Raw genomic sequence first — 133,302 nt, forward strand, 5'->3', positions numbered from 1 at the left:
ACAAAATAATAGGTCTCTAGGGACTTTAGTTCCTGGCACCTTATGCTTTGGTGCACCAGCACCTTTCAACTGCATCTGCAAGTGCAGGGTGTAAATGTCTTCTGCAAAGTAAAAATGATTTAGTTTGGAGTCTGCTCAGCTATATAATCAAGCTCTCCTGAATAAACCACTTTAAAAAAGAATTTGTAAAAAAGAAAGTGCACAAATAAATAATTTAATAAATGGCAATATTTTATAAAAATATTGCAGTCGAAAACACTGCAATATTGGTGAATATAAGAGCTTTAAAGGGATAGTTCACCTAAAACTGACTCAATGTTGTTCCAAAACATGTATGCATTTCCTTCACACACAAACTCAGCATAGATTAAAATCACACTGTTCTGACACAAAATAACCGTCACACAGCCAGTATTTACTGTATATACACTAAACATTTATAGAGGTAACATACAAACACAGAAAAATACCAAAAAACTGTTATACAGTCCACTTAAGTAAAAAACAAACATCTGATAAATACTTTAATAAGACCAGTACAAATTTCCCAGTTGAAGATGAGTCAGTATTGGTCCCTATTGCAGATGCAGACAGTATAATATTGCTTAAAAGTCTGTTTAAAATCAACAGAACATTAGTTAAACGCACTGGTCCCTTTCAACAGGTTGAAATGCAAAAGGAGAACGCAATTATTCTTGTATATATTTACCAACCGACTCTTTCACAAACTACCCACAATCCCCTCCCCCCTTCCTATATAAAACAAGACTAGTTCTCCACTGCAAAGACAGAAACACATTTATATGGTCACCAAGAAAAACTCTGGGACAATTAAAACAGGACTACTTGCAAAAACCAAATCATTTGCCTGCCTCTTCGGTAACAACACAGCATAAATTAAATGTTCCCCAGACACAGGAAACATAATCGTGTTCTGAATGGGTGGTTTTGAATATTGATGCGAGAGTTGGTGTTAAGGCACGGAGATGTGTGGGAGGGCTGACAAAAGATTAAATAAGAAATCAAAATGAATGGGAAGAGCAAAAGGGAACAACTGGAAGGAAAGGGTGGCAAGAAAAATAATGATAATGCAGGTGATTGGAAAAAATGAAGAGGGGAGGCAGGGGAAAGCAATGGGTGCTTTTTTTGTAGGTCAGATAATAGATAGTAATGTGATGTGTCTAGACCTTGTCAATTTATTTCCAGGGAATCACTGTTTAAAAGTGTGAACAAGTAACAATTGGCTTTTCCTTGCTTTGAACTGTGTGCTCTTATTACTTTACCATGTGCATTCTAGGAGTCACTAGGCATCAAAGAGCTTTTTAGTGCTCATATGACCCTCAAAAGTCATAGGGTTTCAACAATTGAGTCTAACACCTGTACAAAGAACGTGTACAATGTTCTGTGTATCTTTAGATCAATCATCTATGTGCCATCTTGGACTATAACCAGGAATATACTGGTTGAGACAGAGAAGCAGATTTTTAGATGAGATTTCCGTCACACTTTAAGCTGTTGAAAAGGGGCTACTGAAACTGTTTGTGTTTATCTGTCTGCTGAGGATTGCGAAGTCTTTGTCCTCTTCTGGACTCAGCTGGGAGATGAAATGAAGGGGAAAGTGAAATGCTTGGGTGTGAGCTGCGAGTCTTTCGTACATTCCCAGGTTTGGAGGGAACAGTTTAGGGGATCTGGAGCTGCAGTTCCTCTTCCTCGTCTTCATCTGGGTCGCTAGGGGGGGCGTCTGCATCTTCAGGCACAAAACGAGAGGAAGCTGATGTCCTCATCTTGCCAAAGAGGCCAGGATTCTGCTGACGCCTCAGCCTTTCCCAAAAAATAAAAATAAATCAATGAATAAATCTAAAATAATGAAAGAAAGAAAGAAGTTCTTGGTACATTCTTGGTTACATCCATTAGAATAGGTACAACGAATCAGAAAAAAACACCAATAAAAACAGGAGTTCTGGGAATCAAAGTAACAGTACATGCTCCATTATTGCTGGCATGACAACCACTGGCAAACAACATTAATATGTGCTAATAGATCAATTCAGTTGGCTGAGGTCAACAGTGCATCAGAAAATAAACGCTGGCAACATTTCTAAATGTAATGTTGAAATAGAGTTGCTTTCTCTATCTGTCCAAATGCAAAATAGCTCAGAATAAGCAACCAGTGTGAAGTACAATAGATTAAATCTTTGTTTTTACAATGATTTATAAGATATCTGAATATTAGAGAGTATTATAACAGTAAACACAAACAGCTGGTCACCAGTACCCATAAGACCCTTCCATTCCATCACTTTTTTCATGCCCATCCTTTTTCTTTCAGTCTCTCTCACTCTGTCTTGCATCTTTATTCTTTTCAAGTACTGTACTTGTACATTTGTGATGTAACTGTAAGGAAATAATGGCCTTTTGGCATATCAGTAAAATATTTCCTGGTTATTAAAGTGCTGGCAGTGTAAACAGGTAATGTAAAACAATCATAACAACAAAAACAAAAAGAACAAGAGGTTGATGTTAGAAAAGAGGGGAGAGGAAAAAGCCCTCCTCTTGTCTTTGAACAGCTGATGACTCACTATATTGTTAGTGTTTGTATAACTGAACAGATGAAAAGCTTCTTGCCTCTCAGGGGCAAATAAGGGCCCAGGATCCTCCACGGAAGAGGGACCTACTGTCAGGAAACACTAAACACTGCTAAATTACACATTGCACTGTTTTGACCACAGTGCCTCGCTCACAGAGGCTAAAAGCTTTTTGAGTCCAAAGCTTAACAAGGCTGCAATTTACACTAGAGATCATAAATACAGAGACACACACAAACAATGAAACAAAAAAGATTCTTGTTGAGCCCACACAGTGACTCATGCCATCAGGCTTTATCGGAAAGACTATGAATATTTTAGCATGCGGATGACACAAATAACATGGAGATTATTTAAAATGTAGAATTTAAATACATATTTTTCTGTCATTTTTGATTATTGTGTTTTTTAAGTCCTTTACTAGAAATGAAAAATCCATGTGACCAATCACTCCGGATTATTAGAATTATTAGCATACATACATACACACACACACACACACACACACACACACACACACACACACACACACACACACACACACACACACACACACACACACACACACACTTATTATTTTCAAATAAGTCTCTTATGCTCACCCATACTGCATTTACCACAGAAAATGCCTTTAATATTGTGAAATATTTTTACTATTTAAATTAACTGATATATTTTAAATGTAATTTATATATATATTTTTATTCATGTGGTAGCCATGCTGAATTTTCATGCTGAAATATTGTAAAATAGTTTAAGCTGATAGACTGCTGTCACTGCTTGACAATTCATGTCAACTACCCATTTATAGTTCCTGAGCACGTGATCAGCAACTCTGCCAGCCTTTTATTCTACAATTTTATTATGGGGCAAAGAATCAATTGAGACCCTTAGGAATGTTATTATATTTTTTCTATTTTCATGTAAAAATGCTGCATTAATAGAGTATGGAATTGACTTCTGTGCTACCAAACCAATGGCAACCCAATGTGACCAATTGTTCTATTGTTCTATATATGATAGTCCCATTCTACTGCAAAGACATTTCCATTATCCTTTGTTTGAAATATTAATATATCCCCCTTTTCTACTTCCCCACATGCTAGTACAAAATAATAATGAAAAAAAAAACCTGTGCCGTTCCCCAGTACTGTTTCTAGGCATAGGCAAACTAGGCGGTCGCCTAGGGCACCACCAGCAGGAGGGGGAGCCAATATGTGCACGTACTGACACTACATTTTACTGGACTGAAATAATAACGAAAAAACTGACACTTTAAATCAACATTTCAAACAACAACAAAAAAAATTAAACACACAAAAAATTCTGGATTTTGCCTAGTGGGTCAAAATGGCTAGAAATGGCCCTTCCGTTCACTCTGCCACACAAAGCTGATGAGTTGCCTGTCTGTCAGTGAAGGTTAATGTCTGGAAACTCAGATAAGAACACAACTGGGGAGGCACATTCACATCTCATGCAAAGCCCCGTCATCATGCCTATGTCTTTGGGAAGCTCATTCCTTCACAGAGAACCATATCTGGCACATTCCTCAGAGCATTCAAGCTATCAGGTCTACAAAGTGCTTTGCAGAGAATTAACACTGTCACACACACACACACACGTCAGTAAAGCTGGTTCCGTGATTGGATTTAAATCGCCATCATCTGGTTCCAGATGGAGCAGTATTTACTACACAGAGCCATATTCATTGACAAGCTAGGCAATATCACGTTCATAATCGAATGTGATTTATCTGCAGTTATGAATGTGATATTGCCTAACTGTCACTGAACTACTGCTCTGTGTAGTAAATGCCACTCCATCTGAAAGCAGATGATGGTGATTTACTACCAATCATGGAACCGGCTTTACTGACGAGATGCACATGACAATCGCATGGACAGCCCTACTGTACATATTATAAATAATGATAGTTATTTATATATTTTAAATAATTTTAAATTCAAGAGAATTTGAGGAATTAAATTTGACCCCATTTATTTTCTTGAAACGTTATCGATCTAACTGCAAACTGCAATTAATTCTGCCACTGAAATAACTTTCCTTTTTAGCAGATTTCATCAATCCCATTTGTATTTCAACAGATTTGATCTAACTGCCTAATAGAGACAATTGTAATACGTTTAAGCCCCACTTTTTTTCATTTCATGTCCCATTTCACCAAAAAAAAACTTTACTTTATGGAGGTAAAATGGATTGTAACAGCCATTTCATGTTGAATTTAATATGCTCCTGTGACCTTAACAAAGCCAAGTGTGCATATATTATTGGAGCTTTTTACTGTATCAAAGTGGACATGCTGAAAATGTGATTTTGATCCAGAAAAATGGCATTCTCTATTTTAGTAAATTTTACACCAGCAAAAACACATTTTAGAAAAATACAACAAACCAAAACATACATCACTGCATGTATGTTTTTGTACATAAATGAATAGATATGATGTAATATAGTTAGATTTACTATAGATCATAAAGCCATAGGAGATCAACTTCACACCTGTATTACTTTTTAATCTGTGGAACATAAAAGAAGATATTTTGAAAAATATCTCAGCATTTTTTCCCCCCAATACAATGGTCAAGACATTGGTCATCAAAACAGTTTGCCTACTGACATATTTCTTAATTTCTTTTTTTACGTTCTGCAGAAGAAAAAATAGGTTTAGAATGACACAAGGGTGAGTAAATAGTGAAATAATTTGAAGTAATGTATGTTGTTTGAGCAACTTGAAGGGCTTTGTGGTGTTTTTACATTCCAAATAGACCATGAGTGTCTCAGTCAACATATATGGACAACAAAGAGTCGTACTAATGTAGCATATGTGACACGCAGACCTGGCACGCTGCTCTACTTCCTGCAGGGCTTAGGAACATTGTCTGCCCTCATATATCGATTTACACACCAAGTTTGATTATGTGATTATAGACTGAAGCACATACAGTCAATTACCATCTACTCTCTGTAGAGACTGAGTGAGAGAGGAAGAGAGAGGAAGAGACAGAGAGGCACAAATAAAAAAGAGAATTAGAACAGGGATGACAACAACAAGAGAACAACAATAAGCCACTAAGGGTGAACCAGAGATGAGAGCCTGTGAGTTCACAGCTTTCCAATGAAGAAAGAAGCAAATAGGCACAGTGGGGGTGCCAAATGGTGCTGCCGTCTCATGCTGCGAGACTAACAGGCAAACACAGCCGCTGCGAGTGGGACACCGGGCCAGTTCACCCTGTTAGAGGAGCCAACCTCAATCATGAGATCTGATCCTCTGTGTCCACCGCAGATTTTGTTGTTCATGGTATTCTGGCTCCAGGGCTTGAATTGGGCAGAGTCAGAGCCAGCTGGGAAAAGATGCGACTCTGAACTTCCTGTGGCATCAGATATGGGTATGGACTCTAAGTCACCTCAATGACTAAAGTGCTATGAGATCCTTAATACTGTCATTTCCAGCCTTCTCCTGTCACCTTGACAACACTTACTCCAAATCAGCCCCTAGACCATCCTCTGTCTCCATGACAACTTGGACAAGCGCTCAGCTCCATCTGTCGCCCTCTCCACCCATGGCCTGCTCCTCTCTTCCTCAATCACTGCTATAGTGCTGAACCCTGGCCCACCTCTCAGAAGGGCGGTCTGATTGTTCTCACATCCTTTCTTCAACTCTTCCCTTTCACTGTGATGTATGGCACTTGCTGACAGTCTAGTAAGCAACCTTTTCTCCCAACAGAGTGGTTAAAGTTTTTGAGCAAACATAATCTGAATAGAATTGTTATTGCTTATACTTGGGGCTAGGGGTTTGTTCAAATCTCTAAGCTTAATTATTAAACTTAATATTGTAACACCCCACAGCGTTAGAGCCCTGGACATGAATATAGAAATTTTTGAGAAAAGAATTTGAAGAATATCCTAAACAATGGCAATAATGCAGAGAGTGCTTCTTATTTATAATGCCCATATCTCTTGGTGTTCTTTGGATAAATTATTAAAAAAAAAAAAAAAAAAGAATGTTTGGCTGCTATTTTTACTTGTTGTTAATATTTTAGCCATGATATAATAAAGGCTTTTAAAAAATGTTTGGACTTAAACTAAAATATGCATTCTTCTGCCACTGCTGACAGTGTACCATACTAAAATATTACTATCATATATATATATATATATATATATATATATATATATATATATATATATATATATATATATTTTTTTTTTTTTTGTTACATATTTTGTATTCCATTATTTAGCAATGAAAGTGCAACAGTTTTTTATACTTATTCCTTAAAAGTACAAAATTGTTAATTGAACCATTTAGGAACAGGATTCCCTGGCAGATGATAAAATAAACAATACATTAAAGAATAAGAATTAGGAAAAGAACTTCACAGAGACATGGGGGTGAACTCTTTTAACACGGACCAGTAAGCAACCACATATAACTACCTAGCAAACGCTTAGCAATACTCTAATAACCACTTCTAACACATTATATCATGCACAGGCAAGCACCTCTCCTCTCCTTTACATTATGATTATATTTTATGTCACAAAGTCAGCCATTTTGTTTATCAACAGTCTGGACTGAATCCAACTGACATCTCTTTCTAAAAGGAAATATAACTTTGCACAAATCCAGTGTTAAGAACAAAAAAATCTGTAAGGTTGCATATTTTAGATAAATGACTTATGTCTTCATGACAATCTCATAATTTAATCATATGTATCTGCACAGGTGTGAAGTGGAGGAATTGTGCCATGTGAATGTCTTAATCATTAGAAGCTTTCCATCAAAGTCCCTCTAAACACCGTCATGCCGCCATGCCTGTCACTGTTCTCTCTACACTGCTGCAAGTCTCCCTGTTACTACGGTAACCCACATCCTGGCAGCCTGGGATTGGCTGCGTGTAGGTGCAAGCTTGAATGCAAGCAGAATAATGAGAGAGTGAGACTGAAAGAGAGAATGAGCCGAGGATATCATTGACAGTTTACACTATAAACCTGCCATCTTATTCATGATGTTGGGTAACAGAGAAGCTTATCCTGTATTCAATACTGCTCAGAAGACATCTGAACTGAACACAATATTCTCAAACGTCTCGCACAGTTTATAGAGACACTGCTGAGTTAGTGTGTGTGTATATTAGGGCTACCCCCTAATAGTTGACTAACAGTTAGTCTAAGAGAAGACGCTTGGTCGACCAAAATTTTATTGCTTAGTCGCAGAAAAATAAATTCCACACAAAATGGCAAAATCACATAGCCGTGATGGACAAATCGTTAACGGCTGGTCTATGTCGTAATATAGTGCATCGGAAAGGATATCCATACGCTCACCTAACTTTCATTGACCTCAAATATGGCTTATCATCTAAATTATGTATGTAGTAGCAACTTTATATTGCAGCTCAATTTAATGTTAGCCTAGTAAAAGTGCGCTGTTCGCGTGTTTGTGTGGAGTGTGGAAGCTTGGGTTACTGCAGGACAGATGGAGGTGCCGGTTTGATCATTTGCTCTTAAAATACTTTGTCATTTTTGGTCATCATACAGATAAGAGTAATGCATGTTTCTTATTTGTAAAGACCCTGTTTATTGATGTGCACTCAGAATAACAATGCAATGTTGTGCTTTTGTAAAATAAAGCAAACAGCATGCACTTTCTTTCGTCTCGGTCTCTCTGAATTTTAGCTAGTCACTTCAAAACTCAAAACTGTGTATTCTTGCTTTATTACAGACATGAAAAATATACCTATAGAGAGCGAAAATTTGGAATAAACCTATTCAAATAGAATATACATATTCTCAGATTATGTAATCCGTATGAAACAAAGGCGTATCCACTACGGTGGAGAGGAAGAGTGTTGTCGACTTCATCTCTTAAACCGAAAACAGAGAGCACTAGTGTATCAATAAATTATTAGAATGTTAATGCAGTGTACTTGCTGTTTTTCACTAACACATTCATAATTATTATATTTGCCGATGCGCTTCGGCAAGCCTTTTTGTGTGTGCGCTTGAGCACTTATTAGGCTATGTAGGCAATTAAGGCTCATTATTTTGATTTCTATGGTTTATAATAAAAGTGTTACTAATAATCGAGTAATGCTTAAAATAAACGACTACTCGTCAACCAGAAAATTCTTTAGTCGAGGGCAGCCCTAGTGCATATATTTATCTGGTTACCTGGATTGTAGGTGCTCCAGCTGAACTTGTAGGTTCTCTGTCTGCTCCACCTGCTCATCCAAGGACCTCTGTAGCTTTCTGGTCTGGTTATGAGCCTCATCCAACTAAAACAAATGCATAATACATACTATAGTTTACATGAATTAATCGTGTGTACTGTATATGCCTAGAAAACTTAAAGATTTGGTTTTCTGTGATTTACTGAGAATTGTTGCTGAGAATTCTACTCATTTAAATAAGTCACTAATGCAATGTCACCTAGCTGATGATCAAAAAAAAAAACTTCTGACAGTAAAAACGGACAGGAAGAATGAGTGGAAAATTATCTAATAATATATATATATTTTTTTACATATATAATTCATTATTTATTTTGTATAATATAATATAATATAATATAATATAATATAATATAATATAATATAATATAATATAATATAATATAATATAATATAATATAATATAATATAATATAATATAATATAATATAATAATGGTGATGGGGCCAATGCAAAATTACTAAAGTGAATAAAAAAAACTATGGCCAAAACAAAGAAAACCACAAAACACATTTGAAGCAATAATGAATATAATTTAGAGTGAATGCTTTGGTTCACCTCATCTTCAGCCTGGCCCAGCTCTTTCTTTAGTTCCTCCACCCTCAGTCGGAGCTTCTTAACTTCTGTCTCATGCTGCTCCACACGCCGGTTAGCATGTGCCAGCTCGGCCATCTTTTCCTGGTACTGTTTTTTAACCTTGGAGTGGACATGCCGCAAATCTGCCAGCTCCTGCAAGAGAGCAGACGTACTGACACCAAGCTCCAAATACAAAAGCCCAATACTGCTAAGTGTCATTAACTTTTCATATAGTTTGACACAGATTCAATATAAAAAGTGTGTACTTTGGGAGGGTCTTACAGTATTTACCTTATTGGCCTAACTCATGAATATTAATTACGGCTCTAACTATTAGATTGTACTGTACATTCACTAGGTTGTAGAAGCTTCTGGTCTGTATTTTTTCTTTGCGCTGCAGCCAAGCAAAAAGCTCTTGAATATAAAGGCAATTTCTTAAGGTCCTATAATGGTTACTTCTGTATACTCCTGCTTAAAACAAAAGGTGCTGGCTACATTATGAAGTATAAAGAAAACACATTCTGAGCTATCTTCAATAGGCCTAGATCAAAGTAAAGATTTACACATGCTATGTTTTTTAGAGATGAAACACATATCATATAGAGCTGGTAACTTATCAGAAATAAAAATACAGCCTAGTACCTACCTAGACATTAATACAATGGGACACAGTGCTTCAGTTCTCATCACAAAAAAGGACTGTGATGGGGAGCCCAAGTCATATCTAATCACCAAATAAAATGCCCCATGTCCGAAAAAGAACATTATGTTGCTAACAGAAGGTGAATTACCCTCCCATAGTGTTTGTTTTCTCCTAGTATTGTTATTTTGCTGTCATTAGAGTCTATTGCAGTCCACAGAACAGAAGTGAAAAAAGTTTTAACACCATCATGTTTGTAGAGTATAAAGTTCTGAAAAATGTACCACTATGGCACAAGAGAACAGTGTGTTATATCTATTTTCCATTACACCTGAATATTTTTGCTCTGCCTAACTTTTTTTTATACAGTTTTTGGGAATAGTGTAAATAAAAAAGCAAGGCAGAAACATTAAACTATGATTTTTTTAAATATATTATGAAAGCCATGGAAGTATTTCTTTACATTTACCATCTTGAAAACCTCTCAGAACAGCCACTAGAAGCTGTGCCCTGATTAGGAACCGGAAACCGCAGCCTCAAGTATTTAAATCAGACAAGACAAACTAACACATAATGTACATAATGTCTGCTGTATTCAGTTGATCTTGCGGTCAGACAAGGTATGATGAGGCATCTGAACAGAGACATGCACTGTACCACAGCCCATATACTGTTCCAATCAACGAAGGAAAACAAAGACAAAACAAAATTAAGTGAAATAAAGGGGGCCCGTGGAACACACTCGGGATGATATCGTACTAGAAAACCCCGGCTCATTTATTGACTTTTTTTTATCTGATTAAAACAAACAACGAAAAGATCTCTTTACATTTTTACATTAAAGCGGTCATATGATGCTTTTTAAATATCATTATGTTGTATATTTGATTTAACAAAATATGCTGACATGCTTTAATGTTAAAAAAAAACATTATTTTTCAAATACTGTACATTATTGTAGGTCCTCTATGCCCGCCTCTCTCAAGCGCTTAGTTTTCTACAAAGTCCCTCCTTCCGACAATCACAGTCTGCTCTGATTGGTCAACTGACCCAGTGCATTGTGATTGGACAAACAGCACAAGCACTCGTAGTAAATGTAACACCCCTTTCCATAATCGTGAGCTTCATCTTTCAAAATAAACGTAAAGACGGTTAATAATGTCCTTCGTTTTACCATCAGTTCAAGCCCGAAAGGATTCTTTGAGTGTGAGTAGAAGACGAATTTTCATTCTCGGATGAACTAAACCTTTAAAATGATTAAAGGTGACATGTTTCTATTTCAAATAAATGCTGTTCTTCTGAATGTTCTATTTATCAAAGAACCCTGAAAAAAATGAATAATTAAAAGCAAAAACAATAATTAATAAAAATATATAATTGACCAAGAAATTCTAGATCTGTGTATAATGCAATGGTTTTTCCATTACATTGGCAACATATAGTATATGACACAACCACTTCAACAGTTCAGTCACTCACAATTTCTTGTGCATATCTCTAGGAGAGAACTAACTGGGTATGATCTATTTAGTGTTCTCATTACCTTCTCCTGTTTCTGTACACACACAGAGAGACCATACAGTGAGGGTACAAAGAGAGAAAGAGAAAGAGTGGGGATGGGGTGGAAGCCAAAGGGAAGCACCAGAAACCATTCATAATTGAAGAGGATAATCAAGTGGCTAGACAAGTCTCATTCATATTGTACCTGCATCACATGAGCAACCAAAAAGTATATTTGTTTTAGAGTGGGAGCATGTATGCACACATACATACTTTTTTAGTATCAATGGTTCAACCTTTTCATACTGATATGAAAGATTAGACCTTAAAAGATAGCAACAGCATAAGAGGACACAGAAGAATGAAAAGCACACACACACACTTATACTCTCGAAGCCACCTGGCAGAATGAGAATCCCAAGCCGCTATGTTCTATTGATTTCTGGATCACTGGAAAGGAGGACAAGCTCTACTGGTGTTTTTACTGAGAGAGCAGTTACACAGCATAGTTAACCCCAGAGCAAATCACACTGCTCTGTTTGTGGAGCACATTGCTTAATATGGCCTTCTTAAGTCCTGTACGTGCAAGCGTATGTGTGTGTGGGGTGATCAAAGATTATAAGTGGTTTTGCCAGATCAAAATGTATTTAAAAGCAGGTAAATGGGATCATGTCATCTGAAATTTCTTTGATATTTTGCTACAAGAGGTCCAGTTTCCTAATCTAAATGTAAAATGTTTGATTAATTACTTTATTTTATGTTCATTGTTATTATATTACTTTTGAAATGATTTTAGTTAATTTGTCCTGGGTTGGTTGTAAAGAGATTGAAAATTAAATATGTAAAAAGTATCTGTAAAAATAACTTCTATAAACTGATGAACCAAACACTCTGTGTGGGGTATCATATGCAGCACTGCTTATAGGGAAGAGTGACTGACCCCTGATTATTTTGTGAATGTATTACAGGCTTTGCAAGAAGCTGTTTTGAAAGATGGTGCTGCATAAACTAGATTTGACCTAAAAGAAAACTTGCCACCCCTGAGTAGACATAGTTCTGTGAGCAAAAAACAGCCCGTTTAATTTGAAAGGGTTAAAACAATATTTATTTTAAAAAAGTAAATCAAATACGAAATAAGTTTACTATCAACAAAATTACTAAAAATTTAAACCAAAATAAAACTATTAATATAACTATTTAGAAAGGTTAAAAAACAAACAAGATTACTAAAAATTAAAATTATATATATATGTATATGTATATGTATATATATATATATAGTACAGACCAAAAGTACAGTACAATTTTCATAGTCATTAAAAAATTAAGAAAACTCTTTGAATGAGAAGGTGTGTCCAAACTTTTGGTCTGTACTGTATATATATATATATATATATATATATATATATATATATATATATATATATATATAATGATTAATCATGCCCCAGCTGCTACACTATTGGCAATGAGCCTTGCCAAATCAGGTTCAATGATATGGAGGAAAAATAAATAAATAAATAAATAAATAAATAAATATAGTCTTGTAAATTTAGTTTGTGAAACGATAGACAGTCAGGTAAAAAAAAGTTCACTGGTCATGCAAGGCAGTGGTGAAACATTGTCTGTGAAAGTAGTAAACTTCAAAGAAAGTATAGAGATTAGCGGGAGGTAAAAATACAAATGACATCATATCGAGAAAAAGAAAAAGATAACAAGGAGCCTGTGATTTAACAGCCTTCTCCACTTAAAAGTTAAATTTTTCATTTGGGGTAATTTGGGCCTAGCCATCTTTGGTGAGTGTTTTGATAGTGAAAGAAAGCGGAAAGAAAGAGGGGCCGGGATGAATAAAACCTGCCACGTCTTGATGAATGATCTATGATGCTACTGAAATTAACTGCAGCAGAAGGAAATAGAAACCTGGGATACGGGAACAGACACCTGATCATCACATACAGATTCACACATACTGTTCTACACACATGGGAATACAACGAGAGAATGTGAAGACAAAAAAAATAATATAAAGAGGAATGCAAACAGACAGATTCGCCCGGAGTCAATGAATAAAGATAAGCGAAGACAAGTTGAAGCTGTAGAGCCACGTGGGGGAAGGCTGTTAAATGTTTCCCCCTCAAGGCTTTCAGATCCTGAATTCTGCTCAAACATCTGGCCCACTGTGCTCAGAACACACAGCTAGTGACGCCAGACACAATCACATCTCTCTGTCTCCCACTCTCGCTATAAAAGATCAGAATTACATGCACGGTCCTAGAATATTCTATATCCTTTTCAATTTGCTTTTCATGCAGCAGCAACGAGAGCAGGGAGCAGAGAGCCAAGATCTTTTTGACATGCGTGCATCGAGACAGCTGAAAGCAGACAAGGCTTTAGGAGGTTGAAATATATCATATTATTTAGTGAATTATACGGGAGAAAAATGGCTTCAGCTAAATAAATATGTTAAAATATTTCTGCCCGCTTTGTAGTTCTCTGAATAGAGTAGGTTTTATTTATTTCTGGAGCTCAAATCTAACCCGTGCTTTCTCACTTTAATCTAACTTAAAGAAAAAAGCAAACTCCATTCCTGGTGTTGGTATATATATATTTCCTCACACCCACATAACTAGTTATACAAGCCAGCCATGATAGCAGCCAGAGACTGCAGAAGCAGAGGATGCAGTGTGTAACACTCAGGAGAAATCATGATGCTGAATACTGTATGTACTGTAGGCTTTAGTCTTGCTCTGCAGTTAAAAGGGTCAATGGACTGTTAATTTACTCTAGAACATTCATTAGCTTGACCATCCTGAAGAGAGACACAGAGAGAAAACCCCCCAGAAATGTTGTAAATCCTCATTTAAGTGTTTTTCAACATAAACATACAACAATACGACAATATAAAGTCCATTTAAAATGCACTTCGATATAACTTTATCATGACTACAAGAAATTTACTAAATTATATTTAATACTTTTGAGCAGGTATGCATTAAAATGATTAAAAGTGACAGTGAAGACATTATTAAAGTTACAAAAGGTCTTTATTTCAAATAATAATTAATAATTACATTTATCAAAGCCTCCTGAAAAAGTATCATGGTTTCCACAAAAATAAATAAAATAAAACTTTTTAAAAGCACAAAAATTAATTTTAATATAAACAATAACATAAATAATTAATATTATTATTATGCAACATTTAAATGCAATTCAAGTCTTTCTCTATTCAAGTAGATAGGAGCTGTTTTTGCATGGCTGGAAACAGCTGCTCAGGGGCGTTACTAATATGGCTGCCAAGGGACTTTGTGGTAGCTTAGTGACTAAAGATCTGCACTAGTAAAATAAGGTTGTAACTCCAAATCCACTAAGTGGAGATCCATGATCTAGAGAGTCTCTCTTACTAAGGAGTCCTTGAGCGCTGCTCTGGGAGAAATGCCTACTTTAGGTTGCTTTACATAAGAAAACATCTTTTAAATGAACACAAACTTCAACATGTGCAACTAAAATCCAGCACAACCCCCGATCCTGCCTAACAGTTATCATTACAGCTGAGGATTAGATCAAGTCCAATAAGACCGTGAAAAGAGAGCGTGGTCTGGGGGCGGGATGCCTCAGTCGATGGGAAAATGGGGGGGATGTAGGAGTCGCTGAAGCCATAATTGTTTCTCTGCCAGTTAGTGCCTTCCTAACACTATTTCTCTTGACAGACTGAGAGGATGATTCACTCTCTCCAGCTTCACAGTGGGCAAGAACAGTGGACAAGGAGCTATGATAAAATAGTGTCTGTGGCTTTCAGTGGCCCTGACCTGGGAAGAGGGAACATGCAGTTCAACCGGCCAGGAAAATGGATGTGCCGTCTACAAAAATAGAATTTGCTGTGCCTTTCAAATGAATGGTGCTTTGTGAGCAATCTACACTGCCTGAATCTAAATTGGAGTTCACCTTAAGAGTCTTCAGGCAGATTGGTGGCTTTAACAAGCAACCTTACAGAAAGGGTCCAAAATCAACACATGCTAAATCAAGTAACAACCAAATGCAAGGTACCCACCACCACTTGGCTAATCACTTCATTAGGAGCTGACACATAATGCTGCGAGTAACACACTGACCTGTTCTGTTTTTCACAATTATGGAAAGTTATTATTTTAAAAATGAATAAAATGTGACCTTAGATCACAAAACCAGTCATAGGTAGCATGGGCATATTTGTAGCAATAGAAAAAAAAATACATTGTATGGGTCAAAATTATCCAGTTTTCTTTTATGCCAAAAATCATTAGAATACTAAGTAAAGATAATGTTCCATGAATATATTTTGTAAATTTCCTTGTGTTAATATATGAAAACTTAATTTTTGATTAGTAATATGCATTGCTAAGAAGAAAAAAAGAGAATTCCGGGCTGAGAACGCTTGCAACCGTGCTGCGCCATACCTGGCTCACGTGAAAATACAACTGTAAACATAACTGACTGTCCTTAAAACTGGTCGCCCCGACAATACAAAAAACAGCTATATTCAAGCGCGAATGAAGATCATTTCACGGGGGATGCTAGGTGTAAAAAAACAACAACAACAAAAAAGGATTATTAGAATCTCAAAATTGAAAATCGAATGTCAATCCACTGAACAAATATTTGAATAACAGTCCAGCCCTAAAGTTTATCCGAGAGAGAGAGAGAGAGAGAGAGAGTACCATTACAGAATTTAGAATACTATTTATGCACAGTATTTGAAATAGGGGTGTCGTGATATACCGGTATTGAAGATAACCGTGATATTTAAACAACAGTTATTGATATAGTGTTAATTTAGTGTGACGATACACCAGTATTAGCGATAACCACGATATTTAAAATGAACAGTTCTCTTATGATAACACCACATGTAAAAACTCCAGGGCCAGCACCTGGTTGAGCTCCCAGGTGGCGGTATTGTGCCTTAATTAACGCTGACACTGTCACACAAGAAGAAGACGCAGAACTCAAAGATACTCTGAGGAGAGCCGTGTTCATCAAAGTTGTCATTATTTTTCTAGCCATAGAAGGGGAAATGTTATATTAACCTGTTAAGAGCGGTTTTCTGTGTCCATATATTTAAGTAAAGGTGATTATTTTAATAAGTACCGCGTTTTCTTTACTCGTCTTATTTTTGTATTTGCAATAAACACGGCCTGTGCATAACACTTTATTTCTTTGTTCACATCTATTAACAGTTACACGATTAAAACTTATCTTGAAAAGCTGAGTGACCACATTTCTACATTAAAGGTGCCATATGCAAAAATTGAGGTAAAATATCCATAACATGACCTACACGCATCAAAAGAATGAGAAGAAATAAGGGCGATGATGTCATAAAAAAAATGTCAAGTTATAGTGCTGCAGAGATATCAACCTTAATTAGCATTAGCATTACTAGCCCCGGCCCGACAGGTGTCGTAATACCAGTTTCGGCCATGGGAGGCGGTATGCGGGCAACATAACCACCAGCCAACCTGCAATACACGAATAACTCGCACGGCTTGTGGGCGTGTACTTGAACTTGATGTCAATCGTGTGGAAAGTACAGCCCACTACGTTACTTCATTTCAGTTCAGGGAAGAGAGAGAAATGATGTCTCAAGCCCTTGGCAAGAGACCCCTACCACCAACACCTGCTACAGGGAAACAACCGCGCTCGGAATCACAAATCAAATCCGATAAGGAGCCGAACCAGAGTAAACATTGGCACTGCTTTTAATCGCTGGAGACAACTGATGGACCATAAAGAAATGAGGCTCGACTCCGAACTTGCAACATTTCTAACAGTAAGTTAGATGCTGTTAGTATTTCGCTAGAAGTTTTTTTTATATGTTTGTGTATTTGTTTTCGGGAAGTTATAACATAGCAATGTATCGAAGGCTGTTCGATAAATGTGCTAATGTTAGCGATGGCTAACCGTAGCTGCATTTGATAATTAGCTAGCTATAACTTAACGTTACCCATTTTATTATATCATAACTAACCTGCTCTGTCTAGTATGTTGGTCTCCGTGTCCTCTTTGCTTTGTGGTTTTTCTGTGCGTGAAAAAATTGATGTGTGGTGTGAAAGCATGTGAAAAGAGTCAATTGCGTGTGTCTCACAGTGAATGCTTGAGAGTTGGCACATTAGTTCTCAAGCAAAATAAAGGACAGGTTGATTATTGCTGTTTAGTGTTTGTATTAATCTATGATGTGTCCCTGTTTGCATACAGGGACATAAAAAATAAATTAAAAGTGATACGTGGACCAAGGTGTCTGAGATTGTTCATTTTAAGTAAAGGATCATAATATTTCATCCACAACAATATTTAATAAGGTAATACCTCCTTGTGGTTAGTCTGCACGAGATCAACAAGCTTGTTTGCTTTGTGGCCGCTTTAAATACAAAATAAGCATTCGATCTATGTTAGAGCGTCTGAGCCCTCACAAATCTTTCTGCAGCGTTGTGAGCAGAGCAGCAAGAGCGATTTTTGACGCTCTAGACGCCGACGGTGTGAACGCACAGTTAGGCTTCGGCTATGGCTGTAGTGTTGTTGTGAAAGTAGGGGCGGAGCATAGAGACTATGCCGTTTCTCGTTTGTTACTCTAGAGTAGACCAATTCACTTTATTGAGGCATACTGCCCCCATCTGTTATGGAATGTGGAGTATGACTTGATTTTTTTTGCCAAACATTACAGATGGCACCTTTAAACTTGTAAAATGGTCACAGTGCTATGCACTTAATGCCTCATCTGCGGTCATTCTTCAATAATGTTCATTAGTTAAAATCAGTTAATTACATTAGTTAACATATAGAAATAACATAAATAATGATGATAGATATTTCCACAGCATTTATTAATCTTTGTTCATGTTAATTTCAGCATTTACTTATGCCTTATTAAAATCACAAGTTGTGTTTGTAAAGATTAATGCATTGTGGACTAAAACATGAACGACACTATTTTAATTATCATTAACAAAGATTAATAAAATGTGTAATAAATGTATTGTTCGTTGTTCATTCATGTTAGTTAATACATTAATGTTAACAAATTACATCTTCTTGTAAAGTGTTACCATTAATATTTATTCATCATACTGTTGAACTTGACAGTATTTTCTCGCTTATTTCATAGGCGCTTCAAAGAAGACGGAGAAAGCCAGAATCTTGTGTCCTGCGTTCATCAGTATCCTTATGTTTGTTGGGTGTAAAAGAAAAACTCAATAAACAAATTAAAAAACAATTTGTCTGATATCTTTTCGCCCCAAGGTTTAAATATAAATATTAAATAGATATCATGATATATCGATATCATGAATTCTTATGGCCACAATAACGTGATATGAAAAACCAAATATTGTGACAGCCCTAATTTGAAATAAGTTAAACAAAGCTTCATTAAAATGCCAGAAGACAGATGCACAGACAAAAACAACCATGACCCTCTGCTGGCCTTGTGCTGGAGAGCTGAGCTGGTAATGTTGGTGTACCGCTGTAAGGATTCTTGAAGCAATAAATTGCAGCATGCAAGAAGGCCTCATTCTGACTACATAGGACCCCTCGAAACATCACATGACCTTTAACCCCAACATCAGATTTAAAGTGAGACTATTTCATCTGATCTAGCCCCTCTTACTTTCCTCATTCAATTCTGAGGTTCCAATTACTTTTTCCTTTGCTCCCCTTCTCTGTTTCTCACTCTCCTGTCACCTCTTCCATTCAGCTTCTATGTCTCACCTTCATTACCTCCATGCAATTTCACAGTGCGGATCCATTGTCCACTGTGATTGCACTGTCCATCCGTCCATACCCCCCCCACCCCACCACAATCTTTCTATTGTAAGTGAGATGAACACTGCACTCTCTTTCGGCACATTATCCTCATATCGTCATCCTCATCAATCCTCTCCCTCTTTTTTGCAGACTGCCTTCAGTTTAACCTTCATTTCACCTCCCCTACTTTTCTTTCCTATCGGTCCTGAGAGAAGGCTTTTTTGCTGACCGAGAGCAATCCCTGGACCCAGACATTTGTATCAGAGCTGCTCAACCCTTACATATCAATGTCTAGGCTTATGCATCAGAATTTAAAATGTTCTGAATCTACAAATATGCAAATCTGGAAGAGGTTTTCCCGATCCCCAACTGATTTGTCAATGAGAAATACAGGGGGGAAAAACTTGGATCATTTAGTTAATGCATTCCATACCTTTTCTACATTACATTCCACACATACATACGTCCACCTTGTCGTTTGTCCCTTTGGGTTCGACAGTGTGCTGTAGATCACCATTAATGGCATGTTGTCAGTGCTGGCTAACTGGGACATCAGCCTCAGTGGCTCATAAATAAGCCATAGCAGTAGCTGCTAATGGGTTAATTTAAACTCAGACCTGCAGTAACAGGCCTCTACAGACTGGTGTGGGATCGTGGGACAGCTGACTAATGTGTGGACATGGTCCCCACACATAGGAACTTTATTAAAGAGAATAAAGCATAACATTAAAGAGAAAAGGAGTTCAAAAAAGTGAAAATGGTCATTATTTTCAGATCCTCATGTTTGTCATCCACTGAGGTGGTGATGGGCAGTTCTAAATATATGTCAAATTTTAAGTTTATGCTGAAGTACTAAAATTACTAAAACAAATAAATAAAAACTATAAAATATAAATAATAAATTCTAGTACAAATATTTTAAATAAAAACAAATAAAAATGACAAAACCACCTAATTAATCAAATTAAAATGTAAAAATAAAAGTTAATAAAAGCTTAAAATATAAATAATAATAATGGTATAACAATATATAAATAATAGATAAGACACCATGGTGTGTGTAGATATTCATTGTCAATATCTAATCTGCTGCTGATGGATGCAGTTTAAAGGTTTAAAGTATTTTTCTCTGCTGTGCTATCAAAACTTTTTTTTTTGTTCAGTTAAGCAGTCTGACATATCATTTTCTGCCTCAACCAACGGCAAGAGTTTGGGGGAGGAAACTTTTCTGGAAAAAGTAATTTTTCCAAATCCATTTTGTTGTTGCTAGTGGTGCAGAAATTATAAACCTCACCTTTCAGCTCTTGCACTGCATAAAAAGCAAATAATCGTCGACAATTTAGGAGACAAAGTTAAAGGAATGAGAGCAGGAAAATACTGATGGATGAAAAAAAAAGAGGAGAGAAAATGTGAGACACCTCAATCAGTAAAGAGCCGACCCCTGTGAGAAAAACACAGCAGGCCCAAATGGAAAACCTCTAGAGAAGCAGCCCAGAACCTGAGAGGCAAGACAATTCATTTCACACTGGCTTATTCCAGATGTAACACACGAGAGGAGCTGATTTACACACACACACACACACACACACACACACACACTGTATCATATGCTGCTTTCAAAACCAGAGAGGCAAAACAGAGCACATGGGCTCCCACATTGGCTGTCAATACTGTTTACTGCATTTCCATCAGAAACTGGGAGCAACAGCAGCAGATGAGCAGCCAATATAGACTCATTAATCACTGTGACTGGTGAATGAACCCTGTCTCTACACCGTCAGAGCAGGAGGGATAAACACCTGTGCAGAGATGCAAGTGGTTGGCCAGATGTTGAAGGATTTTAAGGACAGACATTGAACAGAACGTGAAGAGCACAGCTGTATATGGAGAAAGAATGAGATACAGATGACAGTACGCACAGACGACAAGACTTGTTTTTCCCTGAACTTCAAAACCTTTTGATCTAAATAATTTGGCAAAATGCTTAAAATAAATTTAGCAGACAATTGTAAATTTGTCATTTTTTTATAAATATATATTACTGCACAAAACTTTAATTAACTTACTATTTAATCAGCCATTATTTATTGTTTCACCACTACACAATTTCTCTGCTTCCATTTTTGTTATTTAAAATAATAATACAAATGATGATAAATAAAAATAAAAGATCATTATAAATATTAACATTTTAATAGCACTTTTCACGCATGCAATACAACTCAAATGGCTTCAGAGATCAGAATAAAACATTTGAAGAAAATAAATAAGAGTATAATAAAAACAAATATACAAATGTAAATAGACACATTATTTTTTATAATAAAAGTAATGTCACCTTTTTATGATAAGCTTTTTTTTATTACTTAACTACACAATTCCAATACTTCCATTTGTGTTATTCCTTAGTTATAATAATAATAACAACATTAATATTAAACAATAAAATGATTTGGATAGCTCTTTTCTTGCACAATGCAGGTAAAAGAGCTTAACAGATTAGAATATAGAAACACTAACAAATTATAGTTTGAGTCTATGACTTCTGTTGACTTTATTACTATATTCTTCATTTGATAATATATCATAAATATGGTTAGTCAAACTGTTGACTAGTACTGTGAATGATCTGTTGGGAGAGTAATGGGAAAATTACGAAAGGAGTGAGACCGAGAGAGATTTTTTAAAAAGTGTGGTATTAAACTGACCTTCAGAAAGACAAACTTCTCTTTGATCTGGGAGCAGGAGACAGACTTTAACTCCAGTTCAAAGCTTGCTGACTCTATAGACTCAACAAACCCTTGAGGAATAAAAAAAAAAAAAAATGACAGCCTGGTTTGCTCATGTTCTTCCATCTGGATGGAGGCCTACTCATTTTATTGAAACACAAGCGTCATCATGAATTAGCCCCACACAAACACGCTTTGAAGTTTGTAAGAGGTCATGCACCCAAACAAAACCACGAGTCCCGGATCAACACACATAGAGAGAAAACAACAGAACCAATAGCAGAACTTCCACCTGCACGATTCACCTGGAGCCTTTTTGATGTGTGTGTGTGTGTGTGTGTGTGTGTGTGATGTGCCGATCTGCAGCTGTGTTTGTGCACAAAGCATTGTCACAGTCAGACTGAGAGGTCTGATTGAGCCTCAGCCAACCTGATGAATCTCTTTCTAATCAACATGTAGCCTTCCAGATGAGCACCTGTCACTATGTTAAAACAGACTGTGATTCAGGCCTTAAAGTATGGATATGCAATTCAACTTCCAAGTTCCTTCTCAAGTCCAAAAAACTTATTGCCATAAGTGAGCATAAGAAACTTCTTTCAAAAAGATAAAAAAGTTAATGATTAAAATCTTTTGACTATGGGGTGAAAATGTATATATATAAAAAATAATGTGATGGCAAAATCATTGCTCCAGTCTACAGTTTAACATGATCCTTCATAAATCATTTCAATATGCTGATTTAGGTCCGTAAGAAACATTCCTTATTATTACAAATGTTGAAAACAGTTGTGCTACTTAATATATTTCTACAAACCATGATACATTTTTTCTCTGGATTCTTTGAAGAGAACGTTCAAAAGAACAGCATTTATATGTCTTTAGTCACTTTTGATTAACATAATTAATCATGTGTGTATATACATACAGTATATACAGGATTTATTAATTTCCCCAGACCTAAAAATCTCATCTAATTTTAAAATTGCCTGACATTTCAAAGTTTTCTACGACTTTACGTTTCTTGAGCACAAAGACACTACTAATGAGTGACGAGGTTTATCCAGTAGCCATTGAGGCCCATTCCCAATCTTCTGGACATGCTGGCTTTAACAGCAAATGTGACAGTACACATCAATCTACGAGTGGGAGCCGAAGGAAACGTGGTAGAAAGTGAGAAAGCGGCTGGAGCGAGATATGTTTTCAGTATCAATCACACTTTGTTCTTTTTGTCAGTGATGGTGCATCGTCCTCAGTGCACCGTGGCCTGTTTCTCCGCTCCTGTCCTCATCGATCCATTTGCTTCAACAGCTCCTGAGCAAGCTCATCAATCTCTCCTTGTTTCTCTCCCAGACTGCAGGCCGCCGGCCACTATCAGGACATCACTTGTGTGGGAATGTGCAACAGCATGCGGACACACACTAACACACAAAAATGCAACACCCTTCTCAGATGGCCATATGTCATGCATTTACCAAATAAGCCAACACATTGAGCCTCACATGCAGGGATTACATGTCCGTTTCCTGGCACGATATCCTTTTTCCCTTGTTACTGGTTTAATTGACATGCTAAGCTCACTCTTACCCTTTTTCTCTCCATTCCTTTCCCTTCAGCATACCTCTCACCTCTAAAACAACCCTCTCTGCTCATATTCATCTCTCCCTCTTCACTACTCTCTTTAAATCTTTCTTACTTTCAAGGCAGAAGTGAGAGAGCAGGTGAGCGAGTGATTTACAGCGTCTATACGAAGGGAGCTTTGGATCACTTCATAAATCTCTGGCTGCACTAATGGCTGTTCATAAGGGCTATGGCCATAAGTGTCTGGATTTCCCGACGCACTACTTTAATATAGTCTAAATAGCATCTTACAAACACAGACACAAAAAGAACAACTTTTACAGCACAGCCAATATCTTATATGTTATAAACACACATAGAGAGAAAACTGCAGAACCAATAGTAGAATTTCCTCCTGCACGATTCATCTAAAGGCTTTTTGATGTGTGTGTGTGTGATGTGCCGATCTGCAGCTGTGTTTGTGCACAAAGCATGGTCGCAGTCAGACTGAGAGGTCTGATTGAGCCTCAGCCAACCTGATGAATCTCTTTCTAATCAACATGTAGCCTTCCAGATGAGCACCTGTCTCTATGTTAAAACAGACTGTGATACAGGCCTAAAAGTATGGATATGCAATTCAACTTCCAAGTTCCTTCTCAAGTCCAAGCACAGCGAATATACAACATAAGATAAAACAATTGAAACTGTGTGGCAGCTATTGCGCAATTCAATGGTCATGCAACAAAGATCTGATGGCCGCTTTACCATCAAACTGCTTGGATTTATTGTAGAAAGAGGCTCAGATACTTTGCAAACTGCCGCCACACTTCATCCGTCTCTCCAATGCTATTCAGTAGAATCTGAGCTGATGCTGACATAATGTGTGGACAGTTCTCTCTTCCTCTCACCTTGTTCCTCTCAAACAGCTCACACTGGATGGTCTTGAGGTCGGTGTCGAGGGCGCTGGCTGCCTGCCTGCGTTTGCGTGCCAGCTGCTCCTCCAGGTCTTCCGTCTGGGCACGCAGCTTTTTGTTTTCCCTCTCCAGTGCCAGCTTTTCCGTCTCCAGACGCTCCCGACGACCCCACTCTGCTGCGTTCTCCACCTGCAGACGTTCCATCTGCACACATACACACAAATATTAAGTAAGATAGTGAGAAAAATGGGAGAGACATGACAACAAATTACAAAACAAACATTTAATGAGGACAATATATTCATTTAGACTATAAAGGCTTACTACCAACATCTCCAAATTTTAACACAAAAATGTTTAGTTTAATTGTTAGTATAAAACAGGTGATCTGATCAGGTCTTTGTGAAGGGTCAATTAACTAAAAAACTAAATATGCATCACTCAAAAAAGCATTTAAACTGAATCTAAATGGTCACAATGGTCTAATTGTTTGTTTTTTTATCATAGAGCGAAGGTGAATTGTATTTAATTTATTCCATGTCTGTACAGCATAATCAGTGGTCGGTAACAGTATTAACCTTAAAAAATATATTTCATATAGTCTTACTGTTCACTTTGGAATTTCCCAACACTTTTTTCGTACAAAATGCTATTACTTTAGTTTTATTTTTTTTTATTTGTCAAATTCAGTAAATAAATAATTTGAAAAGAAAACTGTTTTGCAGAAATGTCAATTACATTTTTGTCATGTTGATTATTTTGTACCGACTTTGAAAAACATCCACACATGCCAGCACGCACACGCATACACACACACACACACAAACACACAAATAGGTTTCTTATGTAAGTTTAGGTTCCCAAAACAGCTTGTTAAGCTGCTTTGGAACAATTTGTTTTGTAAAAAGCATTATGCAAATAATTTTGACTGAATTAACCACAATACATTTTTTTTGTTGCACTTGGTTTAACTAAAACATACTAAAAATGCTAATGCAAATACTGTGTGCAAACCTCATAAAATAAATAAATATATAAAATAATGAAGAGACAGCATATCCCTTGCGTATACCCACGATCAAGAAAAACTAATGTTGCATTATCACACAGCTCCCTCTATTAGCTCTGAATGATGCTGAGCTAAGTAAATGGCTATCCATGATTTCCCAGTTCTCACCTGCTGCTAAAAGCAGTTTAATGGGAAATCATCATCTCTAGATTCACCTTAAGTGCTGGCTGACTTTTCTGGCATACCCCAAACTCTCTCCACACAAACTGGTCATTAATATTTCTATAATATCATCTGACTGCTGATATGAGGCAGTGCCTTTGAAACGCCTTGATTCCTGAGGGCAGAGATGAAGGGAGGTCACTGTGGGCTTTTGGAGATGAGGGGATGCAGCGGATCTGAGCAGACACATGAGAGTATCCGTGCTCTTTAAGGAGCGCATTAAAGTGTATAATGTCACTCTCTCCTGCCAGGTTCATCTCAGCAACACCCTGCTGCTAACACTGCATGCTGGGAATGTGTTAAAGCAGCGTTCTGTCATTATGCCAGCTTGACTAACAGAGGGACGCGGTGGCTGGTGTCGTGCTAGTCGAAACACAGGAAGACAAAGGATGGATGTTTAAAGCCCTAAGGATGTTTAGCTTTGATGTAGATCACACTGTGTCCTGGGGTGACACCAAACCGGCTGTGCCATACAAAACAGTGCAGTATGGGTAGTATGATACAGAAAATGTACATGCATTTCACCTCTGTACGGAGCTCCGCCAGTTTTTTGTCCATGCTAGTACGAGCCCCCAACTCGTCCTCTAGATCTTCAGACATGCGGCCCAGCTCATCCTGATGCACCTCTTTCAAGAAGTTCAGCTGCGTGAGAGATCCAAAAAGACACAGAGAGTCATCCTTTTATCTCTGAACTTGGATCTCGAGTAAAACTATCTTCCCTTTGCTTTGTTGGAGGTTATCTAGGGTATTCAAATAAAATCCTCGGCCTGACTATGCAATACTCAGAAGATGCCACTGATATTCAAACGGATTTAACATTTGGATTATGAATGAGTCTGCTTTTTAAACTAATTACACAGTTGATGAAACTCGGTGAAACTGCGCTCATTTAATACCACTTGTACAGACATTCTGCGGCAATACGGTCTGGCACATTTGCCATTAAGGGAGAGGGACACTACGGTCAAAGTCTGATCTCTCTACAGCGTCTCACACTCGGCGTACTGTGACTCAGACACAGTGATTAACATTCGCTGCAGGTCGTGAGATCACACAGCTGGGCTGGCGACAGGCAGCTCATCTGTTAAACTACTCAATATGGCACACACTCTCTTCTTACTCATCATCTCATGGTATTCATGCACATCCTTAGGGGTTGGAGTTATTAAAAAGAGAAGCACATCTCTTCCTACTCATCATCCCTCTACTATATTCCTATGACAATGTGTAGGTGTATGATGGGGAATGAGTCCCTTATTCTCTCTATGGAAGGCTTGTATTGCGAGTGAAAGTTTCTCTGGGCCCAATCAGTGCGGCTCTATTCCATAAAATTGCCTGACTGAAAGAAATGCTGAGCAGCAAACTCTAATAATTCACAAACAATGCCAGACTGTCTCGTTCATAGGTAACAACTGCCCCCTAGTGGTGCTCTACTAGAGATGCATCCTTTGCAGCACCCTATACAATTTTTACATTCATTTTTCTTTAGTTCGGATAAATTTGATTGAATTAACACTACTCATAATCTTAAATATTTGTGGTTAAATGCTTGAATTTTACTTAAAAAAAAAAAAAAAACAACAACTCAAAAACATATAGAATATGGTGTTATGTATTTTATCAGTCGGGAGGTTTGACACCAATGACAGAATTTATGCTTATACACAATTATACAAAATATACATATTCCTAGTCAAAAAACAAACAAAACAAAAACAACTACCATTCAACAGTCTATGTTAAGAAAGATTTCTTACAAAATTAATACTTTTATTCAGCAGGGATGCATTTTATTGATCAACAGTCAAAGTAAAATTGATAAAATTCTATTTCAAATAAATACTTGTTCTCACCTTGAGAGTGGTAACCCAAAAGTATCCACAAAACATTAAGCAACACAACCATTTTCAACACTGATAGAAGTAAGAAATGTTTTTTTTTTTTTTTGAGTAGCAAATCAACATATTAGAAAGATTTCTGAAGGGTGACGTGACACTGAAGACTAATGACTGTTCAAAATATAGCTTTGCCATCGCATTTTCAAAAATATTTAAACAGAAAACAGTTATTTTAAATGACTGAAATTATTGTTTTTATTTTATTTTTGGTAAAATAAATGCAGCCTTGGTGAACAGACCCCACAATTTTGAACGTTACTGTATATGGTTTAGGAAAACAGCCAATTATGAATACTGATTCAATAGCAAATGAATACATTATGAAGTTGGAAGAAAGTGTGCAGAACTAGACTACTGGAAAAGGGACAACTAAAATATAAAACAATTTTAGTCTTAAGACTATTTGGTCAAAACATAACTCCGTTTATTTTACAGTTTGGATTATTATTATCTATATTATTATGTGTTCAATATTCTGCCTTTTAATATGTCTTTGAGGCAGGTATGACTGTATTTGGAGGATCTTTTAAGTCAAGAATATGACATCTGGAAGTGAAGTGAAGTGAAGTAGTGGGTTTTGATGAACAGACCACCAGAGCATTCAACCCAGTGCACTCACCATGCATTCTTCCTTCTGATTAAAGCTCCGACTACAAATTGCTCAGGGGAAATCGGACAAAAGGCCACGGATTCCTTTCTCTTTTAACATGAAAGTGCTGGAGACCAGTTCCTCGTGAGAATATCATGTGTTAGTGTTCCTGGCTTCAGCAATTTATCGGTTATTTGTAATTCAAACACGATCCACAAACAACAAATTCAGCGTTGAAGCCAGAATACTAATGTTGTCAATTAAGGCTCAGCAAATGGTGACTTGACTTGATGCCCAAAAGCAAAAACAAATTGCTTATAATACCATAATTCAATAAATGAAGCCAGTAAGCTAAACGTTCCACAGCTGCTACAAAGCTATTTGGCCTTGAGTAAGATCTATTGCAGGTTCCTGAAGAATTACAGTCAAAATACACTATATGCATCAATACATTTTTTTATTGTTTTTCCAATCTTTTGACCATATATAATATATCTCAGTATTTATAACTTTATATCTTTATGACTGTGCTGAAATGAACCAAAGGGATGAACTGTAATTTCAATCTCACAGTCGTAGTTGCTCAGTAGATTCACAAAATTTAATGCATAATTATAAACCTAGTTAAAAGTAATTGAGGCATGTTTTCTGAACACAAGGTTGCTTGATTTAATCACCAGCAAAATCACTACAAATATATGAGGAGTATTCTATATATCATTCATCCCTAAAGGCACAACAATAGGGTGAGTAATTAATGACATTTCAGGGTGAACTTTCCCTTTAAGATAGAGTCTCCCAGGAAAATAAAAATGGGGTGTTGCTCTGATTTGAGTTGTTTGTTCATTGCATTGTTGCTTCATGATTTTGTTGTTGTAAAAGTCTACAGAATAAGCTTCCTCACCTGTTTTAAGGCCTCTTGCTTGCTCTTGTTCAGTTCCTCATATTTGAGTTTCCATTGACTCAGCTCTGCTTCCAGCTTCTCGATGTTCTTAATGAGCGCATGCTTATCCCTGACACACACAAGACATGTTGGACATGCACAACATAGATCATAATCATCAAGTCCAAACAGATAGTTCTAAAAAGATCTGCTCTACCGAGATGCCTCCAGTCAAGTCAACAAAGATGTCTCCTTCCCTGTATATCATAGGTGGAGAAGAATGCATCTATGCTGACTCTATCATTTTTACGAGAAGCTCCAAAAAGCCTTTGATGTCATTTGTTGAGTTCTGGTCTATTTCCTGCATGTATTGTTTGCACCTGGACAATGATCTCTTACTCTCGTTCTTTCAGCAGCACTTTCTGAGACTCGTCCAGACGTAGCTGGAGAGCGTTGAGCTTGCCAGAGTCCTCCTCCAGGGCAGCCAGATCCTCCCACAGCAGTCTGCTCCGGTCCTGCCGACTGAGAACGGAGCGCAAGCTACTGGCACTGCGAATGTCCCAAGAGTCTGGAGCCTCTGACTTTGCCCTGAGAAGAGCCTCCAATAACTCGAACTCCTGACAAAAGACAAAAGAAAGCATCACAATTAAAATCCTTCTAAACACTAGTGGTTCTAAACTGGAGAACCGTAGCACAAGAATGAGTCTATTCGGACAAGGTTTACAAAAAAAAAATGTTTTATGCACGTTAAAAGTAAAAAATACAATGGAAAATTAATTATAGATTGAAATTAGAAATCTGAAATAATAGTTGTTGTTTTTGACACTTTTATAGTTTTCTAAATAAACTAATGGTAAATACAATGATTTTCTATTCTTAAACTGTAGTTGAAGCTTAACAAATCAAATCAATCTTGACATAACTTGAAATTAAATCTAAGTAAATTTGCTACTTGGCAGCAGCTGGTCAAAATATGGCAATATGGAAAGGTTGCGTGACATGCCTTTATCCTTAAAAACCATGAACAAAATTACAAAAGAAACTGAACCCAGAAAACAAATAGGAGTTCCCTTACAAAAAAGGAGTAAACAAGGACAGCCTAATATTTTAACTTAAAATGATATTAAGATTTTTGTACGATAAACAATTCTCCTACTGTGTTGACTTGCCAGTCGACTTCCAAAGTAAAACCGAGCTTGTGAAGCGAAACCATCTGAGAACTGCTGCCATAGTCAATGTTCCACGTCCACGACAAAGAAAATAAACGAATAAATAAGACTTTAATGTTTTTTTTTCCTCATTAAACCAAAGCACAGAAGAGGCATTTTCTCTGTCATTCACATATTTCCTGTGTGTATAAATACAATTCATAAAAAATGTCTCTACAGTTCAATGCACCATCCTTCCTCTTTCCTTCCTACACACATTATGAAAGACATGGGCCTCAGGAGACAGACATGAGACACTAAACATGCAGCAAACCTGCTACAATCCCAGAATGGCCACAGCGGAGTAAGATAAAAGTGCAATGACACCTCCCTACCGCCAGGGGGAACCAAACGCATTCTATTACAGCTAGTGATCCACTTGTGTGTGGAAACAGATAAAGGAATGGATTAGTATCAAACAATCCAGTGAGAGTCAGACTACTTTAACTATTATTTGCTTATTTAGCTAAGATTAAATGAGGACTCCTGATACTACTGATGCAAAAGATGGAGATTTCTGAATAATAATAATAAAATAAATAATATAATAAATAATAATTAAAAAAAGCCAAACCAAAAGGGGTTTCTGGGTAGTGGGAACTGCTGCAGTACCCCTGGCTGTGGCCCCATAGGTAAAACACATGAGGGGAAATGTGCTGGAAGAGGGGTGATTCTAATAATAGGACAGAAAATGAAACCAGCACAAGCAAATAATGCAAAGTCAGATAATCACAGGGAGATGCACTAAACCAGGGGCCTGTACCATGATGGAAGCTGAACAAATTCAGAGTTACAGGATTAGTTTTGAGTTGAAAAAACCAAACCTATCCAATCCGGCTTTGTTGGTACCATGATGCTGTTCATCAACTTTCTCTGTCAATTCAGGCTTTGATCCTGAGTTTGTGGAGCGAGTGCACATGAATGTGTGACATCACTGGTGAACAGCCAATCACGAGCCTTGCAACACAAAGCAAGTTTGATTTACTTCTCGCGAGAGACCCAGCGAGAATCAAAACTAAAGGTTAAAGGTTTTGCTAAAGGTTAAGAGATTGAAGAATATGACGAATTTAAATGTCATATTAAAAATGAAGGAGGACTAATAAAATAAATGATCTTGCTCCATCAGTGTAGTCACAAGTGGAACTTGTTAACTTCGTTTATACATTTGAAAATATATAGTGATAGAGACTTGAACATGTAAGTTCAGACTTGTAATTTTTAAAATAGTTCAGTCTTTTGATACTACAGCTTATTTATATTACATGATCTGTATACATTAATATTTATGTATAACGAACACCGATTAAAGCCGAGCTACTTTCATAGTACCTAAAACCCATGGTTGGCGGAAACTAAGCTGAAACATAGCTGGCTAGCCACCTAATCCAGCTTCATGGTACAGGCCCCAGGTCTGTGGCTGACCTATTTACAACTGTCTACCTGTGTCCAGAGTGAACAGCATTGGTGATTTTGTAGGTTTGTTGTGTGGTTTGATCCTCTAGCTTTTAATTTTTTTTTAAATGCATAATTAAAAAATGGTTTACAAACAATTTGCCTAACCGTGTTTGACAAATTTTCACATCATATCATAATATACAGTGTTTTCTCCCTTGACTAGCACTTTTAATATGCACACACGTTCAATAAACATCCGGCTTCGGTTCGTTTAGATTATGCGAATGCCATTTTCATGTGTGCACCCACAAAACATAAAAAAGTGGCCTGCGCTACCCGAGAACTTCAGTACACTTTAGTACTGCTGCAATGTTCGCAATCATACTCACTTCAATGAAACGCTAAGTATGATTTAATGAAATGGTTTTATTTATGTGTGTGCTCACTTAGGCTACATTCACACTGTTTGGGATTGACAACAGGTGTGAGTCTCTAACTTTCAAATTCACATTAGTAGTGCAAGTTAATCTGCCAAATCTTGGAAGCGGACCATTTCAGCATCATATGACACACAGCTCATATCTGCACCTCTGTAAGTTTACAAAACCACACAGAAAAACCCATAACACACGAAATGCGCGTTAGAAGTCAAACTCTGTTTTGGACCAGTCATTCAAACCAAGTGTGAAAACTTTTATGTCAACAATGAGAACATAACAGTACTTGAGGCAACATATTTGATGCTGAAAATACAATCATAGACTGCAGACCAATGAGATATGGTTAGGACTAGCCAACATGATGCCTCAATAACAAAAACCAAGGGTCTGACAAAACGCCCTGATATGATGTTGAGAGATGTGGCTCCTTAGGTCAGCTCAGATTTCTTGTTTCGGTTATGGTCAGTGCACAAGCAAATTACTAAAATTACTTTTTCCATCGAGTCCCTTGCTTTTTTAACAAAATGCTCCTGCTGACCAGTGCATTCTGTTTCGCTACATGTAGCTGTTTTTAAGTGTCCAACTGGGGTCAGGTGAATTACCAGGCAACCCATTAAATAGTCCTCTCTGAAAATATGTAGTTTTACACTAACCTTCTGCTTGTCTGGTTTGTCAGTGTCTACATCTCTGACAGGTTCCTGCTCAGGAGAGCCTGGCCCATCTCTCACATTCTCCTCATCCTGGCTGTCCTGCTTGATGTCTGGTTCCCGTGGCTGGTTGGAGTGTGTGGAGGCAGAGGAGTTGGATGCTGGTGCAGTGGAAGCATTCTCTGGGGAGTTCTGTTCAGCTCGGACTCTTTGGGCCTCTAGGCGCAGTTGTTCGTTTTCTGCCGCCATCTCTTGACGCTCTCGTCGTGCCCCCGTCAGCTCTTTTGTAAGGGCATCCAGACGTTGTCTTAGCTGCCTGACCTCATCCCGTGCCCTGTTGCGTTCGGCGCGCACTTTACTCCATTTTTCCCTCCAGTTGGCCGTGCAGTCCGACCACCAGCGCATCGTCTTCTCCATCTGAGCCGCCCGTGCCCGAGCCTCCTCCAGTTCACGTAGACGCAACTCCTCACGGCTCTCCCAGTCCCCGCCGCCATCGCAGCCTAGCCCCGGAGACAGCAGCAGAGGGGGGCTGGAACTGGGCGTTCCCCCTGACGGGCTGGGCGTGTGCGTCAGGCTGTCCGGGGAGCGCACCCGATCCGGGCCCAGGCCCAGGCCACACAACAAGCCCGACCCTGACTTGGCGGTCTCTGTCATGTTGGGACTGGGTGTGTGGTTCATCACTGAGCCAATGATGAGTCCAGGGAAAGAGAAGATAATGGTCAGGAAGATCTGATCAGGAAGCCATGATCCACATCAACATGACGGTTTTCTGTGAAGAAAGAAAAAGAGAAAACAACTGAGAAACCAGCTCAAAAGATCTTGAACGGTCACAAAACATTATAAGGATCATTGATAAAAAACCATTTAAAAATTATTCATGTGGTATTTAAAAAATTTGAAATCAACCATTTTCAAGAAATATATATATATATATATATATATATTATTATTATTATTATAGACACACACACTTTTTTGTCTCCAAAGAACAAAGTATTTTTTTAAACAAATCCCTGTAGGTTTTTGGAGAATCAAATTACTTCGCGTTTTATTTATTTTTATTTGATTTTTTTTTTTCTCTTTCATTATGACATCAGTATAACCCTGGCATTTTTTATTTTTTGAGGAACTAAAACAATAGCCAGAATTGGCTCTGAAAACCAGAATACATATAAACTCAGTAGATGACAAAGACATACAGGAGCAATGAGAGCAAACAAGAGAAAAATAACTTTGTTAACATGGCTAATAACACTGACATTGTTGAGCAATCCAAACCACCATGCGATCCCAGAGCAGTTTTGATTTACAAGTGCTCTCCCTTTCTTACACTCCCACACACAGGCTGTATTTACTTAAAAGAGTGCAGGGCGACAGAGGAGGAGGTTTCAGGTCAAAAGGCTTCAGTCACAGCAGCCAGCATTTCTCATCGGCTATGGGGAGAGAGTTACAGGCCTGCAGCTTATGGAAGTGAGACCTTGTGTTTGTATATGTTTAAAGTGTGAGGTTGTTTTTCACAGTGCGCTGACTTTGGTGAACAAGGATTAGATTTATTATATTTTTCAAAAACAGCCCTACATGTGACCCATAAGACAACTGAGCATGTCGTCTGTCTGAGCCAAAAAAAAAAAAAAAACATCTGACAGACAAATGTGCTTTACATTTTACAAAATGCAGTAGCATTTGTAACCCTGGATTTAGAATACAATTTCTCACATCATGCTCATATCTCCTCTTCACCTTTGGAGGCAAAGCAGCTGTCAAAAACAATTACAAAATAAATGCAAGTAAGAAAACTGGAGAATGAGGCAGAATATTTTAATTACAGTAGCTCCAGAGGCTTTCACAGATCTTGATTAACCTTAATGATGCAATCTGAGCAGCATCTCCAGCAGAAACATGAGCAGAGACAAGCGGATGAAGAGAAAGAGGTGTGGAAAGAGTGAGTGACTGGATCCACTGAAATACTGCTGACAGATAAAAGAAAGAGCAGTTGATTTCAAAAGAAGAGCAAAAACTTTTTTCGATGAAGGTTCAGGCTTGCCTTTTGTCTAAAGCAAAAAAAGCAAACCTATTTCATACTTGGGAGGATTTTATTAATGCATCTTTGACAGTAGGGGGAAAAACATGCTTTCAATATCTTAAAAGTTTTTGACTCTACTAAAGCATAAAAATACTAGAATATGTTTGCAGATATTTAAAAAACATGCTAAGTTATCAAGCTTGTTTATTCTCCTTTGAAAATGTGTGTTTTGGGCCGGAATGTCGATCTCTGTTTTGGTTTGTGAAACCAGCCCACTGCCAGTTTACCCAATTTTATTCCGGCACCCAGGTTGCCAGTTGGTGGAAAACACAGTGTATTTCATTGCATTCGTCATCAAGAGTGCTAGTTCCTGTAGGTGTCGTCAATCTGGCAACCTGCGTGTGCATCTGAGGAGGAGGGGCCAGGTGAAAAAAAAAAATCCTCACCAATATTTTTAATTTGGACTGCAATACCTCGTTTAATCACTCGGTGTCAATCCTACATACAGCACCTTTAAAGATTCACAGAAGATTCTATCTCTCCACAGTACAGCTACAAGCCCAGCATGGTCTAGCAAAATGTAGCTAATAAAGCTGGTTGACAGTGGTTTATCTTGCTAGTCAAGCTAGTTAAGCCTGGTGGGGACATCAGCATTACATGCTGCACATTTCAAACCACACATATGCAGGTGAGCTTAAACAAAGAAGTAAATGTTTAGGGTCATTGTGCTTTATTAAACATGCTGTTCAGAATTCAAATACACTCAAGCACTTGGCTAGATTGAGAAACACTTGCTAACATATGAACAGATCCTACTTAATGCAAAACTACAAAGCCAGCGGTTTATTATGTACTGCTTTAGAGGATCGAATGTTTTCCATCCTGCCACAACTATTTTCCCCAAACATTGCTCCTATAGTGTATACCCTCCACAGGAAATCTTGAAGCCACAAATTTGCTGCCATTAGTTTGATTTACCATTGAACCAAGCTGACTCCATTTCAGTTCATATTTCACTGCCAAGGAAACATCTGGATGTTCACAGCACCCTTTACCTAAACAGAACGAGGCTGACAGGTATAATGGAGTGTATACAAAGGCTAGTTCAGCTTAAGCACGAAGAAATCGATTAGAATCTTTGCCAAAACGAAATACTTTAAAACGAGGCAAAAAAGACAAAAACTGCAAGACAAAAGATGACCTTTGAAAAAAAAAAAAAAACAGCAAAATGCATGTTACCTGAAAGCACGAAAAATGATGGATAAGCGTAAGAAAACAACCCTATTATGCTTGGCATTTCAAGGCAACTTGTTTAAACAATGGGTAGTTGTTCTTCAGCAAAAATAGCTATTTAATTTTTTTCCAAATGTGAGATCTGCAAGACCAGGGGCCTGTTTAAAAGTTGCAAACACATAATGACAATTGAAAAGTGTGCATGTCTTTTCCCACATATGCACATCAGTATTATTTAATTAAAAATAAATACATTCTTGGGGGGTGGGGATATATGCATCGACCACACACTTGGCGACTCCATTGCCTAGGTAATGGACTAAACTAAAAAAAAAAAAAAAACTTTTACATTTATGATTTTCCTAGGTTCCAACTTCCAAGGAGGTATCACATGACTGGATGACAATATGCACAGAATATGCAAACTGTATGCAGACGACGTTATGCATAATAAAACCAGTGTTGTTGAGCTACATGCACGGTCAATTTGGAGAAGACAGTTGAAACTATATAACATATACTATCTTTGTTTTATAACATAAATCAGGCTCTGGTATACACATGGATGGATAAATCTGAAATCTTTTACACAAACAAAAATCGCAGTTTGCGTGTATGCATACTTCTAGGATTTTGAACCTAGTATGACGTTTTATACATGAGGCCCCAGAACTGCGGTTACATCACAGGAAAGTTACAAAAACATTTCAAACAAGTGAGACCACACACCACGGAGCAACATCCCATCTCTCCAAACTCAGCAAGCAGTTACAAATCTGAAGAGTTCTTCAATGCAGGATATAAATGAACCCTCCCGTGTAAAACACTATCCATGTGTTTTTCCCAGTGGCTCAGCAGGAGATGGAGGAACTCAAGGGCACACTCAGATACTGTGTCACTCACAGGAGCCAGTGAAAGTGAAAACATATCTGACGGCTGCAGCCCATTTTACTACAGAGGCCCTACTGTCACCTTCTGATACAAAGCCAGGAGTACAATTCTTTTGTTCACTGGTCCATCACCTATACTTGTCAAAGTTTATTTTCAGGAGAAGTCTTCCATTAGGAAAAAGTGTTAAGAGTCAGTGAAACTCAGCAGGGAGTGAGTAATGTTTCAGAGATCTCATAACATAGAACATTGTAAAAAGAAGAACCAAAAAAAAGTCAATAGAAATGTTCTGAAATATCCAAGAGAAGGAGTTTTTTGAGCACAACATCCATTAGTATAAATTTCAGTGATGTGAGAGTGAAAGCACACCTTGGCTGTGACCTGTGATCCTTGTGGTTTTCAGAAGAACTTGTCCCTAAAGGAAGTGGAAGTTTGTCTGCTTGTAGTGCATGTGGTCTCAAACCGCAGACTGTGAAAGTGACAGCCATCACTTTGCGTTCCACATTAAGAGCAGATGATCTTGATAAAAGATCTTCCGCTGTCTCGGATGAAAGCGTTCCTGCCAAGTGTAAATATGCAAGTATCAAAAACGGCTTATCTCTATGGCTAAGTAAACTTGCTGAAAAGTTACAGCAGTCAAACTGTTCTGATTGTAAACAGACAGTAAGCAGATACAGTATACCATACACAGACAGGTGGAGAAGACAGGATAGAAGTGTTTAGCTATGATTAACAAAAAAATATCTTAAGAGGGATTGCCAAAATGATTTTTGAGGACATTTAAATATTCTGGAGTAATAAAAGAATCTTACTTGAGACCAAATAGTCAGCCGGAGCTGCAGTTTACTTTAATCACAAAAGCACTGGACACAGCCCATACCGCAAGCATAATACTTGCTAAAAAAAAAAAAAAGGCATCAATCGTGACATAATTTTCTTTGTTCTGCAAGTTTAGCTTTAACAGTTAGTGATTCGGTAAGAACAATAAATGTCATGTAAATTCAAAAGAAATACATTATTTCCTCAACAAAAGTTTACAGAGAAATGAGAGAAAGTGTAAACATGTTCAGCTTTCCTTTCTCAAGCTTGCCATTGCCTCACACTCTGACACGGCTGATTAAATTTGAATGATTCACACACCAGAAACGGGTAGACATGCCAGAAATGACACATAGTAAAACCAACAACTACAGTCCCTCCAAACACGTTTGCTGTGAGCCAGCAGAAGGCCATCTATAACCTATGCAACGAAACACCAGTGTGTCATGAGTGACTAGCCGGGCTTGCAAGTCACACATTAATCAAAACCAGTAAAATACCATAAAATATGTTTATATTGCTCATAAAACATTAGTCTAGTATGATGCCATTTCCATCTATGTTTAATCATTTCTATACATAGGTGACCATTCTATTCTATGGTCACCTATGGTCATGAGCTGTGGGTCATGACCGAAAGGACAAGATCCCGGATACAGGCGGCCGAAATGAGCTTTCTCCGTCGGGTGGCTGGGCGCTCCCTTAGAGATAGGGTGAGAAGCTCGGTCACTCGGGAGGAGCTCAGAGTAGAGCCGTTGCTCCTCCACATCGAGAGGAGCCAGCTGAGGTGGCTCGGGCATCTATTTCGGATGCCTCCTGGACGCCTTCCCAGGGAGGTGTTCCAGGCACGTCTCACCGGGAGGAGGCCCCGGGGAAGACCTAGGACACGCTGGAGGGACTATGTCTCCCGGCTGGCCTGGGAACGCCTCGGGGTCCCCCCGGAAGAGCTGGAGGAAGTGGCTAGGGAGAGGGAAGTCTGGGCGTCTCTGCTTAGACTGTTGCCCCCGCGACCCGGCCCCGGATAAGCGGAAGATGATGGATGGATGGATGGATGGATGGCATTTCTATACAGAATCCTGAAATGAACATTCAAATGCTCATATGGTGTGACTCTTCTGGATGCAGGTTTCTGTTTAAATGGAACTTGAATCAAGAAAGATTCAAATAAATCATGATCCATGTTTGAAATGTGAACATATGTTTTGTAGCAACACTAAATACACACACTATTATCCGCATGAAATCTGCAGGTTGTGCATAATACTGGGGTGAGCTGTGGTTAACACATTTTTTTCCCCCTGAGAAATGGGTAACATGTGCCCCCAGTTTCATAGACAAGACTTAAGCCTAGTCCCAGACTAAAATCCCAGACTGTTTTAACTGTAAGCAACTTGCACTGACATATCTTAAACTATGTTAGTACTATAGATTTGTCTCAAGATGCACAACAGTAATGCTTTTTTCAAAGGCACATTTATAAAAGATCCTGAAATGTCATAATTGAACTATGGCCTAATCCTGGTTTAACATAAACTCTGTCTGTGGAACAGGCCATGGTGTCTACGTATTTTAAATCTGGAATGGACAATTATTTGGACACCAAGTTATCAACAGGTAGGCACAGAGGTTTCCTTGTTTTGGGTTTTTCCTGCTCATAGCAATAAGTTGATTATTATTCGTATGTTATGATTAATAACATTTTTTTTTTTTTTTACTTTTAACAACATCACATCATTATAATCTACAGTATGAAAAATGTATGCATTTTGGGATGTGCTACGGATCAGGTAAAATGGACAATTAAAAAACACATTTATAAATAATAATAATAATAATTATAATACATCTCTAATGCCCCAACATCAGCAGAAAATGTAGAATAAGAGGGACAGATGTCAATTCATTGAGTGGGACATCAGGAAAAGGTCAGGAAGTGGTCAGCCAAGCCTGTCACACACTTACATAAGCCTCTTGTAAAAATAATCACTAGTAACTTGATCAAAGCCAGTATTATCCAGAGAGGAATTTACTGGATCAGGGTGTTTGAAGGACTTACATACAGGCGAGCATGTTAAAGAGGGAATGATGAAGTTAAAGCAGCTAGGCCTGTCGCCATAATTAAATAACCATCAATTTACGATTATTTGATCTAACCTAATTTGATTATTGTGCTTATTATAAGGCACAAGAGGGAGTCATACACCAAAAGAAACAGAAGAGCACCAGAATTTGTTGAAGCATCGAAAATACATTTTGGTTGAAAAAATAACAAAAATTACAACTTTATTCAGCATTGTCTTCTCTTCTGGGTCTGTTGTGAGTGCGACTGCTGTGACTGTTGACATACGCTGACGTGTTTTCTGGTGCACCCAATAACAAAGATAACATGCCTTCATGTTGTGAACCCGCTTACAACAGACCCGGAAGAGAAGACAATGCTGAATAAAGTTGTAAGTTCTGGACCAAAATGTATTTGAGATGTTTCAACAAATTCTTACTGACCCTCTGATGTCACATGGACTACTTTGATCATGTTTTTATTACCTTTCTGGACATGGACAGTATACCATACATACTCAATGGATGGACTGAGAGCTCTCGGACTAAGTCTAAAATATCTTAAACTGTGTTCCAAAGATAAATGGAGGTCTTACGGGTTTGGAACGACATGAGGTCATAATGACATAATTTAAATTTTTGGGTAAACTAACCCTTTAATGTGAGAGACAGAATTGTATTTAGAGTTAAATTTAATTTTACAGAAATGTATCTTCCTTCTGCTGCAGCTGTCAGTCATTCTCCGCTCAGTATTCAAACAGCATGTCGCTTTCAGTTTTGATGGTCAGCATGGTAAAACACTCTTTCCAAGATGATGTATTTCCATTACAATACTTGATGTGTAGATAAAGGTCTGGGGATTCACATAAAATGACATCTTGCTGGAGTCTCTCATTTCTCTTCTCTTTGTTTGTACCATATTTCAAGCACATCATTCTGCACCCTAGATGTGCATAAGCGCTGCTGACTCCATGTTGCTTCAAGTGCACCATTCTGCACCCTGGATGTGCATAAGAGCTTTGTGCTGCTCTGTTCGAAAGGTTTCACATTATCAAACTTATGGACACAGATAGCTTATTAGAAGCTTTTGTTTTTGTTTTCTTATTTTCATGAATGTTCTTTTTAAGAATACAAATAGTTAACAGAATTAACATGTTTAAATTGTATAATGTGCACCAAAGATTTTTTTTTGTCAAGATATTGTTTTTGCTACTAAATTATGCATCCATTTCTTGTCATAAAAATGGGTGCATTTGTAAATCCTATGGATCTGGCTTCTGGTCTCATCTGCGTCCACTCAGTCCAGCTATTTTTAATTGTTATTCTCCGCGTTATTGGCCTATAGTGGCTAATGAACCAGAAGTCTCACCCATAGGCTTACTTCCGCGTTGAAGAAAAAGGTAGATACAGTCAGCTAGTTTAATTTCATAGCGTATAATAGTTTTTTTGCTGTAATGTGGAAGTGAGTATTTAGTGGATTATGTTTAACAAAGGGTTTAAACAAAAAGAGTGTCCATTAGTTCCACAAAAACAGTATTGATATTCTGTAGTGGTGTAGAAAAAAAGAAATAGCACTAGTGTTCGACCGTTATTGGCTCTATATACTCTATTTAATCTTACACTGCAAATAATAACTATAAAAAGATTAAAATATAACATCATAATTATTTACTGAACTTTTAAATCACAATTAAATAATGAAAGCCATAAAAAAACAGACAATTAATCATGATAATCAGCATTATCATCATAATTGCCAAAGCCCTAAACAGACAATTAATCACAATAACCATGACTATTTTTAGACAATTAATCCACAGCCAAATTTCATACTTGTGACAGCTCTAATAAGCAGCCAAAAAGAGAGAGAGAAAGTAAGAACTGCTAATGTCTCACAGGGAAGTGCTCTTTGATTCATTTAGATGTTAATCCCTTCATCATCTCATTCAACAAATCCATGAAACGATAATTCCAATTCCCGCATGAGCAGCTTATGAAGTCAAGGTCAGGCCTGCAACCATGTATCAACCAAAACAAGATTTCAGTCATGCAAAACACAACGTGGCTTTACTTGTTGAACTTACTCTCTTAATTAACTTTTTATTTTTTGCCTTTAGGCACAAACCGACTTTGAGAAAAGCCCTAAGAAACTAAAAATTCTAAGACATTGAAATGAGGGAGGGAAAACAGGAAGCAAAAGTAGGACAAAAGACAGGTGATGAAAAGTCGAGGGAGAAGCAGCAACAGGGCACATACCATGCAGAAAGGGAGGAAATACGGTGAGACAAGACAGGGTTGTGCCTAAACTTGTGATTTCACAGTATGATGACGTCATAGCCAACACTGAGGGGGCATATGGAGCACAAAAATTACACATGCATAATGATACATCTATATCACCATAATGTCAATTTATCTCGATTGTATTAAGCACAACATGCTATAAAATGCAGTGGCTTTTCTGTACAAAATAGTGTGTAAATTTTCTCAATTATCAGATTTCTGCCTTTAATTTAATTGGAAAAGGAAACAATCGTGATGCAACCTGCCCCAGGGGTGTCCAGGAAAACTAACACAATTTCTGACAGTCGATCACCCACTCAAGCAGTTTTAATGAAAGGAGATGTAGTATGTGCCAACGGCCCAAAAATGACTGAAATCCCTCAACCAGCACATGATCTTGCAGCTATTGGACAGCAGCTGTTCTTAATGCTTACAGCAGGGGGTGATGTGAGGAACAGGCTACAGAGTAATGCATAATAATGATTATCATCTTTTATCTTATGCCACTTATGCACCCCAAGGAGTTTGCCTGGGGAGGAATCATTGCCAGAAATAAAGCACTTAGCAGGATTAGCAGATAATCTCACAAATAAGATGGCTATGGGATCACATAAATAACATATGGGCGATATGGTCATTTTTCAAATCGTTATATCGTCAGCCCGTCAAATCGATGATACACGATATTATCGTGGATGGGTGGAGCAAGAGAGAGACTCTTTCTTCTTGTCATAGCACAACTATTTGGGGTTTTAAACCGCGAGAGAGAGAGAGCCTTTGGAATTACCAATAATCAAAAAAATATACTTTCAAAAACTAACGTTAAATATAAAAATACTGTATTTCAAACAGCTAGGTCATATATAGTCAGACGCAAGTGTCATATCGTGCGTCCTGTGACAAATTTGCCACATCTGCGCACGGAAGTTATCAGTCTAAATGTTCTGCAAAATCAGTCAACGGTGAAAATCGATAGTAGCTTTCATTTAAAGTCCAACAATTGAACACTAATATTGAACATAAACGAACACGTTAAATATAAAGGGTCCTATTATAACGATCTAAACGCAAAGATTAAAAGGCGCGTGGAGCAGATGCACTCAGGGTGTGTACAAATCCACTTTTGCTATTTTAATGACCGAAAAATGGAACGTTTTTTGGAATGGGTTGTCCCTATTCTCTTAATAAGTAATAGGCGTAACGTTCACCTCCCATTCCCATTAAGAGCAAGATGCGCTCGCGCCATGGCGGATCGCTATTTACATGCCAGAATTTGTTGGCGGAAAACCTGAATGTTTCTCAAGTGAAGAAACCGATCTGCCTGTGCGCAAAGTTAAAGCGTGCAAGCAGATCATCTACGGGACAAGAAGGAATACACTGACTTCCACTGATTAAACTGAGGAGTTCAACTAGTGATGTTTTGCTGAAATTACCTGTTGAGTGGCTAGTCGATCTTTCAGTCGTCTGCGTTGGATGCAGGCTTTCAAATAGCTCCGCGCGATGAGTCAGTTAATATATATATGTGTGTGTGTATTGGCACGATTGTTCAATGAATTAGCCAATTTCATTCATCATTAGAAGTAGTAATAGGCTGAATGGCAAATAGGTAGCCTAATTCTAATACATGCAATGACTATCCATCATTACATTTTTACAAAGTCAAAAATATCAGGATGATACAAAACCCAGTATACTATACAACAAAACATAAAATTATTCTGACTTTTTGACACTGATCGATCTGTCTGAACCTCACATGGTGAAGTTTGTCCTCGGAATGCAATATCCATTTTTAAACCTGATCCATAATTCTGAACATCCACCGACATGACGAAACAGACAAACACTGCTGTCACTGTATTCCAGCTTGTTCAACATATGGTCTCTTTTTTAAAAAAAATTATTGAGAGACTACAATATATAGGTGCATGTGCTTGTGTCCAATGTAGCTTATGTCCTTTGAAAACTAATGTATGTTAATGACACCCTACAGTTCACACACACATGCTCAGTGGGTAACAGGGTACATGACTCAAAGAACAGTGCATTCTTCTTACCATGGCTAATGGTGCTCAATCTTATAGCGACAGTAATATGGAGTGTGTACGATGATGCATTTTAATAGGGATCAGATGTTAAAGGCTGGCAGATTTATGTGTGCGATAAGGATCCTGGAGAATGTGAAATGGAAATGAACTGGAATAATCCAAGCCTGACTGAATAATGCAGACAGTCAATGAAAGGGGGGAAAGGTATGAAAAGAAGCTGTGGCAGAGGGCAAAGAGTTGAGGAAGACAGAGAGGAAATAAGACCGAAACACCGGAGAAAAAAACAGCTGGAGGAGGGGAAAGTGGAATAGTCTTCATGGAAAGGGCAGATCATGGCAGAGGATGTTTCTTTATTGAAAGGAATTCCTACTGCCAACGGTGAATTATACTACACTTATCTACAGCTGAGCGGGTTGGTCTACGCTCAATCTCTTTGGGAATGTCTTTTTACGTCCCTTGCTCATCCAGAGCACACTGGGTTAAAAGACAGGATGCCTGATTTACAAACATCCTGTTAAACCAGGAATAAAAGGCCAAAACACTGTGTGAGATTCAAACACGCTGAGAAAATTTTGCTACATGTGTTTCGAGATGAAAATGCAGTTCAGTCAGTGTAAACAAAAAAATAACTAAAAAAGCAGACGTTAATTTGTAACATATTACACACAATGTGACAAATGAATCCCATTTAATCGCCGACTCTCTAAGGGAGCTAGCGGATAAATTTCTGTGCTGATCAGAACTAGGTCATAAGCAAGCAAACCAAAACAAAACAAATGGCTGTAGTACTGTACTTTAAAGCCTGTTCAAGTCTCACCATGTTCAAGACCCATGACGAAACACTTCCTTCAGCTTGACCATGTGACTTCAGTCTGCTCCACTGAGGCAGTTATCCATTAACATGAGCAGATCGGACTTTCTTCACAGCGAGGAAGGCAATGCTACATTTCTGCAACTATATGATCCATGAAATAGCTACAGACTAAAAGCTGAAAGTGTAGCGAGAAAGAGAGAGAGCAATCTGAAAGAGATGAGATGAAGGAAAGCACGCCACCATCTACAAAATCTCAGTTTAGAAGATTATATAGAATACAAAATATAGACAATTATATAGAATACAAAAGAAGAGGATGAACTTTTAAATTAAAGCAATTTTACAACCGAACGAGTCTATAACTTTAACTGTTAATCACTGTTCATTGCAAAACTGCTGATCTTGGGCAGAAAGTTGAATTGGATGTTATACAGTGTGGTTTCAGAGCAAGAAGAAACATGTTTTGGTGCTTTGACATTGATAAAGCATGAAAAGTTAAAACCTTAGCAAACAAGACATGGAAATCATATAGTTGGCAAGTTATTCTGTATAAAAACACATAAGTAGAGTTTATCAAATTATAGACTAAACCCTGATATGTCTTATGATGTGACTGATTGTTATGTTCTACAAAGTTTCTACAATTATGATCTTAAAGCTTCACGGAAACAAAACAATTTCTGCAATATGTGCTGTTTCTTGTGTTGTGATAGTAATGCAAAACAGTACATGGAATGCTAAACTAATTTTCTAAAACCTTAAAATTAATTTAATTTTAATTAATACATTTTTTGGAAAATGTATAATTTGTATAACATCTTTGCAAAAAGCATGCAACATCAACAATCCATTTCCTGTCAGAAAGCATTTTTTTTTGTGTCAACGAAGGTGACAAAACCACAATTTATCTTTTTATCATCGGTTATTTATATCTGTACTCAAAGATGACATCAGACTCATCGTTGGCGGAGTTTAAGAGTGCTGAACACTACAAAACCTCAATCACTTGCTGATTCCAACAAATGAGCTCTTTGTTGTTTCCTCAAATGGGAGTAAAAATCTGTTTTCTTCAGAACCTTAGGAAAGACAGTGTCTTTCCTCAGTATGCCAGTTCAGAGATCATTCCATCTCCAGTCAAATTTCCCACTGTAAATCTTCCGGTCCAAATATCACTGCCAAATTGTCTCTCTTTGAACTTGTCTCTACTTCTTCATTTGATCTGTCACTTCCCACATTACACATATAAAAGCCACTTTTTATGGTTTAATAAACCGATGAGGCAAGTGTTTGCAGATCTCACTGCAAAGTCATTTAGAGGTCACATTTTCATATAAATTCTTGGCTTCATTTCAATTGGCGATGGGCCAGTGAATAAATCATATAATCTAATTATCCATATGCTATGCCTAAACAAAATTCACACTGTCTGGTGTGTATATTTCCTAGCTTTAGTTGTTAGCCTTTAATACACCTGAGACAGATTTTTAATGCCATTTTTCAACTTACTTGAAAAAATATTGGCTGTTCACAGCTTCAAACACATAACATTGTGCCATGTCATTAAACATAAGGTTTTAAAAACACAATGCTAATATGCAACAGGGGTTTAGCTACGAATATATGTCATTAAACAGGTAGTCATTCTTCAGATATAGCTATAACCATGTCGATAGTTTAAATAACTTCAAAAGAACACATTTGTACTAATGCCTGCTATTGCTGTAATACTGGGAACTGTATTCTGACAACCCAGAAGTTTCCTTTTTTACAGAAAAGTCTATCAATCACTCATCCAAAAAGTCTTGTAGCCAGTAGAGCCCCAATCTAGCTATTAAATGCCCTTTCCTATAATGAGAGTGCCTCCAAAATATAGCCAGTCAGTTTTGCGTATCATTAATAAATATCAGGGCTGGCCAGACATGCAGTCATACTCTTACTAGTAGATTTCCCCATAATTCATGTGATTCTGAAACAAGGCAGAGATCTGGACAGCTGTCAAGGAGTCTGGATGTGAACTGCTCCCATTTGAAGACCGTTGCGTTTTCCAGCAAGAGAGGGAATGTAGAGTAGAGCTCCACCATCAAAGATGCGAATCATTTCCACACCAATTACTGTTGCTACATCCTCCCAAGTTTGGTTCACATAAACGTGCAAATAAGTTGCTGAAGAAAGCAGGTTGGTTGAAAAAATGAGAAGGTGCAATAAAACCACAGGAGAAAACTTCTGTGAACCATTTTTGAAAGTTTCATTTCATAACATATGCTCTGGTTTTCTCTCTCTTTCTCTCATCCACATATGACATATGACACGATTTAAAATTCAGCTTTGAAAATAAGCCAGCAAAAAAAAATCTGTAAACATCTAACACAGTAACTCAATCATACTTCAGCATGCGTTTTTGAGACAAAAACATGCTATAAACAAAGCTTTGCATGCAACCCATGAATTACAAAAAGTAGACCCAAACTCTTCTTGAAGAATCAAACAAAACGCCCCTGACGTTCTGCAGTGTTTACAGAGCACGGTCACAATGCAAAGCTGCAAGCATACAAACAAGGCTATGAGTGAGTCCAAACCACTACAGACACACTACAGACAGAGCAGAATCAGCAACATAAGCAAATTTAAATGATAACTCTCAGTAGTGGCTTGGGTTGAGATGGGAATCAACTTTGAAGCCAATCTGACCATTTCAGAGTCCAGTGTAAAATACTGCCATAGCAGGACATGTGCAAATCGATAAGTGAAAAGTGCCATCAGGAGTATCATAACTGAACAGAACACAACAGCAAAGGCATCAAAAAAGCATAATCTTTTTTTCCACACCATATTTTCATACGGATTTAGCAAAAATACAAATTCATATTATTATTAATTAAAAATAAAAATCTAATACACTTTACAAATATAAACCTGCCTGGGAATTCAGTAGACTGCTCTTTTCAGGACTGAACTCCAAGAAATTATTAAGTTGCCAAAACAAAGACCGGTTATTCTCCCGTGCTTGTTTTTAATTTATAAACGTGAAGGAAAAGTGTAGAATAACTCCATACAGCCCCACCCTACAAATATATTTTAACTACGGCCCTGCTTGACTAGAATGCCTGTGACCAATGAGACTATATGAAAGGCCAGAAGGAAACCACTTCCTCCGACAGTGCAGGCCTGGTGTGTGCCACAGTTAGATCCCAGTTCAGCTGTGTTATATCTTTTTCCAAAGTCATTTCATAAAAGGCATAATAATGGGACCATTAATTCTCACTCATCAGCTCTGTCCAGCATAATTAGTTCAGTCATATACCGGCTCCTCAGTGTCAACAGGAAATTGCTGAGTTTCTTAGGACTCCAGGTTTAAGCTATCAGTCTAGCACACACTATGCATTCCTGAACAAAGACTCAATACATATATCCAGTCCACACACACACACACACACATACAACAACACCAGAGAAAACATTCAGTTCCAACATGACAACACCGATCAGTGAGTGTAACAGCAAAGCAGATCCTCGTGTTCTCTACAGTTTTCATAATAATGACCAAAAAGAGAAGCCAAATGTGCAGTTCCAAAAACGCCCTGGGCTCATTTTCTATAAAGCAGCTTCAGGCAAATTATTAGGCAGTTTGTTTTTAGAATCTCTTCTCAAGGCCAATAAGAGTAGATCAAACTACTCTACATGAGTCAGAAGAAATTCCTCACTCCAGACAGAAAACCAGCTACCTTAATGAAACCATCAAACACAATCAAAGTAATGAGTTGGATCCCTCAGACAACAAACACATTTGTCATCACTATGAGTGAACATATAAAAGTGTGAGACTGGTTTGGGTGATCAAACGCTTTGGAGCCTGTGAGGCAAAAACAGCAGTGAAATCTCAACATCTGCCTGAGAGCTCAAAGGGCCCAATTAAAAAAGTCAAAACATAATTAAAAGGAATGTGTCTGGTGAGCAGGGGACTGTGGCAACACACACACACACACACACACACACACACACATACTTCAGTCTTGAGGGAATTAAAATGCAATTCATGGGTACATTTGAAAAATGTTGTACAGGTTGCATGAATCTGATTCTGAAGTCAAAAACAAAGCTGTTTTTTATGTAATCATTACAACTTCTTACTCAAATCTACTGATGATCTCTCAATAAATGCTTAGTCAATGGTGGTCTGCAAATGTCCAAAATAAATGATCCAAGACAGGTATATTACATTTCATAACATTGGCAGAATTTGAAAGCTAAGATTTTGTTTCTTATCAAAAGTAACAAGCACAAATCTCAGTGCGATTATTGAATGGCAAGCACACAACAAATTATGTTTATTGAAGTAAAAACAGCAGTGGCTAAAGATAAATTCTTGGTATTCATAAATCAGTATCAATTCATCAAAATGAGATGAAAAAAAAAAAATTAAGAAACAATATTTTTGACCCAGCCCTAGCACTATTATAATTGAATCACTTTGTTTTGCTTGGTCAGTGGCAAGAAACGTATTAGAAAATCTAATACAACGACAGCTTTAAGAGACCAATCACAAGCTTTTGCCAACCTGTTCTATTGGCAATGAATTAGTAAGCAGTAGTCCTAATTTAGCTAGCACCTAGAATTTTACCTAATTAATATTCATGAGCCATGATAATTTTTATAATTATTTTATGCTTCTTCGCCACTGTTCTAAACGCAGACTGGTGAGGACACTAAGCATCCAGACTAATTAACACACAAGATCCTGATCCTGTCCTTGGGCTAAACCTGTTCCAATCCTGCAGTGTAAGTGCTGAAGCTGATGTGATGGACACAGAGAACACCACAATAAGACATTCGACACAGTAAGCTGGCTATTGGTTTTGAGCCATTGGTCACTCCGTATACAGATCTGAGGGACTGTACATCTGACTGATGTTGCTTGGAAATCACCTGAAGATTATATGTTGGCTATGCATAAACCAAATTCTTTACTGAAACATGTCAAATAGCCGAGATATTCTTCTAAAAAGATTATTTTGTATTTCACAGAAGAATTAAAGGCATGCAGGTTTTAGGAGCATGAGGGTGAGTAAATGATGACAGAATTCCTTTAATACAGGATGAAGTCAAGCTGCAAAGCTGGTGGCTGTCTGGGGATGTGCTCTAGTGTCAGATGGCCATTATTTATTCAAAAGGATAGAACTAGTTCAGAATGAGGGCCTGAGAGAGAGGTGATATCATTTAGCTGCTTACTCTAGCAGCAAAAGAGCTGAGATCTCTGCATCTGTCTAAAATCCATAATCAAAGCAGACATTCGTCTCAAGACTAAGACTAAAGCCCTATTCGGACGGGACTAGTTTTACAGGGGGTCGTTAGAGAAATCTGCGTTTCACAGACGTACTTGGTGATTTTAATCCCGTCCGAATCTGCCACTGTGTTTTTCTCACACAACCTCTGTGATAATTCCAGAGCAAATTACCTACCGTTTTTCAGCAAACTCAGTGATCCTCTGAGAAAACTAATCCCGTCCGAATGCGAATGTCTGTGGTTGCTGGTGATATTTTATTTCACAACGCATTTCCTTGTGTGTTTTGGCCAACGTGAATTACCGTAGATGCTCTTACCGCGCATGTTTCATATATTTGCTTAGCGGCAAATAAATAATAATAAAAAAATAATACAAATAATAAAATCAAGAGCAAGATTGCGTAAACTGTTAATACCGGCTATTGTAATATCAGCATCAGGTAAGATTACTCACGTTCATTTATGTACTCAGTTACATAATGTTTTAATTACATTTAATAAAAACAAAAGAAAAGAAAAGAAAAACAAGTTAAACTAAAGGAACCACACATTAACATGGTTTTGCTATACTAGCCATTTAGTATTTATTGTGTAATAATACTAAGGCAATTATTCTGAATGAATGCAATGCACGCATACAGAGCGCGTGATCTCTGTGACGCCCAGATGCACAAATCAGACCCTCCCACCTCTGTAATAAACACGGAGATACTAGTCCCGTCCGAATTGGTACATGAAAATCACAGACGTCAGGTGGCAAGAATCGAAACTCAAATGTAGTTTAGAAAACTAGTCCCGTCCGAATAGTGCCTAAGACTAAAATCAAAAACGCCTGCCAAAATCAACACTGTTACCAACATTATTCAAAATATTGTCTTTTGTGTTCCACAGAAGAAAGTCAAACAGGTTTTGAATGAGTGAGTAAATGACAGAATTAATTTTTTTTGGTGTACTGTCCCTTTAACAGTTGAGTCAAAGGGTCTGGATTCAAAAGAGGCTTTTTGACCTCTCTTACCGTTTCAAACTCATGAAACAAAGTGACTAACAACAACTGACACTCAAAGCAACACAGAGAGCTCATGAAGGCCATCTGCTTGGATCCCAGTCAGTCTTTGATGGTAAAGTGCAACATAAGGCTAAGACAAATGCAGAGAGGATGAGACCGTCTACAACCCTGCAGACAGACTCCTCATGTTCCCCGCCACTAATGAGGATCAGATGAGGAACATGATACACCACAACAGCACACCCACACACACACAACACAAAAAGACCTCCACTTGATGCCTGTGGTAGGTAAAGATCTAAATTATAATACCTTCAAAATATTGTATGAACTATATTGTGATGTTATTTTGAAATGTATTTCAAATGCAGACATATTGAGACGATTATGATATTTAAGGTGCTTTAAATAATGATAATACAGAGCTTTATTAACTTACACGTTCTTAATAAAAATCCAGTATTTGAAGTGAGCTCTGATTATGAATGGAGAAAAAAAGAGAGACTAAATCATTCTGTGGTTCAGCCAGAGAACACAAAAGCCATCAAGAGAACCCATCCGCCAGAAAGAAAACAAAACCCCCCATTTCTCTCACATACTTTCCTTTGATTAAAGGACAGAGCGATATAAACAGCCATAATGTATGTTAATTTTAGACAGAAGGAACACATTGTTTCTAACCACTTTGGTGTTTAAATACACAAAGTGGAAAACGATAAAACATAAGGCAGACTGTTTAACCGACCAATCAGATTAACTGTTCAAATAGAGCAGGTTGGAGGACACATCACAGTTTGCAATGGAAAGTTTATGAGGGAAAAACAGTCAAAACAATCACAAAACTTGAGCACATAAGCAAAGTCCATCATCTTCTGACTACACACCCAGGGAAAAACCCCTCACTGCGGGAAACTCTTCTCAGACTGACAATGCTTTTTACTTAAAGGGATAGTTCTCCCAAAAATGTAAATTCTGTCATTTACTCACCATAATTTTGTTTTAAAGACTTTTGTTCATCTTTGAAACACAAATGATGATGTATTTAATAAAACCTGAGATTAAAACTAATCATGAAATAAATCCATATCTTATCGAGAGAATGATCGCTTTATATGATGAACACATTTAATTTAGGCTTTTATATTAAAAGTGCTGATCAATGGAAACATGGTATATGGTAAATGGATCCTAAAAGGCTTGATTGCTTGATGTCTAGGGAACCAGGTGAGGTTTGTTCTCGGACACAAAGCAAGTAGAGTGAAGCTCATGAAAATTAGTAAATTATATATGTTCATGATTAGAGGAATGTCTTAGAAGTCTTACGCATTTGGAATGAGGTTAAGTAAATGATGACAGACTTTCCATTTTTGGGTGAACTGACCCTGAGAATCTGCCTTGGGTCTTAGTCTAGAAAAATGTTCAGAATGTAGGACAGAAACTTTGTTAAATAAACATAATATGTGCAATAAATATAAGCCGGCATGTATACGCAATTTCCTGGTCATCCTAAAAAGTCTGCAGTCTCATGTGCTGACATGACTAATGAACACCAACTGCACTGCATCGGTGACTAACCATCAAAGCACTGTAAATATGTCAGCTGACAGAGCTAACAAAGGAGAAACTACAAGGCCAGAGAGTGTGTATGTTCCCAGTCCCAAGAGGAACTATCACTAAGCTTGCGAAAAAGCTTCACTCCACTGGAAAATGGAGAGACAGAGTGATTTTATCTTTTTAAATCTCACATGATTAATTAGGGTCCTATTATGCTCTTTTACAAAGTCTTGATTTTGTTTTGGGGGTGTACTAGAACAGGCTCTCGTACAAGGTTGTTCGAGAAAAAAAAACAAAAAACATATTTTACACATATTTTACAATACAACACTCTCTCCCCAGTCTGGCATGAACGGCTCGAATAGTTCCTGTATTACATGAAGGCCCGCCTTCTGAAATATGAAATGTGCTGTGATTGGTTAGCTGGGCCAGTGAATGTTTTGATTGGCAGAACTCTGCACCTGGTCGGAAATGTCATGCCCCTTACCAGAGCCCTTACGAGTCGTTTGTTGTAGTTTTTAAAAAGTGATTTCTGTTAAATAAAATATCTAATAAATTAACATATTACTGAGCTTTGTAACTTTTCAGATTTTTTTCATGCTCAAACTGCAAAGTTGAAAAAGTGAAAACGCATAATAGGACCATTTTAAGATAAATCATCAAACGCAATGGTAATCTCAGTGGACAGCTGGCTTTAACCCTGTCAACCACAAAGCAGGTGAAAAGAGATCTGAAGACACCTTGGGGACTTTAAGATGATTGTATCTAAAGAAACAGGCCTTCTAATACAACTATTAAACTTAGGGCTGAGGCCAGCTCAAAATAAAGCCATGTCATGGTTTTCTCATCTATGCTCAGCAGTACAACGGAACAATACAAAAGTGTTCTAACATTTATGAGTGCTCTATATCTGCCAGTCCCATTCCAGATATTATCCAGTCAAGGCTGAAGCCTTCAAACCCTCTTAAACTACTATAATCATACTCAATATCTGGCAAAATATTAAAGAATGTCTGCAAAACTTATGGTTTGGGTTCTGACTTGAACTTGAAGAGAAAGTTCAACCAAAAAATAATTGACATTTACTCTCACTCATGTCATTCCAAATCTGTATGACTTTCTGTCTTCAACACACAAGATGATTTTTTGAAAAACGTTTCCACAGTTTTTTGACCATTTCGAAAAATGCAATAAAAGTTGCCATTTCGGACCCCATTGACTTTCATGGATGTTTTCAAAATGGCCAAGAGTTTAAAATGCGCTTCAAAACTATATATTTTGAGTTTGCCAGTCAAAGAATTCTGGATAAATTATCCTATTAAAGTTGGGTCTTAAAGTGGTCTGAAAGTTTTGGACAATATTTTATCGAGACACATCCAAATTCTTTAACGTCAAAGGCTTTAAGGGGCCCAATTCCGGTTGCAGTCTAAATGAAGGTCAAGCAGCAAATCTCTAGGCTTGTGTGGACTCAGAGAGGGGCCTCTCTAATAATCACTCATAGGCTGCCCTTCCTTCTCAAAGCCGCAGACCACTGCTATGGTGCATCTGGCAGACTGCTTATGGGCCTGGGGTGCAAGCTAATTGGCCACAGAAAGGCACAGAATATCCAATGATGTAGTGCATTTATTCCCAGCTGGACTGGCCCCTATTACAGGGCCAAGAGGTGACTTATAAGCACTCTGAAGCCGGCATGAACAGTTGTTTCTACAGTAAGGAGAGCGGGGGGGGGGGGGGGGGGGGGGTCGTCATGGGCCCCTGAGACAACTTCCTTTTGACACTAACCCCCATTCTATCAGACTTCCTTCCTGCAGCTCCAACTTCAAAATGCTTCTAGATCTTTATCGAAAAAAATGCCTGCAATACAACACACAGGTCCAGGTAAACAATAGCAATCAGAAATACACAATCAGGTTTTAGAGATTGTTTGCCCCATTAAAAAGAATTTACAGTCTAATTTGCAACAAGTGAATGTGCAAGGAGCTGCGTGTCAAAAAAAACTATGAAGTTTCCACTCTCAAAACGTTTCCCTCACGTCTTTCTAAACAGCTAGTGTGGTCTTCACAAGACTTAACTTTAGCACTGAGGTCAGCACCATAATATACACTGCAGAGACACAGCTGGAGAAGTGACAAACTAACAGGAACTTTTGAAAAAAAGGCCTCAAAGGCTGACAAAATATTAGCAGGGTGCAAACACAGTATGTTTGCCCAGTGCTTATCTGAATAGTTTGCAGACCAATGCAAAATCGGTGACTATTGCAATATGACAAAACGTCACCAGTGATATGGAGCCTGAAGCTGTAATGTGGAAAGAATATTGGTGCAATTATTAACACAAGTGCCGGTTCATAACAGGACACAACACTCTTCACACATGAATGAGGCAATTCTTAATAGAAGATTTATACTCCAATCCCACACACATAAATTACAGTGGAAAAAGCGGAAGAAAAATAGAGAGTCCAGTTATCTGGTGACAATATGTAAGAATGCAGTGTTTCTTATCACAGATCCTAATCCAAACCCCATGCATCAAATTCAGAGCTGACAGAACTTATCCTCCCCTCATGGAAAACGGATACTTAAGCCAGTCACTTCCCAACGAAAAGCCAGTCTTGACTTTATAGTTCACCCAAAAATGAAAATTTTTGGACCACTGACACTCCTAATGGAGATTGTAGATAGAGTGTCAATGGTCCAGAGAGAGGTAGTGGTGATGAACTTATAAGTCTGCGTCACGCTCCGGCTGTTGAGAACATGCTCAGGACAGTTACAATGATATAAATAATGTTCAGTTTCTTGCACAGACCTATAATTTTGCGTCTTTACACATCAATGTACCGTCACGAGCCGCAGGATTTAATTTGGTTTTGTTTGTGTATGTTTTTTTGACTCTCAAAGCTGTGATTTCCTATTCACTTTCATTATATGGCTGACAGATTGTAACTGTTTGTGTTCTACTGAAGAGACAAAATCACCTACATCTTGGATGCCCTGGGGGTAAGCAGATAAATATCAAATTTTCATTTTGGGGTGAACCATCTCTTTAAGAGTCCTAAGGTTCTTTCCTTTAATATATCCAACTTTTTTGGTGTTATTTGTAAGAAAAATAACATCGTGCCCTGTGGAACAGATTTATGCTCTTATACAATGCTGTAAATGTAGGTGACAAATCATTCATAGATGTAATAAATGTTTATTTTTGTGTTTATTTTAACTGAATTAAACTGCAGAAAATAAAAGTCCAATGCTGGAATTTATCCAAAATGCTAATGAACAAAGTATTACTGAAAAGAAATTGAAAAGAAAAAAAAAATATGAAATGGTGATAAAGTATATTTACTTAAAAAAAATACTAGGATTAATTTACTTCATCAGGCCTTTAGACCAAATGCAGGCACTCCATGGTGCAATTTAAAACTGACTTAGCAGATGTTTTCCGACCTATAAACTTTTTAAGGGGGGGTGGAATGCTCGTTTCACTCAATATCCTGTTAATCTTGAGTACCTATAGAGTAGTACTGCATCCTTCATAACTCCAAAAAGTCTTTAGTTTTATTATATTTATAAGAGAAAGATAGTCTGTACCGATTTTTCCCAGAAAAACACGAGCGGCTGGAGGCGTGACTTGTGGGCGGAGCTAAAGAATCACAAGCGCGAGTAGGCTTTTGCGTTGAGAGCGTTTGGGACTTTACCGTGAGGAAAAAAACATCATCCAAAACAAACCATGGCTAACAGTCAGATTCAGCATATATTTATGATCCAGAATCAGATCCAGAGGCTGAAACTGAACAAGAGCAGCAGCAGCAACGACTACAGCAGGACGTCTCTATGTGGTATGTACTAAAACTGTATATATTTGCTTAGCGGTTTTGGAAAATGACTAAGTTCCACTTTATGTTATCTTTTTATTTTTTTTATTTTTTTTAAGGTGTACATGTGGAAAGTGCAGTTTGATGACAACATCGCATGTTGTTTACTTGATGTGCTTACACGCCGATAGCTAAGTTAACAACACAGAGATATTTGAAGCAGTTTTACTCACCGCCTGGGGTTCCAACACACGATCGTGACCCTTTTTACGTACAACTTAATTTTTGAAACTTTGTCCATGACTAGCATGGGAATCCAACTCTTTAACAGTGGAAAAAAAACTGAAATAGCATTTCAACCCCCCTTTAAGTGCAAATCATGCAATGTTTTGTCTCTGCAGGTATTATGTGCTTCAATTTAAATCAAATACACTTAGTAAAGTAAAAAAATCCCCTTCACTTTCACAAACTTTTGAGACTCCAACAGCACACTTGCACGGAACACACCGACACACATCACATCACAGAAATGCTAATCATGAGCTTAGCTGCCACTTCCAATTAGGGGGTTTTCACAGATAAATCCTGACCCTCAACGTGACTTTACAAAGCAGCCAGGGAATATGTAACTGTATCTGATGCTAAGGATTATCAAGAGGTGTAATACAATTTCTGTGGTTGCACAGACCTCAGAGCTGGCCTTCATTATCACGATGGGGGTGTGAGGTGCCTCAAGAGACCTGTCATAGGACAATAAGCTCTACTTCAACAGACACATTTCGGTTTCCTGCTGATCTGCCATCAAAGAATTTGTATTTCACAGTCAGAGATGAGTCAATCATTTAGGAGGAACAGATCTCCTGTAGCAATTTATTTCTGCCAGCACATGCCTGAGCTGTGAGAAACACTTCAGCCAGAGCTAGCTTTCCAAAACTATCACAACGATTACAGACCATGAAATTGGGAGGAGACAGGGAAACAGAAAAGACAACGAGGAGATTTTAAAGGTGAGGTTTGGGGACAGGTGTGGTCCATCAGAATAATTAGGCATTACACTGACATTCAGTCATTTAGCATGAACTGTCAATTCAGCATGCAAGCTGCATTTCTGAGAAAGGCCTAAAGCCCTCAAAATAAAAATAAATGACCATATAAACCTTAAACGGTTTTATTTAGCTACACTATGAGAAAATATACTGCTCGTGAAGCGAAAAAACAAGGATGTGGGATTCATATGCGAGCAGATTCTCACAATCAAAAAGCATACATGAATGATCACGTACACAAAGCCCTATATGATCACTAACGTAATCACTCTCGTTCTCCCGCTTTCTCAGTCTCTGTGCAGCCGGCAAGAAGATGGGCCCGAGACGTCTGAAAATGTGTGGTCACCATAGCAACCACTCACACTAGTGGTTCTCTTTTCAGTGAAAAGAAACGAAGGGGCAATAGTGCTTTTTCACCTTCCATCTGTCTGGCTAGCTGCTTCCATGCTTCGGCGCTATGATCAGTGAAGCGAATATCTTGAGGAGGACAGCTCAATGGCTTACGGAGGTATTTCGGAAAGCAACCCACCATCTGCGGACCACTGCCAGGCTGACAGTTTAAAGGGAAGGGGAGTCTGGCAGGTCTGACCTCCAGACCAAAACAAGACGTGTAATTAAATCAAGCTGATGAAGACACACCTGAGTACACAAAGATCTCCAAAACAAGTCCACTGTTGGACCAAGATCACAAATTCATTCGCAAATTAAAAAATAAGAATAATAATCTGTGTTCTGTTTTCTATGCAGTTTGCATTTTCTTGCTGTTCTTGTAGTGATACATAAAACAGTAATGCATAATAATATATACTGGTACCATAACAGCTATTGGCAGGTAATGGATATTTGATTGATATATTAAGTTATTTAATGGTGCTCATGTTTTTACATTTAGACTCCCTTTGCTATCATCTCACCCTTATTATAGTTAATTTTTAAAAACACTTATGTTATGTAATATTGGCCATTTATCCATAAAATGACATTTATCCATATGGACGACATCTATCAAGCTCCAAGAATTGCCATACACCATAAAATAGTCCACAACACATTTGTGCATTGAATTTGTTGAATTCTAAAGCCTCACAATACAGTAGTTTTAAAAGATTGAGATTAAAGACTCAATTACTTGTTACGTCTGACGCAATAAATGATTAATAAACGACTCACTGGAGGGGAACACTGTCAGTAAATAATGAAAGATTTCCATCTTCCACAAAGCTATCATATGGGCTCAAAAGACTTGTATGACTTGTACACAAACAATAACTAAATGTTCAATTTTGGGTCAACATTTTTAAAGGAATTCCGAAGACAGACGGACATTTTATGCACCAAGCCACTGTCGTTGTAACTGTAAAACTACATTAAAACTCAATCTGGTCCTGATAACACTGCAGTTGGGATGGTCGTGGTTAGGGCGGCTACAGGCCCAGGCTCAGCGTGGCCTTGACTGTTCGTCTTTTCATGCAGTGATGTAGAGAAGGAAGAAAAAATCACAATCTGTGGGTGACCAGAGTGCTCCAGATTTGGGATGCTAAAACATCCCTTAAAAAAAAGTAAAAAATAAAAAAAACGACCAACACAAGAGACGAAAACAATCATTGTGAAACTCCAGTCCCAAATGTACAATACATGCCTTATTTCCCCAAATCTTTCCTCACATAATTTACAAATCATCCTTTAGGATGCATGCATTTGTTTTTAGTGTATTTGACCAAAATGTATTTCTCTGTGATCACGGATTTGTTATTTCTAGTGTTGAAATTGTGAGCATGGCTGTGGCTTTATGGAACTTGTGTGACCTCCATTTAACACTGTTTTAGTGTAGAGGAAGCCCCCAATTTTCTTTCTTCTAACCTGTTTTACAACTGAGCATTAAAGGGGACAACCCAGCCCAGAGGAAAACAGATGTGATAGTCTTAAAAGCCCTGTTTTTCTGTCATTATCCAGTCACTGACAACGATTTGTACTGTAAGATGGACAAAGGGAAACTATTACATTACGGGCCTTTTGTGAACTACATAACACCATATTCTTTCAGAAAATAATATATAGTTAAAAGCACAACTCCTCGAAAGTTTACATTTGAACTGCTTCGAGCCACTGGGTTACATTTAAGTTTACCATACAACATGAATGAATGACTGCTAAGTGGGCTTTGTTTCAAATAGTGCAACTGTAAACTTGTATTTCGAGTCAATTTATCGCTCACTTGTTTACTTTAAGACCATAAAAACAATACTAATATGAGCTCTGATGCAAAAACGGTAATAGAAAGTCTAAAAACAATGAAACCTCAATGAACTGTTCCTTTTTAACCTCCAGAACAGTTGTAATTCACACAGGATCTAGTCACTACATTTCCAACGACGTGACTCAACGCAACAAGATGCTATTTGTAACAGCCAACAACAGCTTCAGGGTAAACAGCGTAGCAATTCACAGGCAAACTGCATATTTGGGAACTTCAGCGTGTCCAAAACGAGGTCTCCGTGCACATTACTATCGTGTTGAATGTCACTCGACACACACCGCTGTTCGGATAACTCCCAACAATACATCTGGAATCATGCCGTGATCCGTTAGCACATGCACATACCTGAACAACACAAGAAAGAACATGGAAGAAAATCCTCCAGCGTGTGTTGAAGATCCCTGCTTTTCCAATACAATCCCCCGAGTTCAAATCCACCGTGGATATTCCAGCAGGAATTTTCCCACCGAATGGAAGCTCAATGTGAGCAAAGGATGGAAGGGGAGGGATGACCGAACAGAACGGAGGAGGCGCCTTCACCGTCACCAAACTTCCAGTCTGGAAGCTATTCCGACCTATGCATTCCTATTCCTATCCTTTTACTATGCAATAGACTGTATATTGTCAAAATATTGAGATAGGCCTAGCTGAATATACAAAAACAGCAATAAAGGATTATGAGTAAAGCCTGACCATTTTTTATGAATACATTTCATATAGAATTTCATTAAATATATTTCATTGAAATGATAGTAAGAAATATCAATTTACTGTTATGGAACCGCTGGTAGCAGGGGGAGTCTGTCAGTGAGACTGGATTCAGAATGGGTGGAATACAATTTCAAGTTTTGTAGAAAGAACAGGATCTGAGGCAAATGAAAGCATTGATTCAAGAGTTAGAACACATTCATACACAGATGTAGCTGTTATCATGCTATACGGGTAACTGTCAATATGTAAACTTACAAGTCGCTGTATGTGTCGCTATAAAAAACAAAAACTTCCTGAAAATGATGTAAAAGTCCGCGAGGGGGAGCCATATCCTCAATTACAGCAGATTGACCGCAGCAACGTCATGACCACCAGCATGGAAATCCACAAATTCTGTATATAAAATAAGGCTTGAAGTAAACTGAATGAACATTCTGAGAACTGAAAATTAATTAGCCATTTTTTAAAATAATTTTGGGATACTGGGAATTCATTTTAAGAAATGTAATATCAAATATTACTTTTAATGATGTCTAAGAACGTAGAACGTTTAAAGATCATGGACCACCTCACACTTATGGAAATAAATGACCTTATTTTTCCTTATGTGCTCTTATATTATAAAGCAGGGACACATAAGGAACGTATCACATATGTTCTCCACCCAGCAACTGTCCCAAAATACACAAGTTTCATTCTCACAGCCAGGAAATGTTACTTCACTGTGACTTTAACTAAGCCATGACAGAATGACCAGAGAGAGAGAGAGAGAGAGAGAGAGAGAGAGAGAGAGAGAAAGAGAGAGGGAGCAGGAAGTTTTCACTGTTTATCCTGCAATCATTAAATATCATGTTGGATGACATTCTAGATGTCTAAATGTGATATGGTTTGAAATTTTGGTCACCCAGTCATACTTTAATACATATCTTTTCTGTTTGGTTTCCATCTATCTGTATATGTGCGTCTAAGAAGATACATGTGGGTTAGTTTTAAGTGTCTTTTCTGAGTAACTGTGCTATAGGTTATTTACTGTGGTCTGAGAGTGTTAGTTGGGCTAATGAAACACTGTGAGAGAGTTGGTTTGAAGTCTGCAGAGAGCAACTGTTTCTCACAGTCGATGAAGAATGAAGTGTTAGTGTGTGCTCTATATACAGGTTCTAGAATATGTAGTTATCATATGTCTTATTCATTAATTAATTATATATCTCATCTGCTTCATTTGATCAATAGCACATTTATCTACAAGCAACCATCCTTGTCTCTGTCTCTGTCATTCTCGATGGCTGACCTTGGGATTTAACAGATGAGTAATGACAGTGAGACAGTGAGATACAAATCAGCAGATCTTAATCAAGTGAGTAGATCTCTCACTGTGTCTATCAAGTTTTTAATCAGATAACATTATTTTTCAAAGTGTACACACATTTTCAGTTGATGGCAGAATCTTAAAATCCAGACAGACATAGTCTTCCCTATATACTCTATTATGCATCATTATAACAGTAAGACTTCATGTTACGCATATGTGCCAACATATTAATGCTACTGTTTTACCCTGAACTAAACTGATACAAGTATAAGTATGTCATGTTTATGTGACTTATTTGAAACTGATGTGTTTTCAATAAGAGATGATGGTTGAGTATTTATGTATGTACCTTATGTGTACTCATTAATACAATTGTAGGAATTTGTTACTTGATGTGGCCTATGACTGAATATTTATCACAAGAATTCACAAGAAGAAAGTTTGTGACAGATCGGAGCTGTGACCTCATTTCGGAGGACTACATTTTTATACTTTATATTTAAGACTTTTTGACATTATAAGTGGAATTATTATATTTATATAGGAAGCCCATGTATGACTCTATTAAGAGATGTAACTGAGCATGTTTTCATCTCTCTTTAAATGAATTCTCTGTACCTTTTCATGCACCATTTATGAAGCAGAGTCTAAAGACTATAAGAATGTGGATTATCACCTGTCTTTTGTTCACTTCGGTTTTAGGTAAGGAAGTGTCTCTAAAAAAATAAATTCAAGGATAGAATTAAAAGTAATTTCTTACTACATTTTGTTCATCAACAGCAAATGACAGTAACTTGAAGATGTGTGGAACATGGCGCCATGGCAACGCATCACAAATTCTGAAGTATGATTTGAAAACAGGCTGTGAGAAAATTGAGATTTCAGCCAGTGAGAGCACACTTTCTATTCAGGGCAGTATCACAGCCAAGTGCACACAATCTTCGTCCATTAATCTAGATTTAAAACCTCTTGAAAATCAAAGTCAGTTCTGTGTGTTCTGGGATCCGCTGCTGGACCTGCTGATAGTGCAGGTGAATGGACAGAAACACACTCTGTGTCCACCAAATGGCCTTCAAGGATCGTGCTGCACTCACTTCTCACCAGAGGATCAAGAAAATGCTGCTCTGTATGGTATTGCGAATGGCAGCATCCACGGTGATATCATCAGACATGATGTCATGGGAAAATATACATTTAGAGGAGATTCAATCGACTGCAGTAAGAACCTTTAGTGTTATATTTTACATTTTGTTGTATTAAAATTTTTAAAAGCTACAGATATCAATATACATTGACTGAGTTCACTTGTGAGTTCAGTATTTCTGAGCATGTCATTAGTTTTAGGTTCAGTATATTTCTTCTGTTTTTCCACTTGCAGAGAAGAAATTGTGTGATGAGGCAAGTATGAAGCCCAATGGAGCAAACATGTGAGTCAATCATGTTTCTATTTCAGTTTGTTAGTTTCCCTATTACTTTAGTGTGTTATGAACTGATGTGGTCTATCATGCAGATAGCAAGAGGTGATGTTGTGCATGTTTATATGAGCACAGTCATGACATGCTTAAGTATGTGTGAAGAAAAACAGAGGTTGACCCACAAAGAGGAAGCTGAACCCATGACTACAATGCCTTTTAAACTTCTGTTCACTTTTAATGCATGAACTTCAAAAGGCATCATTGGATTTTTGATGCATTGCATTAATAAAATCAAAGCTTGCATTTGTATATTTGTATATTGTATAATCATGCTGTCTTACTCCATTTGTGTATGAATATGTAAAAATAACTTAAATGTATCTGTTGATCGTGTGTAAAAGCATGTGTTTGTGTGTTTTTGCAGGATAGAGGAAGCAGTGATGAAATCCAATACAACAGGTCAGGTGAATCTACTTTGTGCTCAGAGCAGAGTCATTGAGATGGATGATGGTTTCACAGGACTCAGTTTCACTCTACAAGTAAATAACATTCACCTTATAGAAGCACAAAGTTCAAAAGTTCCAAAATCTTTCAGTCACAGGAAGGTCTCTTTCTAGAATATGAATAAATATAAATGTTGCATTCCAGGGCTCTCGAACTGCAAACAGGACACCCACCGTTTATCTTCCCTCCTGCCTGAACTCTAAGTCAAGGAAAAATTCCAAGGTGGTGTGTACTTACTACAAGAACAAGACCTTATTTCAGGTATGACATTATTTGTCCAGCAGACATAAATCATGTGGATTAATTAGCTTCCATTATCTTACCAACATATACAGCAATGTACAGATTGATTCAACCCTGTTTGTGTTGTGTAGGGGGGGTCGTCTGATGCAGTTCTTCTGGATGACATAGTTGGACTCTCAGTGGAGAATGAGACCATCAAAAACCTCCCAGAACCTGTCAAAATCAGGTTTCGTCACTCTATTCACCCAGTAAGTCTTTTTGTGCTTGTTAACTATTTTGTTAAATACTTTCTCAAGTAATACCCTGTTTGTTGTGATGTTAAAATGCTATTTATAAGCTTAGCAACAGCCGTAGCTGGCATCATTTTCTACTGAGTAGACTAAATGTCTGCCATTTCCTTTACACTGAAAACCACATGACACTTTTTTTTAAAGGGGTCGTATGATGTTGCTGAAATTTTTTTTGTGTGTATTTGGTGTAATGAAATGTGTTTATGCAGTTTGAGGTAAAAAAAACCCCACATTACTTTCCACATGCTGTGTATTATAGTTTGTCCTCTATGCCCCCCTTTCTTAAACACGTAATTTTTTACAAAGCTCATCGGTCTGAAAAGCAAGCTGTGCTTTGATTGGCCAGCTATCCAGTGTGTTGTGGTTGGCTCAATACAACAAAACCAATTACAAACCAGGAATTTGTTGCATCCAGTGGGGACATAATTACTGATTATAATGACTTATACAGTCTTTTTACACCTTTCATATCGAGCCGCGTAAACATAAAACCATGTCTTCATTTGTGATCAGAACAAAAGACAACCAACAAGCATACTCTACACTGCTCAAAACTTGCAGTTGAATCATCAGTGGCAAATTTTTTTAATATTAAAAACTTAATTACAAACTTTGGGTCAGAAGCGTCAGACTGTCCATGCAAAGAGTGAGAAACGGCCGGCTGTCCTGAATGAGCAGCAGCCAGCAGCTAGAGTGAGGAACGGCTGGCAGATTCGACGAAGGAGTGGGATATTAGGAGGGTGTGGACAAGAATTAAGTTTGATAAAGAATAACTCTTTCGATTTGAAACTTTAGGCTTTGCAACTTTACAGATATTCTTTATGCACCAAGAGCTTGTAACACTCCAAAGAGAATGGAAAAACTGAATTTGCATCATATGACCCCTTTAACTGCTCTAACTATTGATGCATTTCTTCCCGACCTCTCCTATTTTATTTAAAAGGCTAACTACTTCAGAAGATGCGTTTCGTGGGACACGAGAAAAGGTGTGCTCATCAACAAGAACCAACACTCAGTATTAGACATCCAGCAAATGTTCCAGTGCTAAATGAAGCACAATTACTGAGTGTTCTGTTGATGTGTCTCTCTGCAGATATTGAAGTGACTTGGAGATATGACGGCTGTACGACTGTTGATATTAATGAAGGAGAGACAGAATGTCACTGTAATCACCTCACATACTTTGCCATCCTTGTGGTGAGTAGCAGGTTTACCAAGAAAATAACATTAAATAAGTGTGTTTTTACTCATTATTTGTAACCAAACTCGGTCCTGGAGGGCCAGTGTCCTGCAGAGTTTAGCTCCAACTTGCCTCAACACACCTGACTGGAAGTTTTATGTAAACCTAGTAAGAGCTTGATTAGCTAGTTCAGGTGTGTTGGATTGGTGTTGGAGCTAAACTCTGCAGGGCTGAGTTTGGTGAATTCTGGATTACACCATACAAATGTAATGATACAGTACACACCTGGTCCCTTTTTGTTCTTTGCTTCAGCAAGTGGAACAGAAGGCTACAGTTCGCCATCTAGAGGCTCTGACATTCATTACCGCTGTGGGCTGTGCCTTGTCCTTAGTTAGCTGTATGGTTTTCTTCTATTGGCTTTGTAAATCCAGGTAACCAACTAAAGTGGCTTGCATGGAATGCTTATCCTTTTATGTCTATTTGTGAACCTGTCCCCACTTTTATTTAAATTTCTTGTTTTGTCTCTATTGCTTTCCCTGTACTCCAGAAGAGGGAAAGACCAGTCCTTATTGGTGCATCGTGGTCTGGTGGTGGCAACCTTTTTTCTTTGCCTATGCTTCAGTCTTACCAGTTCACCTGTAAATACTGGAAATGAAACCATTTGTAAGATAACGGGAGCCCTTCTGCACTATTCTCTGCTCTGCACCCTCTCCTGGATGATTGTAGAAATGTTTCACACGTTCTTTTTAGTTTGCTGTCTATCAAGCTCAACTCTTCCTCCATGGGTCTTTTACTTGGCAGGCTTTGGTGAGTTAGTTAAAACGAAAATAGTTCGGTCCTAAGAACCTATTCAAAAATGGCAATATTTTCTAAATTAGAATTTGTAATTTTTTTTTCAGGTATCCCAGCAATACTAGTTTATAGATTACTTTCTGTAGGTGATATTTATGGCTTAAGGAAGATTATGCCAAGTGAAGATGTCACCAGTCTATATTTTATGTAAGTAAACTATGTAAGATGTAACCTTGCATTATGCACCACAAGCATATAAATATATATATAATACACACTTTTGTCCTCACTTAGGTGCTGGATGTTGGATTCTGACAAGAGCAGATTGGCTCATTGCATCATTATTTTCGGCTTATTGGCAGTTGTGGTGATCTCTGGTGCAGTCATGCTTTTCTTTGTGGCTACAAAGATACGTAACCGACCCGAGTGGAAGAAGAACCGCATAGCTTTTTTCAGTATCTGGGGTCTCACTTGTCTGTTTGGCACAACGTGGGGCCTGGGTCTCTTCAGTTTTGTCTCACTCTCAGAGGCCACCCTCTTCCTCTTCTGCATTATCAATTCCTGTCATGGTGAGAAAGTTTTTTTTTTCTTCTACTTTTTGATGATACACTATTGCTACTTACTAAAGAAAGTTATGAAAGAAAGATCAAGTAACTGGCCTTGTGAATGCTTTTGTGTCAATTTGACAATATAATCTATAACAAGAAAGCTTGCATGTAATTCATTAGGTTTCCTTTCCTGCTTATAAATTGAGAAGTAATTTAGAGTGATAATTCTCAATTATGGATTATAATCTATGAATAATCAATATTTCTGTACCCAAACAGGAGTTTTTCATATGCTGCGATACTATGCTCTTGAACGAATGAAGAAGAGATTAGTTCGGATGGGGGCAGTAGAGGATCTGATGTGTTACAGTGTAGAGATGATGAAGTAGTGTTTTATAAGTATTATTGTTTTTATTTAAAAGTGCATTTATAAAAAATATAATACAACGACCAAACAAATAAATAAGTTTGATGTACTCTTTGGTCTGCAATCACTCTGAAGGTCATAATATTGAAGACTTCACAAGTTATATGATGTATTTCTTTAATCTTATTATTTCTATGAATGTAATAGTTTAACATTTATGAAGCAAGTCTTGTCTTTTAGCAATATTTTTGTGCAAATCTGCAGTATGAAATTCCTTAAGTTTAATTGAGACAATGCTTTTGGAGTTTAAAATAATGAAAGAAAAATTAATTTTCAAACATTCATTTGAATACAAATCTGATCTGAACATATGACTTATACATGTTTGGATTGTCTATTGTAACACCTGTGGCCTAGGCCTACATTTGCATTCTGTTGTATTGTTTAAACAAATAATGCATATCTGAATTTTCCACCGACTTTGGAGTGTGCTTGAAATTAAATGTTCTATGTGTGTGTTTCTGAATCATTAATTCAATCGATTCATTCAAAAACTTAATTTAGGCTAGAAATACCAATGCTGAGGTTCTTCTTTCGCTCTGTTTGGAACTATTTCCATTGGCAGGATGTAGATGTAAGCTATATCAACTTCATGTTTATGGAGCTGTTGAATAAAATCAATATCTCACTTGCAATCATGTTGTTTTAAATAGTTGTGTGTTATTTCTTAAGTAACATGAAAACAGAATTAAAAGGTAGCTATGCTAAAGATACAAAACACTCATTTTACAGTAAGAATAGTGTATTTAAATAAAAAAATGACACAAAATAACATAAGGACTCCATTTATTTAAAAATAATAAATATAAAATAACATTAATTTGTATGAACGAATGTTGAGTTCATGTCGAAATGAGATTTTTCAGGCTGGTAATGGTGACCTCTATTGGGTGTAAGAAGTGAGGCATGTAACAAAATCCGACCTGGAATGGCGTGTCAGGATATTATGTCTTTCTTTGAGTGATCAAAGGAGGTGGACAGGAGTGTTTTCATTTAATGTTTACCAAAATCACATTTTGACAAATATCTCTATTATCAGTTCACTTGTGTTTCCTTCCTTCCTGTCAAGCATTTGAACCGCTTCAGTAAACACAGTTTAAATACTGTACATGGATGGGATAGAACTAGACATTTGATAGTAGTTACATAATCCTTAGAGCTGTAGAATATTTCACCCAGTCTGTGTCTTCAGGGGCTACAGAACCGAGTTCCAAGTGTGGCTCTTCTTCAGTTCTATGTTGACAGTGTACACTGCTGATATGTTTGCAATCAAAGGTTATTTTTCATTTATTTGATGAACTTGTAGTAAAAAAAAAAAAATAGATATTAATAAACCAGAATAATTCCCCACTTACAACGCTGGCAGTCTCAGAATTTACCATTAGTCAGAATTGGTCAAATAACCATAGTGCCAGTATTGAGCAATTCCCAGACGCAGTCACAAGGCAAGAGCAGCTGATTAATTGTAATAATACTGGATGGGATGTTGTTGGTACATCCGTCTTTCTCTTGACTTGACAGGTTAACCGACTGCTCAACATAGACTATACTGTCACAGACATCATGCGACTGTTGCTGCTGAGCAGACACCACAATCACATACAAAAACCTCCCAACTTACCACAGCACGATGAGGGACGGAAAAAAGGAACAGAAAGCTATACGTAAAATGAGAAGTAGAAATGGAAAATGCCATGGCATGAAGGTACAGCGTCATTAGTGTTGGGTGTCAAAGTCAGGGAGTGATTTTGGATTTGGATAATATAACTTTATGTATGTGGGTACATTTTTATTATTAAAATTGTTTTATTTAAATTATGTTGTTGAGTCTAATTATTTAATGCAAAAATACTTTTCATTTTAAATTGTTCAGAGAAAATTAGAGAGAATATTAGACTTTAAAATTATAAAATTTCAGATAAAAATGTTATTTATAATAAAAAATGATGATTCAAATGGTTTAAAACTCTTATTTAAACACATACTTGGAAATATATTGTAGTTTTAAACACATTCTGAAAAGCAAAGTAGAATATTAAAGCATGTCCGTGTTTGTTTATGCAAAACAGCCTCATGCTCTGAACAGGAACACAGAAATATGACATCAGGTCAACAACTAGTACAGTGTTGGCCAAAATGTTTGGCAGTAGTATAAATTTTCTTTGTTTGCTTCAGTACTTGTAGATTATTTTCCCACATTTCTATGGTATACTGAAAAAAAACAACGATAAGCATATACATTTTAAAGGCTTTTATTGTCAAAAAATAAATGAATAAAAAAGTAAAATAATAGGTCAATATTTACATTGTGGACCCTTGTTCTTCATGAGCTCTGCAGTTCGCTCTGGCATGTGGGATATTCGCTTCTAGGCCAAATCCTGACTGCTGGCGATCCATTCTTGCTTTCTTGCAGTTTGTGGGCTTCTGCTTGTCCACTCATTTTTTGAAGACTGACTTCAGGTTCTCTATGGTATTGAGATAAGGGGTTTGCCTGCCAAGGATCCAAAATTTCAAAGTAATGATCATCCAGTCACTTCTTTTTCACTCTTGCTTTGTGATCATGCTGAAAAATGCACAGATCATCACCAAATTGCTCATGGATCATTGGAAGAAGTCTCTCTTGCAGGATGATTTGATACCATTCTTTATTCATGATAGTGTTTTTTGGGCAGAATTATGAGAGCCCACTCCCTTGGCTGAAAAGCAACCCCACACATTGATGGTCTCAGGATGCTTCACTGTTGGCACAACATTTACATTGATGCAGGGGCTTCTTTGCTGCTCTTCTTGACTCCAGGTCGTTGTCCAAAAGTCTGGGTCTCACTGTGTGTGCAGATGCTCTCACACCGACCTGCTGCTATTCCTGAGCAAGTTCTTCGCTGCTGGAGACACAAATCTGTAGCTGACTCTTCAGGAGGAGATAGTCCTGGCACTTGCTGGACACTCTGGGATGTCCTGAAGACTTATTCACTGCAGTCGAACCTCTCTTCTTGAACTTCTTGATGATCGGGTAAATACTCTTTGTAGTAATTTCCTTGCATGTGAGGACATTTTAACACAAAGTGATGAAGTCTGCTCTTACAGTCTATTTAGTATGATATTGATTTTACCTGACTAGTTCTCATTCAGACTTTCACGTGCTGTTGATGTGTATAGTCAATTAATGCTATAGCTGGTCATTTTGTGTTAGGATCAAAAGCAATAAAGCTTTTACCAATTGTTTAAAATGTATCTGATGACTCTACACAATAATAGAAACAATGTGAATGAACACCACAACAGCTGACACAAAACTGATGTCACTGCTAAAACTTTTGGCCATAATTGTAGGTGTAGGGCTAGTGAATTGTGTCTTGTCCCAACAAGTTATTGTCCACAAAGTTATTTCCTGTTTTCATTTTTTCATCTGTTTTTATCCATGAGTACAAAACTCTCTCATGCTGGTACCCCTAATCTCTCTTTATAAACATCAGTTTGGAGTTCCCCTGGCCTGTGAGATCACCATGGTAGTCAGCACCACTTCACAAAGACTGAGAGAAGCAACAAAAGAGCAAAACCACTGCCTTTGTTGGCTGGTTGCCTTTGCACTATATACCATCTGCACTAAAGCTGCCATCTGTTTCGTATTGCTATAAATTAGGCCAAAATATAATGGCCTGATGTACAAAAAAATATGTGTCTGTGAGTGTACATGAGCAGTGGGATCTCTTTGAGATATGCATGCACTGCTGTATTGCTCAGAGACAGAGCCATGGTGTGAAAATAATGCTGTGAATACACTGACAGGGGCCCTTAATGTCGTTGTAAAGCAGCTGTCTGTACGTTGGACCTTAAATGCAAATAAAACAGACCACTTTGCAAACAAGGTGAAAAGTAAGACGCTTAACAGAAAGCTGTGTGAAAAGTCTTCTTTTTTTTCAGCTCGCATACAAGTTCAGACATAAAAGCTGCAGTCGCAATTTGAAATCTCGCTGTAGGGAGTTAATGACCTGTTAGGGGACAAGTTACACATTGTCTATAGCTTAACCATGCATGTTAAACATAGCGAAAGAGAAATTCATAGTTCATTTTAGGATGTGGTGACCAGCATACAACTTTTAGATATCTAATCTTTTCTAACCACAGCATTCTTTTTCTATTCATGAATTGTAAAATATCTATCTATCTTTCTATCTATCTATCTATCTATCTATCTATCTATCTATCTATCTATCTATCTATCTATCTATCTATCTTTTTTATTATTACATTTTGTTTAAAAAAGTGCACAAATGTTTCTTAAGCTTCAAATCAGCATATTAGAATGATTTCTGAAGGATCACGTGATACTTGACTGGAGTAATGTCTTCAGAAAATAGGATTAAAACATTAACATAAAAAAAATTTACTGACAACAATTATTTATATATGTGATATAAGAAATGTAATGTAATATATATAATTGCATCAATATACATGTATTTCTGCAAAGGGTTATAGGGTATTTCCAGTCTATAAATCACTTCTATCTGAAGCAATAAGAAGACCCATCAAACTAAATCAAACATGCGTCAATGTAAATGTCTGACTCTTTATTTATGATCTTTCAATATTAGTCTTCTGGAGAAACACAAAAGCCTTTGTCAGACCTTGGCCTTTATTAACGCTGTCGAAATAGCAGTTGGGACGCACAGGAAGCCAGGTGCTTTAACTGATCAACAGAGTCAGACAGCACACACGCACACACACACACTTAGCACTACCTCGCCCACATGCCCACTACCTAGCAATGCAATCTTATCAGTATCCTGGACATTATGGCTTTATTGAAGGGTTTAATTTGTAACAAATTCCGAGTCAACAGAGGTTGGCCTTGAAAAGAATATGCTTCCAATACTGAGAAAAGACTTGTTTTGCATTTGGCTAGTTATTCTAAGCTTTTTTCCGACGCACAATAAAGCCAGACTATGCAAACTAAGTCCAGTGTTCACAGACATCGCTCCTCCCTTTACTGTAACCATACCTGGCCGTTGGGGTAAGCTTGCTGGAACCTTTATTTCAGTCGCATCCTAATTTTACAATAGTTTATAAAATAAACGTTTAGACTGCTTTTTTTCTTTCCAGGCTGCCATGTAATTGACTCTTGGAGTGTTTCAATGAGATTGTTCTCGGAGTGAGAGTAAGCTTGCCTTCGCTTTCAGTAGAAATGATACTGTAACACGAGCGCCTTCAGTTCAGTTTTGACGCACTCTCGGAGACGTGCGCGACAAAGTCACTTGCGTTTATCGCTCATCCACTCGTTTTATTTTACGCGTGTTTTCACATGACCTGTCTCACCGGGAATGAACAAATAACTGAGCGACCATTTACGCGTTTTCCGAGCACCACGCGAGTGTTTTGTGTACGAGGAGCAGATAGCAAGTGTTCTGCGTTTGTCTATGAACGGTAAGCCAATTTCTTTAAATGTTTGCGAATATGTTACATGATATGATTTCACTCGGTATTTAAGAAAGGTGTTAGATTATGAATTATATTTATTCATACATTTTGACGTGGAATATCTGATACTGTCCTTATGAAAAGTAACCATGGTTCTACTAGTCTACAAATAAAACCAATAAACAACAACAAAAAAAACACTATAGTTAAACCATGCACAAATTAACCAAGAGCCACATACACTAAACACAGTTAAGCCATGGTATTTGTAGTAACACTGTGGTTATGGCAATCAATATCCCCCCAAAAACCATAACACTTTTACTATAATTAAACCATGGTTATTTTTGGTTACAAAATGCGCGTGTGAATAGTGAAACGTTTTACTGTTTTTCCATGTTTATTTTTTTCATGTGAACTTTTTAAACTGATTGGGAAAAAATATGAACGGAGATGCAGAGCTATTTGACTGACAGTGAGTAGCCTAATTCTCAGGCTGTTCCATACTACCTCAAAGCTTACATGGGGTAAGCTGTCACAGTAAAAACAATAAGAACTTCTTGATAGTTTTGTTGAAATAACCTCTATGATATTTATTTAAAAAAATGCCTTTTCTGTCCTTTTCTTTTCAATGGACAGTGTGTTTTCATTGTGTTCACTTGTTAAGCGCTAGAAAAATTATTTGATATTTAAATTTCAGTTTGAATGATCGATTTCACAAAAAATAAGTGTTTAAAAGCAATATGTTAATCCACTGAATATTTGTTTTATCAAAAGCTTATATATAGCTCTTGTGACAACTAGCCCCGCTCTCATGTCTTTCTTAGGCTGGGTTTCTGTATTTTTCCTTGCAGTTTTTGCATGTGTGCAGAGGGTGGACTTAACCAATAAGTGAGGTTAGCACCCGCTTAGGGCCCCGGGGCATCAGGGGGCCCCATCTGATATTGGCTAAAAATATTTGGCAAACGTTCCAGTGTGTATTTGTGTTCTGGAGAGTGTCAAATTGTCATAAGTTGTGAAGAGATAAATAAACTGTAAACTATGTGAGAGAGAGAGAGAGAGAGAGAAAGACAGAGAGAGAGAGAGAGAGAGAGAGAGAGAGAGAGAGAAAGACAGAGAGAGAGAGAGAGAGAGAGAGAGAGAGAGAGAGAGAGAAAGACAGAGAGAGAGAGTAAAATAAGTGTTAGGCTTAAAAGAGCATGGTTAGTTATTGTATTGGTGCCCCATACCTGATATTTGCTTAGGGCACCCAAATCAGAATAAAGTGTCAAATTCGCTTAGGACACCCTGTCAGAATAAACTGTCAAATGATTAAAATACATTAAATTGATGACAAATAAACCAATAACACATTAAAGCAAAACATGCAACAAACTTTATTAGGATTAGGTTTAGACAGCACTCAACCTTTATAACATAAACATGCCGTTTTTTTCTTTTCTACAAGCATTTCTCTCTATTTTCACATTGTTTTCACCATTTTACACTCACTGCTGTAATAAATGAGACAAGAAGCTCCTTGGTGACACAGGTGGAGAAGCAGCAGCCACATATTTCTCCCGTGGCTGTAAACAAATCAAAGACTGAGACCCAAACCCATACCCATACCCCCACCCCCCCCAAACCCATCAATCCACCTCAACAGAAAGTGGTGCTTCCTTTCTCTGCCTTCTATATTACAAACTGAGAAGATTGAGCCTGTTCCTACTACTGACATACTACTGCTTTCTTTATTTCTGCATATTAGAAGGCATACGACTAGCATAAGACTAGATTCATAAGACATTATCTTGATGAATTGGTGGCTATTAAGCCTATAACCACCATTTAGTGTTTAGTGCTGCTCATGAATTTGCAATAAGATACGTTTTCATTTTAGCTTCTCTTCATGTCTCGCAGTGTATGTTGGTTTTCCTGTCTGAACCACGGCGGCTGATCTGCACAATTAAGCATCAACAAGTTTTTTGCTGTAATGCAGCTTAGCTTCAATGTGGTCACCACTACATGGTTGACAGACCTTCGCCCCCAGCTCCACCACTTGTCAGTTCAGCTCAGACTGAGGCGAGCTGAAAGGCTTCTCGCTTTTATTACTGGCAATGATGTCACAAAAGAAACGCACAGTAAATTGACCTAGCTCTAAAAGTTCACATTCTTGTTCTGTGCAGGTTGTTAGCTTCGCTAGACATAACACTGGCCATGGAAATACTATAGAAATGCATGTCTACTGTGGTTTGTCTCTATTGAAGCTTAGGTAGGACTTCAAAACATGTTGCATCATTTCAAGAGATTTTATCAGCGCAGGAATAAAATGGGGCAACTGGAGAGGAGGCTCAGGAGTTTGCATCTCAATTTTCCACACAGTCATTATAACTAAAAGAGGAAGTGTTATATGATTGTCTGAGTTTTTAAAAAATTGCTGTGGAGTGGGAAATAACATAGCATGGGCAAGAAAACGTCTGAGCAAAAATCCCTTTATGTGCACAGTTCAAAACTGGCAAGGCGCCCCGTTCGAATAAATGGACTTCACCAGTTTCCTTTGAGCTGTGCTTGGAGAGAAAAGGGACATTCTTTGACTGCTGTGAAGTCCACATAGCTGGAACAATGGCAGAGGGAGAGAGGGCCAAAAAGGGTGGAGGCATAGATGCACCCTTCTCAAACCTACTGTCGCACAGAGGAACTGGGTACTTTCTGTGGTAGTCTGCTCTGTTATAGCTCCATTTAGCCGTCATCTTTCAATGTGAGAATTTGTATGTATTTTAAATTAATTGTGGTTCTACAAAACAGACGTTTATTTTCATTTTCATTTTCACAGATACTGAAATATACAATACTGATGTATTAACAGCGTCTAAACGTACAATACGTATTGACCACACATAAAACTTCAATTATTTACATAACTTTGCAGACTTACAAATTAATACTTATGAATATTGAAATCACATTTTATTGCATTCAGTTATCGTATTAATGGCATTATGTTTTCAACTGCATTTATAAATGAAGTGTACGCATTTACTTAATATGAAATGATAAAATTTTGTTACTGTGTGATATCTGCTGCCAGCTCGTCTAGAAGAATGCATATTTACCACCTATTAACATTAGTTTGTCAAAATATCACACCCTTTCCTGCTTACTAAGTACTTCTCCACAGCCTTTTCCGTGGTTTAGCTGATGTTTACATCTGAGTGTCTCCAATATGGGCATGACAGAGGAGCAAACACTCTATTATGACTGCAGTTGTCTTTCTGTGGTGTTTTTTTATACTGTACATTTATTTTTATTTTTAGAAATGTTTATGGTCTAGGAGAGAGATTAGTGACAAAAAATATATATTTTTAATGCTATAGTGTTACTACAGTTTATTATGTTTTTTTTTTTTCATAATCGCTATTAAATGGGTAGGTTTAGGTTTGGGGGTAGGTTAAGGGGTCTAAAAATCTGAATCTAAATTCCACATTAATGTTTCCTTTAAAAACAGACAACTTCCCTTAAACCCAAGAATATCTGTTGGAACATTGTTAGTATAGGATGCCTTTGTGTCAAAACACTTTCAGAAATGTCTCACACATATTCCTGACACGATAGTCGGTTAAATATATATGTCGAAAAATGTTGTCACTTCATTCAGATTAAAGGAAGTATGTATGTGCCATTTACAGTTTCGATATTTTTATCAATCGAGCATTGCGTTAGTTCAGTCAGGCCACGTTAGTCAGTCATCAATCCAGTCTTGACACCTATCACCTGCGGTCTATTTAAATTCCCATTATTCAGTGTCTCTTCCATCGCATTGCAATTAACTCCCTCCTCCAACCCCAACTCCACCAACTGAACCTGTAATCCGATCTAACTTGTTCTTTCTTTTCAGTGTCTTCATTTGATGCAGTCTCTATGAAATTTTGTTTACAACTCATGTAATTGAGAATTGTAATTATATATGCTTATAATGGTTCTGTTCTGTACCCCAGGGGGGTTTGTCTTGCTGCTTGGCTGCATGGACAGGCGTGTGGAGTGTTGCCCAGAACATAACCATACCGCCAACACTAACTGTATGCAATTATAATTATCATAAATATACTTGACGGAAGTGGTCCTGATTGAATTGCCCTTTCTACACAATTAGCAGTCATTTTCTGTTAGTGTTTCTTTTATCTTACTTATGTCTCTCATTCTCTGTTTATGCACGTATGCAATTTCATAGTAGTTTAGTAGTTCTACAACACATCTCGTAATAGTAGCAGCAGTGGCAAAACACATTAAATAGTTCTGTTGTCAGACCGAATTGGGTAGCTGCAGGTGTTGTGTTTTGCATAATGTCACAGCAGGTTTGTGCTTTAAGTTGGTAAATGCAGGAAAGCCACAGAGGATCTGATCTTTACGGTGTGCTATATTCTCCTACAGTTTCATTTCGACTAGTTTGGCTTATATCTCTGATGTAAAGGTCAACATGCAAAAAAGCTAAACGGCAGATCTGCGTTACATAGGGGAGAAATAATCAAATCATTGAAGCATGTATTATTGGCTGTTACCCAAAGGATGGTTGGACTTTATTTGTGAACTGCACTGCTAAAAAAGAAATAGTTAGCCCCAAATTGAGCATTTTCATTTGGAAAGATTTGGAGAAAGCAAATGAGAGTTCAAACAATAACGCACAAGTAACTCCAGTCTATCAGTTAACATTCTGTGAACTGAAAAGCTGCATGTGCATAAAGAAACATATCTCAGTTTTCTGGTGTCTGCATGGTGAGAAAAAACATCAGCTTACAACAAATCAAATTTGCATAAGTGACTTGGGAACCTGTTGTGTGCCTCAGTTAGCAGTGATGACTCAAGTCAGAAAACATGCCATTCAGTGTCTGACTCATACACTGTCACTGACTTTGTTTTCACACTGGGACTGACAGTGTATTATGATTCACTCTATCGTAGAACATGAGACATCAGTGTTTCCCACAGACTAGAATCTATTTGTGGTGGCATATATATGCACATTAATTCTCTGCCAGCAGGAGGCGCTTAAAGCAGGAGAGATAGTGGTTTCCCCAGTAACGGCTGTAGACAAAGCAGTGCTCCGCTCACAAACATTGCTTCACTAGCCGTTACATGCTAGATGAAAAGAAAATGATATCAAAAATTTTCTGAAGAGAGTCGATTTCCTTCAGAAATACAGTGATATAAAAACATCTGCGCCGTGTTTCGATTGTTGATACGTGCAGTGGTCATCAACGAATTCAAAGCTTTTTGGAAAATCTATTTGTGTCAGTCAGTTTTGATACTGTGGCAGACCGCCACAAAATAAATCAATGTATGGGAAACACTGAGACATGCTCTTTTTCTTGAGCATGATGATTCATGTATTGCTCCACAAAACAAAACAAAGATGGTGACATAAGAATGGCATCATATACATGTTCTGCAATGAATGTGTGCATTCGCAATAACATCTCAAAACTCCCTTTGTCGCAAAAGAAAGTCTGTTCTCATTGATAAAGGATGGCAGTAGCATGCATCAGAATTTATTTTTACCTTTCCTTGTATGTGTTCTCATTGATAAGAGCCCAGGAATAGATGTGTTATTAGATGACTGCCTCTTTATCTCAAGAATAGTGAGTTTGTTTGATGGAATGGAAGGTTTTTGTTTTACAAATGAAGCAGACATATGACTTCTGCTAAAAATGAAGTAGTAAGAGGAAGGAACAGCCAAGATATTGATAACATGATTTCATTTGGGATGCCTTTGCATATCTCTACCGAGGCACGCCTTTGTGTATTTTTTTCATTTCTCTTTAACTGAGTTCTCTGTTGCTTTTCAGGCATCATCTATGAGCTACAATGGAACGGAATCAAAAATCTGTAAGAATGCTGATAATCACCTGTCTTTTGATCATTTTGGTTCGAGGTAAGTAGGTTATAACTAAGGAAGTAAAATTCTGTACTAGTTATAGATGATGGATTTTTCTTAGTATCTTGTTTAATGAATCTATTTATTAGAAGGAAAATACATACTTTATCATTGTAAAAATGTAATAGCTTGGATATATATTAAATCATTTATTTTCATAAAAAATTAATTAACCATATTTTTTCCATGTAGCATCAACAGCAAATGACAGTAGCTTGAGGATGTGTGGAACATGGCGCCATGGCAACGCATCACAAACTCTGAAGTATGATTTGAAAACAGGCTGTGAGAAAATTGAGATTTCAGCCAGTGAGAGCACACTTTCTATTCAGGGCAGTATCACAGCCAAGTGCACACAATCTTCGTCCATTAATCTAGATTTAAACCCTCTTGAAAATCAAAGTCAGTTCTGTGTGTTCTGGGATCCGCTGCTGGACCTGCTGATAGTGCAGGTGAATGGACAGAAACACACTCTGTGTCCACCGAATGGCCTTCAAGGATCGTGCTGCACTCACTTCTCACAAGAGGATCAAGAAAATGCTGCTCTGTATGGTATTGCGAATGGCAGCATCCACGGTGATATCATCAGACATGATGTTGTGGGAAAATATACATTTAGAGGAGATTCAATCGACTGCAGTAAGAACCTTTAGTGTTATATTTTACATTTTGTTGTATTACAATTTTTAAAAGCTACAGATATTAATATACATTTACAGAGCTCACTTGTAAGTTCAGTATTTCTGAGCATGTAATTAGTTTTAGGTTCAGTATATTTCTTCTGTTTTTCCTCTTGCAGAGAAGGAATTGTGTGATGAGGCAAGTATGAAGCCCAATGGAGCAAACATGTGAGTCAATCATGTTTCTATTTCAGTTTGTTAGTTTCCCTATTACTTTAGTGTGTTATGAACTGATGTGGTCTATCATGCAGATAGCAAGAGGTGATGTTGTGCATGTTTATAAGAGCACAGGACTGACAAGCTTGAGTATGAGTGAAAAACAGAGGTTGAGCCGCAAACAGGAAGCTGAACCCATGACTACAATGGCTTTCTAAATTATGCTTACTTTTTATGCATGGACTGCCAAGTGTATTGCAAGATTATTAATACATTAAACACATCTTCAACACGTTTTTTATTGTATATACCCTCCATTTATTATGCATGTTCATATGATATGCTAAGGCATCATAATAAAATGTTTTAGTATCGTTTAATGCATAATCTATTTGATTCAGAAATGGGTGGGAACATATCGTGTGGTTACAAAAGTATTTACTGTGGTTTTTTATCATAACAATACACACTCTCTACAGCCCTCCAAATACTAAAAACTTTTTTTTTTTGAATGATAAAGGTAGTGGTATTGTGGTATCGGTGTAATTTGTGTATTTACACTGAATCTGACATGTACTCTGACATGAAGTGTGCTCATGCATTTCTGAAGTAGGAAGAAGATTTTAATATTTTTATTTGTCACAGTTATATACAACTTGCAGTGAAATGTTAACCTGGTCATCTACTCAGACTGTGCGTTACATATATAAATATTAGAAAGTATGTTTTATACTTAACAGCGTTTTTGAAAAAAGTTGCATTTTTTATCATTTTCACTAAACTTTCATGGCTCCCAGAATATAAGTTTGTATAAAAACCCGAACATGCAATACATCAAAATAAAAAGAATCAGGTTTATTCTTTATTTACATCAAAATAAAAACAAAACATTTTTTTTTATTCTAACTTCATTCCTTTTTTTAGGATTATGATCATTAGTCTCTGCATCTTCCTCATCTGTGTTTTTGATCAGGAGATTCTGGGATCATTCAGATGCGTTACAGCTCCCCTCGGCATATAACAGTGAAAACCCAGAAAAATTCTGTGTTTGACAGGGACAGAGTTGATAACATTGTTGAGCATGTGCAAATGCATGTGTTTGTGTGTTTTTGCAGGATAGAGGAAGCAGTGATGAAATCCAATACAACAGGTCAGGTGAATCTACTTTGTGCTCAGAGCAAAGTCATTGAGATGGACGATGGTTTCACAGGACTCAGTTTCACTCTACAAGTAAATAACATTCACCTTATAGAAGCACAAAGTTAAAAAGTTCCAAAATCTTTCAGTCACAGGAAGGTCTCTTTCTAGAATATGAATAAATCTAAATGTTGCATTCCAGGCCCCTCGAAATACAAACAGGACACCCACCGTTTATCTTCCCTCCTGTCTGAAATCTAAGTCAAGGAGAAAATCCAAAGTGGTGTGTACTTACTACAAGAACAAGACCTTATTTCAGGTATGACATTATTTGTCCAGCAGACATAAATCATGTGGATTAATTAGCTTCCATTATCTTACCAACATATACAGCAATGTACAGATTGATTCAACCGTGTTTGTGTTGTGTAGGGGGGGTCGTCTGATGCAGTTCTTCTGGATGACATAGTTGGACTCTCAGTGGAGAATGAGACCATCAAAAACCTCCCAGAACCTGTCAAAATCAGGTTTCATCACTCTAGTATCCCAGTAAGTCGTTTTGTGCATGTTCACTATTTAGTACTTTCTCAAGTAATACCGTTTGTTGTGATGTTAAAAGGCTATTTATAAGCTTTGCAACAACTGTAGCTGGCATCATTTTCTACTGAGTAGACTAAATGTCAGCCATTTCCTTTACACTGAAAACAACGACAAAGCTGGTGAGGTGAAGCCGGATAAACATTACAATTCTGATGTTGTTTTTGGTATTTAAATCGCAAAAAGCCATTTACTCAATCGAAATATTAATGATTAATCTCTGTACTGTGATTGCCAATCCACTCTCTTTGAGCTGATTATAGATGCATTTCTCCTATCCTTCTCTACTTCATTTTTACAGCTTAACCATTCTAGAAGATGTGTTTCATGGGACACAAAAGAAGGTGCGCTCAAGTCTTCATGTTCATAGACACATCAACACTCAGTATTAGACATCAATCAAATGTTTAATGCTAGCTGTAGCACAAATACAGATTGTTCTGTTGATGTGTCTCTCTGCAGATATTAACGTGACTTGGAGATATGACGGCTGTACGACTGTTGATATTAATGAAGGAGAGACAGAATGTCACTGTAATCACCTCACATACTTTGCCATCCTTGTGGTGAGTAGCAGGTTTACCAAGAAAGTGACATTGCTGGTAATATTTCTCACTGTGAGATAATCTTAATCAATAAAAGCTATTTCTATCATCCTTGGTAATCCGTATTTGCACAATATGCATTTAGAGGGACATAATTATTAACAAATCATGCCATATTAATGAAATGATCTTATTATTGGGAGATAAGTTTCAAGGCTCTACCATTGAAGAAAGCGCAAAGGTTAACTTGGATCACGTGTGCCTTGATAACCAATAACATCACAGCCTCGATGTCATAGAGTTGTGACAGTCACTGTTTGTGCAATCCAAACTGCAAACTGAATCCCATCTGTCACAAAATTGTCTGTGACTTCTCTCTCTCACAAAAAAAAGCATTTTTGGGTGTAAAATCTAAAAACAGAACAATCCAGAATGAATGTTTAAAGGCAAACATGTTGAAGATTAGCCAATAGGCTGTCAGTTCATTAAATAATAAGCTGTTTTCCCCAAAATGCTTTATATTTAGCATAGTGAAGCATCTGCTCCATTGAAATCTTTTTTTTTTTAGAAATGGCCCATAGTCTCTTTCCTTAAACCAGCTTTGATGATCTTGTTTCCTTCTTTGCTTCAGCAAGTGGAACAGAAGGCTACAGTTCGCCATCTAAAGGCTCTGACGTTCATTACCGCTGTGGGCTGTGCCTTGTCCTTAGTCAGCTGTTTGGTTCTCTTCTATTGGCTTTGTAAACGCAGGTGACTGTGATTTCACTGGTTTGGATTTCATAACACTATAAAAAAAATGCTTGTTCAGTGATAATTCTATTGTGAATCTCACAATGTTCTTGGTCTGTTTGTCTCTTCTTTGTCTCTGTATTCCAAAAGAGGGAAGAAAACGCAGATCTCACTGGTGCACCGTGGTCTAGTGGTGGCGATATTTCTTCTGTGCTTGTTCTTCATTCTTACTGGTACACTGGCCAATGTAGGAAATGAAATCGTCTGTAAGATAACAGGATCCCTTCTGCATTATGCGCTGCTCTGCACCCTCTGCTGGATGGCCATGGAAGTGTTTCACACATTCTTACTGATCCGCAAGGTGTTCAACTCAACCCTCCCGACGTGGATATTTTACTTGGGAGGCTTTGGTAAGTGACTACACGATTATGTATTAAGTATTATTTAAAACAAGAAGAAGACTTGTATAATAAATATAAACATTTTAAGTAATAACCTCATGTTTTGATGACAATGTTTTTGTTTTCAATTTGAGGTCTCCCGGTTCTGCTAGTCGGTATACTGCTCTCAATAGGGGATATATATGGCAAAAGGAGTATTGTACCGAGTGATGATGTCCACAATCCTTACCACATGTAAGGAGACATTACTGAATATTAGATATAACTGTGCATGCACTATACAAAAATGTAAACTCTGCTGTGCTCTGCTCATCCAGGTGCTGGATGTTGAAGAATGACAAGAGTCTATTGGCTCATTACATCATTAATGTTGGCTTACTGGCTGTTGTGGTGAGCTCTGGTGCAGTCATGCTTTTCGTTGTGGTGAGGGAGATCCGCAACCGACCTGACTGGAAGAAGATACATGTGGCTTTTCTCAGTATATGGGGTCTCACCTGTCTGTTCGGCACAACTTGGGGCCTGGGTTTCCTGGATTTTGGCCCCCTGTCAGAGGCCATTCTCTTCCTCTTCTGCATTATCAATTCCTTACAAGGTAAGGTTTTTTGAGTGCACTATCACAAAATAAACAAGGTCAAATCATTGCTAGGCTATTGTTTCAATGTAAGCTGAGTTCCTGTAGCAGCATATAAGAATACAACTGCCCTGAAACTGGTTTCCTTTTCTTATCATTACATGTTTGCTTCAGAAATCTTGAATTTAACTCATTAGCTTCCATTTTGTTATATGAAATCGGCATGATATTCCATTTCCTTGTATTCCAACAGGATTTTTTCTCATGCTGCGATACTATGCTCTTGATCGGATGAAGAATGATGATAGGTCCATTTCGGATAGGAGCAGTTCTGCATCTTCAAAACAGCAGATGTTACAGACTCATGAAAAGAGTTAAAAGTCTGGTGATGCTCAAACAGTGTTTCTCTGAAATTGCCAAATTTCACTTCTTTCAGAGATGTTACCATGAAAGATTATTCACAAGGGGCATTTATTTTGTAAAGATATTTTCTCATCCTGCAGGTCAGGGTGTGATAAATTCTTTAGATGGCATTGCACTGATATTGGATACCAGAGTGTGCCAGGTAATGGAGCATAAATGCTTCACCTGTCATAAGCTGTATTTTGTGTATTCATATTCATAGTTTGTCTCAGCCTTGCACTTTAGCTTTTTTTTACTGCTGTATGAAACTGCTGTATTATTTGTGAGATGATAATAGGAGTTCTTGCAAATTGCTTTTAATAATAATAATAATAAAAAAATTGTGGTCAAAAAGTTGAGTTGTGTAAGATTAGTTAAGGCAATTTTGTAAGTAGAAACTGCCAAAATGTCCTTTCCTCATGTATTTTCTGGATTAAGGTAAATGAGCTAAGCAAACACTGTATTAGTTCTGTCAGATGTAACTGTAGGCTGCACTTTTGTTCATTCTTCAGAGTTTTGTAATGAAATGGAGTTAAGCACAAACTTTCTTAGCTTTTCTTTTCCTGTTTTACGTATTTGTAACGTATGTGTATTTTGGTTGGAATATTATAATATAGAATATATAAATAAATATTTTTGTTTTTTGCTTATTTTCTTTTCTTTACCTTTTTAAACAAGTTAAATTGGACATCTTTTACAGAACCAGACAGAAAACCCAACATAATATTGATAAAAAAAATATATATTATAAATAACTTTTGTTAGAAAATGCCAAACAGCCCTGATCTTTTACTGTTTTGAAATATATTTTCGAGCATGTTATTTATTCAAAATGAGCAGAAACTTTGTTTGATCCATTAAAAAGAGAAATTAATTGAAGAGAGTTACTGGAGTTCGCTTGTGTAAACAAACACTGAGGAGGGCGAATGCAGAGATGTAAAGTGAAAACAACAGAAAGTCAAGCTACAGAAAGAATGAATTACCATTAAACTAGCTAAATCAATTAGAACTGTAGCATATAAAAAATAATATGAGGTGGGTGTGAATCAGAATATTAAGAATGATCATTGGGTTGAGAGAGGCGACCTCTGGTGGGAGCTGTATGGAGCTGCAGTCTCAGCGCCTCGGCGGGAATATTAGACCTGTGAGCGTCTATCAACCTTGCTACTGGAAGTTTGTATGTTCTTCTACGCAAAATTCCTCAAATTGTAATCGTATAGGGAATCTATGTTAAAGCCAAGTTTTTTATTATTATTATTCATTTCACACATATAGGCTACTCACCGGGATATGTTTTATGTCTTTGCTGTGATATTTGATGCATGTTCCATGCCATTGTTGGTTGGGTAGATGAACTATCATCCAAGTCCCAGTGCTCTTGTGGACTATTGGACTGGAGCATATTTCAACCTAGAATTTTCTGTATCCATCCATTATTTATCTTCATGGTTTTACCAGTCACCTTAGCAGATAGCATATCCTCAAAGCTTGATGCCACCACCACCACCACCACTATTGATCACAGTCAGAATCCACTTTACTGACATACTGGCCAAATAAGTTGAATTTACCAAGGAATTTGCAATGGTGGTTTGCTCCAACCACCAGTCATATAAGGTACTTTTTGTATGACATTGCACAGAACATACAATATATACATAACCAACGCACAATATATTTGTAACTATTTGTTCACATTTCTAACAAATCCCTTTACATTTTCCCCCAGAAAACATTCAAATACAATGTATCACACCCCTATGAACTCTGTTTACGCCCCAGGTTGTTGTCATGGTTACTGATTGGATCTTTTGACATATAAGTGGTCATTGTACAGTAAAAACATCCCGTAGGTTTCATAACTTTCTTGTTAGACTTCTTTTATTGAAGCCAATCTGCCAAAACGACAGGTTGTAGAATGTGCCACTTTAGACCTCAGTGAACAGTAAGTTTTCTGTAATGGGGCTTTGAAACATGTAATATGAAAGTTTATATTAATAAAGGTGAACTAAACTTGGTTACTATACAGTTTTGATGTTATGGACACTGACAGTTAAAGGAGCCATTGCAGTATTGGCCTTGTTCCTAGGTCACTTAACTGTTACAGTGACCATTTCACACATTTTTACTGTAGCATTTTAAAGTTATGGACCCACGTTTAGCAGATTTGACACTGCAATAGGAGAAAATTGAATTATTGGCCCAATTGGAGTACCCATAACTGCTTTTTGAGGGTGTGTGTTAAAAAAATCCACTGGGGCCTTACTCCCTGGGTACTTGACTGTTTTTTAGACATTTATACTGTAGCATTTTCATTGTGTGTGTATTTGTATTCCCCCTGCTTAAATTCAGTTCCATCTGTGTTTGTGGATTACCTTTGTGTTGGATTAAAATACTTTCTAAACTTTCTTCTTTATCTTTGTGTATTTGTGAGCATGATCAATATTTGTAACATGACATATTGTTTAGGTAATGATAAGTTTTAATCATTTTAGATAAAAAGTCAATGTATTGATTAGTTTTATCAGATAGGTTACAATAGCTCAACAACTTTAATCATTGTCAGTGTCAGTTTACCTCTGTCATCTTTATTTAATATCATTATGAATTCTCTCTCTCTCTCTCTCTCTCTCTCTCTCTCTCTCTATATATATATATATATATATATATATATATTTTTTATTTTTATTTTTTTGCTTATGTACAATAATGCATAACCTATAGGTTACAATAAAACAGTTAAAACTATTAGTTATTAGTAAAGTGACAATAGTTTTTTTTTTTTTTTTTGTCCTGAGATAACAGCATGAAATAATGACATAAGATTCCACTTTCTATTGTAAGTTCAGTCACATTGGACATCCCCTTTTATGTAAGATAGAAATATAATTTCCTATTGACTTGTCGCACTGAACAGTGATCAGCAAATGGTGTAAGACTTAATTATAAACTCCCAAGCGTGTGGCAGACACTTCCTTTTGCAATTTTGCCAGACATCTGAGAAAAAGAGGAAACTGTTTTTTTTTTTTTGTGAAAGATGGAGTCACACTGATGAGTTCACATAGCCCATAGCTGATGAAGCAGATATGTTAGCAGTGTTATACCATTATGACTAGGGGCAATTTAGACATGAATAATGTACAGGGTACTAAAAATGGTACTAAATGGGTGCCAAGTGGTTAATAATAACTATAGTATTTCCACTACACTGCTTTACTGTCTTCATTTTATAGCTATTTTGTGTAGGCTACTATGATGTTATTAATGTGGTCATTACTTTCAGAAGAAATTGGGCAAGGGGGGAAAAAGAAGTGACGAATATTAAAAAATAAGTGACGATCTTCATTGTGAAGATGTTAGCGTTTATTATGAACCACACCAGTGACTCTTCACACTGAGATTACCCTGAGTGGGTGACACTCACAGCATTAATTTCATATTCATCCAATAATCAATGTGTCCCTGACAAATAAAATATTTGCCCTCCATCTATTTCAATAAAAAAAAAAAAAAAAAAAAAAAAAAAATATATATATATATATATATATATATATATATATATATATATATATATATATATATATATATATATATATATATATATATATATATATATATATATAATAAAAAATTAAAGAATAAAATAAAATAAGGAAACATTCACATTATATTTGAATAAAAATGAGAAAGGAACATACTTTACAAAGTTTCTTTTTTTAAAAGACGTTATTAAAGTGTATTATGTTGCATTTATCCAAGGCTGTATGATTGAAAATGTATTTTCTTGCCCCTGAAATAAATTTTGAAATATGTTTGAAATATATTTTGGTTTTGGTTGAAACTAAATATTTCCAACTTCAAAAATATATTTCATTCAGCTTCACTGTTTACAAAATATACATGGCATATTTTTTTCTAAATGTATGTTCGCCTTTGTGTGTGTGTTTGTTTTCTTTATGTGCATGAAAAAAAGATGAGCAGTGAGATATTACTTTTTATTGCATTTCAGACTTTAATCGGTTATGTGTTACCTACCTTCTCTCTAGCCCAGGTGAATCACTTAGCTATTAGTTGAATTGCAATTGTTTTTCAAAGACTTTAAATAGCCGGGGAGTTCTGTGGCCTCAGCAGCCAATATGGACATAAACAAGCAATGTGGAATGAGCTCGCGATATGGGGCTGGGCTCTTGAGTCCTTTCATGTTCTATTCATGACAGCACACGGATCTAGTCTCTGAGTCTCTCAGTCTCCCTCCAAAGCAAACAATGGAAAACAAAACTTAAGTGATTTGTGTGTGTGTGGTATCAGTAAATGGATTGACAGGTTAAAGAAAGAAGGGATGCTGGGCCAGGTGTGTTCTGAGCAAGTTCTAGTCCCATTGGGTTTGTACTCAACCCACTCACTGGTTGGACTGGGGTGGGACTGGAGGACTGAAGGATCTCTAGATTCACATGCACAAGGTTTTGAATTTTTATTTTATCTATTTAACTTTATTTAAAAAGATAATTTAATGAATCAAAGACAGGTTTGTTAACAAACCTGATGAATCTGTTAACAGGAAGTGTGATTGCTTTTAGTAGATGAAGGTGTTGACTTTTCTGACCATGAAAAAGTGGAAATCCCCTAGGCACTAAAAAATAGTGCCATCCAACAAAGAGCACTCTAATACAAGTATCAGCTAGTAGCAATTGCGTCATCAGTAATATAACTCTTACTCTCAGCAAATGTCAGTCTATGCAGGCAAGCAATACAGCTGGAAGTGACATTTATTTTTTGCTTTCATTAGACAGAACGGTTCCAAGAGCTTTCAATGGCTCTTTGTCTTCGGATCCTTTTGGAGGTTTCTAAAGGTTGAGCTCCATGCCATTCCGCTGCCTCACGGAGCCCTGAGAGCCACTATGTTCTTCTCGACCAACAGTACCTTGCCAAGGTATTGCCAGACGTAGCCCCCAAAATTTCCTTGAAATAGAAACATGTTTTTTTTTGTGCAACTTTTGCTTACTTTTATGTGTGTTGCATTGTAGTTGTGTGACTGGGGTCAAGAGATAAACATGCACTTGACCACCTCTGATGGCCGTGGGCCATGTTACAGAGATCTGGCCTATGTGTCGTCTGAAGTCATACAAGCCGCTGTTCCTTCTGTGGAAGCTGACATATACAGTATAGGTGAGGTGCATTATTTCAACATTTTAGAGTGTTTCAGTTGTATATCAATTGTTGAGTTCATTTGAGCTTTTGAATGATTTTCAGTTTTGGGGTTCTTTTGTGGGAAACGTTGAATAGAAAGCGTCCATGTGAAGGTATGTTGCCATCTTTTCAGTGTATCAATGTAATCTTATTATCTTATTCAGTGAGAAGGATTTGTCATTCTTCCATTTGCCCGAAGACAATTGTTTTCTTACAGGTATTGATCAGCTTCAGAACAAGTTGGGGCTTGGTTTGGAGGAAGTTCATACAACTTGAGTGCTGCTTTTTGCTAAATGAGCAAAAATCAATACTTTTCATTTTTCAAATCAACTTTTGACTTTATGCTGATAATAAAATGTGTAATGCAAAAAGTATGAAATTATAAAAAATCAGTAGGGGCATTTTCACTAGTGAACATGGACTCCATATTATGTTGATTTTTTGTTCCTGTATGCATTTAAATTCAGTTTAATACAGATGTGAAGAATTGGATGCTTGACTGATTTAGTATTTTTGTGTTTGTCTGTTTCACAAGGAGAGGAGGCTCCTGAGCTGTAAAATGCGCTCATAGTTGCCTATAACCTAGAGGTTAGACAGCTGGTACATTTATTTTGAGCAGGTTTTACTTTGGCGTTGAAACGTTCTCTCATTTTTATATCGTAATGTTAGTATTATTAAGCAGGAACTTTTTACTGATGCTATATTTTGTATCGTGTGTGTGTTCATAATAAATAACGTTCAAATATAAATCTTCTTAAAGCTTTTGGATTCTGACAACAGTCTTTTACCACCAACAGAACAATAGATGCAAAAGTACCACAAAAAATCTGACCTCCGAGGTGATTCCCCAGAATGAAACTCTGCCAGAGTCTTCACTAAATGCAAAAGAAAAGGCCCCTCTGCTGATGGCAACAAGGGGGTTGTCCTCAGATTGGATGTTGTGGCGGTTAGTGATCTCTCATTTTGTATACATTTTATCTCTTCATTACTATAAATTGTCTTATAATTATGTTTATGCCCATCTCTTTTATAGACACTGGCAAAAGTCCAGTCCAATAACTCCTGCAATGATCATGGTTTCATTCAGATTAATGGACGTCAGAGACAGAGCTCTACATCTTTAAGGTTCCCATGTGTTTCCCCCACAGCGATATTTCAGAGTTACCCAAAACACAATGCTGGCAACCAGGGTGAGAAATGATTTCTGTCTCCAAAATGTCCAAACAGTATACATTTTTGAATCCCTCCAATACTCTCTATTCCTGTCCAGCATATTTCCAACATATGAGTTCAGACCAAGAACATAAACATGCCATTGTTGCAAACTTTTAATCCATCTGGAAGAACTTTGCTGTTTGTCAGTCTTAATTGACTGATGTATTTTAGGTAAATAAATCTGGAGGAGCTTTGTGCACACATCCTCCTGAGAACCATACAAAAGAAGCTTTGTGAATTTTGTCATTTTTTATTTCATTACATTGGTTGGAGCATAAGAAACAAATGGAGAAATAACATTTTGGAGATATTTATATATGCCAAACAATTGGAAAATTGGTCAGATTTAAATGATAATTACAAAATTTCCATAAAAATGCTAAAAAAAATTATAATCAAACCTCCAAACATTTGATATCTCGAAAAAAAAACCCATTATGTGCTCTGTACAGGACATCCAGACTTAACACTGTGGCATGTAATATCTCAGAGAAAATCACTAAAATATAATGTCCTCTACAGAGGACAAAAGTCTCTGTCTGGGTCCCAAGAGGATATTGTGTACATACTGTTGGCATAACGACCTGGACACAGCAATGTATCAGTTTTTGTGTTGGGACTTTACATGTGCGCAGTAAGCAGTTCTGTTGGACTGTGCTCACTCGCTTCCTGAATGACTGCCCCACTCATGCCTTATCTGTGTCCAGTGTGTTTCCTCCCCAGAGGGTCTTTGTTTTTCTCAGAATTAGTCTTGTTTTGTTCGTTGAAATGCAAGTAGTTTTTACAGACTGTTTTGTCACATTAAAGTAACTGGTTAAGTGGGAAGGCAATAAAAAAATGCATCATGGTTGACAAAGTTTGGGATTAGTATTATTTTTAATGTTTTTGAATAAAATACCCTTCTATGCTCACCTTCTATGCTTACCAAAGTTGCATTTATTTGATCAAAATGTAGTTATATTGGGAAATATTAGAACTGATTTCTATTTCAGTATATTTTAAAATGTAATTTATTTCCATGTGCAGAGCGGAGATAGACTGATCAGATTTGCTTTGCCCACACATGTAATAATAGAACAATATAAAAATGATGCAAATATTGTCTTTGTGTTAGTTCCTAACTCTATGCTAACACTGTTATCATATACTCTGATCCTTCCTTTTTCTCTAGTTAAATGTCAGCTGTCTGCAGGAAAAGCTGTTGCCAGCTTCTGCAAGAAAGACGGGAGGTTATTGTTTGCTGCATGACTGAGGGACGACTTAACAACCTGCTTGATGTCTTGCGGGCTAGACAAGCTGTGACCAGTGAGATGTACGAGATCATCCCTGCAGCCCTGACCTTGACCGCACGCACGTGCTGTTTGCTTGATATCTGTACCTGCCTTGGTGAAAATGTTGCTATCTTGGTGGCCACAACTTTAGGTTTAGTATCACCCGAAAATACTCAGACCACCCATAGGTGGCAGGCTGGATAAGTAAAGCCACCGTGCCGCTACTCTTATGCAATTGCAAAATGCAGTAACTGCACATGAAACAACTTATATCAGACTGATATAAGATTTGTATGGCACTGTAATGTGTTGGGATTGTTAGTGTGTTCTTGTTTGGACTTCTCAGTAAAAGATGAGGAGAGCTATGCTCCCTACAAGGGTATGCTGCAATGAAGCTTTAGTCATGCATCTAAAAATCTAATCAAATTAACACCCATTATAAAGGGTTCTGATGATGCCATTGTTTCCCAGTTGACAAACTGAAGGGATTATTAAATGCCTTTGATGATGATGATTATGTTCTGATGAATGGGCAAATTTAGGTTTGATTACATTCCTTTGTGGATAGAAAAAATTCAACAGCACAAAAACAGATTATTTTAAAAAGAACCTTCATGAAAGGTAAGACCATTTCATGCTTAACAGTGCATGCTGTGAACTTTCACTCTCAGCTGCTGTTATAATACTGAAACTGTTGACTGAGAAGTTAACAACCTAATATATTATTCATTTGATCATATTTAAAAAAAAAATCCTTACTATAACCACATTTATTTTGTGTTTAATACATTACATTTTACATTTAATCCATTTAGCAGACACTTTTATTCAAAGCGACTTACAGATGAGAACAATAGAAGCAATCAGACCAACAAGAGAACAACAACCGTATACAAGTGCCATGACAAGTCTCAGTTAGTCTAAGAACAGAATACTTCAAGAATAGAATAGAATAGAATAGAACAGACCAGAAAAGGTAAGTGCTAGTATTAGCTGGTCAAGTGCTGGTGAGAAAGATGAGTCTTTTGAAAATGAGTTCTGTTCGAATTGAGATTGTACATAATACACATTTCCAAGTGTTTTTCTTTTTTTTTTTTTTTTTTTACTTACAATTGTGTTGCACAACAGACTCAGTAGTTTCTGATTGAATTGTATCTTGTAACAAGACATTATTTATGTCTTCCTTATGTAAGATTTATGGTACGGCATGTATAAAGCAAATAAATAAATAAATATAAAAAAGTAATGTATGGAAAAAATAAACATTGTATAAGAAATGTCATTAAATGTTCACAATGGTAATATGTTTTATAATATATACTGTTGTGTATTTACCACATAACTGTATTTAACAGTATGTGTCCCTTCAGTATTTGACCTGAGTGCTTTCATAAGATCCACTCACTTCTCGGAGAACAGCTATTACTTGGTATTACTAAGGTCAATACCATGCCACATACCTCCTCACAGACTGTCTAATTGCATGGATGATCTTTGCACTGGTTAGTTTTAAAGGGCAAGAATGGTCCTTGCCATAGGGGCCTTTACTCACATTGCAATGAAATGTCTTTGACTTGAGAATTCAAGTTGCTTCATGAAATGCCTTTGACTTGAGAATTCAAGTTGCTTCATGAAATGTAATATATTGTAGAGAAGCTTTTTTCATTTGTTTATTTATTTAGAATAATAATTATAAATATAATTATATTTAAAGCAATTATTATATAATTAGTATTAATAAGACTCTAATTATAAATAAAGTTACATGCTCATAGATTTGTTTAAAATGTTTAATTATACCATTATTTTGTCACAATGCAGGGCCATTTAAAATGAAGCAGTGAAGGTAAACATGTTATTAAAAATACTGGTAACCAGTTGCAGGACCTAAAATATTTATTTCCTTGTACCATTCAGAATTCACAATTATATATATATATATATATATTTATATAAAGCCTATATATATGCTATATATGCTTTTTATTATTTTCATCCTTTCCTCTGTTGCAAATCCTGATTCCTCTATTTAAAGCTAATCGCTTGACTTTGAACATATCATGTGTGAACCAGCGTTAATCAGAAACCACTCAAACACATTACCTTTAAATCGGTCGCTTTTGGCTACAGGGCAACACCTGAATAGGTTTGCTGACGAAGCGATTGTTCAGTCTGATATGCAAATAAACCCACGTGACACCAATTTTACCGGTATCACGTGACCTTCTGGCAGCTTGCCCTCCGTGCTTGAGGGTTTTTTAAAGATGCTGCCCTGTCTGTTAATGTCACCACTTAGACAGAAGAGACGATAAACAAAGGACACAACACGGTAAGGACACGTTTCTGTTTTTAACGTTACGTTTAATAATAAGGAGGACTGGGCTGGTCGTGGTCCTATCAGCGAGGAGAGCTATCCTGATATAATTCAGTTTTAATGATTATTTCTCATATAGGCCTATGCATGAACCGAATGTGTTCAATATGTTCATTAGAAAGTGGAGCGGGGAGTATCTCCGTGAAAGAGACGCGGTGCTCGTGTCTCAGATTCTGCTGTGCTCTTCGATAGAAAAACAGGATGTCGCTCCTCATCCTCCAATCGATTACAAAATGCTTTACGTTTCTTCCAGTTCCAGTCATTCACTATGCCAGATATACTTCACGAACAATGGATTTATTAGAGTTATTCATTAGCTCATCGCTCCAAAATCTTTCTCACAGTAACTAAACGTTACAGGATACATTTTTATCGAACAGCTGATAGTTTTGCTGTGACAACCTCAGCGTTAAGTCTACTATGTCATGTAGTTTCAGACAATTGTGCAGTTTTATTTGTTTATTTATTTTTGTGTCAGCCGATTAACATGCAATATAGGCTTTATCTTACTTTGTATAGAGCTCGATTTTTCTTTTCTTTACTTTAACGCGACTGAAGTGCGTCTTGTCGTGACAAAGAGGGTTGCCAAGTATGAACTTGTTTTGATCGCAGGGTGCCAAATTGATGTGTTTGTTTTTGAGTGTTTTTAAAGTGATTTTAAAATCATCTCTTTTTTCCTTTTCTTATTTTGTTTATTATACGCGTTTAGTTTAAAAAAAAACAAAATAAGATGTAGGTATTAAAAAGAATACCTACATAAGCTATGATTATCTAGCCTATGTGTTGAAAGTATGCGTGTGTTTGTGTGTGTTGTGTGTGTATATATATATATATATATATATGTATATGTGTGTATGAATATTTATTATTATTATTTTTTGGAGAACAGTGCAAGATAATAAATGTAATTATGTACTATTAAAAAAAATAAAAGCTTGATAAGGAATAACAAACAAACATTATCAAAAGGATGTATGTGAAACCACTCACTGTAATGGACCAGAATATAATTCTGATTATTTAATTAGACATGAATGACAATGAGGCTGTAAGGACAGACAAACAGAACAGTCTTTCACTGGGTGTTGATCACGCAGCTGATGCAACATGGAAAATGTATCCTTCTCAAAAAACAATTTTCGATTTCCGAAAGATCCTTTGTACAACACACATTCAAACACACATTGCATTGTTTGTACTACCAGTTAAACATTTATCTGTTTGGATTAAACATCTTATCTTGCGCTTTTATCAACCTGTATCAAATACTCCCTTAAAAAACAAAAAACAAAAAAAAAAAAAACACCAAGAGCATCAATTAAAAGCTTGACAGGTTCCCACAAAAAATCTAACTCTACTCATTCAAAGTCAAAATGAAAATGATGTCATTGAGTTTCCAAGGCAATGACAGCGGACTGCCCTTTACCACTGTATACCGATGTGTCATGAGTGCAGATGTTTCTGTGAATGCTGCAGTTCTGGTAAAAAAGCCTCGGGGAAGGGATGCTCTCTGGGAGAATGTGGGAACAATTTAATTAGTGTTTGTTTAACAATTGCACGCTATATTATGTATTCATGTAAAATTATCTACCCTCCATTTGAAAGACAAGCAAAGGTGGACTGGTGGTTTTCAGACACTCTTAGTGTACTGAGTGTTGTACAAGGATGGATGTTGAAGTGAGTGGTTCAAGTCAAATAATCAGAGGAATGTGCAATCAGCTGTCCACAATAAGAGAGGTGGCAGCAGTGGACACATCATGCTTAATGATTTATAGAGGGTCAACAAACAGCAAGTCAGAAGTAAATTTGTGAATTTTGTTTTTCTCCTCATATTTAGAAACCCATAATAGACCTTTGAGCTCAGGATTAAATGTATCGTTTTCATTTAAATTTTACATTTTCAGCTTCTGAGTGGGAGATGGGTAATGAATATGTTTGACCAAAGAAATACTTTCTTGTTAACGTTATCCCAATGATGTAATCTTCACACTAGCTCTTCATCAATTAGCAACAGCACGTTTTGCATGCATGTAGTATACTTTACTTATCACAATGGCCCATACTGACTTCACACTATCACTAGACATTGGAGGCCAGATGTGACTTTTTAATTATGTGTGGGGTTATTGCATGATCTCCAGTATTATCTTGCAGTAGCAAACAGGCACAAAATATTTCAACCCAAAAAGAATATCCTGTCAATATTCAGTCATCCTCGAGACCAAACCTGTTTGACATTTTAAAGAAGACATTTTAAAGAATTTTTCTTAGAAGAACAGTTTTTTCTCTCTCTCTCTCTCGATGCATTGAGAGTCAGTGGGGTCCAAAACAACTCTGAACCCCATTTGTAGTGTTATTATTGTAATATTTTATTTATATACTGTTACAATATTTGTTAATATTTTGAATGTTGATATAGCTTTAGTTCATTAATTTTATAATTTGAATACTTTTTTTTGTTCTGTTAGTTGGCAGGTAATATTAGTTTTAAGTCTTTTGTTTACTGATGATATTTTATTATTTTATTTATTTGTTTTTTATTTTATTATTTATGGTTTATTTCAATTTCCAAAAAAAAAAAAAAGGTTTGGAATGACATGGGTGTGAGTGATGATGACAGAATATTTTTTTAAGCAACAGCTATTGTTCCTAATATAACTTATTTGCTCTCTGTAAGGTTGGATAAGATCAACAAGGGCCCCATCTGTCTCCGAGTGGCAACACGTACTCCTGTGGACAGGATGGAGAACGACTCTGAATCCAGAAAGCTGAACAGCCAGCCTGAGGATTCCACAGCCCTTTCAAAACCAAGAGAGAGCATGCAGCTCAAAAGGAAATCTCTCTCCTGAACGGAGTCAGCCTCATCGTGGGAAACATGATTGGCTCAGGCATATTTGTGTCGCCAAAGGGCGTTCTGATGTACAGCGCCTCCTATGGACTGTCTCTTGTTATCTGGGCCATTGGTGGCATCTTTTCAGTAGTGGGTGCTCTCTGTTATGCAGAGCTGGGCACAACAATCACAAAGTCTGGTGCCAGCTACGCATATATCCTGGAGTCATTCGGAGGCTTCATAGCATTTATACGTCTGTGGACATCACTGCTTATCATCGAACCGACAAGCCAGGCTGTAATTGCCATAACTTTTGCCAACTACTTGGTTCAGCCACTCTTTCCCACCTGTGAGCCTCCATATTCTGCATCTCGGATTATTGCTGCTGCCTGTATTTGTGAGTAATGTGTACATGCTGTTCCTCTACACCCTTGTTTTTCACATTCTTCACATTTCTTGTCTATCTCACTCTGTTTCTTCGGTTTTCTCACCATGAGATCTGATAAGCTGTTGAGACCCATTAAGTTAATGAGTAACTTGTTTTTGAGTTCATGAAGCCTGTTCTTCTGGTTCTCTGGAGCCTCTCCTCATATTCCCGTTTCACTTGGATACCTTCAACAGCGTCATTAGACATGCCATTATAAAAGAGGAAAACGTTACAGTTGCCATGACTGCAATCAAACTTTTACTGCTCCCCACTAATCAGTTCATGTATTGATTTACTTTATTTTTTATTGCCGTCTTATGGGATTAACTGATATTGTGTTGTTGTGGAAAAAAAACTGTCAGCATTTCATTGTAGTCATTCACTTTAAGGCTGGTATGCATTGCATCACTAGGCAACATACACTTGCAGACTTTGTAAATGGCTACAGAGGAAAAACTGAGCATCATGCACTGAAAGGCTGGAGATAAAGCACTACCAAACAAAACAAAAAAAATACTACAGAGAAACGTGCACCTCTTTTCTAGGAGACTCACAACAAAGTAAAACAATATGATCTTAATATGGCACAAAATATTAAACATGTTTGATCTCTGACTGGATGAAATTATAGTCTGAAACTATAAAATAGGAGTCTGTTTCATCTCCGATTGCTTAAAGTCTGCAGACCTACATTCAGCAACTAGTGTTGATTCATCCAGACTGCAAATAGGGGAACAAATCTGTGCAAAATCTGCGTTGAGTTTTCCTGCCTTAACTAGTCAGAGTACTTGTCAACATATGTATTCTTATGCTAACATGCTTACTATTCATTATATTGCAGGCCTGCTGACCTTTATTAATTCCGCTTATGTCAAGTGGGGTACCAGGGTGCAGGATGTCTTCACTTATGCCAAAGTTCTGGCCCTCATCGTCATTATCATCACAGGGATAGTGAAACTGTGCCAAGGTAAAAAATGCACTTTTTTAAAAAGATGTTTTTGCAAATGTTTTGATTGTTTGTGTCCAGGCCAAATGTTGCTCTCTCATGAGCTCTGGATCAGTTTGCAGGGATAGACACTCAAAAAAGAAAATTCCCTCATTTATTCACCCTCATGTCACTCCAAACCGGTCACTCCAGATTTTTTGTTTTTATATTCTGCAGAAAAAAATAAAATCTTAAAGGTTTGAAGTTACGTAAAGAATTTTGAAAGAATTATAAAATTTGGTGTGATCTTTAAGGCTTGAATTACAGTTTCTCTCATTAGTTATTTTTTTTTAAAGGGGCCATATGATGCTTTTTAAAGATCATTATTTGGTGTAACAGAATATGTTGACATGCTTTAATGTTCAAAAAACACATTATTTTTCAAATACTGAAAATTATTGTAGGTCCCCTATGCCCCGCCTCTCTCAAACGCATCATTTTCTACAAAGTCCCTCCTTCCGACAATCACAGTCTGCTCTGATTGGCCAACTGACCAGTGCATTGTGATTGGATGAACACCATAAGCACTCGTCGTAAATGTAACGCCCCTTTCCATAATCGCGAGCTTCATCTTTCAAAATAAATGTGAAGACCGTTTTTAATATCCTTAGTTTTACCATCAGTTCAAGCATGAAAGGGGAACAGAGTGGTGTGAAAGACAGTGGTGAAGCTCATTTGTGTTTGCAGTACACAAGCCACAGATGGTTAAGACCACTGACTCCACTGAATGACCGTCTCTCTCTCTCTCTCTCACACACACACACACACACACACACACAAACGCGACATGCAAAACTCTTAAAAACACTTAAACTAATAACAAAACAAACTTCCAGTAGCTGATTCAGAAGCGCCAGATAGTCGTAGCAAAGTCAGAATGATCTCCTCCTAGGTTCATTAAACGGTCGTCCATAAAATGTGTTGCTGTTCTGTTGTAAGTAATCTTAAAAATCCTAAATTCATCTACTTTCGGAAGGCCAAATAAAGTCCTAATTGTGGTTACTGAAACCATGCCTTCGTTATTTTGAGTGAGAATATGGGCATTAGACAAATATTTCCACACAGTGACGTAGACATGTGGGGGCGTTTTTAAACAAGCTGTTTTAAGGGGGTGGCAGAGTCTTAACTTTAAAGAATATCTCTTTTGATTTGAGACTTTAGTCTTTGCAACTTTAAAGATCTTCTTTATGCATCAAGAGCTTGTAACACACCAAAGAGAAAGGACAAATTTAAATCGCATCATTTGACCCCTTTAAATTATATTTCCTTAGTTTATTTAACAGGGACAGTGCATACTAATAAGCATAACTTTTACATGTGCAAGAATTAGCCTAAAGGTTATTTTTCTTTTGTATTCGCTGAGCAGAATGTACAAACATCAGTCATGCTAGAGTAAAAGAAAAGCACAATACATCATGCATTCACACACATACTGATCTTGAAAAGTTGTTCATCATTATAGTATTTTGTAATGTTTCTCACACAGGTTTCACAATGAACTTTGAGGATTCTTTCCAAGGCTCATCTCGTGACCCAGGAGATATCGCTTTGGCCTTGTACTCGGCTCTTTTCTCGTACTCAGGCTGGGACACACTTAACTTTGTCACAGAAGAGATTAAGAACCCTGAAAGGTACTTCTTTGAGACAAACTTGATCCTCAGTTCCTGTACCTGTTGTGAAGTTACAGTATGTAAAAATAGGTATTCATAAGATGGCTAACACATCTGTCCATGCATGTCCCAGGAACCTTCCTCTCTCCATTGCTATCTCCATGCCGATTGTTACAATAATCTACATCCTAACAAACGTGGCCTATTATGCTGTGCTGGACATGAGTGCCATCCTCGCCAGTGATGCTGTCGCTGTGGTGAGTTCATGTGACTGTCATAATAGTTGTGTCCCAAATCACATACCTTTTCTATGCACTATTCTATGACGTTTTGTAATATAAATAATGTGACTAGTGCATTCACACTGGAAATTCGAAAAAGGAAAAAAAAGTGCATTTTACACGGATGATGCACTCAAATAACCGAAAAAACTAAGTGTGGAATGTTGCACACTTCATGCACTCAAGTGTCACAGATTTATTTACGTAAGGAAGGGGGACGGGCCATCAGACTGATTATAAATGACAAAATAACCTTATATAATTCATACACTAAATGGTTGAGTACATAGTGCATAGTGTATAGTGCATCATTTGGGACGAAACTAGAGTTTGTAGAGTCCATAGTGTAATGGCTAATGTTTCCTAATTGTCCCACAGACGTTTGCAGACCACACTCTGGGAGTGATGAGTTGGACTATCCCTATTGCGGTTGCTTTATCTTGTTACGGAGGTCTTAATTCTTCCATCATTGCTGCATCCAGGTCAGTCTGAAGCTTGATGTCTACATAGCATCACAGAACACTAGCTGTAGTCTTTTCTCTCATGTTTTTCTTGCATTTTGAAAATGGCCATCTACAATTGCACTGGCTTCATGTATGAAATGTATGAAACTCATTTTCATACAATCTTGATGTTTTGTATCTTTTGTCTTTTTTCCGTGCACTTGTGCATTTGGTTTGCTTAATTGATTTGAATTCTTAGTCCTTTTAAGTACAATGTTATTATAATATCATTGATACTATTGTAGATTGGATTATATTTCAAATTAGTTGTTTGGTTTTAATTAAATTTAAAAGTTTTAGTAGTTTTGTTGTTTTTGTAATTTTTATTAGTTTTTACTTGTCTGTACTTAAAGCTGCAGTCTGTAACTTTTGACGCTCTAGTGGTTAATAAACAGAACTGCTTGCGTCTTGCGGAAGAACATTGTAGCCGGAGCTACTTCTCTCTGTTTATGTCTATGAAGAATCACAAAGGTACTGGGTTACTCCGTCACAGTACCCCCGAAGCAATCTAAAATAGTCCGAATATAAACACTTATTATAGGTTTACCCTAGTGATTCAGGACAAGCCAAAAACACGGTTTGGAAAATGGATTCATGGTGTACTCACTTATTATATACATTTTGTAAATTTTGAGCACAAAAAAAAGTTACAGACCGCAGCTCTGATTGGTTGTTTCTTACCGGGAGCTGTGTATTTCTGCAAATGGCAATAGGACCACTGGGAAGAGCCAGAGGAGCTTGAGTTTTTTTTCCACAGATTATCTATCTCATATTCTACTGTCAGGACATAATGACAGGTTTAACAAATATGTAAAAATATATTTTTACAAAAGTTACCTACTGCAGCTTTAATTAACAATTAAAATCTGCACACGTGACGGCAATAGATGGGTGCGTACGAGACCAAGACCACCAAGGTCAAAAACTAGAAAGCAAAAATCAAATGCTGCACACTATGCAAAAAATCGAATTATTTATTAATAACAAAAAAAAAAAATCCTGATGAAAGTCATACAAACGAAACGTAGTCATTAATAATTAGTTTTTTTAGTTTTTGCATAGTGTGTGTGGGATTTGTTTATTGCTTATTAATGTCTGTACTGAAATATGTATTTATTTCAGTTTGAATTATTTTAGCACATCAAGTTAAACTAAATTAATTATTGCCAAGGCAAGATTTTATTTTTAAAATTACATAAAGTTACAACTTCGTTTTTTTTTATTTCAGTTCGAGTTTATGAAGTAACTTTTTTTTTTTTTTTTTTAATGCTTTTAATTAACTATAATAATCCTGATTAGGTGCATTTCAGATAACGCGCATACATTTGAATAAAGAGTGGATCTCTTGCTGCTGCAGGTTGTTCTTCGTGGGAGCTCGAGAAGGTCATCTTCCAGATGCTTTGTCTATGATTCACGTGCAGAGATTCACACCGGTTCCAGCTCTGCTATTTAACGCAAGTGCATCTTTTTAGTCAATATGATTTCCTGTGAATTTTTCTCCTTTTTAAAAATATTTAAATTTAATATACAAATATAATAATAAAACCAGTGTTAAATTATCTATCTATCTATATATATATATATATATATATATATATATATATATATATATATATACCTTTATTATTATGAGTTGTTTTGTTTTTATTTCCTCTTATATACTTAATTTAGCTCTAGAGACAGATGCAGTTGTAGAATCTCTAAGTCTTGGACATTTAATGTTTTCTGTCTCCATCTAGTGGACCAAGTCACTTAGCTTGTGCTTTCTGTCTGCAGTGTGCCATGGCTCTGATCTATCTTACAGTGGAGGATGTTTTCCAGTTGATTAACTATTACAGCTTCAGTTACTGGTTTTTCGTTGGCCTGTCTATTGCCGGGCAGATCTACCTTCGCTGGAAAGAGCCAGACAGGCCCCGACCACTGAAGGTGAGGACATAGAGAGACTGTACAGATGAAAAAACTAAAGTGCACTTTTAAAAATAACATGCAAAAAGTGTGTGTGAACAAGTAAACCCATTACAAACAGCTCTACCGTTATATTCACTACAGTTCAACAGCTTGGAGTCTGCACTTTTTTTTTTTTGTTCTTTTTTTTTTTTTTATATACTTGTATTTAGGATTAAGAACCATTTAACAAGGCTATTAAATTAATAAAAGGTGAATGTAAAGACATCTACATTGTTACAAAAGATTGAGTTTCCACCTTAATATCAGGTGCAATTTTGTGACACTGCGTGTGAATTAATGTTGCTTTCCTCTCTTCTTTGTGCATACAGTTGAGTCTGCTGTATCCCATCATATTCTGCATGTGTGTTGTGTTCTTGGTGGCTGTGCCACTGTATTCTGACACACTCAACTCACTCATCGGAATTGCTATTGCCCTCTCTGGAGTGCCTGTTTACTTCTTGGGTATCTATCTTCCAGAGTCCAAGCGCCCGCCCATCATCACTAAACTGTTACGTAAGTACCATAGCCTTAATTTATCCTTTAACTACACTGATTAACAACCAAAACGACATTGACAGTGATGCTTTTTAATGTGTCTCCCTTACACAGGTGCCATCACCCGTTTCACCCAGTTCACCTGCTTTTGTGTGCTCACCGAGTTAGACACCGTTGATTAAAACACTTGCACCCCCTTGACACAAACCCACTGGTATGGGGAGAGGAAACCAATATCTGGAGAAACTGGAAAAATATCCTCCAAACGTTTAAAGACACAGATGCACTCTTAATGTCACTGCATTGGATTCTTCTTTTTATTGATTATAAAAGGGTTAAGGTCATGGTGCACTGAATATTAGAGATATGACCTTAAGAACTATATGACGTGGAAATGAAGGCCATTTCAAAGCTCTGGGTCATAATGGTACCGGAGAGATCATGACGCAAAAACACCATCTGTATGTCCGTCAGAGAAATGAGTACATAAACAGGATGCAGTGGTTTGGGTGTGCCTTTATGAAGAACATGGCCAAGAATTTGATGATGTTTATGTAACATTTTTGCCCCCCTGCCGCCTTTTTTTTTTCTTTTTATCAAATGGTTTTTATTTTAGAATCTGTTTTTTTAAATGTCTGTCAATTTATTTATCTCCTTTTTTTTTTTTTTTTTTAAGTGAAGGAAATTTTATTTTTTCATCTTCCTTCCTGCGATTTACTTTGGCACAACTGTGTCAGTCCTCTTCTAGTATTTAAAGTGTTCCGTCTCGGCCAGAGGTCAGTCCTGTGTAATTACCCACATGCCTCAGCTGGCTTTTAGAGGGAAGGTGATTGTATGCATTTGAACACTCAAATCTGCTGCTATGCTTCTTTACATATAGTGAAGCATCACGTGTTCACTTGTGGAAGAAGTTAGATAAGAATAAAGAGGAACAGGATTCATACACCCCAATAAATTTCCATGAATTTTTCATGACTTTTGAGTCATGACCTAATCTTCCATTATTTTACAAATATGTCATGTAATAGAAGAATAAAAATCTATTATCTGTTCTTGAATTCTGTTAACTTCAATTTAAACTTGAAAAAAGTGTCCCAAATAATGTATATTACAATACTAAGTGTAAGTGTCATGGAAATTGCTCTTGAATCATTCAGTTATCATAAAATCATCCAAAGTATCCATTGGCCAGACAAGGAATACATTGTTACTGGTGAAAATCCCAGTAATCTCATTATGGAAGTCCAGATGTGATTCTGTTGTAGCATGAAAAACACGGAACAGCTTTCCAAATATTGTCATTTGCATTTGTGTACAAGTTTTTATTAATTTATTTGATATTATATCAGTATAACTTACATACACACACACGCTAGACAAGAACTGATTGAATAAATAATTTATGGTATTTTCAGTTTAATTCTGAAGTCTTTATTGTTTTTTTTATACACATCTACATATTTACAGGTATTTTGTTTCTCACCCCTTAGATTTGGGGAACATACAAACACTACACACACAACTGACAACACAAAGCACCCCACACTTACACAAACTCAAAAGATCACCATTTTCTCTCCATACTATCTTCACATCAAACAATCGCAAAATATTGCAAATAGTAAATCACTCGTCTCATTAACACACAAGTCAAAGCAACCCACACAAGGACACACACATGGGCTACCACACACACACATTCAGTTTTGACGAAAGAACATACAGCTTCACTCAACACGCGTCAGTAAAAATGGCCTCTCTCATGCTCGTACCCACACACAGAGGCTCTCAGTCAGAATCATTACTCTCTCGTTCCTCCTCATCTCGGTCATTCTCCAACTCCTCAACCATGTCCGGCTGGTACCGTTCCCAGCTCCTCCTGCTGTACGAGTGCTCCTCACTCCAGCAGCCTGGAGAGAAAAATACATTAGATACGATGATATTCAACCTGCGCTTAAGGTCTGTGTTGAGGACATAGTCTTCAGAAAAAAAAAAAAAGAGGACTAGGAAAGCTTCAGGCCCAGGCAGTGTTTCACCTGCCCGTCTAAAACTCTGCTGACCATCTGGCCCACATTTTCACACAGACCTTCAACAGATCTCTGGAGCAGTGTGAAGTTCCCTGCTGCTGTTTCGTTTTGATTTTACATCCAGACAAAAGTCAGGCGGTGTGTAAAATTTACAATCTCCGCATCAAATATTTAAAGAACACACACATATGCTGCGCTTTACAGCTCCACGGCCACCGGAGCTGATCACGGCCACAATCAAAGCAGCTGTGCGCGCCATGTTTCAGAAGCGTCTCTTCGTGCTGCTTTGCTGAGGTAAGGTGACCATTATGTCCTCTCTATGGACCTTGAAAAATGCATCCAACAGGGATTTCTTAATAGCCCAAAATGTCCGGGATTCAGCTTTTACTTTCTACAATTGCCATTCATTGTTTGCATATTTGTATTAGATCCCTGAAGAAGACGTGTCCAGTGCTGCCCACTTCCTCCCAAAATATTCTAACATTTTTGTGCATCAGGGGGCCATGCAGGGGTGTGTGTGTGTGTTTGTGTGTGTGTGTGTGTGTGTGTGTGTGCGCTCACGTTCTTCACACAGTTCTTCATGTTCCTTCATATTCATGTTTTTCATTGATATTAAGCAAACGTAATTATTTTATTCAGATCAAAATGTTATAACATTGTATGTTACAATTTTTACTTTAACTGTGAACCTTTAAAGCAGGGTCTAAAAATATAGACCCGTTTATAATAGCTTACGTTTAATTTAAAGAATCCAGCAAGCACTTTATTTTCCACCCTTTACTCATACTGCACAAAAACTGGATCAATGATGTTGAATGTTATGGACTAATTAATCCAAACGCAGATCCCACTGTGTTCTGGTTAAATAATGTTTTTTTTTTTTAAAGGTTTGCATATGTTGAAGTGTTCTTAACAGCCTTCCTAAAATCATCCTATTCCTAAAATAGCAAATATCTCAATATATCGCCTTGCTTACAGTATCGCAATGTATTGCAACATACTGTATATCGCAATTCCCTGTATCTTGATATGTATCGTATCACCAGATTCTTGCTGACACATGGCCCGAAACAAAAATATTTAAAAATGATGGGCCTGAGAGAAACAAATATAATAGCTTAGATATATGACCTCCATAACGCTCCTCTGCATCACTGTCATCCCCACTGCTCTCATCTGGGTAGTCATTTCTCCAGTTGGTTTCAGCGTTCTCATCATCCTCATCTTCATACACCTCCACCTCCCAGGCCACTTCATCAGGGACCTGTGTATTTGAAAAGTAAAAATGTGTCAAAGAGATTGTCTACTAACCATGGTTATTATCATTAAGATTTATTAAAACTAAAAAAAAAACAAAAAAAAAAAAACTAAATTATGACAAAACATGTAACTAAAATTGAAAAAATATATATAAAAAAAAGAGAAGCTAATACAAAAATATAATATAATTATATAAATAGAATAACCCTACAACTAACCAGCTCTCCCTCTTGTGTGTAGGGTCTGACAGACAGAATGTCTTGGATCCAGCCTGGTGCGGCCGTCTCCTGGTAGTACAAGTCATACACGTAATCGTCCTCTTTCTCTCGATGTTCAGAACCGAGCCCATCTCCCGACACGCTCAGCTTCTCACGAATCATCTTCACAGAGTTACACAGGATTGTCTCCGGGTCAGACACAGTCTGGGGACAAAGAACAATTATACTTTTGGTCAGTTTAATAAGGAGATTAAAAAAAAACCTGCGATATGACGATTCTTGATCGTGGACGATAAAAATGTCTACACAATCTGCTTTTGAAGAAACATTGTAGTATCGAGCTACAGCGCACATTTAAGTAACTTGACTAACTCAAATGTAACATTTTCAATCGTGAGAATAATCAGCAAAATAACTCCTTTGGTGTGTTTCTTCTGGGTTTCTTTGTGTTTGCTGTTATGCTCAATTGTTCAGCCTATATTTGTTATTATTATTGAGAACATTACATACATAAAGAAGGTTGTTCGACCTGTATTCTGCTAGCGTTACTGCGTTTCTGTCTGATGACGCAGCAACTATCGGTTAATCTTTGGTCTGTTTAATGATTTTAAACTGTTATTAGTTCCATCAGACTGGAGATATTTTAGTGGCGATGTGACCAAAAATTTGTACGAATTTAAGACATTTTAAGGACCTGCGGACACCCTGGGAAACAATCTATATAGTGTTTTATTTTTATATTTGTTCACTCAATTTCTTGAATGCTCCTGCTGAATACACCTATGGTACCTAAAAATAAAACACTGTTTGATTTATTTGAATGTGTATCTTTGTTCATTTTTAAATACCAAAGATTAAATGATTTTTATCTTCGCCCACTTTGCCTAAATATCCACCTTTATTTTTTATATATTTTGTTAATTTGAAAGACTTTTTTCTTTATAATAGGGAAATTCATTTGGCTGTAATGCTCAGACAACCTGCAAAATAGTAAAACCAACATGACAAAAAAATCATGATATTTTTGCCTTATTGCCCACCCTGAACATAAGTTGAGGCTTTTGAAGACCAGTGTAAATTGTGCAGACATATTTCTAACAAAATTAATTGATAAAAACTTGTGAACATTATCTCAAATGAGTTGGAGAGGTTATATACAAAAAAATATCCAAGATGTATACTACTGGAAGTTGACTGAGAAAAAATGTTTTACTTTACCTTGCCAGGCATCTTAACATCCTCCTCTTCATGCACAATATCAAACACTTGCACCTCTCCCAAAGACAGGCCGTCGTGGCTCTCTGTTTGCCTGTCGTTGTTCTCCTCTCCTCCTCTTGCCGGAGCAGGCTCTGCCGGTAGTCCGGCCCGGTGGCTGGACAGGATCCGGTACCGTTCCTCTCGCCTGGTGCTCCATTTGACACTGCGCAGATCACCGATGATCCTCTGAGTGCTTCCTTGGGATGGCCGCAAGGCATGATGGGCGAGACGTGGCCGAGCCATAGCCTCACGGACATGTGGCTGTACCGGAGCGTCCTGTAAAGAAAACGGACATGTATAACACTATAAAAGCCAATGACAATAAAACAGACAAGAATTATGATCATACAGATTTAAAGTAGTAATTAATAGTAATTAAAACCCTTTACAACAATGGAAGCGCTTCGATTATATTATAGCATGGCACTTAGAGGTTTAGTTTATCTAGAAGAGTCAGACAAGGGTGTCCTATTTCTTCTTTGAGTGAAGCTACTGTCAGTTTTTGTTGGTGAAGGCGGTATTCGGGTTATCTGTATAGCGGATCGAGAAATATTTATTTTGTTTCCCAAATTAATTGTATAAAACTTTTCTCTGAAGCTTCAGGTCTTAATCTAAACATAAGTAAATGTAAATTAGGAGCTTGTGACAGTTTTATATGTGGTGTCTTATTGGAACAATTTGGTTGACCATAATGATTGGAAAAAAAGGTATGGACTATTATATATCGAAATATATAAATACTAACAGTGTTACAGAAATCTCTTACTCTTACACAGATTTAATCCATCTAAAGTGTTTTTGAAAAACTTTAAATCAGTCATAGATACAAGCCGTTCTTTCTGTGGTGCCCCTAATGACACTGATATTCATATCTTCTGCGATTTTCCTCACACACAGCTATTTTGGATTTAATTTTCTAATGTTATCTTTGACAATGTGCTTCCGGGTTCTCTTAGTTTTTTTTAAGGATGTGCTATTTGGCTTCTTTAATACACAAAAAGAACAAATTAAGGAATGCTTTATAATTAACCCATTATTACTTGTATTCAAAAACATCATATTCACCAAAGTTAATAAAAAAAGAGGTTAACGGTATATTACACTATTTCACCTTCCAAAAATCTAAAGCCTATAAAACAGCAGACTTGTTTGCTTTTGTCCAGATTATTTATTTATTTAATTATGTATTGTTATATACACATGTATAAACGATGCTTTGCTTGTAATGTCACTTATTTATAAGCAATTTTATGATTTCTGTACTTATATCTTTGGTACCTTTGTGTAATTAACTAATAATAATAATAATAATAATAAATAAATAAATAATATCACCAAACATGATACAGTCTCACAGACAGCTCGTGTCTCCGTTCAGACAGTACCTGTGACACCACGGTGGCCACTAGTTTGAACACGGAGTTCTCGATCTTTGGCTCCTGTGGCTCTGGTTCACTCTCCTCGCGGGGCTGAGCCGCTGTGGCCTCCGGACGGATCCGCTTACAGGCCAACAGCAGCGCGTCCGCCGGGTCGGTGCCTCTCTTCCTCTTCACCCGCAGGATGGTCGTGCTCGGGTCCATTTCGGGTATTGTGTATCACCAGAGAGCGATTTTAGATGACAGACAAACAAGTACAGGTACCTGCCAATGACAACAACAACCTGCCCTGTAGCCTTTCTTTCTTCCTTTTCACTCGTTTTTCTCCTTTGGCGGTTTTCTCTTCCGTGTTCGTCACATTATAGGCCAGTAGCGCCTCGCTGCGGTATGGAGTTTCTTAAACCTGCGCTTCACTAAATTGTTACCATTAGCCACCTGCAGAGGTCGCGGTTTAATTGGGTTTAATTCAATTAATTAAAGATTGGCGAAAAGGGGCCACTTGAAATCATTGGATCAGCTACTGTTTTTGTTTATTATAATTTTTGTTTATTATAATATTTTGTTTATTTTAACGTACTTCAATTAAGGGCTATATGCTTATTTTATAATAATAACTGATAATGTTAATAATATTTCATAACGGCAGATTTTTTTCATCACGATATACATTCTATTTAATTTGATTTATAAAATCAAAAACTGACTGTAAGTTAGCCTTCACCCCCAAATGTTAGAGAAAATAACTTTTATCAACCACAATTTAAAAAAATCCCTTGGCAGAACAAGTCCATGAACAAATATATATATATATATATATATATATATATATATATATATATATATATATATATATATATATATATATATATATATATATATATATATATATATAGGGCTTAAGGTGCTGTAGGGAACTTTTGTAAAAAAAATATTTTTAAAATATTTATTAAACCTGTCATTATGTCCTGACAGTAGAATATGAGACAGATAATCTGTGAAAAAAATCAAGCTTCTCTGGCTCCTCCCAGTGGTCATATTGCCATTTGCAGAAAGTCATGCGCCCCCGGTAAAAAACAACCAATCAGAGCTGCGGTCCGTAACTTTGTTTGTGTTCAAAATGTAGAAAAATGAACATAATAAGCGAGTATACCATGAATCCATTTTCCAAACCGTGTTTTTAGCTTGTCCTGAATCACTAGGGTACACCTATAATAAGTGTTTATATTCGGACTATTTTAGATTGCTTCGGGGGTACTGTGACGGAGTAACCCAGTACCTTTGTGATTCTTCATAGACATAAACAGAGAGAAGTAGTTCCGGCTACAATGTTCTTCCGCAAGACGCAAGCAGTTCTGTTTATTAACCGCTAGAGCGTCAAAAGTTCCCTACTGCAGCTTTGAGGCGCTGCCAGAGCTTCATCCCTTATATTATTACAAGATGTACAGTACAGACCAAAAGTTTGGAAACATTACTATTTTTAATGTTTTTGAAAGAAGTTTCTTCTGCTCATCAAGCCTGCATTTATTTGATCAAAAATAAAGAAAAAACTGTAATATTGTGAAATATTATTACAACTTAAAACAATAGTTTTCTATTTGAATATACTTTACAAAAATAATTTATTCCTGTGATGCAAAGCTGAATTTTCAGCATCATTACTCCAGCCTTCAGTGTCACATGTCATCCAGTCTATCACATGATCATTTAGAAATCATTCTAATATTCTGATTTATTATGAGTGTTGGAAACAGTTCTGCTGTCTAAAATATTTGATGAATAAAAGGTTAAAAAAGAACTGCATTTATTCCAAAAAAAGAAAAAAAAAAAGAAAATTCTAATAATATATATTCTAATAATATATTTTCTTTACTATAATTTTTATAAATTTAACACATCCTTGCTGAATAAAAGTATTGATTTTATTTAAAAAGAAGAAAGACTTTTTTTTTTTACCAGAAGTGTATATTGTTATTACAAAATATTTATATTTTATTATTTTTATTCATCAAAGTATCCTAAACAAGTATCACATGTTCTGAAAAAACATTAAGCAGCAGAACTGTTTCCAACTTTGATGATGAATCATCATATTAGAATGATTTCTACAAAAGGATCATGTGATAATGATCCTAAAAATTCAGCTTTGCATCACATAAATAAATGATAATAAATTTAAAAACAATTATTTTAAATTGTAATAATATTTCACAATATTAAAACATTTTCTGTATTTTTGATCAAATAAATGCAGGCTTGATGAGCAGAAGAAACTTCTTTCAGAAACATTAAAACTAGTAATGTTTCCAAACTTTTGGTCTGTAGTGTATGTTGGAGGAATCCTGCTGCTCACCAAGAAAGCAGTGCAATAAATCTGAGCTGTTTATAAAGTGATCATTAAAAATACTTTTTCCTGCTCCCTTTAAGCAGACATCATAGGGGTATGCCAGGTAATATTCCCCTTGAGCGTGTTTAGTGAGGTGAGGGATTGTGTATGTGTGTGAGGGATGTTTGATGTGCGGTATCAGGCAGCTGTGGAAAGACATAGGTGTGTGCTCACAGTGTGTGTGTGTGTTCACTGCTCTGTGTGTGTGCATTTCGGATGGGTTAAATGCAGAGCACAAATTCTGAGTATGGGTCACCATACTTGGCTGAATGTCACTTCACTTCACTTCACTTCACTTCACTTAGATGCATCAGGTCGATTTGCAGTGCCCCTTTAGCAGCTTAATTTGAGGCACCTTTTTTGTTTAGTCTCTGTTTCATCTCATTTCTGACTTTGTTCTGTGCTAGTCAAATGCAGTGTTGGCACATACTATGAAGGAGATCAGAGGAAGTGCTTTTCCCCCCTGGGACGTACCAAGATGAAGAGGGGCAGGTGTCATGTGACGTGTGCCCAGGAACATCTCGGAGTGTGGAGGTGAGACTTCACAGAGACTACTTACAAACAAACAAGTCTGTAGTCTTTCTGTTCACCACACGATTACATTGAGGGTTGGTGTCCGTCAAGAGCTTGTATGTTTGTCTGTCATTTTGTTTTAAATTCTGTCTATTGCTTCGACCAAGTCTGTTCAACCCTACGAAAGGAAAATATATTTACCAATATATTTCTTAAAATATATTGTGATATATTGTAATATATTATTTTCCCTTTTTATTTTCTATTATTTTATATATTTTAATATTTTAATACATTTAATAATATATTGATGATACATATATTATATAATATATTGCAAAATATACAAATGATTACCACTTTCAATATATTGCAATATATTGGAAAAAATAAATATATATAAGAATATATGCCTAATATATTACATGATATTTTCCAATATACTGCAATATATTTTTGTTTCATAAGGGCATACCTACGATGTACCACATTTCATCCTATTATCCATTTATGCTGAAAGATCTCATCCCCCAGTTATCCAAAGTTTCAAAAGAAAGAGTATTAATCACATCCTGTTTTATGTTTATGCAGTTGGCAGGAAGCATACCTGTATTGATGATAATCTCACAGGCTCATGGCTAGTTGAGCTCGAGTTAAGTTTTGTGATTGTGAGTGTGTTGGGAGGGGTCATTTCATGCAGTGCTGCAAATCCTCAAAAGTTTAATTCATTCAAATCAACATAGAATTCCAGAGCAGTGTTGTGTGAAAAAAAAAAGGTACAACCAGGTTTCTGTTTCTGAGGAACGGTCATCAAAAGCAGCTTATGATGCAGAAGCCATCTTCTATTTCTGCTGATAGACATAACTAAAGGGATGAGAGGATGCCTGCACTTTATTAGATAATGAACTTACATGACATCACTGCTTTCTTTGGAATAGAAATTTAGTTGTCTGACATTGTTTTAAAATTTTTTCTGATCCTAGGTCAGTGCGGTCCTGGTCAGTTCTCCCATGATGGCTTTGATGGCCCTGTCTGCCCTGTCCACATGTCCGCACCTATAAACCTGAAGTCGGTCGAACTTCCTGTTTCCCATGTGGAGGAAGCCTCACAACCACAACCACAACCAAACATCATGGTTCTTGTGTTTTTCCAGGACTGTGAGACTAAAGGTGAGAAGAATATGATTGTGATATCTAGAGTACTCAGATAAAACTGCTGTTCAAAAGTTTGGGGTCAATAACTATTTACAATTTAATTGTTTTCTTTTTTATTTATTTTAAAATGTAATTTATTCATGTGATGGCAAATCTGATCATCATTACATCATTACACACCATTACTCCAGTCTTCAGTGTCACAAGATCATTCAGAAATCATTCTAATATGCTGATTTGGTGTAAAAAAAAAAACAAACATATATACTGAAATCAGTGTTTATTAATATTTGTGTGGAACCTGAGATACATTTTTTAAGCATTTATTTGACATGGAAATGTTTTGTAAGATTATAAATGTGTTGACTTTCACTTTTGAACCATTTAATGCATTATTGCTGAAGAAAGTATTAATTTCCTTCAAAAATAAATTCTGACTGACCTATTCTTAACAGTATTGTATATTATTAAGATTAATAAAGACTAGTCTGCTGACCCCCCCCCCCTTCCCCCCCCCAGCCTAAACCAGCCTAAGCACAAGTTTAGAGGGGTTTGCCGTACTTTTAAACTGGTTAGGCTTAGGACACCATCTTAAATCAATTTAAGCTGATTTAAAGAAGGTTATTGCTTTAAAACGTTTGATGTTCTTTGGGGATGTCACATTATTCAATATTTAAATGGTTACTCCACCCCAAAATGAAAATTTTGTCATTAATCACTTACCCCCATGTCGTTCCAAACCCGTAAAAGCTTTGTTTATTGAGGACATTGTTAGGGATGGAAGGTTGCCTCTAAGAATCATCAAGAAATTCTTTAGGGATTGTAAATTCATTTGTCTTTTTTTAACAGGTTTCATTACTTTTGTGAATGGCCAATGGATTTTAAGTAATTCTTTTAAGGCAAGTACTAAAATCAAGAGGTTTGTAATTGCAGATCCCATTAGTATAAAAGAAGCAATAATGCCACCATGTGGAAGATGGGGAAAATATACGTACTAGTGTTTTTTAATTGACCTATTAAAGTCAATTGATGTTTTCTAATGAACTTTACAGGACAAGAAGCTTATGAAGGCCCCGTTTGATGTCCTGGCCCATCCACAAAACTTCTTCAACTACATTAGTTGCTAAAATATGGGAATTAATGCATTACATAATTAAATATGCACTCATTTGCATACATTCTCAAAACTGAAATCTAAACACTGAATAAAGCCAAGTTCAAAATGCTTGTTTCATTTTGTTGACATATTACATTTAAATTGTACGAAGAGGGAATTCTCAATGTCTTTTTATCATTCCATAAATCAGAAAAAAAATCACCGTGGTTTTGGAATAAAAAGTTGTATAAAAATGAGGCATATTACATATAAATAGGGTGCCAATAAAATAATTTAAAAAAATCAAATAAACTGTGACTCATCTCTGTTGACCAGATTGGATAGTGATGAGAGTTTTTTCAGCGACAGAGCGGGGAGAACGTTGTTCAATCTTACGGAAGAATGGTTCCCAACTCACGTGTTTCCAGAGGGAAGTGATAATGCGCGGACCGACTGCTGTTGATCAGCTGATGTGTCAAGCAGAGTCCAGCCCTCACGGTTTGTTTTGTTGACGTTTATTTGAATCAGAAGACTTCTAGTCATTGCACGCGCTGCTAATGTAACATCTACTCTTTGTTCTGCTACATTTCTCTTTAATATTCGACGACGCTGTCTTGAGCGGAAAAGAAAAAGATGCGTCGATTTACCTCAGGAGCCGTTGTCAGTCTTTTGACGTTTTCATCGCTAGTGTGTTTTATTCTGATATTATCTGCACAAACATCAGAAGCTAAGGTACAATAAGACATCTGTCACTGTATTTTTATAAATAAACGATATACTTTGTGCAGTTGTGAACCTGTAGTGTATTTGGCAGTGCTAACTAGCCGTTAGCATGTTTAATGTTTCTGCGAAATAAAAGGAAATAATATATAACGCTAGTGATAAAAATTAACTAATCAACACTTTCCTTATCGGAAACAATGTCAAGTGGATTCTTATCTGACCAAAGCATGGTGACCATTGATTTCGTGTCATTCATTTGTGTAGATAAATGAACGTGTGTGTGTGTGTGTGTGTGGTCACTCTTCTCAGAATTCAGAAGACATCAGGTGCAAATGTATCTGTCCACCTTATAAGGACATCGCTGGGCAGATCTATAATCAAAACGTTTCCTTGAAGGACTGGTAAATGATTTACTAGTCTGAATACAAGTCTGCAGTAACTTCTGTAACTTAATTAACCCAATGACTCTCCATTCACTGATCCATAACATCTCTAATGTAATCATTTGCACAGTAATTGCCTTCATGTGGTGGAGCCGATGCCCGTTGAAGGCAAAGATGTGGAGGCATACTGTTTACGCTGTGAATGCAAATATGAAGAAAGGAGCTCTGGAACCATCAAAGTAAGTCCAACGTCTTTATATAGTATGGCATATATAATATGCTAAGTTTAAGTATTATAGAAACAATTTTCTTTCTCTATTTTAAAGGGCACCATTATAGCATATCTATCTATTCTGGGCCTTCTGTTGTTGTATATGGTGTATCTGACACTGTTGGAACCTATACTGAAGAGAAGGCTGTTTGGCCATTCACAGCTCATTCAGAGTGACGATGATGTTGGGGTATGTGTTACATTTTTATGGATACAAGATTTAATGTATGTTGTAAGTACTGGTAGTTTAGATTAAAAAGGTGTGTAACAAAATAGATGCACCCATTTTGTGTCATTAATGATAGTCATATGCTATAAAATGTGATAACGATAAACTGTTGTTTTTTACAGGACCAGCAGCCCTTCGCTAATGCTCATGATGTGCTTTCCCGTTCTCGCTCTCGCTCCAACATGCTAAACAAAGTAGAGCACGCTCAGCAGCGCTGGAAGAGGCAGGTCCAAGAGCAGCGCAAGTCTGTCTTTGACCGCCACGTGGTGCTTAGCTAAAAGCCTTCACGGTCTGGACTGTTATATGTGGGTTCTGGTATTGCGCTAAAAGTTGGGTCTTCTCCATGAGGTCCAATCTCACTGGTCTGCCTGAGCAACCCCCCAGTGACCCCAGTGTGTTCATTTCTTTCTGATGTGTAGGTTTGTCGCCTTGACCAATGTGTGTGATTAAACCTTGTTTACTATTAGAGTTCACTTGATACAGATAGTTTCCATTTAATTATCACTGTGTATCACTCTGAAATTAGAAAAAAAAAGAAAAAAAAAGTTGACATCTGTGAGTCCAGTCACACTGAATTTGATGTTGGTATAGAAGTGACAATTTCCTCATCAAATTAGGTGATCAATTTATTCATTAAATCTTTTTATATAAATTTCACAATTGTTACAAAACACAAACCATACAATTCCAGTCTGATTGTACAGTGTAAAATTACCCCCTCTCTCTTCTCTCCTTACTCTTCTCTTTTTTTTATTACCTATTTAACTATTATATGTAAATAATAAAGTGAATGTGTTTTGTCCTTGTTCCCAAATCATATGCTTGAATGACTAACTTACCAATTCAGTTCTTTTCTAGCTTTGTGTAGATTTAGATTCATGATGGTGTACAACAGTTCCTTTTGTTGTTTTTTGAAGACAGTATTCATAAGGTACATTTTTGAAGGTGTCAAGAGTTATATTCTTTGTCATTGATTTGTGTATATATAATAACTGAAATCTTCAGGTACATGATTTAACAAAGAAAGCTGTTTTGACCTTTTGATTCATATTACAGTTTTGTTAATACGGAATTCCGGTTTCTCGTCTTCATTTGTCTGTCAAACTCTCTGCTCAAATGACGCAGTTGAATTTAATGGTAAAGGCCTTTTTTGTCCCTGGGGGGCGCTGTTTCCAAATAGAACAGTGCTAGATTCACGTAACGTCAAACGTGCAGCGTTCTAAAAGATAAAAACGGCGATGCAGTTGAGCCGACTACTTTAGACTTATAGGAAAATTCTCTCAAAAATTAAGTGACCGTACATCCTGCAAGTATTCATACACCACTTTAACATCATAAACAGTGACCAGCTCATTTAAAGACTTAATAAAAAAAATATTATTTTACCCGAAAGGATTTATCAGATGAACTAGTTTCACACAGACTATCCATATCACATTTCTCACATAACGGTTCTCATCATTTCCTGCGCTCCCTCCAACTCCTCCTCCTCCAGCCAAAAAACACTGGGACAGAGAGATCAACGCGCACTGAACTGAAAACTAACTTACGCAAACTCACAGCATGGATATGTGAAAAGGTAACGTTGACAACACAAGCGTTACTTAGCTAGAGAAGGTAGGAATTTCTTTATCTGATTCATATCGTCTTCATTTTATTTATTTTATTTTTATGGATACAAAAAATAATGCTACAGAGTATTTCAAATGAACTAAGTTGTCTGTAGATACATAAAGAAAAGCTTAACAACAAAATAAAAATAATGAGTAAAGGTTAAATAGGCTAATAACAGAAAAAAAAATTGCATGCGTTTGGATATGAACAATTAAAATGGACCGAGCCTCGAATGTGTTTTGAAGTCGCTAGACTGAACGAGGGAAAAGAAAATTTCTCTCATTATAAGAGATATGATAGCCTCAAGCGCGTGTGAGAGCAGTGGATGACAGAAGCCTACTGATCAGGATGGATCGATTCGAAGTGCATTTGAGAGTCATAAACTACTCTGTGGTGTTTTACGGTGAACCCGAAACAAGGAGGCGCTCTTTAACCTTCTAAAATCTCGGAGAAAACTGATGCATGCTTCTTAGTCACTGTTTCTTGTAATTATCATTATGACAATACGAAAATGCAAATGTATATATTTTATAACAAACTATTTGTGCTGCTTTAAGCTGAGTTTTGCAATTACTGTTGCTAATAATAGGCCTATCTGAAATTTAGATTCCGTTTTCAGTTCACTGTTTTTACACTCTTTCTTATCTCTGTGTTAAATAACCTCATCATCGGGTTGTCTTTTCCCCAGGGCCACAGTGTGGGAAATGATTAGGGCACAAACCACAGCTCTCCCATGTTTCTCTCTCTTTCTGTCCGTCTATGCCTCCCTCGAGGCATTCTGTCCTTTCCCCTTGCTTATCATGGTTTCCTGACATATTTATCTTGAATGTTTCTTTTTGGTGTGCCCTTACCCTTGTTTAAAATATAAATCCAGTCACGGCAACATTGCAAGAAACTATAGAAACAATTGCTCATATTGATGTCACAATATATGCACATTTTTAAACATTTTGCCAGACACATTATGTGTTTAAGTGTTATTATCTCAAGCTAAATGCTAGGATGCAATTATGCTTTCAGAAAGGTAACTGAGCCGATGTTAACAGGGTTGACATGTTAGTGCTCAAGTTTATGAAATTACAAAATGCTGCCTTTTATTTTCATGTATTTTGTTATAAATATACATTGTATAAAAATACATCAAAGAAAAGTTTGAAGACCACAAAAGAGTTTCAACTTGCATCAGCAATTTTTTTTTTTGTGGCTAAATTCATTTTTAGGTCACATGGGGGACACTAATGGCTCCCGTTTTGAAAAATGAACCATAATACAAAGCATTTTACCATAGTTTTTTTTTTTAAGCATTGGCCTTATCCAAGTATAGCTTGAGTATTGAATACAGTATTCTGCTTTGTATTTTCAAATGCCTCAACAGAATGATTGTGACAGGGATATTTTGTGGCAAGGGTGTGGTGAACATTCAGGGCTGTTGGAAACAGATGTTGTTGTATTTTGGACATTTTGCTAAACATGACTGATGGACCCCTTACAAATGTGTTCAGGGAAAAGGAAACCATTTTACAGGTCTGGCATAATGTTTCTCATGCGCCTAACTACTATAACAGGTGTAAATTGTACTTTTGACAGTTATTTGACTTGGAAGTGGAAATTTAATATGAAAATAAATGAAAAAAATAAAATAAAATAAAACAGATGATAGAAAATACTTTAAACCAAACAGTTATTATGTTTTCAATCATGGCAATGTAACATGTTTAAGGAGTAGTTCACCCAAAAAGAAAATCTGCTGAACATTTACCCATCCTCAGCCCATTCGAGATGTGGATGAGACAGTTTCCTCATCCGGACAGATTTGGAGAAATTTAGCCTTACATCATTTGCTCACCAATGGATCCTCTGCAGTGAATGGGTGTTCACAGAGCTGATTAACACTTCACAATAATTCACAAGTAATCTAAACAACTTCATGTACATCAATTAATGTCTTGTGAAAAGCTTGCTAAAGTAAAAAAAAAAAAAGAAAAAAAAGAAAAGAAAAAGTTCTTGTCTGAATCAGGAGGAAAATGTGCACATATCAAGCACCATTTATAAGCGTAAACAATTCCTAACAATTCTAAATAAATATGTCAATGGATGTTGATGTGAGAAGACAACAGTAGATGGACTTTTTTTTACTGGAGGAGGTATTATTATGGTTTATGGACTTGTATTTATCCCAGATGCAATAATTTAAATGGAAAAAGACTTAAATATGGACTTAATTCCTACAAACATGCAGTTTTTTGCTTCTAAAGACATTAATTGATTGCTGATCAGCTGTGTGGACTCTCATTCTGATGCCACCCATTCACTGCATGCAATCCACTGCTAGGTGACTTTAAATTCAATGGATAACAGTTAAAAGGTGTAAAGCCCAAGTAGTACTTTGCAGTTAATCCATCAGAAATTATGTTTATAAAAAGTAAAATTAAACTGACTCTCAATAGTAGTATACACTTGGTTGAATATTAATATTTAAGTAAACATCTAGTATAATATGTAGCAGGACTGACATGATTCCATGTCCAAATGTTCTTATGGCTAAAAAAAGAAGCTCCTCAGAAGAACATAGCCACATATTTCACCGACTTCCTCTGAGAAAAGACCAAAGGAGCATTGAGACTTTCGTAATTGCAATCACAGGGATGATGGGATACCCAGGGGATGCAAAGTATTTATCACAGTCCTTACCAGTCAAGTGAGCTACCAGGATTTAATGGATTATTATGATGTGCTGGACACACTAACATGTAATTTGTGGAGTTTATATGCTGCTGACTAATTAAAAACAAAGCACATGTGGAGAAGTTGTGGATTTTATTCTTCACAACAGAATTAAGCTGTTGTGGTTCCCACTGCTGAGCTTGGTTATCATGAGCCCATATTGAGAATGCATCAGGTTTTGATTGGGTTAAACTTAGACAGCAATGATTAGAAAAAGGGATGTTTGGCTTTTAGATTAGTCCATTTCTAGTAAACACTTCCAGTCACATATTTTAGTGCCATGATCACCCTAACAGGCATCCTCCACCATGGGAGATGTTTAGTCTGGGCCTCATAGTGTTCTTGACATTGTATTTTTTGTAAGCCGATGAAGTGATGATCTGTGGCATATCTGTCCCTGAGCCATTATCTAAGTAATTTAATACATATTTGAGAAAGACTCCCATATCACGTTCACTCACAAGAAACCAGATTTCTGGAAGAGTTCCAGAGAAGGTTATGAACACGTTGTCATCTTAAAGCTTTTGTCAATTACAAATCCCTGCTTCTTATTGCGGTTGCTTGTTTAGCTGCAGGTTGCTTATTTGCACAAGTTTCAATCCAACAGAGACTGCTTTTAAGGCATCAAACTTCATCTATTGAAAGCGGGATTTTAATATTAGACTGGCTCCTGACAGACTTGGCTATCTTGGGGGTTTGGTTTTCAGATTCCTCAAAATTCTGATATTCCACGATTTCTCTCCAGTAGCACCAAGATTAAAAAAGTTGACAGGCTTGGATAGTTCTGTAGATATTCTTACCAAAGCATAGGAATCTGTATTGGAGTTTCGTTTTGATAGTTTGCCAATTTTTGACACTTAACAGGGTTTTTTTTTCTTTTGTTATCACAAACTTGCCATACAAAGTTAATACAACTATTGTAGAAGTACCTTTGTTTCCTGTTTTGCGGCGACAAAAATGCCTATCAGCATCCAATCCGAGCTAAATCAGAATTTTTGCATATTAACAGGCAAGTGGCTGGATCTTTTTCAGCCTTCTTTTCAAGTTTTCAAAGGTTCTTTACTTGTTCTCGAAATTAAGCTACATATACATGTGATTGCCCACCACAGTTTAGACAGCTGTTTGCAGTGTGTTATGCTTGTACTCTGCTGCTGAGAAACTGAAGATGTCTGAAGCTTATGGATAAATCACAAATATCTTAGCAGGCTAAGACATTGAACTCCAAACATATGAAACCTTATTGCTGCCCTGAATTCTCCACCCCCAATATAATAAAGCTGTTAATGCAAAATACCCTCTTTGTGCAATGTTTGATGACAAAATTGCTCTAAACAATTTTGTCAATGTTTGATGACAAAATTGCTCTAAACATTAAAAATGAAACCCATAGCAGCAGAAAACAAAGCAATAAATGTTGCTCACTACAGCAAGGATTCTTCACATTAACGTTACCTTTTCTCAGTGTGGGCCTGTGGGTTTGCCTCCAGCAAGATTATGAAAATGGGCGCTGCTGCTGAAAAAAATGTTAATCAAATCATCCATACAACCACTGCAAGCATGTGACATTGCAGAACACTCCTTGAAATTTAATAAAAATTGACATTACAGTCAGTAAAAGTGTGTAAATCTATATTTAGTGCAACAAAAGCTGTGCAAAAGCCAAAAAGTTCAAACATAGGCCTAAGTAAAATTCAAATAACTATACAAATAACTCAAAATAATTAAGAAATAATTTGTGAAATAATTTAGATTATATAGTAGATTTCTTTTTTTTTTTATGTTGCTGGTCATCACGAGAAAACTTTAGGAGACAGACCTTACTGTTTCAATCATTCAAAACTGCTTTAATCACTAAACAGCAAGCAAGAACCAAAGCATTTATGCGCTTTTGATCAACGTGTGGAGTCTGTGGATAACAATATTACCATAGTCCCCCTACTTGAGTTCCCGATGCCCCGCGGACTGAATAAATTATGCAGATTACCTTATTGTGTTAATGTTAACTATTTTAACGCTCGCTGCTTTTGATGATATGATAATATTGTATTTGTGGTCCCTTTAGTTGTTTATCAGGTAGCTAATCTGTGGTTGTTTTTGTAGTCACCGGAAAATTTGTTTTTTGTTAAGTAAGGTAACGTTCCTGAGATTCGCGCGCGTTTGCAGGATATTTATTTACAAAAAAGTAGAGTGGAATAGTATTATTGTCGGTGTTAACCTCCCCGAGCCCCCGCAAGTAGGCATATTCTTCGGTGTCCCGGGAGACCGCTTTGTACGATGGGCTTTTTATTCCTGTTCAAATAAGGCCTGTTTTTTCCTGGGGATGGATGAAGGAAACATCAGACAAAACAGTTATGTGTGAAATGTGAAAGGCACATATTTTTACTTCACTTAATTGTAAAAGCCATTGTAACATACCGTGGAAAGTTCAGATCCGTGTGGCTCATGTGAAGAACAGCCTGTTTAGTTTACTGCGGTCAAGCCAGCCGCGCTTTGAAAATACACGGTCAAGCCAGCCGCACTTTTTTTTCCTTTGCGCGTGTAATCATGCACTTACGGTACGGGTGCTGAGAGCAGTCAAAATGCATGTAAAGAAGCTGTCGTACACACGTTTCCTTTATACTTTCGCTTATTTTAACTCATGATTGTATATAAACGTTTGTGTTGTACATAAATCATTTTAAATCGTTTATTAGAGATTATAAATTACAATATTAATGATTTTCAGTGTGTGTGTATATATATATATATATGTGTGTGTGTATATATATATATATATATATATATATATATACACACACATATATTTATATATATATATATATATATATATATATATATATATATATATATATACACACATATATTTATATATATATATATATATATATATATATATATATACACACACATATATATATATATATATATATATATATATATATATATATATATATATATATATATATATATATACACACATATATTTATATATATATATTTAATGCATTCTACCAATTGCACTGTCCCAGTTTCCTACACAAAGAAGTGTTCCTTTATATGTTAGCTCATTCTTTCATATCATATGCATTCAGAATGACCCTGACTATCACTGTATTCATTTTCAAAGCATTTTAATGTATAGTTGTGGAGAAAGCTAAAAGCAAAATCACCCCAAATAAAAAATGCATCCGAGAAATTGCAGTGTGTCCCATTTTTCAACATTCATAAAAAAGGTTGCTTTATAGGTTAGCTCATTCTTTCAAATCATATGTATTCAGAGTGATCCTGACTACCACTGTATTAATATTCAAGGCATTTTACTGTATAGTTTTGGAGAAAACCAAAAGCAAATTCACCCAAAACATCAAAATCCATTGTTGCACTTAAACTTTTTCCCATTTTCCAAAATTCATATAAAGTGTTCCTTTATAGGTTAGCTCATTCTTTTAATGTATATGTATTCAGAGTGACCCAGACTACCACTGTATTAATTATCAAGGCATTTTACTGTATAGTTTTGGAGAAAACTAAAAGCAAATTCACCCAAAACATCAAAATCCATTGTTGCACTTACACTTTTTCCCATTTTCCAAAATTCATATAAAGTGTTCCTTTATAGGTTAGCTCATTCTTTTAATGTATATGTATTCAGAGTGACCCAGACTACCACTGTATTAATTATCAAGGCATTTTACTGTATAGTTTTTTTAGAAAACTAAAAGCAAATTCACCCAAAACATCAAAGTCCATTGTTGCACTTACACTTTTTCCCATTTTCCAAAATTCATAAAAGGTGTTCCTTTATAGGTTAGCTAATTCTTTCAAGTCATATGTATTCAGAGTGACCCCTACTTTCACTGTATTAATATTCAAGGCATTTTACTGTATAGTTTTGGAGAAAACTAAAAGCAAATTCCCGCAAAACATCAATCTCCATTGTTGCACTTAAACTTTTTCCCATTTTCAAAAATTCATATAAAGTGTTCCTTTATAGGTTAGCTCATTCTTTTAATGTATATGTATTCAGAGTGACCCAGACTACCACTGTATTAATTATCAAGGCATTTTACTGTATAGTTTTGGAGAAAACTAAAAGCAAATTCACCCAAAACATCAAAATCCATTGTTGCACTTAGACTTTTTCCCATTTTCCAAAATTCATAAAAGGGGTTCCTTTATAGGTTAGCTCATTCTTTCAAGTCATATGTATTCAGAGTGACCCCTACTATCACTGTATTAATATTCAAGGCATTTTACTGTATAGTTTTGGAGAAAACTAAAAGCAAATTCCCGCAAAACATCAATCTCCATTGTTGCACTTAAACTTATTCCCATTTTCAAAAATTCATAAAAGGTGTTCCTTTTATAGGTTAGCTCATTCTTTTAATGTATATGTATTCAGAGTGACCCCTACTATCACTGTATTAATATTCAAGGCATTTTACTGTATAGTTTTGGAGAAAACTAAAAGCAAATTCACCTAAAACATCAAAATCCATTGTTGCACTTAGACTTTTTCCCATTTTCAAAAATTCATATAAAGTGTTCCTATATAGGTTAGCTCATTCTTTTAATGTATATGTATTCAGAGTGACCCAGACTACCACTGTATTAATTATCAAGGGATTTTACTGTATAGTTTTGGAGAAAACTAAAAGCAAATTCACCCAAAACATCAAAATCCATTGTTGCACTTAGACTTTTTCCCATTTTCCAAAATTCATAAAAGGTGTTCCTTTATAGGTTAGCTCATTCTTTCAAGTCATATGTATTCTGAGTGACCCCTACTTTCACTGTATTAATATTCAAGGCATTTTACTGTATAGTTTTGGAGAAAACTAAAAGCAAATTCACCTAAAACATCAAACTCCATTGTAGCACTTATACTTTTTCCCAATTTCCAAAATTCATAAAAGGTGTTCCTTTATAGGTTAGCTGATTCTTTCAAGTCATATGTATTCAGAGTGACCCCTACTATTACTGTATTAATATTCAAGGCATTTTACTGTATAGTTTTGGAGAAAACTAAAAGCAAATTCCCGCAAAACATCAATCTCCATTGTTGCACTTAAACTTTTTCCCATTTTCAAAAATTCATATAAAGTGTTCCTTTATAGGTTAGCTCATTCTTTTAATGTATATGTATTCAGAGTGACCCAGACTCCCACTGTATTAATATTCAAGGCATTTTACCGTATAGTTTTGGAGAAAACTAAAAGCAAATTCACCCAAAACATCAAACTCCATTGTAGCACTTACACTTTTTCCCAATTTCCAAAATTCATAAAAGGTGTTCCTTTATAGGTTAGCTGATTCTTTCAAGTCATATGTATTCAGAGTGACCCCTACTATCACTGTATTAATATTCAAGGCATTTTACTGTATAGTTTTGGAGAAAACTAAAAGCAAATTCCCGCAAAACATCAATCTCCATTGTTACACTTAAACTTTTTCCCATTTTCAAAAATTCATATAAAGTGTTCCTTTATAGGTTAGCTCATTCTTTTAATGTATATGTATTCAGAGTGACCCAGACTACCACTGTATTAATTATCAAGGCATTTTACTGTATAGTTTTGGAGAAAACTAAAAGCAAATTCACCCAAAACATCAAACTCCATTGTAGCACTTATACTTTTTCCCATTTTCCAAAATTCATAAAAGGTGTTCCTTTATAGGTTAGCTGATTCTTTCAAGTCATATGTATTCAGAGTGACCCCTACTATCACTGTATTAATATTCAAGGCATTTTACTGTATAGTTTTGGAGAAAACTAAAAGCAAATTCCCGCAAAACATCAATCTCCATTGTTGCACTTAAACTTTTTCCCATTTTCAAAAATTCATATAAAGTGTTCCTTTATAGGTTAGCTCATTCTTTTAATGTATATGTATTCAGAGTGACCCAGACTACCACTGTATTAATTATCAAGGCATTTTACTGTATAGTTTTGGAGAAAACTAAAAGCAAATTCACCCAAAACATCAAAATCCATTGTTGCACTTACACTTTTTCCCATTTTCCAAAATTCATAAAAGGTGTTCCTTTATAGGTTAGCTGATTCTTTCAAGTCATATGTATTCAGAGTGACCCCTACTATCACTGTATTAATATTCAAGGCATTTTACTGTATAGTTTTGGAGAAAACTAAAAGCAAATTCCCGCAAAACATCAATCTCCATTGTTGCACTTAAACTTATTCCCATTTTCAAAAATTCATATAAAGTGTTCCTTTATAGGTTAGCTCATTCTTTTAATGTATATTTATTCAGAGTGACCCAGACTCCCACTGTATTAATTATCAAGGGATTTTACTGTATAGTTTTGGAGAAAACTAAAAGCAAATTCCCGCAAAACATCAATCTCCATTGTTGCACTTAAACTTATTCCCATTTTCAAAAATTCATATAAAGTGTTCCTTTATAGGTTAGCTCATTCTTTTAATGTATATGTATTCAGAGTGACCCAGACTACCACTGTATTAATTATCAAGGCATTTTACTGTATAGTTTTGAAGAAAACTAAAAGCAGATTCACCCAAAACATCAAAATCCATTGTTGCACTTACACTTTTTCCCATTTTCCAAAATTTATAAAAGGTGTTCCTATATAGGTTAGCTCATTCTTTCAAGTCATATGTATTCAGAGTGACCCGTACTATCACTGTATTCATTTTCAAGGCATTTTACTGTATAGTTGTGGAGAAAACTAAAAGCAAATTCACCCAAAACATCAAAATCCATTGTTGCACTTACACTTTTTCCCATTTTCCAAAATTCATAAAAGATGTTCCTTTATAGGTTAGCTCATTCTTTCAAGTCATACAGTATGTATTCAGAGTGACCCCTACTATCACTGTATTAATATTCAAGGCATTTCACTATATAGTTTTTGAGAAACTAAAAGCAAATTCACCCTAAAAAAAATGCATCCTAGCAATTGTAGTTTGTCCCATTTTCCAACACTCATAAAAAGGTATGCTTTATAGGTTAGCTCATTTCTTCAGTGGACATGTATTCAGAGTGACCCTGACTATCGCTGTATTAATATTCAAGGCATTTTACTGTATATTTTTTGAGAAAACTAAAATCAAATTCCCCCCAAAAAACTAAATGCATCCTAGCAATTGCACTGTGTCCCATTTTCCAACACTCATAAAAAGGTTTCCTTTATGTTAGCTCATTCTTTCAAGTCATATGTATTCAGAGTGACCCCGACTATCACTGTATTAATTTTCAAGCCATTTTACTGTATAATTTTGGAGAAAACTAAAAGCAAATTCACCCAAAACAACAAAATGCATCCTAGCAATTGCAGTTTATCCAATTTTCCAAAATTCATATAAAGTGTTCCTTTATAGGTTAGCTCATTCTTTTAATGCATATGTATTCAGAGTGACCCCTACTATTACTGTATTAATTATCAAGGCATTTCACTGTATAGTTTTTGAGAAACTAAAAGCAAATTCACCCTAAAAAAATGCATCCTAGCAATTGTAGTTTGTCCCATTTTCCAACACTCATAAAAAGGTATGCTTTATAGGTTAGCTCATTTCTTCAGTGGACATGTATTCAGAGTGACCCTGACTATCGCTGTATTAATATTCAAGGCATTTTACTGTATATTTTTTGAGAAAACTAAAATCAAATTCCCCCCAAAAAACTAAATGCATCCTAGCAATTGCACTGTGTCCCATTTTCCAACACTCATAAAAAGGTTTCCTTTATAGGTTAGCTCATTCTTTCAGTGGACATGTATTCAGAGTGACCCTGACTATCAATATATTCATTGTCAAGTTTCTTTACTGTATAATGTTTGAAAAGACTAAAAGCAAATTCACCAAAAACATCAAACTCAGTTGTTGCACTTGCATTTATTCCCTTATTACAACATTCATAAAAAGGTGTTCCTTTATAGGTTAGCTCATTCTTTCAAGTCATATGTATTCAGAGTGACCATAACTATCGCTGTATTCATTTATAAGGCATTTTACTGTATAGTTCTTGAGAAAACTAAAAGCAAAATCATCGAAAACAACAAAATGCACGACACTCCTCCGCCGCCCAGTGGATGGCGACGGCTCTCCCAGTTTTGGGCAGCCGGGAGGAGTCCCCGTTCTCTGCTCATCCCCTTTCCGGGGATGAGCAGATGTGATAGGGATTATTTAACCTATATTATGACATTTCACAGATACAAATGCAAATATGTAATTTTTTATGCAGTGAAACAAAAACCTAATATGAGAAGATGATTTAAGGTGTACGCATCAGTGTGCAGAAGACAGTCAATAATTGTTCACAGGTGTTGAAGCCACACTAGGCACTGTTGTGCAGTCTGATGGGATATACAACAGTATGCCCAAAGTGCTATTATTCCTTAAGATGCACAAAGTTGTTTTCTAAAACAAGAAAGGCAAAAAAGAAGAAGAAAAAACCCACAAATAAATGTATAATATATATAAATATCATGTATTTATATAAAATGCATAATGTTTATAAAAGTACAAAGAATATGATAAAATAAAGATTAGTAAAATTAAAAATTAAAAAAATTTGTGTTGTCACCTAGCTTACCATGTGTAATCTTGTTGTATCTTGTTGTATCAATGGATTTTAATTGAGATTGATCATTCTAAAATCCGTTTTAATACAATTATAATCGATCAGTTACATGTAAGGAGAAACAAGAAATTGCAGCTAAGCAAACCTATTCAACAGACTTATGATTATGGGAAACAAACAAAGCAAAACAAATAATTGCTTTTCAAGCATAATCACCATTAACAATACAACAACCTCAGGGCTATAAAAGCAAAGACATAAGAAATTTAACTAAAAATTATAAACCATGGACACAAATAAGGACTTCTCAGAGGTAATTAACCTAATCATTTTCTATGGTTAAAATTAAGATTTGAACTTAATTAAATGTGACACTAATAATTAAAATGTAAGAAGAGGTTGAGTGTATCAGGAGGGTATTTCCTATTTCCACCTTATGGGTGTTTGAAAATTGGTAATGGTGCAACTGGTAGAATGAACTTTTTTTTAAGTGATTTTGCCATTAATCTTATTCAAAACCATACAGTCAAAATAAAAAAAATATGATCATCCCACCCCTATCAGGAATGCTGAATCCCTGACAATTTTCAAGCGACAGCTGAAAGCTCATCTCTTTCAAAACTACTTGGCTTCATCGAAAAAAAACAACAACTCTATTTATTCCTTCTTTTTCTAGCTTTTACTTATTTGAACAATGTCTAAAACTTGGTATTACAAGCACTTCCTGTGTCTGTTTGCCTCTAAGAAGAATCACTTTATGTATCCCGAAATTGTGAGTCGCTTTGGATAAAAGCGTCTACAAAATGACTAAATGTAAATCCATCCATCCATCATCTTCCACTTATACGGGGCCGGGTCGCGGGGGCAACAGTCTAAGCAGAGACGCCCAGACTTCCCTCTCCCAAGCCACTTCTTCCTGTCACGCTGTCAGACTCTGTTTTCCTGGGTGTCCCCTAGTGAGCTCACTTCTCCTTAGGCACTTCACCATAGGCACTTTAATTCCGCTAGTCTGGTCGTGTCGTCACAGTAATTGCACTCCAATTAAATCGCACAGGTGCTGACAATCCTTTGTCATTAGTCTCCCTATATAGAGCTGTCTTTCTCTGTTGTCTGTATGGAGTCCTTATCCTATGTGTCTATGTTCTCGTCTCCCGAGACTTCACCTACCTTCTCGTTCCTCCGAGTTTCCCGTTTCATCCGGTTCCCTCTTTTGGTTTGTTTGTCTATCAAGACTGTTTATTTTGTATTTACCCTTCTGTTAATAAAACCCATACCTTGCTATTGGATCCTGCCCTCTCCGTGTGTTTATCCTAAACCCAACCGTCACACTTCCAGGTCAGCCGGGAGACATAGTCCCTCCAGCGTGTCCTAGGTCTTCTCCAGGACTCTGCTTCTGCTTTGAAAATGAATCCAGTGATAGTATGGGTCACTCTGAAAACATATGATTTGAAAGAATAAAGCAACCCTAAAAGAATGAGTTAACCTATAAATCAACCCTTTTTATGAATGTTGGAAAAGGGGAAAAAGTGTAAGTGCAACAATGGAGTTTGATGTTTTGGGTGAATTTGCTTTTAGTTTTCTCCAAAACTATACAGTAAAATGCCTTGATAATTAATACAGTGGTAGTCTGGGTCACTCTGAATACATATACATTAAAAGAATGAGCTAACCTATAAAGGAACACTTTATATGAATTTTTGAAAATGGGAAAAAGTTTAAGTGCTACAATGGAGTTTGATGTTTTAGGTGAATTTGCTTTTAGTTTTCTCCAAAACTATACAGTAAAATGCCTTGAATATTAATACAGTGAAAGTAGGGGTCACTCAGAATACATATGACTTGAAAGAATGAGCTAACCTATATAGGAACACCTTTTATGAATTTTGGAAAATGGGAAAAAGTGTAAGTGCAACAATGGATTTTGATGTTTTGGGTGAATTTGCTTTTAGTTTTCTCCAAAACTATACAGTAAAATGCCTTGAAAATGAATACAGTGATAGTACGGGTCACTCTGAATACATATGACTTGAAAGAATGAGCTAACCTATATAGGAACACCTTTTATGAATTTTGGAAATTGGGAAAAAGTATAAGTGCTACAATGGAGTTTGATGTTTTAGGTGAATTTGCTTTTAGTTTTCTCCAAAACTATACAGTAAAATGCCTTGAATATTAATACAGTGAAAGTAGGGGACACTCTGAATACATATGACTTGAAAGAATGAGCTAACCTATAAAGGAACACTTTATATGAATTTTGGAAAATGGAAAAAAGTTTAAGTGCAACAATGGAGTTTGATGTTTTGGGTGAATTTGCTTTTAGTTTTCTCCAAAACTATACAGTAAAATCCCTTGATAATTAATACAGTGGGAGTCTGGGTCACTCTGAATACATATACATTAAAAGAATGAGCTAACCTATAAAGGAACACTTTATATGAATTTTTGAAAATGGGAAAAAGTTTAAGTGCAACAATGGAGATTGATGTTTTGCGGGAATTTGCTTTTAGTTTTCTCCAAAACTATACAGTAAAATCCCTTGAATATTAATACAGTGAAAGTAGGGGTCACTCTGAATACATATGACTTGAAAGAATGAGCTAACCTATAAAGGAACACTTTATATGAATTTTTGAAATTGGGAAAAGTATAAGTGCAACAATGGAGATTGATGTTTTGGGTGAATTGCTTTTAGTTTTCTCCAAAACTATACAGTAAAATGCCTTGAATATTAATACAGTGGTAGTCTGGGTCACTCTGAATACATATACATTAAAAGAATGAGCTAACCTATAAAGGAACACTTTATATGAATTTTGGAAATTGGGAAAAAGTATAAGTGCTACAATGGAGTTTGATGTTTTGGGTGAATTTGCGTTTAGTTTTCTCCAAAACTATACAGTAAAATGCCTTGAAAATGAATACAGTGATAGTACGGGTCATTCTGAATACATATGACTTGAAAGAATGAGCTAACCTATATAGGAACACCTTTTATGAATTTTGGAAAATGGGAAAAAGTTTAAGTGCAACAATAGGAGTTTGATGTTTTGGGTGAATTTGCTTTTAGTTTTCTCCAAAACTATACAGTAAAATGCCTTGAATATTAATACAGTGATAGTAGGGGTCACTCTAAATACATATGACTTGAAAGAATGAGCTAACCTATAAAGGAACACTTTATATGAATTTTTGAAAATGGGAAAAAGTTTAAGTGCAACAATGGATTTTGATGTTTTGGGTGAATTTGCTTTTAGTTTTCTCCAAAACTATACAGTAAAATCCCTTGAAAATGAATACAGTGATAGTACGGGTCACTCTGAATACATATGACTTGAAAGAATGAGCTAACCTATATAGGAACACCTTTTATGAATTTTGGAAATTGGGAAAAAGTATAAGTGCTACAATGGAGTTTGATGTTTTAGGTGAATTTGCTTTTAGTTTTCTCCAAAACTATACAGTAAAATGCCTTGAATATTAATACAGTGAAAGTAGGGGTCACTCAGAATACATATGACTTGAAAGAATGAGCTAACCTATAAAGGAACACTTTATATGAATTTTTGAAATTGGGAAAAAGTATAAGTGCAACAATGGAGATTGATGTTTTGGGTGAATTTGCTTTTAGTTTTCTCCAAAACTATACAGTAAAATGCCTTGAATATTAATACAGTGAAAGTAGGGGTCACTCTGAATACATATGACTTGAAAGAATGAGCTAACCTATATAGGAAACACCTTTTATGAATTTTGGAATATGGGAAAAAGTGTAAGTGCAACAATGGATTTTGATGTTTTGGGTGAATTTGCTTTTAGTTTTCTCCAAAACTATACAGTAAAATCCCTTGATAATTAATACAGTGGTAGTCTGGGTCACTCTGAATACATATACATTAAAAGAATGAGCTAACCTATAAAGGAACACTTTATATGAATTTTGGAAAATGGGAAAAAGTATAAGTGCTACAATGGACTTTGATGTTTTGGGTGAATTTGCTTTTAGTTTTCTAAAAAAACTATACAGTAAAATGCCTTGATAATTAATACAGTGGTAGTCTGGGTCACTCTGAATACATATACATTAAAAGAATGAGCTAACCTATAAAGGAACACTTTATATGAATTTTGGAAATTGGGAAAAAGTATAAGTGCTACAATGGAGTTTGATGTTTTGGGTGAATTTAAGTTTAGTTTTCTCCAAAACTATACAGTAAAATGCCTTGAAAATGAATACAGTGATAGTACGGGTCATTCTGAATACATATGACTTGAAAGAATGAGCTAACCTATATAGGAACACCTTTTATGAATTTTGGAAAATGGGAAAAAGTTCAAGTGCAACAATAGGAGTTTGATGTTTTGGTGAATTTGCTTTTAGTTTTCTCCAAAACTATACAGTAAAATGCCTTGAATATTAATACAGTGATAGTAGGGTCACTCTAAATACATATGACTTGAAAGAATGAGCTAACCTATA

General features: G+C 36.6%; 4 protein-coding genes, 2 long non-coding RNA genes and 2 pseudogenes across 10 annotated transcripts; 5 read left to right on the forward strand and 3 right to left on the reverse strand.

Annotated features, from left to right (window-relative positions):
• Nucleotides 1-210: 210 nt before the first annotated feature.
• Nucleotides 211-60,475, reverse strand: LOC113052327 (coiled-coil domain-containing protein 102A-like). The gene is made up of 9 exons (XM_026216780.1): nucleotides 60,291-60,475; nucleotides 32,832-33,594; nucleotides 29,535-29,752; nucleotides 29,157-29,265; nucleotides 26,291-26,407; nucleotides 24,529-24,738; nucleotides 9,398-9,568; nucleotides 8,781-8,884; nucleotides 211-1,821 (listed from the first exon to the last, which is right to left on the reverse strand). The coding sequence occupies exons 2-9, from the start codon at nucleotides 33,501-33,503 to the stop codon at nucleotides 1,680-1,682; spliced, it is 1,743 nt and encodes a 580-aa protein (XP_026072565.1). The 5' UTR covers nucleotides 33,504-33,594; nucleotides 60,291-60,475; the 3' UTR covers nucleotides 211-1,679.
• Nucleotides 60,476-62,741: 2,266 nt separating this feature from the next.
• LOC113052454 (adhesion G-protein coupled receptor G5-like) lies at nucleotides 62,742-70,358 on the forward strand (annotated as a pseudogene).
• A 1,899-nt stretch (nucleotides 70,359-72,257) lies between these two features.
• On the forward strand, nucleotides 72,258-84,558 carry LOC113052328 (adhesion G-protein coupled receptor G5-like). 5 transcript variants are annotated; one of them, XM_026216783.1, is made up of 15 exons: nucleotides 72,288-72,378; nucleotides 72,468-72,788; nucleotides 78,602-78,687; nucleotides 78,883-79,329; nucleotides 79,490-79,538; nucleotides 80,642-80,756; nucleotides 80,866-80,982; nucleotides 81,096-81,212; nucleotides 81,562-81,604; nucleotides 81,723-81,826; nucleotides 82,437-82,555; nucleotides 82,685-82,944; nucleotides 83,070-83,169; nucleotides 83,253-83,527; nucleotides 83,760-84,558. In XM_026216783.1, exons 3-15 carry the CDS (start codon nucleotides 78,621-78,623, stop codon nucleotides 83,882-83,884), a joined length of 1,938 nt encoding a protein of 645 aa, XP_026072568.1. In that variant the 5' UTR covers nucleotides 72,288-72,378; nucleotides 72,468-72,788; nucleotides 78,602-78,620; the 3' UTR covers nucleotides 83,885-84,558. The 5 variants fall into 5 exon arrangements, with proteins under 5 accessions (XP_026072571.1, XP_026072568.1, XP_026072570.1 ...); XM_026216785.1 differs by having other exon boundaries at nucleotides 72,468-72,522; XM_026216786.1 differs by lacking the exon at nucleotides 72,468-72,788 and having other exon boundaries at nucleotides 72,258-72,378.
• A 3,634-nt stretch (nucleotides 84,559-88,192) lies between these two features.
• Nucleotides 88,193-92,382, forward strand: LOC113052329 (uncharacterized). Its single transcript, XR_003277018.1, has 7 exons — nucleotides 88,193-88,368; nucleotides 88,695-88,838; nucleotides 88,933-89,074; nucleotides 89,159-89,208; nucleotides 89,893-90,041; nucleotides 90,129-90,285; nucleotides 91,482-92,382. It is a non-coding gene; the product is annotated as an uncharacterized LOC113052329 (long non-coding RNA).
• A 1,395-nt stretch (nucleotides 92,383-93,777) lies between these two features.
• On the forward strand, nucleotides 93,778-104,453 carry LOC113052330 (Y+L amino acid transporter 2-like; annotated as a pseudogene).
• On the reverse strand, nucleotides 104,449-109,511 carry LOC113052331 (probable RNA polymerase II nuclear localization protein SLC7A6OS). Its single transcript, XM_026216787.1, has 5 exons — nucleotides 109,181-109,511; nucleotides 107,757-108,071; nucleotides 106,539-106,742; nucleotides 106,192-106,324; nucleotides 104,449-104,943 (listed from the first exon to the last, which is right to left on the reverse strand). Exons 1-5 carry the CDS (start codon nucleotides 109,373-109,375, stop codon nucleotides 104,822-104,824), a joined length of 969 nt encoding a protein of 322 aa, XP_026072572.1. The 5' UTR covers nucleotides 109,376-109,511; the 3' UTR covers nucleotides 104,449-104,821.
• A 5,224-nt stretch (nucleotides 109,512-114,735) lies between these two features.
• On the forward strand, nucleotides 114,736-116,995 carry LOC113052333 (transmembrane protein 9B-like). The gene is made up of 5 exons (XM_026216789.1): nucleotides 114,736-115,049; nucleotides 115,350-115,441; nucleotides 115,554-115,662; nucleotides 115,750-115,884; nucleotides 116,046-116,995. Exons 1-5 carry the CDS (start codon nucleotides 114,951-114,953, stop codon nucleotides 116,199-116,201), a joined length of 591 nt encoding a protein of 196 aa, XP_026072574.1. The 5' UTR covers nucleotides 114,736-114,950; the 3' UTR covers nucleotides 116,202-116,995.
• An 11,122-nt stretch (nucleotides 116,996-128,117) lies between these two features.
• On the reverse strand, nucleotides 128,118-130,385 carry LOC113052334 (uncharacterized). The gene is made up of 2 exons (XR_003277019.1): nucleotides 130,097-130,385; nucleotides 128,118-128,659 (listed from the first exon to the last, which is right to left on the reverse strand). It is a non-coding gene; the product is annotated as an uncharacterized LOC113052334 (long non-coding RNA).
• Between the last annotated feature and the right edge of the window lie 2,917 nt (nucleotides 130,386-133,302).

This window comes from Carassius auratus, chromosome 32, assembly GCF_003368295.1.
Source record: "Carassius auratus strain Wakin chromosome 32, ASM336829v1, whole genome shotgun sequence".
Lineage (NCBI taxonomy): Eukaryota > Metazoa > Chordata > Actinopteri > Cypriniformes > Cyprinidae > Carassius > Carassius auratus.

What these genes read in the sequence shown, in the direction of transcription:
- LOC113052328 (XM_026216786.1), top strand. Translation starts at nt 78,621, where the DNA reads ATGGAACGGAATCAAAAATCTGTAAGAATGCTGATAATCACCTGTCTT. An exon ending in AGGAGATTCAATCGACTGCA is followed by an intron (nt 79,330 to 79,489) that starts GTAAGAACCTTT and finishes TTCCTCTTGCAG; the next exon opens with AGAAGGAATTGTGTGATGAG. An exon ending in AGAACAAGACCTTATTTCAG is followed by an intron (nt 80,983 to 81,095) that starts GTATGACATTAT and finishes TGTGTTGTGTAG; the next exon opens with GGGGGGTCGTCTGATGCAGT.
- LOC113052331 (XM_026216787.1), bottom strand. Translation starts at nt 109,375, where the DNA reads ATGGACCCGAGCACGACCATCCTGCGGGTGAAGAGGAAGAGAGGCACC. An exon ending in ATGTTAAGATGCCTGGCAAG is followed by an intron (nt 106,743 to 107,756) that starts GTAAAGTAAAAC and finishes CTTTGTCCCCAG; the next exon opens with ACTGTGTCTGACCCGGAGAC. An exon ending in TGCAGAGGAGCGTTATGGAG is followed by an intron (nt 104,944 to 106,191) that starts GTCATATATCTA and finishes TTTTCTCTCCAG; the next exon opens with GCTGCTGGAGTGAGGAGCAC.
- LOC113052333 (XM_026216789.1), top strand. Translation starts at nt 114,951, where the DNA reads ATGCGTCGATTTACCTCAGGAGCCGTTGTCAGTCTTTTGACGTTTTCA. An exon ending in GGAGCTCTGGAACCATCAAA is followed by an intron (nt 115,663 to 115,749) that starts GTAAGTCCAACG and finishes TCTATTTTAAAG; the next exon opens with GGCACCATTATAGCATATCT. An exon ending in AGAGTGACGATGATGTTGGG is followed by an intron (nt 115,885 to 116,045) that starts GTATGTGTTACA and finishes TGTTTTTTACAG; the next exon opens with GACCAGCAGCCCTTCGCTAA.
- LOC113052327 (XM_026216780.1), bottom strand. Translation starts at nt 33,503, where the DNA reads ATGAACCACACACCCAGTCCCAACATGACAGAGACCGCCAAGTCAGGG. An exon ending in TGGCGGAGCTCCGTACAGAG is followed by an intron (nt 24,739 to 26,290) that starts GTGAAATGCATG and finishes GTATGTGTGCAG; the next exon opens with ATGGAACGTCTGCAGGTGGA. An exon ending in CTGGAGCACCTACAATCCAG is followed by an intron (nt 1,822 to 8,780) that starts GTAACCAGATAA and finishes TTTTTGGGAAAG; the next exon opens with GCTGAGGCGTCAGCAGAATC.